This window comes from Podarcis cretensis, assembly GCF_951804945.1.
Source record: "Podarcis cretensis genome assembly, chromosome: 13".
Classification (NCBI taxonomy): Eukaryota; Metazoa; Chordata; class Lepidosauria; order Squamata; family Lacertidae; genus Podarcis; species Podarcis cretensis.
Window position 1 is genome coordinate 37,517,363 of NC_137182.1, and position 106,549 is coordinate 37,623,911.

The 106,549-nt window shown below is 46.3% G+C and overlaps 4 protein-coding genes across 22 annotated transcripts; 2 read left to right on the forward strand and 2 right to left on the reverse strand.

Moving 5' to 3' along the window:
• Positions 1 to 2,135: 2,135 nt before the first annotated feature.
• On the forward strand, positions 2,136 to 53,084 carry BRSK1 (BR serine/threonine kinase 1). 10 transcript variants are annotated; one of them, XM_079950377.1, is made up of 20 exons: positions 2,136 to 2,255; positions 5,696 to 6,207; positions 20,618 to 20,712; positions 23,938 to 24,023; positions 28,711 to 28,851; positions 29,682 to 29,798; positions 32,274 to 32,307; positions 34,455 to 34,523; positions 35,201 to 35,347; positions 36,691 to 36,722; positions 37,477 to 37,641; positions 38,542 to 38,639; positions 39,540 to 39,690; positions 40,522 to 40,582; positions 42,994 to 43,417; positions 44,866 to 44,914; positions 46,003 to 46,126; positions 47,129 to 47,309; positions 49,116 to 49,205; positions 50,198 to 53,084. In XM_079950377.1, the coding sequence occupies exons 2-20, from the start codon at positions 6,090 to 6,092 to the stop codon at positions 50,380 to 50,382; spliced, it is 2,367 nt and encodes a 788-aa protein (XP_079806503.1). In that variant the 5' UTR covers positions 2,136 to 2,255; positions 5,696 to 6,089; the 3' UTR covers positions 50,383 to 53,084. The 10 variants fall into 10 exon arrangements, with proteins under 10 accessions (XP_079806503.1, XP_079806501.1, XP_079806504.1 ...); XM_079950375.1 differs by lacking the exon at positions 2,136 to 2,255 and having other exon boundaries at positions 5,657 to 6,207; XM_079950378.1 differs by lacking the exon at positions 2,136 to 2,255 and having other exon boundaries at positions 5,661 to 6,207; positions 43,210 to 43,417.
• A 1,738-nt stretch (positions 53,085 to 54,822) lies between these two features.
• On the reverse strand, positions 54,823 to 72,853 carry TMEM150B (transmembrane protein 150B). Of its 4 annotated transcripts, none has more exons than XM_079950422.1 (8): positions 71,488 to 72,853; positions 64,156 to 64,279; positions 62,173 to 62,250; positions 59,958 to 60,017; positions 59,231 to 59,298; positions 57,719 to 57,846; positions 57,203 to 57,380; positions 54,823 to 56,089 (listed from the first exon to the last, which is right to left on the reverse strand). In XM_079950422.1, the coding sequence occupies exons 2-8, from the start codon at positions 64,269 to 64,271 to the stop codon at positions 55,890 to 55,892; spliced, it is 828 nt and encodes a 275-aa protein (XP_079806548.1). In that variant the 5' UTR covers positions 64,272 to 64,279; positions 71,488 to 72,853; the 3' UTR covers positions 54,823 to 55,889. The 4 variants fall into 4 exon arrangements, with proteins under 4 accessions (XP_079806548.1, XP_079806550.1, XP_079806549.1 ...); XM_079950424.1 differs by having other exon boundaries at positions 71,857 to 71,871; XM_079950423.1 differs by lacking the exon at positions 71,488 to 72,853 and adding an exon at positions 64,959 to 65,239.
• Positions 72,854 to 74,559: 1,706 nt separating this feature from the next.
• KMT5C (lysine methyltransferase 5C) lies at positions 74,560 to 94,929 on the forward strand. 6 transcript variants are annotated; one of them, XM_079950400.1, is made up of 10 exons: positions 75,175 to 75,573; positions 80,173 to 80,430; positions 81,884 to 82,030; positions 82,189 to 82,354; positions 82,914 to 83,023; positions 83,952 to 84,115; positions 86,220 to 86,239; positions 86,884 to 87,020; positions 87,554 to 87,738; positions 89,317 to 94,929. In XM_079950400.1, exons 3-10 carry the CDS (start codon positions 81,921 to 81,923, stop codon positions 90,156 to 90,158), a joined length of 1,734 nt encoding a protein of 577 aa, XP_079806526.1. In that variant the 5' UTR covers positions 75,175 to 75,573; positions 80,173 to 80,430; positions 81,884 to 81,920; the 3' UTR covers positions 90,159 to 94,929. The 6 variants fall into 6 exon arrangements, with proteins under 6 accessions (XP_079806529.1, XP_079806530.1, XP_079806526.1 ...); XM_079950401.1 differs by having other exon boundaries at positions 80,325 to 80,430; XM_079950403.1 differs by lacking the exons at positions 75,175 to 75,573; positions 80,173 to 80,430 and adding an exon at positions 74,560 to 74,948.
• Positions 94,930 to 96,102: 1,173 nt separating this feature from the next.
• On the reverse strand, positions 96,103 to 106,335 carry LOC307201323 (T-cell-interacting, activating receptor on myeloid cells protein 1-like). 2 transcript variants are annotated; one of them, XM_079950408.1, is made up of 8 exons: positions 105,992 to 106,333; positions 105,829 to 105,864; positions 103,921 to 104,211; positions 102,599 to 102,904; positions 101,296 to 101,586; positions 100,077 to 100,190; positions 98,906 to 98,943; positions 96,103 to 96,784 (listed from the first exon to the last, which is right to left on the reverse strand). In XM_079950408.1, exons 1-8 carry the CDS (start codon positions 106,152 to 106,154, stop codon positions 96,626 to 96,628), a joined length of 1,398 nt encoding a protein of 465 aa, XP_079806534.1. In that variant the 5' UTR covers positions 106,155 to 106,333; the 3' UTR covers positions 96,103 to 96,625. The 2 variants fall into 2 exon arrangements, with proteins under 2 accessions (XP_079806534.1, XP_079806535.1); XM_079950409.1 differs by lacking the exon at positions 102,599 to 102,904 and having other exon boundaries at positions 105,992 to 106,335.
• Between the last annotated feature and the right edge of the window lie 214 nt (positions 106,336 to 106,549).

Sequence of the window (106,549 nt, forward strand, 5' to 3'; positions counted from 1 at the left end):
TCCAGCTTGCCAAAAATTTTCGACCCAGCCAGGGTGGCAAGGACATGGCTGACCACTGGCACTGGGTATGCATGGGCCGTGAGGGCCTTGTTTATAGTACATTTGTAGTCTGCGCAGATGCGGACTGAACCATTAGGCTTGACAGGTGTGACGATTGGGGTTTCCCAGGGGGCATTAGGCACCGGTTCCAGCACTCCTTGCTCCATGAGCCGGTCCAATTCCTCATCTATACGGGGTTTCAGGGCGAACGGGACCCGGCGGGCCTTGAGCCTGACCGGTCGTACTGCGGGGTCAAGCTGTAGAGCAATGGGGGGGCCCGTATACTGTCCCAATTTCCCATCGAAAACCCCCGGAAATTCCTTGCATATGGCGTCCACGTCCACTTGTAAGCTAGTGTGGTTCACCCCGGTGACAGCTAGCCCCAGTGGTCCAAACCATGACAATCCCAGTAGGCTAATGTAGGGGCCCTTGACCACAAGTAAGTCCAGTTGCCGCGTCCGCCCTCGGTATTGCACCCTGAAGGTCCCCACCCCCATTGTGGGGACCTTACGTTTCTGGAAGTCCCGGAGGGTGAATGGGGCCGGCCTGAGTTTGGGACCCCCAGTAGGACACAGTTTCCTTAAGGTCCTTGCCGAGATTATGGATAGAGTTGAACCCGTGTCAAGCTCCATGCGGCATGGGGCCCCCTCTATCTGTACCTCTACATAAATTTTTTCTACGTTGGGGTGGGGCAACTGGTATACCTGGAAGTCCGTGAGCTCCGTCGAGTTGCCTTGGTGCGTTGGGCCCCGGGACCTGGGGTTCTTGGATTGGTCATCTGATGCCTGGTGTCGGGTGGGCCGAGCCCGACACACCCGGGCGATGTGTCCCACTTTTCTGCACTGCCTGCACTCTGCGTTGCGGAAACGGCAGGTCCTCCTCTCGTGACTTTCTCCACAGCTTGCGCAGTTCCCTCCTTCTCGTCGAGGCAGCTGTGGTATGTGGGCTGCTTGAGTGCGCTGCTGTACTCGGTGCACCTCCTCCCTGTCAGATCCTGAGTCGTCGGTGAGGTCTTCGTGGTGGACCCTCGGTTGGGATGGCTGGCTCGGCCGTGCCTCTTGCGTCGACCTCTCGGCAGCTTCCGTTGCCAGGGCCTCCTCCAGAGCGACCTGGAACGTTAGGTTCTTCTTAGCGTAGAGGCGTCGTTGCAGCTTCTCATCCCTCAGGCCACCGACGAGGCGGTCACGAAGCATGTTCTCCAGCTCTGAGAAGTTGCAGAACCGGGCGGCTTGGCGGAGAGAGGTCACAAACCCAGTTATGGTTTCCCCAGGGGCTTGCCGCTTTGCATAGAAGGCATTTCGACGAGCTACCACTGAGGGCTGTGGCGAAAAGTGCCCCTTCAGCTGTTCCATTATTGTTTTGTATGGAACAGTAGCAACGTCTTCAGGCGCAAGGAGAGCCCGGGCGATTTCAAATGTCTCCTCTCCGCAAACGCTGAAGAATATTGCCCTCTTCTTGGCGTCTTCTTCATCGGTGACCCCTTTGGCTTCTAGGAGGAAGGTGAAACGGGAGGCGTACGCTTCCCAGTCTCCGGATGCTGGGTTGAACGGCGAGAAGCTGCTGTCGGTTGCCATTCTGAGTTCCTTGTGTCCCGGAGCTGAAGCCTGGATACACGGTGCGAGGCAGCGGTGCGGCAGGTGGCGGTGCTGCGGTGCTGTGTGTGGCAGTCAGCTCAGCGGGATCCCACCTTCGTCGCCAGTGAAATATACTCAGAGTCGCAAAGTGATTTCATGCTCTTTATTCAGCTCATAGTGGTGAGGAGGAATGAATAAAAGTCCCCTCAAGGTATCTGCTTTATATACATTATTTACACAATGGGCTGCACATGATTGGCTAATTCCGGAATTCTACTGTAAGCCAATCAGGTTGTGGATTCACTTCTATCTGGAGCATGATTGGGTAGTTCCTGCCAACCAATCATACTGCTGCATTGTTCTAGGACCAATCAGACTGCTGCATTCTGAATCCTATTGTTCTAGGACCAATCAGGCTGCTGCCTTTTGGATCCTATTGTTCTAGGGCCAATCAGACTGCTGCAGTTTGGATCCTATTCAACCCAGTACATAACATAAAGTAATTCTAAATCATCAGTTCTCCAAAGGTAGACCCTGATGAAGCCAAAATGGCAGCATCCCCACACACAAGAAGAAGGGACCAGCAGGTCTGGGGAAACCCCAAGGTCTGCAGAAGTCCAAAATGGATCAGTGACCTGATTTGTAAGTGTCCTGTGTTCCTACATTCACCCCTCCCTGTGTCTGCTTGTAATTAAACACACACAGGTATGGTTTATCAGGATTCCTTGAGGGTCACTTCCAGTCTGACCCTTGACCGAATGCATATCCTTGCCCTGTATATCCTCACCTCCTCCTCTGCTGTGCCAAACTATTGATTGTAAGCTCCTCAAGGCAGAGACCTGTGACCCAGAGCCAGCGGAATAAATGTTGCTTCTTGGTGGGGGGGGGGCGGCAGCAATTACTTCTGTGCTGCCCCATCCTCTGCAAGTCAAGAGATGCATCTTATCTGAGGCTGGCCAAGTTAATTTTGATCCCACCCAAGTGACTATACAATAAATTTAATGACTAACTATTTGCAGCCTTTTTGCAACATCTAAAATTAGCTGCTGGAGGAAGGTAACCTCAGTCTCCCTAGTAGGGACAGCCACCCACCTATTGTCTTGTTTCTTGAACTCTGATAATGCCTTTTGCGTGATTGGACACAGAGAAAGAGAGGATTGTGTGTAGAAACTAGCTTACTGCACAAAGGAAAAATTCACACCCATTGCCCTGCCAGCTTTTGCCCCTGGCCCCACCCACCACTGCCATGTGGCCCCTGGAAAGTTTCCAAGAAGGGAATGTGGCCCTCAGACTGCAAAAGGCTCCCCACCCTTGCTGCAAAGGGCCATGCATATTAATGATGCCCTATAAACAAGCAAACAGTGTGATGCTATGCGCTGTTCACTCCGAAGTAAGCTTTTCAGTGGAGAAGCTTACGTATCTTTGCAGAAGCTTAGGAAAAGCTTGGCTTATCGCCCAACATCCAAAAAACCAAAGTGCTGCACCAACAAGTACAAAATAACCCCTCTTCAGCGCTACAAATCCAACTCTTTGGTGTAACATTGGAAAATGTCAATCACTTCTCCTACCTGGGCAGTTATCTTTCCACAAGGGCCAACATTGATGCCAAAATCCAGCATCGCCTGAGCTCTGCGAGTGCGGCTTTCTCCCAATTGAAGTGCAGAGTGTTTGAGGATCGGGACGTTAGCAGGGAAACCAAAATGCTTGTTTACAAAGCTATTGTACTACCAACCTTACTGTATGCTTGTGAAACATGGACCACTTATGAGATTCCATCAATGGTGTCTTGGAAAAAATTTACACATCACTTGAAAAGACAGGCAAACTAACACCAGTGTACTGGAAGAAGCAAAGATCACCAGTGTTGAAGCAATGATTCTTCAACATTAACTTTGTTGGACTGATCATGTTGTGTGGATGCCTGATTATCATCTTCCAAAGCAACTACTGTATTCCAAACTTAAAAATGGAAAGTATAATGCTGGTGGTCAACAAAAGATGTTTAAAGACTGTCTCAAGGCAAATTTTAAAAAATGTAGTACAAACACCAGCAGTTGGGAAACACTTTCCTGTGAGCACTCCAATTGGAGAACAGCCTTTACCCAAAGGTGTTGTGGGCTTTGAAGACACTCAAACTCAGGACGCAAGGGAGAAACATGCTAAGAGGAAGGCATGCTTGGCAAATCCACACCGTGATCAACTCCCTCCTGGGAACCAATGTCCCCACTGTGGAAGGACGTGTGGATACAGAAAATTGGCCTCCACTGTCACTTACGGACTCATTGTTAAAACCATGTTTATGGAAGACAATCTTACTCGGCTACAATTGATTGCCAAACAAGAATAAACAAGCAAACGGTGTGATGCTGTGCACTGTTCACTCCGAAGTAAGCTTTTCAGTGGAGCTTACTCTCGTGTAATGATGTGTAGGATTACAGCCTTATTCTGCTCTTTGAAGACTTTACTGAATCTACTCTATGCATCCCTGTATCAAGCATTTCTTCCATAGGAGAGCAAGAAGAGATCCTTTGATATGTGTAAAGATCTGTAGATGGAGGTGCTAATCCAGCCAGTCATTAGAAAGAGGGACAAAACAAGACACCTGAAACTTCACTTAAAACCCATTACAGTACAGGCAAATTTATATCAACACAGTAGTTCTGCTCAGATCAGGGTTTATTTTATTTTAAACTTTTATTTATTAAATTTATATGCCACCTTTTTTCTCTAAAGAACTTGAGGTGGCCTACATGATTCTCCTCTCCCCATTTTATCCTCACAGCAACCCTGTGAGGTAGGATAGGCTGAGACACAGTGACTGGGACTCAATAGCTGAATGGGTCTCAAACCCTTGTTTTCCAGGTCCTAGTCCAACGCCCCAATCATCACACCACATTAGCTCACTGATGGCAAAGTTTAGAGTGAGGCAGTCACTGCTTCAGATTCCATGGGGGGGGGGGTGTCTTCTTTTAGAGACCATTTAAGCCACCTATGGCTACATAGCTGCCATGCATTTAAAGCATATGATTTCCCCTAAAGGATCCTCGGAATTGTCACGGACCTACAATTCCCAGCACCCTTAGCAAACTACAGTTCCCAGTATTCTTTGTGGGGATCCAAGTGCCTTCAGTGTATGCTGTGCACGCAACCTGTGTCTTTGCCATGAAAGGGAGGAAAGTTCCACCTCCTTTCTCGAGATCTTTTCCATCTCTGGAACAATGAGCCCTCCCGTTAGGTGTTTTGCTACAGTACTGTTTGTTTGTTTGTTTGTTTGTTTGTTTGTGCTCCATCATATTAAAGCTGCTGGACTCTCTAGACACAAACCTGGAGACATTACCAACAAGCAAGTTTCAGCAGAGGCCTACCACCTGAGATTGCATGGCCTGTTCGCACAGGTATAGACAGATGCCCATCCAAAGAAATGGGGCTACAAAGCACAATTATTATTCTTTTGGTAAAACTAAGGTTCTGTGTCCTGCATGCTTAGAACTACACTGCCCTCTCCCAAGAGCAGAGTTACAGGTATGCATTTTCAGGCTGTCAGAGCTCATACTCATTGTTTGGAGGCGGTTGGAAGAGAAAGGAGGGAAATCTATCTCCCTCTCTCCTATGTGGCCACACCTGATCCCTTTTTAATACAGTGCAAGCCTCTTTGCTCATGCACACACACACACACACACACACACACACACATGCATGCATTTACACACCTTCCTCCCAAAATCACATAATCTCTCAATCGCATACATCTCTCTCCTGCAAAACCGCAGTTGCATCCTCTTCCCGCACACACACCGTGTAAAAACCTTGCACAGATAATATATCCCCACCACAGCCACACACCATCAGCAAATGAAAAACTACCTCCTCTAAACCTCGCAGACAAATGACACAATTTCCCTCTTGCCACAGAGGTCCTATCCCCGGTTAACCCCTCCCACCCAGCTGCTGCACCCCTCCCCGCTGACCCCTTCTCCCCCCACCGCACCCCGCCCCCAAATCCCCACCCCTTTCTCCTGCCTGGGGAGGAGGCGCTGCCTTTGTTCCGCCAAGGGTTAACCCGGATTGTGTCTGTCACCCAGTTGCCCGGATGCTGATGTAAGGGGAGAGCTCGAGAGATCCCTTCAGATTGCAGTGAGAGGAGGTGAAGGACCAGAGCAGAAGAGGCTCTCCACCAGCATCTTTCATCCACGGCAACAGCAGCACCAACAGCAGCATCCTTGGCTGGACCAGCTGGATGATGCTGGTACCCGGACTGTAGCATCCTTCATCCTTTTCTCGCCTCCCTTTCCCTCCCTGATGCCGAGAGCATCCCCCTCCCCCTAAATCCTTCAGGATGCCGGCCCCGGTATTGTCCCTATAGGGGGATATCAGGGGGGCCTTGCCTTGCTGTGCCTCTCCCCTCCCCTCCCCTCCCCACCCCACCCCAAATCCCCCGTCTCTTATTGTTGCTCAGAAGGGTGACAGACAAAAGCCATGTCCGGTGGCAAAGAGGCTGGTGGGGTCCACCCCTACCAGCCACAACAGAGCCAGCAGCATGCTCAGTATGTGGGGCCCTACCGGCTGGAGAAGACACTGGGGAAAGGGCAGACTGGTGAGTACTTGGCACCCTGCTGCTCCTGAAGGTGGGGTGGGGTAGGAGGGGCAACCCCAATGCCATAGAAATGGGTGCAATGGGAGAGCCCAGAGCTTCGTGTGTGGACCAGAAGTGTTTGTCCCATTGCAGAATGAGGGTGGGGAAAGAGATCCGAAAAAGGGAGGGCAGATGCATTTCCTGTTGGGGAAAATAAATTGGCCGCAGTGGTGGTGGTGGTTGGCAAAAGCTGAATTCTTTCCTGTCCTGGAGTTTATTTGAGGAGAGCAAATGGGGAGTCTTGTTTGGGGCCAATGGCATCTAGGTTTAGTAGGTTGTCAGGAGAAGGGGGCAACACTTTGGGTGTTGGGGCACCTCTCTCTCTCTCTTACACACTGTTTTATTTGGGAGTGGAGTGTAAATGTTGGAGACTACCAGAAGGGAAAAGGTGTCTTTTAAGAGTTCAAAGGAGTGCATTAATGTTTACCCTGCTGGACTTTATTTGGGGTCCCTGTGCATAGCAGGGAAATAGTTTGCTTTACAGAGGTAGTAGATAGAAGAAGGGGGAAAAAGGAAGCGAAAATTTAAAAAAACAACAACAAATAGGGGCAGGTTTTGAAAGGGGTTGTGACCATCCCTGTACTTAGCAGCAAGTGCTGTTTGGGGATAGTTGGGTTCTTAGGATCACAGTGCTTTTGTGGTAGTTGATAGGTAGGTGTGTTTGTGTGTTTTAACACACATTAAATGCCCAGATGGAGCTTGGAAAGGGGAACGCAGTGAGGGCAGCGGTGGATCGACCATATTTTCTGGATGGGTTAGTTTCCGTACCTCTGCCCAGGTGCCTGTGCCCTGGTGGTTGGGGCCTGAAGCAGTTCTGTTTGGGATGAAGCAGTAGCTTAAAAATAATAATGCTGCAATGGCCAAGGTTGGTTGGGGAGGGAGGAAAGCAAGAAGAACCAACTGCTCCAGATTTATTCCATACAGATTACCTACCTCCAACTCCCCCCCTCCAAAAAAACCCCTGTCTGGTCGGTGGAGAGACGGGACATACACCCATCTCTGCCTCCCCCCCTCCATCTCTATTTTGCCAAGGCTCTGTATTTATGAAGGGGCAATCTATAGGAGAGGCCTATAGATTTCTCTCCCCCCCCCCCCCATACACCAATCTTCTCCTGCTGCAGCACTCTGGATGAATGGAAGAGTGGTGGTTGTTTTTTTTTTTACTCTCTGCAGGGATGCCGATTCGATTGTGCGGTTTAGATTATGGGGCTTGGTTATGACAGAGATGGCTTGAATAAATGCCTAAAGGCTGGGTAATATGAAAAACCGTCTCCTTCGGCTTCCTTCTCCTCTTTTTCGGTAGCAGTCGGTTGTTGGATGGAAGGCTGAGGATGGGAAGCGGGGAGTGCAGGGTGGTGGGGGGGGGCAGGAGAGAACCATCCATCTCTCTGCAATGATGCAGGAAAACCCAAACCACAAGGCCTCTCTCTTCTCTCCTCTCTCTCTCTCTCAATTTGTGTGTGTCTGTGTGTAGAATGAGTATTGTGGCTTGGAAAGGGGGAAGATTACTGCAGTGGCAGGAAAAGACACGGTGACAGGGGGGAGAAGGAGCCGGGCTATGCTTGTGTGTGTGTGTGTGTGCGTGCATGTTTGGGAGGTGGGGTTTTTTTGGGGGGGGGGGCGGTTGTTTTAAGGAATCATAACAATAATAAATATCTGGAGCAGGTGGGTGAAAGAGACAGAAGAGGCAGCAGGGGATAAGGGAGGGCGGGATTTTGCTGAATAATCATTTCTGCACCGTGGCGGCAGGCAGTTCACGCAAAGACATTTCAGGAATCGCAGACTGAATGGGTAGGTGGATGGAGTCTTGCTGGGGGTGGATGGGATGAGGCCTGGCTGCATCCCATACCCCAGAAGAAGGGGAAACCAGGAGCAATAGGACAAATGGACGCCTCCTACGGCGGGCGAGAGTTTTCTTGCTCTTCTAATTTTGCTTGCCGCCGTATTTCTAGCAATCTCGTTTCCTCCTTCTCTGAAGGAGTGTTATTATGGTTATGTGAATCCTCAGTTGGCAGGAAACAGCGGAAGTCCAGGCACCAGCAGTGACATGCCCAAGGTCATCTAAGGGATGTTGGTGGCAGAGATAGAAATCAAAAACTGGGCATATCCCTGTTCCTCCTTGGCTATCCTGTTCAGTTTTGGTTTCCCAGACCTGAAGATGCTGAGTAGCGAAATGATAATAACCATGGCCAACTTAACAGTGTTCTCCCACAGGACAGGTCACGCAAGAATTTGGCACTAGCAGTAATCAGAGACCTTAAATTCTGCAACTGGAATAATTAGAGTAGGCTTGTCGCCCCGCACCTCAGTCCATAGTCTCAACAATCTGAGATGCCAGTGGGTTGGATCCAGGTTGTTAAACTTTAGTCTCATTGACTAAATGAACGGGACTTAAGTTAGCCAAGATTAACTTGTCCTATTGATTTCAGTGGGGCTGAAGCTGCCTAGATCCATTGCCCTGGAGTGCCTTGGGCAAGTGTGTCAATCTTGGCTGATTTACTGTTTTTAAGGAGTAGAACTGAGCATTGAAAAATATATAAAAACATATACATATCAACAGACATGGGGGGAGGGAAACCTCATCACTTTATTCACTCTTTTGCTCTCCTTAGGCTTCCCACCTTTTAAAAGGCTGTGGGACTCACCTCCCATGTATGATCTCTGGTCTAGGTATACTTACAGTACCATAGAAGAGGTTAAGGATGCCCTTTATATATCTTTTCATTCGCAGAATTGGAGTTTGTAGATACAAAACCAAACCCAAAGAGAGATGTAAACTCGTGTGGAATATCTGTAATTTAGGATCGAAACATGGGGAATCCCCACCCCAAGCTCTGATTCAATTTAACAGGGTCACCGGAGGTCAGATAAAATTGCCGGATCCAGCCTATGGATTCCCAGTTGACCAGTCTACTGTTCTGTCCTAAACCATGACGCTCTGTGCCAGATTTGCAAATGCTCTCGCCATCGTTGCTAAGCTCACAAAACGTTGTACTAACCCATATGATCAAACTCTCTCTATTTACTAGAGACAACGCATATTTTCTGGTATAAGCCCTTAGTCAATTCCTTGCTTTTTTGGAGGCAGTGTGTTAAAATTTTGTTAGTGTGTGTGTTGCTTGAGTTAATTGTTCATTTTTCAGATTTGAGCTGCTGAGTTGGATCTAGAAGTTAACGGTGAATGGGTGGATTTCTTCCTTATGGTGGAAGACAAGGCTATCAGTGGTCACCAGCGATGATGGCTACACTTTGTCCCCATGGTTTGGAGGCAGTAAGGCTTTTGGGTACCAGTTGCTGGAAAACACAGGAGGGAAGAGGCGTCTTTGTGCTCAGGTCCCGCTTTCCCACTGTGGCATCTGGTTGGCCACTGTGAGAACAGGATGCTGGACTTGACGGGCCATTGGCCTGATCCAGCAGCCTCTTCTTGTGTTCTTAGGATGGATGCATCTTGTCTATAGTGCACAGGTGTGTGTATATGCACGCACACGAACACGGTGGCACTACCCAGTGACATTTCACTGCCTCCGAAGTATGTTTGGAACTGTTATGACATATTGCAGGCGATCGTGTTTGTCAAATATACTTCCAGCCAAAAGAACAACACCTTTTTTGGCTTTTAAATAAGGGCCTACCCCGAAATACACAGACACAGCATGTAGCAGGGTGAGTGGAGCCTTCAGCAATGTGTCATAGCATGCATGTGTTGGGGCGGCCAGAACAGAATTAGCTTTGAAGTGTCCCTGTTTTCATCTGGGAAATGTTGGTGGGTATGCTAAAAGTCCCTTCCTCCCAGATAAAGAACAAACGGGGGCAGCAGGGGGGGGGGAGCAGGCCATCCTCCCAAAGAGAGAAGACCTCCAACCAAAGAAAAACTCCGTCCTACCACCCAGCAATTTTCAAAATAAAAATTGTGAGGGTCAGTGGGTGCCGAGAGGAGTTGTCTATGGGCGCTATGGTGCCCACGGGCACCACATTGGGGACCTTGGTTGTATCATGTGAACATGGCAGTTGTTTCCCCCTCCTGCTCCTATTTACATCCTTAGATATTTGGAAACGGTCTGCATATCCACACCTGTTCCTGCCCAGTTTGCTTTTTCTCTGTCTGTCCAACTTGTGATCCAGTAAAATAAACATAGCCCCCCATTTGGGGGAAGCGAGGTGGGACTTGATCCATCTTCTGGCTTTTCTGATGGGCTGCAAAGCAAGGTATGGCCAGGGTGTGTATGGGGGAGAATCAGAGAATGTAGGGACAGGTTAGCTTGCGGCATATATTCCTATACACAAGGGGCTGTCCTTATTGTTGCGTATCCCCGCCCCCCAGTAAATTAATGTCCACATTTTTCCCTTTTTGTGAGTGCCTTTTTCAAATTTTGCTAGCATATTTCAGGAATTGTCACGATTGAGTCCCTAGACATGAAATCTCTGGAGTGGGTGATTCTAGTGTGCATGCATAAAAATGCAGGCACATGCACACTAAAGGCTCCCGCAGAGAGCACACCTAATGCCATTTCTCACACTGCAGTTCTAAGGTATTTCAAAGTATTGATTGCATAGTGAAGTAGGTTTTTTTCCCTAGTGTGTCAAGTTTAAACCAAAAGGACCGCCATCCTCCTTGTCTTTGAAATCGGTGAGGGACGGGCTATTGCAGAATAAATAGGTACATCATACCACTGGCGATGAAAAGAGCTCAGCACTATGTAATAGTGGACTGACTGGGGCTTCCAAAGTGAGCTTTGGTAGGATCATAGAGCCAGGAGGTATCCCAAAGGCCATCTAGTCCAAACCTTAACATGTAAGAAACCTGCTGCTTCGGCATCTGTGTAAGGTGACAACCCCGTCTCTGCCTAAAAACCATTCTAAGAAAGGTACCGTATTTTTTGCTCTATAAGACTCACTTTTTCCCTCCTAAAAAGTAAGGGGAAATGTGTGTGCGTCTTATGGAGCGAATGCAGGCTGCGCAACTATCCCAGGAGCCAGAACAGCAAGAGGGATCGCTGCTTTCGTTGCGCAGCGATCCCTCTTGCTGTTCTGGCTTCTGGGATTCATAATATTTTTTTCTTGTTTTCCTCCTCCAAAAACTAGGTGCGTCTTATGGTCTGGTGCGTCTTATAGAGCGAAAAATACGGTATCTACTGTCCAACAGTTAACAGCATTAATGTGCATACTTTCGTCTTCAGTGTATAGATTAAACCTCCGCTCCTTGTAATTTGAATCTGGGTCCTGCCCTGTGTTCTATTGCCAGTTTTTTAAATTATTACATTCATATTCTGCCTTTTTTTCCAAGGTGGCTCTTCCACCCCTTTTTATTTTCACAACAACCCTGTGAGGTAGGTTAGGCTGAGAGGGAGTAGCTGATCCGAGGTCACCCAGTTAGTTTCATGGCTGAGTGGGGATTTGAACCCTGGTCCCCCTGGCCTTAGTTCGACACTCTAACCACTACACCACACTGGCTCTGTGTGCTAATCCTTCACATCTTTGAAGATGGCTGTCCTACCTGCTCTGTGTTGTCCCTTCTCCAGGCTAAACAGACCCGGCTACATTCACTGTTCCTTATAGGACTTGATCTCCAGGCCTCGGTCTGGACACACTCCAATTTGTTCATATCTTCCTTAGACTGTGGTGCCCAGAAATGTACACCACGCAGTGGTGAGGTCTGACCAAATTGTGGGGTGCCCGTGTGTCCTGCGTTACAGAAGGCCATCCTTTGTTTGAAGAACTGTCAGAGGACAGGCCTCTATTTGAAGGCCTGACTGGTCCAAGGCTGGTTTAAAGAGAAAGAACCATCAGAAGGGAGAGCAGGGCAGGCCACCACGTTTCTCCAGCAACTGTTGCTACCTGTTCAGCCGACTAGACAGGCACACAGTATTGCAGGAATCCTGGAAACTGTAGTTTCCCCCCTTCCAGAACTGCAGTTCCCAGCACCCTACAATTCCCGGGATTCTTTGGAGGAAGTTACGTATGGTGTGCATGTAACCCACAACTCTTCACAGAGACAAGTAGGTTTTTCTCTCTTCCCGCTGCTCAGTCTCTTCCATCCCTGCCCATTTTTTAATGTTATGTTATTGAGGTATTGTTTTTCTGTTTAAGTTATAGTTATCATTTCTACATTTGCATCTTTGATATGCAAATTGGTGTCCTCTTGTGACCTATTTTTCCCGGAGGATGCTTTTCCTTTCCTTTTTAAAAAACCCATTTTTTTTTTTGCATTTTGCATTTTACATATACAAATGAAATAAAAACATAAACATATAATCCCCTTTGACTCCCCCCCCCCCACGCGCCATTGCGGATCATAATATAACAAGCTTTTCCACTTTTTTTTTTTTTTGCAATGCTTAAATGCCAACCTTACCACACCAACTGAAAACAGGAGCGTTGCAAGGATGCCCTTGTTTTTGTCTCTCAGAATTTTATTTATTTATTATGTACTTATTGCATTTAAACCACACCTTTCTTCTCCAAAGAGCTCAAGATGGCATGTATGGTTCTCCCTCTCCTGATCCCCACAACAACCCTGTGAGGTAGGATAGGCTGGGAGGCAGCGACCGGTCCAAATTCACCCAGTGAAGGATTTGAACCCTGGTCTCCCAATTCCTAGTCAAACGCTCTGACCACTGTGCTGTGAAACCCTGGATGCCTGACCCCAATGGGATATTCCAAGCTCCCTCCCTGAATTTTAATGTTTCTTTTCTTTTTTTAAGTTAGACGTTTTACTTACGAAGGTGTAAGGAAAAGCAGGCAGGCAGAATTCTACCCAGTTCTACCCAGAAAGAAGTAAACTTGCTCCTGCCTTCCAGTGTCAGGGCCAAAGAGCACAAAGGCAAGCAGGGTAAAAAGGACAAGCCCATGGCACTTGTTGTTTTTTAATTAAATGTAAATAATGTTCAATATAATGAAATAACTTCGAGCATATCAGACCACCCATATCTGTACTCTGGATGATTTGCAAGGATTCTTTTGGCTTCTGGCTATGGGGTTTTTTTGGGGGGTGGGGGGTGGGGAGCAGACATCAAGGTCCTAGAAGGCCACCATCAGTGGCTGGTGGGCTGCATTTTGCTTGGTGGGCTGCAAATTACGCAGCCCTGCTCTAGGCTAAAGACAATCTCTTCCTTCAGCCTTCTTGCATGTGATTTGTCTGGTCTGCTTATTTTGACAGCCGCACCACACCACTATGACACCAGATCTAGTGACATAGATAGTGCGTGTCTTTTTAATTTTTTTTATTTTCTGACAGGCTGAAAAGATGTATTTGGGTGTGAGAGGGTTTAACTTTCTCTTTTCCCATGACTCAGTTTGTATTCTCACAATGTGAAGCTGAGTTTCAAGGTCAGAGAGAGAGAGAGAGAGAGAGAGAGCGCACCTTTTGGAAGTTTGTATTTTAAACACACAGACCCTGCCATTGTTGTGAGGCTTCCATAGCTTATTTACCAAAAATAGTGTGTATTTTCTGACATTTGCTCCTGGTAAACCACTGTCCCTATTTTGCCTTTGAAAGGGGGTACAGTGGTGATGATGATGGTTTATTTTAGGATGCCTTTGCTTTCTTTCAACCTTGTTAGTAAGTGGGACTTAAAAAACAGGAAGCAGTTATGTCCCTTTTGCTAATACACTCAAAGAACCAATGGATGGCAAGCTGTTGTAGAGTCAATGAGTGGTGTTCAGCTCAGGTTGCCAACTTTTCCAGCTGGCTCTGCAGCTGTGGGTTTGGCAGGGTATTGTATTTATTATATTTTCATCCCACCCTACTTTAAAAGATCTCAGGGTAGTCTACAGAGTTCCACCTCACTCACACACCTATCTTATCCCCACAACCGCCCTGCGAGAGACCCAGGATCACCCAGGGAATTTCATCATGGCTGAACATGGAACATGGGATTTCTGAGTTCTAAATCCAGCACACTATCCATTGCACCACACGGGCTCTCACGCTGCCACATGCTGTTGCTTTAAGTGGCATAGGTAAAGGTAAAGGGACCCCTGACCATTAGGTCCAGTCGTGGCCGACTCTGGGGTTGCTGCGCTCATCTCGCTTTATTGGCTGAGGGAGCCGGTGTACAGCTTCCAGGTCATGTGGCCAGCATGACTAAGCCGCTTCTGGCAAACCAGAGCAGCGCACGGAAACGCCGTTTACCTTCCCGCTGGAGCGGTACCTATTTATCTACTTCTACTTTGACGTGCTTTCGAACTGCTAGGTTGGCAGGAGCAGGGACCGAGCAACGGGAGCTCAGCCCGTCGTAGGGATTCGAACCGCAGAGCTTCTGATCGGCAAGTCCTAGGCTTTGTGGTTTAACCCACAGTGCCATCCATGTCCCTTTTAAGTGGCATAATCCACAGCAATTAACTTCTGTGATGGCTCCTCAGGCAGTAGAGCATGAGACTCTGAATCTTGGGGTTGTGGGATTGAGCCCCACGTTGGGCAAAAAGATTCCTGCATTGCAGGGAGATGGCCCTCGTGGTCCCTTCCAACTCTATGATTCTACCTCTGCAGGGCCAGCCCCGCCCATGAAGCCAACTGAAGCAGAGGAACCCTACAGGGCATCCTCCTTGGGGGTGCCCTGCCTGCCACCAGTTGTGCAGTGCCGGCTTCTGGCAAGATCTTCTGGCCGGAAGCTGCCACAGACATGCAACCCTGGTGGTGGTGGTGGTGGTGGTGGTGATGATGATGATGATGATGATGATGATAATAATAATAATTTATTACTTATACCCCGCCCATCTGGCCGGGCCTCCCCAGCCACTCTGGGCAACTTCCAAAAGAATATTAAAAACACAATAAAACATGAAACATTAACAACTTCCCTAAACAGGGCTGCCTTCAGATGTCTTCTAAAAGTCAGATAGTTGTTTATTTCCTTGACATCTGGGGGGGGGGGCGTTCCACCGGATGGGCGCCACTACCGAGAAGGCCCTCTGCCTGGTTCCCTGTAACCTCATGTCTCGCAGGGAGGGAACCGCTAGAAGGCCCTCGGAGCTGGACCTCAGTGTCTGGGCTGAATGGTGGAGGCGCTCCTTCAGGTATACTGGGCCGAGGCCGTTTAGGGCTTTAAAGGTCAGCACCAACACTTTGAGGTAGTTGAGGCTATGGTGGCCTGCCAAATGGAGGCTATTATTTGTATAACATTTTTGCTGGTCAGGCCTGAAGAGGGCACTGAAGCCTAAACCACACATTCCTGGGCTGCTTATTATGCTGTTCTGCTCTCTGGCCCCTGAGGTACCTGATCTGTATATTCCCTGATATGCACACACACTGCCCCATGGCAGGGCGGCACCTAGGGAAAGCCCTTATGGCAGAGGAGGGAAACCTCTCCTAGCCCAAGGGCTGCATTCTGTTCAGGGCCGTCATGAGAGAGCTGAGGGCCAGTGGTGGGCAGGGCCAAAGGCAAAAGTGGGTGGAGCAATCGATGCTCACACACACGGACACACCTGACCCCATCACCTCCATCCAGGAAAGCAAGAGGCAGTTGTCAGAGTCCACAGACGCATTCCAGCCAGGCAAAAACACTGAAGGAGGAGGCAAAGTAGAATTTGGGGCGTGTGACCTGGGCAGGCCTGTAGAGCTGCATTTGGCACCTGGGCCTGAGGGTCCTCAGTCTTGCCATAGGGGCCCGCAATCCCTGGATTCTAGAGGTGTTAACATAGGAGCATATACCAAGTCTACACTGACTGGCAGCACCTCTCGAAGGTTTCAGGCAGGGGACATTCACAGCCCTAGCTGGAGATGCCAGGGATTCTACACATTATGCATGTGAAGTCGATTCTCTGCCGCTGAGCTTAGCCTGCTACATATATTCAGTATTCATAGAGGATTCTGCCCAGGCCTCTGAACCTCTTGATACCAGAGAGCAAATGTATGGCCTCAAGTTTTGGCACAAATAAAGAAAGAACTCAACGTGATGCGGTATGGGCCTAACAACGGGTACCATTGGCTCCCAGAGCCCAGTTAGATTTGCTGGGCAATCGTGTATGTCAACTGCATTTTGAATTGTTCACATACAGTGGTACCTCGGGTTACATACGCTTCAGGTTACATATGCTTCAGGTTACAGACTCCGCTAACCCAGAAATAGTGCTTCAGGTTAAGAACTTTGCTTCAGGATAAGAACAGAAATTGGGCTCTGGCGGCGCGGCGGCGCGGCGGCAGCAGGAGGCCCCATTAGCTAAAGTGGTGCTTCAGGTTAAGAACAGTTTCAGGTTAAGTACGGACCTCCAGAACGAATTAAGTACTTAACCCGAGGTACCACTGTATAAGGTGGGAGTGAGATCTATGTTTTATGCCATAAAGGAGCATCTGAGGGAGCAGAGAAACCCGTTTCCTCTCCAGCCTTCCCTCACTTGCTTGGCTCACTTCTGGTACTGGGGCTGGCGGGGGGGACGGGGACAACTGCTGTTCAGGGAACAGCTGAAACTCGGTGTTAGACCATCCACTTTGTGTGCAGAAGGGCCCCAAAATATTTAGGAATATGGAATTCATGCCAGCAGCATCCCCAGGAATCGCTAGGAATGTCCCCTGCTTCAAACTCTGTAGAGCCTTTGCTAGTGAACATAGACAATGCTGAGCTACAGGAGGTGGACCAGGCGTCCGACTCGAATCCTTTCACTCAGCCTGATGTGTTTGCAGGGAGATCAGACGTTGCTGACAATCTGATGGGCATTTTTATTTGTTTGCGGAGTGGTTAGATGACGCCCCACGCTTTCCAGTCACTCTCCTTATGGCAGAAAGTCTGGTCCTTTTGTGGGGAAGTGGGTTAGTTGGCACAAGCCCTCCCAGTCAACTCTTAATTGTGCAGCCTGAATTGGCTGGTAGGTAATTGAATTCCACCCAGGAAGAGCGACAGTCTAGAAGTGCCCTTGGTATAAGGCAGCTTTCTATGTCCTTATGCTTAAAAGCAGCAGAGTGTGTCAAGGTAAGGCAGGGAAGCATGATGGAATTTTTGCTCCCTTCTTTCTTTCTGTGTCAGGCATGCAGCCTCCCTCCCTCCTCAATCCCTGCTTGCTTTATGAAGAGGGCAAGCATGTATTTCACACGTGTGCTTTGGCCCCAAGATGTAAGACCCTGGGCTGAGAGGAGTAGGGAATGGAGAAAGAGTCTTGCCTAACAATGTTTTGTGCACACTCCTGTATATTCTGCATGCAGTCCACTCCCAGTGCTGGTTTGCAAAGTGGTGTGCACACAGTGTTAGCCACAATGCAAATCTATCCAGCCATTTCTTCTGAAATATTGTATTTGATGCATCCTCCCCCAAAACCAGCTTCAATCCAAACTGAGCTGCATTTCAAGCAGGTAATGTGCACACAGCCTGTGTTTCTATCCAGCCCTATTTGCTAGGTGGGAGAGGGGGGTATATAAGTGGCCTTCTGGGGCAGGGGCCATTTGAAACTCACCACCAGTCCTTGGCTGGCAGCTAAAATTTTGCTTTCTCCAGAATTACCCATGTGATCATTGGCTTTTTCTCAGGGATCTGCTGATCCCAGGTGAGGTGTCCAAAAAGTCCCTACAAGGCCCGTTATTGACGGAACTTGTTGCTGATGCCAGGCTCAAGCTAAACTGGAGGTACTCCTTGAGCAAGGGACAAGGGTCGTCCAGGATAAATCCCCCCTCCTCAAATTCACCATAGTCTTTCTCCTGTGGGACAGGGCAGTGTGGGCAAAAGTGGAGCAGGATGATGGCAACATTTTTAAATGGAATCCCCTGTAACGATCACTTGCTTATCTCATATATGCCATCCATTTTCTCAAAAGGGACTTCTTTGACACTTGACTTTGAAAAGGGATTTGTCTTGTTCAGAAGGGGAACAAACCGTCCTAACCCAACCTTTTTCAGCTGTGCTGACTGGGGTTGATGGCGGTCGTAGGATGCCTCCAGACTGTCAATATTTTGCAGAAGGGATTCAAGCGCCCGCCAGGAAATTGTTGGCTTTGCATAATTAAAGTGGATTAAAGCACTCTGTTGCCCTAGCACAAGTCCACTTTAAAAAAGTAGCCAACTTTTTGCAGTTAGGAACGGGGAAATGTTGAATGAAGAAACGACTAACGGGAAGACATATAAACTCCACACAAGCAAATCAGGACGAATGCTCATTGTTGTATAACAATGTCCCCAGTAGATTGGGACAAATGCTTAGTAAAGACTGGATTATAATCTACGGTAATCTCCACATAAACTCTGTGCAAGCAAATCAGGGTGAATGCTCAATAAATACATCATCTGGAAGAATACATAGTCCCAAACATCTGAGGGGAGTCAGGTTGGAAAAAGTTGTACTAACCTTATGGGTTAGGCCAAATTATTGTGAGCTAATAATTTTGATGAGCTAATTTGGAAGGCTGGTATAGAGTATCCTTTGTTAGGGCACAGTGGTGGGCTAGATCAGAGCCTGTTATCCAACAGCTTGTGGACTGATTCCAGTCTGTGAAATAATTTTTTAGCAGTTTTAGTAATCTCACTACATTCAATGCCCCTTTCAGACATAAGGTGTATTTTGGAGGCACTGATCTGGGATAATTTTGGGGCAGCTGTTTCTAATTCATAGGATTTATTTGAGAACTCTTTAGAAGTCCTTACAGTGATTCATCCTTTGCAAGGGCAGGAAATAGGCAGGGAATCTGAATTAATTGGGGATCCATTCATTACGTCTGGGAACCTGAGAAATAGTGACGGTATTCAGTCTCTCTTTTGTGTGGTGAAAGGTACTGTTCTACAGTTGCCATCATGTATAGGGCGCACTGCCAGGCATATTTAATTAAAAATGAGAAAAACAAAAATATCCCCAACTCCTGCAAAGTAAGTATTTAGTAGCATAGTCCAGAGTTTATGCTGTCCGTTGAATGTTGAGCTGAAATATAACTGTTGAGTAACAGATGTAACTTTTGCTCTGGAAAAATAATAAAATATTATTATACTGTACAAAATAGAGAGAGAGAGAGATGATGCAAATGCTACCAGTTCTTTTTAACTGGTGATACCAGGAATCGAACCTGGGATGTCCTGTACATGAAGTGTGGCTCTGCCACTGAGCTATGGCCCCTTTCTCCATGACCCAGGTGGCTTCATTACCTGCCCTCCCCATCCTTAGAATGTACTCACAGTCGGAGTGCCTGATGGGCAGAGAAAGGTCCAGCTCTGTTTCCTGCAAGGGCAAACTGACTCTGTATGAGCTTCTGCTAAAACCTACTGCTCCTTGAGAAAGCGGGGAGTACAGAAAGCAGCATGCTGAACATGGTCCCTTCCATGTGAATCGGGAGCACAATGTCTTCCAAAGCATTCCTGAAACACATTGGCACCAGAATTTAAGCATTTCCTTGCAAATCAGCAACAGATATTGTGACACACTCCCTGCCATCAGGGGAAGCACTGATTTCCTTTGGATAAGATCGCAGAAGATTTTGGCTGTAATCCTACATGGCATTTGCCTGGAAGTAAGTGTGGGTGGTGCTGTGGTGTAAACCACTGAGCCTTGGGCTTGCTGATCGCAAGGTCGGTGGTTTGAATCCCTGCGACGGGGTGAGCTCCCGTTGCTCGGTCCCAGCTCCTGCCCACCTAGCAGTTCGAAAGTATGCCAAAAAGCACAAGTAGATAAATAGGTACCGCTCCGGCAGGAAGGTAAATGGCGTTTCCGTGTGCTGCTCTGGTTTTGTCAGAAGTGGCTTAGTCATGCTGGCCACATGACCTGGAAAAACTGTCTGCGGACAAATGTCAGCTCCCTCAACCTGTAAAGCAAGATGAGCGCCGCAACCCCAGAGTCGTTCGCAGCTGGACTTAACTGTCGGGGTCCTTTACCTTTACCTTTTAAGTTGAACACAGTGAGACTTACTTTCAGGCAGACAGACCTAGGATTGTGGCATAAAGGTCTCTTTCTAATATTTACATTGTTTGCAAATGTGCTGGGAGATCAGAGGTGTAAACAAAGCTCACTGCGTTCAGTAAGTCTGCACAGAAAGTGTGCCTTAGGTCCCTCTGTTACGTCCGTATGTGCAAGCCTCTAGTCATGGCATTAATCACTCCAAAGTACTAAAAAAAAAAGTTAAAGGACCACCCCGTTGCAGCCCTTAAGCTGCCTACGGTGTATGATCAAAATAACCTGATACAAGAGGTGGTGAATATGTGACCCTCCAGATGTTGCTGAACTACAACTCCCATCAGCCTCAGCAAACATGGCCAGTGGGCAGGGATGATGGAAACTGTAGTCCAGCAACACCTTGAGGGCTACAGGTTCCCCCCTGCTCTGTACAGAGGAAGTACATTTTGCACCTTTTAAAGGGGATACATTTGGTGGGAAGGAAATTTGACTTACATCATCATTAATCTGCTCGCATTGTTATGATATACTGCATTGTGACAGATCTTCTCTGGCGCTTCTTTTCGTTTCCATAGGTCTGGTGAAGCTAGGCGTACACTGCATCACAGGGCAGAAAGTGGCAATTAAGATTGTGAACCGGGAAAAGCTTTCGGAGTCAGTACTGATGAAGGTGAGCATGTGGGTTTGTTTGTTGGGAATGGTGTAAGGGCAGCGAAAAATGAAAATGGAAGCAGGTGGAGATGAATGTGCAAGCCAGATATAGATATATATCTATATAAAGTACCTGCTGAGTCTCAGTCTCTGGCCCTCCACTTCATCTTTACAGAAATTTCAACCCAGGTTGCCTTGCCAGATGTGGTCAGACACATTCACAGCCTACACAGCATGGTTTGGAATGAATTTACTAGCAGGTGGCGCTGTGGGTTAAACCACAGAGCCTAGGACTTGCCGACTTGTCGGCGGAGCTCCTGTTGCTCGGTCCCTGCTCCTGCCAACCTAGCAGTTTGAAAGCACGTCAAAGTGCAAGTAGATAAATAGGTACCGCTCTGGCGGGAAGGTAAACGGCATTTCCATGCGCTGCTCTGGTCCGCCAGAAGCGGCTTAGTCATGCTGGCCACATGACCCGGAAGCTGTACGCCGGCTCCCTCGGCCAATAAAGCCAGATGAGCGCTGCAACCCCAGAGTCAGCCATGACTGGACCTAATGGTCAGGGGTCCCTTAACCTTTTACCTCACTGCAGAGAGAAGTGCAAAACACTATCAGACTCTCGCCAAATGCAGACATTGGTGAGTTAGAAAGCAGGAAGAAGATGCAGAAACTAGTAAAAAAATGCTAGGCTTGTTTGTTGTTTGTTTGATTTGGATGTCATAAGAGCGGTACCTCCTCTTGAAGGATTGACCCTCTAAATTCCTTGGCTGAAAACGAGAGCTGAGAAAGCGCAGAAAATAAAGCAAGATTAAAAATGGGCGAGCTCACGCGGTTCCCGTATTCCAGACTTATTTTGCCAGGTGTCACGTGATACAGAAGGCCTGCCTTGTTTCTGGAACAGCATCCATTGCAAGGTTTAGCATGAGCTGATGGCATCACCAGCCTTCATCAGTATACTAGGCCTCAGTCCAGGACTTTGACTTAGTCCACATGGCAGCAGTTTAATCACATGGTGCGGATCAGCTTAGTTGGAGCATTTCCCCCTTGCGCTGGTGTGATTTCTCCCCCCCTTTCCTGAAGTTTGTGCTGACATGGAGAAAATCCCTGAATGATGAGCTGCTCCACATGCCATGTGATAGTAGCTATGTTATGGAGCAGTTTTGAGCAGTTTTTCTGTGGAGGCTGTAACATGTAAAGAACACACACAGAAACCCCTGTCCATTTGTCAGACCGTGGGAGAAAAGGAGCTTGAAGCTTTGAAACGAACAGTGAAGATGTTTCTCAGTACGCCCTCACTTGCCACTCGCCAAGGCCAGAACGAAACGTTCAGCAGCTGACACAGTCCCATGTCCCCTTCTGATATACCAGGTGGGGTGGGGAGGGGAGGCTTTGCACACCCGGAGGCATACGCAAGATTGGAAGCGCCGTGTCTGGCAACATCCGGTGGTGCCCCAGCAGAGGCAGGCTGGCAAGCTGGAGACAGACAGGCTAGGAGCCGAAATCTGGAGATAAAAATGGGGGACCAGGTGGCCTCCCTCTGCAAGACATTGCCAGGCTGAAAGAAATCAGCAGGTCTGCAAGCCTTTGGGCTGCTTCCGTTGACCTATTTATGGAGCATTTGCCTTGATTTGCTTGCACGAAGTTTATGTGGAGTTTAGATTATAATCTGGCATTTATTCTGATTTGGTTGTGGAGAGGTTACATGACAATGAGCATTCATTCTGACTTGCTTGTGGGGCGTTTATAAAGGTAAAGGTAAAGGTACCCCTGCCCGTACGGGCCAGTCTTGACAGACTCTGGGGTTGTGCGCCCATCTCACTTAAGAGGCCAGGGGCCAGCGCTGTCCGGAGACACTTCCGGGTCACGTGGCCAGCGTGACATCGCTGCTCTGGCCAGAGCCAGAGCCAGAGCCAGAGCCGCACACGGAAACGCCGTTTACCTTCCCGCTGGTAAGCGGTCCCTATTTATCTACTTGCACCCGGAGGTGCTTTCGAACTGCTAGGTTGGCAGGCGCTGGGACCGAGCAGCGGGAGCGCACCCCGCCGCAGGGATTCGAACCGCCGACCTTTCGATCGGCAAGCCCTAGGCGCTGAGGCTTTAACCCACAGCGCCACCTGCGTCCCTCCGTGGGGCGTTTATACTTCCCATGAATCATTTGTTCATTCTACACTTATAACCACCTTTCTGCATCATTTCGCTAACTGCAAAGAGGCTGATTATTTTTTAAGTGGATTTGTTGCACTAGGGTGACAGAGCTCTTTGATTGCACAAACCTCAATTTCCCAATTTAGGTTTGGGGTCACGAAGAGTCGGACACCAACTAAACAACTAAACAACAACAAATTTCCCAAAATGTTTGACTCCCTCCTGCAAATACATATACGCACCTTAAATATCCCTCAATAGCATCAGGTTGGCCCAGCAGCAGCATCTGACTTCCTAGGCTTGAAGGATCATGGGCTGTCATGTCAAACTCCTGGCTGGAGGGACCTGTACTTACTTATTGATTCAATTTAATATACTGCCCTTTATCAAAAGGTCTTGGGGTGGTGTTCTCTTAGACTAGCAGCCTTGGTGGCCGTGTGAGCCACTGCCTGGTTTAAAGTACTCCTGGGTCAATATTTGTAGTGCTGAACATCAAAAGTTGTATAATCCATGCCATAAATTTAAGGCACATTGCTTCCCCTCCAAAAGAAATACTGGGAACTGTAGTTTACCCTTCACAGAGTTACAACCCCCAGCACCCCTACGGTTGCTATATTTCAAAAAGTAAAAACCAGACAAACCCCAAAGTTGTGGAGCTTCCCCCCCATGCCTAAAAAACACAATTTTTCGATTGACTTGCCTAAGATCCAGGACAAATCTCCGCCTTCTGGAAATTCCCCCTCGACGTTAATTCTGCCTATGTGCTTTAAATGTGCATATGATGTGGATATAACCCACAGTTTCTATCAGAGCTTTAGACACAGCCAACCTGGCTTGTCTTTCTACTTTCTACTGAGTCACATCCACCACTGTCCGTTTTTTATTTTGTTTGATTGAGACCTCCTCCAGCTGGCTGGAAACCCACTCCAGGCATCTTGCACAAATAATACCTCATAAATTATTTCAAACTCTCTTCTTTCACGGAGAACCCAGGAGGAAGCTCCTCTTTTGTAGATCCTAGGACATGGGCAGTGCTCAAAAGAGTTTGTTCTTTACCCTCTGTATATAACCACACATGCATTCTCTCCCTCTTCCCTTCTAGGTGGAGCGGGAAATTGCCATTCTGAAGCTGATTGAACACCCCCATGTGCTCAAACTCCATGATGTCTACGAGAACAAAAAATATTTGTAGGTATTTATTTGCAGATGGCCTCCCTCTCCCCCCCAGCCCCCCCCCCCCATGTTCACATGTCCCCATCAGAGTGGAGCAGAGCTTCCTATGAGCAAATCACTTCATAGCTTGAATGGGGGGTGGGGGTGGGGTAGTATACTTTGTTTGTTGATATATCTGCTGAGGATCCTCTTTCCAGGACAAATTCTGGGGATCCCTTCCAGTCAGGGTTGTAGCCACAGGGGATTCTGGTCCACCTCAGGGATATTCTAAACTTCTTCCCTGAACATTCTGCTTCCTTAAAAGCAAAACAAAACATGCTAAAGCTGCAATCCTAAACACAGCTAATCTGGGAGTAAGCTTGGTTGATTTAGATGGCCCTTACTCCCAGGTAAGTGGGGTAGTGGTGGTGGTTGTTGCTGCTGCTGTTATTATCATTATTTTCCCCAGTGCTTTTTTTCGGGGGGGTGTGTGTGCAGGGGGATGCATACCCCTAAACCATGGGTGGGCAAACTAAGGCCTGGGGGCCGGATCCGGCCCAATTGCCTTCTAAATCCGGCCTGCAGACGGTCCAGGAATCAGTGTATTTTTACATGAGTAGAATGTGTCCTTTTATTTAAAATGCACCTCTGGGTTATTTGTGGGGCATAAGAATTCGTTCATTTTTTTTTTTTTTTTCAAAATAGAGTCCGGCCCCCCACAAGGTCTGAGGGACAGTGGAAAAAGTTTGCTGACCCCTGCCCTAAACATTTTATGAATCTAAGTTTGGCCTCATTTAGGGGAAGTATTTCAATATGAGTAGGAAAATGAGAGTACCCCTAAGAAAAAAAGCACTGGTTTCCTCCCCAAATAATCCTGGGAACTGTAGTTTACCCCCTCACAGAACTACAATTCCCAGCACCCTCATCAAACTATGGTTCCCAGGAATCTTTGGGAGAAGTCACATGTTTTAAATGTGCGGTGTGTTTGCATGCTTTGCCTCCTTCCCTTTTACCTGTGGAGAGATGAAACAAAACAAACAGTTACGACCTTCCACGACTCCCTCTTAATAAAAAAAGCAGCCACAAGAGGTCCTGAGCGGGATCGGGGCATTGGTGCAGGGAAGGGAACTTAATTCTTTGACCTTGCGCTGCTTCCTTGCCAAAAATCCCCTTCATAATAGCATCTTCAGGGACAAATAGCAGCTTTTTTTCGTTGTTGTTAAGAAAGGGGGCTGCTGGGCCTTAATCACTTCTTAAAAGGAGCGTGCTTAATATAATAATGCGAAGTCTGACCCTGAGAAGTAATTTTAAACGTGGTTAGGCGGCTGGCGTCTATGTTTCTGGCTGTTCTGCAATGATTTCCCCTCCCTTGCTGCAACTGCGCTTCTGGCTTTGGGCCTACTTTGGTGTGCTCGCCAGGCCACACATATGGCTTCTGGAAGCCAGGATGCCAACATGTGATAAATAATAGCTGGGGCCTGTGAGCTTGTGGAGCCGGTTCATGCTTCTGTCATGCTCAGAGCTGGTCTCCTCCTTTCTCTGCGCTCAATCCCAAAGCACCGCCAGTCCTCTCCCCCCTTCACACCTCCACAAAACCCACTGCTCCCTTTTGCACAGACGCATTGCTGGCAGCTAGGTGCTTCTTTTTCTCCATTCGGATTTGAAGCTGGTTCAGGGGGGTGGGGGAGGAAAGCCACATCGAAACGGTATCGTTTGCTAAGAAACGACAAGGCAGGTGCTGGTTAGGCGTGGGTTTGTGTTTCATGTTGTGTGTACACACGGCGGGAGCCACAGGCTGAGCAAACCAACTATTTTTGTGTGTGTTTAGTGCGACAGAAATATTAGCTGCCGAAACATTTATTCGCGGAGATCAGGTGAGAGTAGACGCCTGGTTTCTGCGTGTCAAGTCTGCTGTTAAAGGCAGAGGGACGGGATCCGTAAAATAACACGTTTTTTAAAAAAAGAAAAGTGTTTGGCGATCCCATCTGCTTCTGAAATTCTTGGCACCGTGGGGTGGTTTCCTAGGTAGGAGATAGCTGTGTTGCTGCATGCATGTGAAGATCGCCAGAGCGGCAGAGCCTCTGTGAACATGTGTGTGTGTGGTGTGTGTGTGTGTGGTGTGTGCGAGAGGGCCGTCCAGAATACCAGGCGGTGCCAGACAACTGGCAATCCCCACACATAAGCTCTCTTTGTCATCCTCCTCCCGCTGACACAATGGGAGGAGGTGTTTGTGGGAGTGAGAGAGAGAAAGAGGTTGGAGGAAGAGGCTGCTGCCTTGAGGAAATAATTTTGCATTGTAAAACCGTCTGAAATGAAATTCAAAATGTTTCCTCCGGGCAGCTTCTTCCTCCAACCCCTTTGTGTCTTACCTATAGGTAGGGTATTTTCCGTTAGGGAAAATAGACTTCAGTGCCTGGGGCCTACGAAACTCCCAAGGGCCTATGGAAAAGTTTGAGGCCTACATAAAATCCAATTAAAGCAGGTTGTTTGGTTTAGCGGTTTATGAAATCATTCCTCGACATACAGGTATAATATGTCTTAAGTAAATGTAAATTAAACATTAACTTTGAGGCTGCTTTCACTGGCAAAATCACAGGTGACTTTCATTTTTTAATTTTTATTTTTTTGCAAAAGCTCATTCTCAGTGGAGAGTAGTGCAAGCAAAGAGAGCCTTGGAGTATTCTCTTGCTTATAGAGATTATGGGACCTATATAACGTAAATATCTATCACTTGGTCTGTGTTGGTGGGCTACAATTATGAGAGTGCTTGGGGCCTGCAACTACTTTAATCTGCGCCTGAATAAGAGGTCTCCTTTATTGGCAAAAACTATTTTGTGTGTGTGAAATGGGGAAAGAGTAAAGAAACTTCCAAACTCTCCCAAGATAGATTTTTGGTTGTTGTCTTTTTAAATCACTTCTGTCCAGTGTACCCTTAGGCTCCCCCATTACAACCTTTGAGAATTAGGTCGACGTGGACTTGAAATGTACTGTAATTTAATTGGTAGGGAGACAGGAGGTAAATAATAAATCTATGGCCTTTAAAATTGTGGGGGGTATTTTTTTGTTATTAATTTTTGTGTTTTTATATTGTAAACTGCCTTGTGATCCTCAGGTGAATGGTGTTATAGAAATATTAATAACAATAGCAATATTAGTGGTGGTGGTGCAGGGCAATCTTGAATGCATCTGCTCAGGACTGAGTTCCAACATAATGCTAAACCGTGGTTTGTTTTAATCATGTTCAACAAACTGTAAGTTGCCTCACAGACGGCCAAACAAACCATAGCTTGTTTCTCCAGAGCTTGGTTTGTTTTCCAGCTGCTTCTTGCCAAGCAATTCCTTTGGAGCTTGGTGTGGGTCTGGGACAGGATGGCCAAACAAAGTACAATTTAGAAGGCTGGACATAACAGCAAACCATAGTTTTAAAAAGACACGATTCCAAAAGTCCACCATAAACTATGGTTTCATGTGGTTAGTCTGTTGGGCCAGGTTGACATATTCAGAGAAACCTTAGTTAGGCTAAACAATCCACGGTTTGGCCTACTGTGCAAACCAGGTCATTGAACTGATGGGATTTTATTGCTGAATAATTATGCCTAGGAGTGCCATATGATGTAAAATTGGGAGTGAGAACCATTGAACACCGCGGGGACTTACTTCCAAGCAGAAATGCATAGGTTCATGCTGTTGCAAACTGCTGTAATGTCCTGAGAGCCAAAGACCACTTTAGACATGGCGTGGAAAGCACTTATAATAATAATAACAATAATAACAGTTTACTATTTATACCCTGCTCATCTGGCTGCTCCCAACAGAATATTAAAAACACAATAAAACATCAAACATTAAAAGCTTCCCTAAACAGTCTGCCTGCAGATGTCTTCTAAAAATCAGATAGTTGTTTATTTCCTTGACATCTGATGGGAAAGCCCTCTGCCTGGTTCCCTGTAACTTCACTTCTCACAGTGAGGGAACCGCCAGAAGGCCCTCGAAGCTGGACCTCATTGTCCGGGCTGAACGACACTTATATGTTTAGTATATGGCATGCTTAATGTAATGTTAACAGTCCTGTGTGAGATTGCACACATGTGTATTTAGCTGCATGTGGTGTTGTACACAGTATGCCGGCTGGGAAGCTGGGGCTGGGTACACTTTCCTTAGTGCAGATGCAACTAAGCAAAGTGTGAAGCCGCTCTTACCACCCATGACTTGTACATTGCCCAGTTTTTATTTCATAGAAGTGCTTTCCATGAGGCAATTTTGTCATGTTTGCAACAGCTGTGGCTTCTCTCTTTTGGGTTCTACAGCTACAACAGCTGGTGTCTGCACAGTGTTTTGGGATTGCATAACAGCCGGTAATTCATCTTACCCAAAAGTGACTTGAAGAGACATTGAACTGCTCACCCTTGTTCTTTCTATAGCAGGGATGGGCAACCTATCGCCATCTTGATGTTGGCACTCCAACTCCCATCAGCCGCAGCCGGCGTTGCCAAAGGTCTGGGGTGATGTGAGTTGTAGTCCAACAACATCTGGAAGGCACCAGGTTTCCCATCCACCTTCTGTGGCAAAGCATTTAGCTTCCTTTTCTCCCAGCCTGCTTTGCAGTTGCTCCAGCTTAGAAGGAATTCGGTGAGGTTGTTCTCCACAGGGGGCCCGATGGATTCTCATGACCTCTTTCCCGATTTTCCCTGCTTCTCGGTCCCTCTGCCTCCTTCCGCGTCAGATACCTTGTCTTGGAACATGTCTCAGGAGGGGAACTCTTCGACTACTTGGTGAAGAAGGGACGCCTCACACCCAAGGAAGCCAGGAAGTTTTTCCGACAAATTGTCTCAGCTTTGGATTTCTGCCATAGCTATTCTATATGGTGAGTATCTTCCCTCGTCTCCTCGTCTGCTCATTGCCTGTTGCTGTTATCACATATTGCTAAGTAGCTCTTTTTTCCCAGCAGGAAAGGGGGGAAATGATTTTTCTTATGGTTTATTTTTCTTCTGCTGCCATAGCATTTTGTTCCCTTGGTATTGTGTAAGTATTGATTGTGTTGTATTCTGTCTATGAACCTTTATTTCAAGTCCTCATTTTGTAAGCCACTTTGAGCTATCAAAATAATAGCTTACCTGTCTATTTATTTAATCATCATCATAACCATCATGCTGTCCCATCCCTGAGTCGCTGAGACTGTGTTTGGATCTTCCACTGCCTTATGGACCACTGAAATGTGCTCTGTGGCTGTACAACCAGAGTGAGGAACCTCTTTCAGTCCAAGGACCACATTGCCTTGTGGGAGCCCTTTGCCGGTTGTGGGTGTGGCCAAAGGCAAAAGTGGGTGGAGCATTGGCTGTGACTCCAGTCTTAGCCTTTATCCAGTAGGTTATGTCCCAGCTGTTCAAAAGCCAGAGGTTTTTCTCTCTGCCTACACTCCTCTCTCCATCTTTCCTCCAAGGCAAACAAGAGGCATTAGCAAAGCTCAAGGAGCTTGTGAGAAAGGCATGAAGCAGAGGCCAGTGATGGGTATAGCCTGGAAAGGGAGGTGGGGTTTTGAGAGAGTCCTAGGGGTCAGATAGTGAGGCCTGAAGGGCCTTAGGTTTCTCTTCCCTTCTGCACAGTCCAACTTGACTGCAAGGGATGTTTCGCGTGCATGTGCCTTTTGGGTCTCCCGCTGACCAGTCTCCTTTCATTTTGTTTGGACCTCCCCAGCCACCGAGACTTGAAGCCGGAGAACTTGTTGCTGGATGAGAAGAACAATATCCGGATTGCAGATTTCGGCATGGCCTCCCTGCAGGTCGGAGATAGCCTGCTGGAAACAAGTTGTGGGTGAGCCAACCTCTAACGTGTGGAGGGCTGATTGGAGTGTTGCACACAACACCACAAAAGAGAGGAGGATGAGGATGAGAAGTCAGGCATCAGTTGATCCTTGTTTGGCAGGAACACCAAAAGCACCGCTGGTGTTTCCTGCAGGGAGTACCATAAAACATGAAGTGGGAAGGAAGCGCATGTCTGCAAACCCAGAGAAGCCGGCGCATGTCTTTTTAAGAAATGTGCTTCCTTTTCACACATGATGGGGTTCACTGGAGTGTCCAGAAATCAGAAATATCTGCTGTATAGTATGTGAATCACTCCTGCGTTTGCAGCAGAGGGGGGGATTTTGGGGGGGATTTGCCAGCCCTATAATAGAGTGGCACAAGGGTCTCATCCAAGGAATGACATGATCTATGTCACCTTGGCTGTGTTGCCATAGGTCGACCCTCCCACCTATCCCTATGCTGTTCTCTTACACCCTTCCCAGGGAACGGAGGTACAGTAATTCACCGCTTTCTCTGGCCCACACCACCACGGCTCTCCCTTGCTCCACCCCCTGCTCTGGGATTCCCAAACCCGATTGGTAGCCCTACCAGTCACTCTCCCATTAAGGCTGTCAATCTGGAAAAAAAAGAAAAAAATATGCTAGCAAAAAGAAGACAGATGTGGGCTCTGGTTTTTCACACTGCAGCTTCTCAAGTTCAGCACTGCCCAAACTGAACGTGACGTCACTCACACATTTAGTAATTTTGTGAATTGTTTTTTTTAAAAAAGGAAATAGCAGCTACTGTGTGCTTGCCTTCCCACCCCTGATCCAGGTCGGGACTGTGCTGTCAGGGGAGCAGGGCTTTAACTCTGTGCCCTGACCCTGTTCCAGTTCTGATCAGCCCTCGCACCTCTCTGGCTTCTATTTGGTGAAAATGGCAACATCTCTTTTGGGACAAATAGCAGCTGTGGGAAAGCCTGATCCAAATGGGGATTGTGGTTAAGGCCCTGCTGTCTTCATGTCACGGTCTAAATCTGAATTTACTTCCCCCAGCTGAAATATTCTTTGTTTTGTTGTTTTTAAAAATCACGTAACTACTGATAGCATGAATAATACCACGACTGGTTTTTTGGCCCGAAAGTGAACTTCGCTTGCCAGCTCTTTAGCCTCAAAGCTGGGACATATTTCGTTCTGGGAGGAAGTGAAGGACATGCTTTGAGATTGCCTAATTGCAGCCACATGACTGTACGTCCTTTATAAAATTTGTGGTTGTTTTTTATAATCTGTATTTTATTTGAATATTATTATTTTTTTGAAAAAAGTTGCTTTTTCCTTTTTTGTAAGCTGCTGTAAATGCCAGTGTGATGTATAGGCAGTGTAACCCCCCTCCCCCAAAAAACCACCCCCTCACATTTAAAATAGATAAATAATGAACACCCAAAGCACTTCCACCATCACAGCATCAACACCATACATTCAAAGCACTTTTAGCACACATTTAAAGCACACCTATGGCTACATACCTGCCATAATTTTAAAATACATGACCTCCTCCAGAGAATCCTGGGAACTGTTCCTTACCCTTCACAGAGCAACAATTCCTAGCACCCTTAACAAACCACAGCTCCCAGGATTCTTTGGGGGCGAGCCGTGTGCTTTAAATGCAATTTAAGTGTATGGTGTCGATGTGATGACACTCCCCAGGAAAAAATGGAGGGCAGTGCCAAGGAAGGCCGAAGAGTTGTTCCATGTGCTTCATGTGTGCTAGTTCACGTGCTTTAAATGTGTACTAGGGGGATGCAGGTGGCACTGTGCTCTAAACCACTGAGCCTCTTGGGCTTGCCGATCAGAAGGTCGGCGGTTCGAATCCCCGCGATGGGATGAGCTCCCATTGCTCTGTCTCAGCTTCTGCTAACCTAGCAGTTCAAAAGCACATCAAAGTGCAAGTAGATAAATAGGTAAACGGCATTTCTGTGCACTCTGGTTTCTGTCACTGTGCCCTGTTGCGCCAGAAGCGGTTTAGTCATGCTGGCCACATGACCCAGAAAGTTGTCTGTGGACAAACACCGGCTCCCTTGGCCTGAAAGCAAGATGAGCTTCGCAACCCCACAGTCGCCTTTGACTGGACTTAACCGTCTAAGGGTCCTTTACCTTTACCTTACCAAATGTGTGCTAAATGCGCTTTAAATGTATGTGCAGGCTCCTTCCCTGCCTCAGTCTCTCTTCCTGCCTCCTCATGGCCAGCCTCCTGGACCTGGCAGCTGAAACCACCCAGCACTTGTGGGACAAGAATGAACAGGGGGAACATTCCCCTCCACAAATACATCTTAGGTTTTGGGGGCGGTGTGCTTGTGGGTGGGTGGGTGGGTGGGAAGAAGTCCCGCAGGCTCCTCTTCACATGCCTGTTTGAACCCAAGGCCCTGGGGGGGTCTGCTTTCTTCTGCATTTCACTCTTCCTCTGTCTCTCTGTCTTTCTCTTTTCTGCCCCCAATGCTGGGCTGCAGTTCTCCTCACTATGCATGTCCTGAGGTGATCAAGGTAAGGACTCAGGCCTAGTGCCCACACCCCTCCCCTGCCTTGATGGCATCTCCTTCCCTTCCCTCTTGCCCAGGGATCAAACCAGGGGTCCGTCAAGCCTGGCACCAGGCTTCACTTGGGTTGGGGTAACGGCTTCCCAGTCGTATGTCATCATCTTCTACCCATTTGCCATGGAATAAGCCCCATGGATCTGGGTGGGGCTGATTTCTGAGTAGGCATGTATAGGATTGAACAGTTGGTTGCTTAATTTGTTAAAACAAGAAAGTGGGGAGCAGTTTTGGTTGACTTAAAAGGAGACTCTGTTGAATCAGTCAACGGATTTCAGAAGTGGGTCGAATTCAAACCAAACTAGTTGCGCTTACATCCCATTTAAATAAATGTGAAAAGGTATTGGTGATTGACTTAACACCCATTGATTCCAGTGGGACTTATGGGCAACTAACTCACAGTACAATCCTATGTTTGTCAACTCAGACGTTAAGTCCCATCAAGTTGAATGGGAGTTCTTCACAGGTTATAGCAGGGACAGGGGTCAAATGTGGCCCTCCAGGCCTCTCTGCCTGGCCCTCAGGGCTCTCCCCAGGCCACAGTCCATCCAGAGCCACAGCCTTCACCAGACATGATCCACACCCTCCTCAAGTGTTTTTGCCTGGCTGGAATTTGTCCTTGGGCTCTGGTCATGCTTCCTGTTTGTTTGGATGGAGGGTAGGGAGGTGGGTGTGGAAAATAGCCTTCTGCAGAAAGGCAAATTTCACATGTCTCGGTCTGCCCACTTTTGCCTCTGGCCCTGCTCAGCCCTGGCATGTGGCCCCCAGAAGGTCGCCAAGAAGGAAAGGCGATCCTCGGGTTGAAAAAAAGGTATATAGGATTGTAGCATTTGCGTTGACCTAGTTCAATTTTTCTTCCTATAAGGACGTAACAAACTGCAGATAGCAAGCAGCATTTTAAAAGAGACACCCCTTCCTATGTGTGAAAGGTCATGTATCCAGGATGGTGCCTGGTGCGATTCAGGCTTGTGTAACAGAGTAAAGTATGCCATTTTGTAGAACGATTCCCCCCACTTATATTCACATTTGTGTAGATTTAAGTGAGTAATTAATTAATTAATCAACTTCAACTCATATGATAAATTTACCTTTCCTTTTTTAACTTGGCGACTGCTCTAATTATATGTGGGCTTGAACAGGGGGAGGTGTTATTGGAGGTGACTGGTAGTTGCTTGTCTCTCATCCCTCACACCCTTTATGCTGGGAAGGGGAACCTGCGACCTGCCTCCAGGCACGGTTGGACTCCAACTCCCATCAGCCCCGTCCAGCTGACCAGGGCTGATGGGAGTTGTAGTCCCATGATAGAGGTCCATAGGTTCCCCATCTCTGCTTTAGTAAGGCCTTGCTCTGTACAATATGGTAGCTTCTTCTGAAAAACTTCAACACTCTTAAAGCACCATAAGCCCCATTCCAGAGCTGCTAGATCTGAAATTTAAATTCAGTGACCTGGAGGATATCTACTGAATTCCTTCCCCCAGAAATAAGATGTTTTTGATGCTGGGAAGAAGCACCACCCACTTGTGAACAGGGGCAGAGTCGCCCTCCTGGTGCAGCTCACCTGGACAAGGCTGGGTCAGGGCAGCTGCAAGGTCAGGGCTGCAGAGAGACACTGGTGGGAGTGCCCGATTGGCTGTGTCGGCGTGTCATTCACACAGCCCAGCTGTGCCACCAGCTCATGCCAGCCCTGTCTGCATAAGCTGCAGCAAAGCCAGTGATGAGAGGGTGGCTCTGCTCCACTGCAGCAGCCACTACTGCTTGTGGAGGGTATTGGGGAAGGGGAACATCAACCAATCCTGGAAGATGGGGAAATTTTTATCCCTTCTTGATGGCCATAGACTGGAGCCAGGAGACAATAGAGCTTGCTGAGTAATGGACTAAGCGAGGGCAGGAGGAGTTGGGGCAGGTGGCGAGAGACAAGGTTCTCTCATCCTTGTAGAGATATATCCCCTTCCCGCCTGTTCTTAACACTTGGGCGAGCCTTCCACTCTCCACTCTGATTTCTTTATTGTCTGTCATTCATTCCCAGCCAAGCTTTCCCTGTCCTGCCCCTGCCCTCCCAAGTTGCCAACCCACCAAATCTCTCTGCTCTTCACTCATTAGGGGGAGAAGTACGATGGACGTCGCGCTGACATGTGGAGTTGCGGAGTCATCCTCTTTGCCCTGCTGGTGGTAAGGCTGCTCCCCAGTAAATTGCCAGGCTCTTCAACACCACCTGCCCGCCCCCCACCATGTTGTCCTCCCTGTGGCAAAGGTGTTCCAAGGTTGCTCAGAGCAACCTATGTCCAATGCTGGTCCTACTCAGAGCAGACCTGTTGAAATTAATGGACATGATGGACTGAAGTTCACTGATGTGAATACATCCAGGTATTGTTGGACTTCTTCTCCCATCAGCCCCAGCTGGCACGACCGATGGTCAGAGATGATGGGAGTTGTAGTCCAACAACATCCGGAAAGCCACAGGTCTCCCATCTGAGTTGCATGTGCTTTATTTATTTACAAACACATTTCTGTGCTGCCACATCACAAAGTATTGGGGTGGAGCACAACACTGAAACATAAAACAACAATTGAAAACAATACAGATAACCATTAACTATTCCAAAAAATAAAAATGAAATAGTTACAAAGGCCTGTCAGTGTAAAAAGATCAAGATCTACAAGTCAAAAGTGAGGGTGCCTGAAGAACCTCTCCTGGAAGGGACAGGTGGCACTAAGTGTCCAACATCTAGAACTTGAATTTAAACGCAAAAAACCCCCAAAACCCATTCTGCATTTGAAATCTCAATGCTGAAAAAACTGTGTGAGCTTTCATTTTGGGGTCGGTTCTCTCGCCCTTTGTCCTGCAGGGAGCGCTACCCTTTGATGACGACAACCTACGCCAGCTGCTTGAGAAGGTGAAGCGGGGGATCTTCCATATGCCCCATTTCATCCCGCCCGACTGCCAGAACCTCCTGCGGGGCATGATTGAGGTGGAGCCTGAGAAAAGACTCAGTGTGAGTAATCCCAGTGGTGCAAACACTGTTAAAGTAGGGTATGGGGAAGACATTCGATTCATTTTTCCTTTAAAGGCGAATTCACCTGATTTGCATTTTCCAAAACTATGTATGAACCAAGAGACAACCATCTTTTTGAAATTTGCAATTCTCTGAATTTTACAGTGCACTCCTGCAGCTGAGTAATGTATTCGGAAAATTCATCTACTAATGTAAGATGTGTATAAACATTTACAAATATATTTAAAATTTACAGAATTGTACTTGAAAAAATATTTACCCCAAAAAAATTTTTAAGGCACGCTTTTCATGTATTCTTGTACACATTACTTCAGTTTTTCCAAACAAATTACACAGAATCACACATTTGTGCAAACAAATTACACAGAAAACAATGGAGACAAAACAAGAAGTAGACATATAGAGGTATAACTATCCGTGTGTGTGTGTGTGTGTGTGTGTGTGTGTGTGTGACATACAAATTGCATTATATTAGGGAAAATGTAAGTACTAGAGAAAATATGCTTTGCAAAAATGTAGATATTAGGATAAATTATTATTATTAATCAAAATTGTATACCCACTTCGTCCGAAGATCATAGGCTGGTTCACAACACGAGAAAACAAAATACATAATAAAAATAAGAACTGGGAACTAATTGGCAGCCAGTGCCATTGGGCTAGGATTGGTGTTATATGCTTAAACTATATTGCCACGGTGAGCAACCTGGTGGCCAAATTCTGCACCAGCTGAAGTTTCCAAGCCCTACAGATAACGCCCTGCAGTAATCTAACCTGGATGTTACCAGAGCATAGATGATAGAAGTTAGGTTATCCCTGTCCAGATAGGGACACAGCTGGGCCACCAGCTGAAGCTGATGGAAGGTGCTACTGAGGCCACCTGAGTCTTGAGCAACAGCAAGGGATCCAGGAGTACCCCCAGGCTGCATTCCTGCTCCTTCAGAGGGAGTGTGACTCCAAGAGCAGGCAACCTCCCATCCAACCATTAAAATGCTGATGAGTTTTCATGAGGGTTTTTAAATTGCCCCCTCCCTGCAAAGTGATGCAGAAATGTGGGGAGCTGAACTTAAGACTGGACAAATCAGAAACTAAAACTGCTAGATTTGCCCATCCTTAGTTGGAAAAGAAGCAATAACATAGTTTTGGGTGGGGAGCTCTTCAGATCCGACATCCACTTTCCTGGGACTAAGCCTCGCCAACCTCAGTGAGGCTTTCTTTTGAGTAGACTTGTAGAGGATTGCATTTACTGTATAGATGATTTAGGGAGAAAAGGTTTCTAATGTTGTTGTTCCCCCCCCCCCCCCTTCATGCGGCGACTTTAGCTGGAACAGATCCAGAAGCACCCATGGTTCTTGTGAGTACCTCCAGATCCTTCTCTTTCATTCCCACCAAGTCCCAATATTTTCTGGCTTCACTGGGTGGAGATATGTGTGTGTGAGGTGGGGGGGCACATGGAGAAACTAAACCTAGGAGGTGGGCAGAGTATAAATAGTTTCTCAGTCAAATACATCCCTGGGTTTCCAAACTTGGGTCTGCAGCTGTTTTCAGACTACAACTCCCACCATCCCTAGCTAGACAGGGATAATGGGGATTTTAGTCCAGAAACAGCTGGAGACCCAAGTTTGGGGAACCATGCCCTAGATCCATCTCATTGATCTCTGAGCTTCCAGCTTAAATGTGTCCAAACATAGCTTTGTATCCATGAGCGCCAGAAAAGCGAAATTCATATTCACGATAGTGGGTTTGTTTTGTTTATTTTTGGCTATAAGCTGTTACAACAATACTAAAATGCTGGTGCAAAATAGAATCCTGAAACAGTATTTCCATGGGCACGTAATATATAGATTCTTTTCTGGACCCTAGATCATGACAAAAGCCATGCTTTGTTATACATACAGTATGAATTGTTATACATACAATTAATTGTAAAAAAATTGCATGGGGGGAAGAAAAGCAACAACCCTAATCCCAACCTCAAAACTTGACATACACACTCCGCTGTGAAAATATAAAGCCGGGCTGGCTAGCATTTGCCAACCTGAGGTTGATAGTGGCTTTTGGCCAAACCTTACTTTCCTCTTACGTGGTCTGTGCTTCTTTTCTCCCAGGGGAGGTAAGAATGAACCAGAGCCAGAGCAGCCGATTCCTAGGAAGGTGGCCATCCGACGGATTCAGTCAGTCAGCGAGCTGGATCCTGACGTGCTGGAGAGCATGCACTCCCTTGGCTGTTTCCGCGACAAGAATAAGTTGAAGCAGGAGCTGCAGACCGAGGGGTGAGAGATTGGGGCACGTGGCTGGAATGGGGAAGGAGAGCCTGTCTAACGTTTTGCACATTGCACTGTGGGGATGCACTGAAGTAGTGGAGGAATGCTCTGGGGGAGGTTTTATATTTTTTAAATTTCCTCCCTCCTTTCTGAACCCAAGGTGAGATACGTGTGTTTCCCAGGGCGTCAGCCATCCAGGCACTGATCAAAAGCCAGACCTGCTTTGCCTCAGCAAGATGGTGGTCTCATGTGCTTCAGAGCTTATGCCTGGTGTGTAAAATGGTTTGTAGGCAGCTTAGGTTCCCTGCTAGGAATTGGGAGCTATAGGAGGAAGGGGGCTTCCAGACAGCTGCTGTTTGGGGGTGAGATTCCATCATTTGCAGGCAAATTCAGGTTTGCATAATTATAGTTGATTGGGATGTTCTGAGCAACAAATCCATTTCCCACAGAGACTGGACTTTCTGCAAGAAGGAAAGTGACAGGAAAAGGCATTAGACAATGTGGAGTAACACTTGCTTTTCTAATGCATAGTTTACTGGTGCTGTAGAACTTTTTTTATCTAACATGCTGAATGAATAGGTTTTCTGGAAATTCCTGAAGCTAGGGTTGTTCTCACAGAGAAGTCTCAGCACTCCTGCAAAACTACAGTTCCCATAGTTCCTTGAGAGAAGTTGCAACAGCTTTTGCACACTGGCTCAAACTGCCCATAGGTTTGTGGCATGGGTGTGTTCTACGAGAGGTGAAGGAGGGCTGAGGTTTAGTTCTTGGCAAAAGCATTGATGAAAAACAGAAGAATCAGGAAGCAGCAGGGAGGGTGGGTGTTAAGCATAAATATCTGGGTTTGTAGGGAGGAAGCTGCTGGCTGCATCCTGACCCTGTTCCCTCAATTTCTCCCCCTCTCCACTTCAGGGAGAACCAGGAGAAAATGATCTACTATTTGCTCCTTGACCGCAAAGAGAGATATCCCAGCTGCGAGGATGAGGATCTGCCTCCGCGCAATGATGTTGGTGAGATGTCAGGGAGCCCGTTCCCGACACACGTCAGGGTGTGGGAGTGGGAGGCTTGTTCCCAGGAATCCCAGGGAGATGCCAACGGACACAGTGCTGCCGAAGGATCCAAAAGACATTTTTGGAATACCCTGGAGCCCCCTTCTTAACAATGGCCCTTGAGAAAATGCTGCTGGGTTGATAGGCAACCTTCCAAGGACTCCCTCCCTCTTTCCATGTCTCATCTGGGGATTTTGCCTGTGTTGGGGAACCTGGAAAGATCTGAAAGGCAATGAACAGGTGTTGTCACCTGTGCAACTGGGTGTGAGGAACCTTTGGCCTTCCAGCTTTGGTGCTGACCTACAACTCCCACCTCCCTACCCATTGGCCCTGCTTGCTCAGGCTGATGGGAGCTGTAGTCCAGCAACATCTGGTTGTCCAAAGGTTCCCGACACCTGCTCTAAACTACTCTAGGGTACAGTCCTTGAAGACATTCTCCTACAAGTATCCCACTGTTGCCACCACATCTAAGCGAGAGCTGGATTTTTGTGCATCCCGTCACTGAATGCACTGCAGACTTCTGTTGGTGCCCTGAGAACTGCATTTCTCATCACCATTACCCCCTCGCCCAATACATTGCTGTGCCTGGCCCAGTGGAAGCAGTGTGTGTGTGTGTGTGTGTGTGTGTGTGTGTGTGTGTGTTTGAGAAAGCAGAGGCTGGATGGCCACCTGCCATGGGTGCTTTAGTTGAGATTCCTGCGTTGCAAGTGGTTGGACTGGATGACCCTCGGGGTCCCTTCCACTTCCACAGTTGTATGATTCTAACGGAGAGGGAGAGAGAGGTGGCATCAGCGTATTTGGAAATGTGGCTCTCTCAGTACTGAAGTACTGCCTCCCGCCCCCCCCCCCCATTTATTCTAGACCCTCCTCGGAAGCGAGTCGACTCGCCCATGCTGAACCGACACGGGAAGCGCCGACCTGAGCGGAAGTCCATGGAAGTTCTGAGCGTCACCGATGGCGGTTCTCCCGTTCCGGCCCGAAGGGCCATAGAGATGGCACAACATAGCCAGCGGTGAGTAGGTGTTTAGCAGCGACGCTTCTGCAGCCTGGCATTAAGAGGCGCCATTGCATTTTTTGTGTGCGCTTCCTCTGCTCCAGGAACTGGGAAGTGCAAATATTTTAACCTTTGGTTGCCATCCAGTGGCTGCACAAGGAATTCAATGTACAGTGGTGCCCCGCAAGACGAATGCCTCGCAAGACGAAAAACTCGCTAGACGAAAGAGTTTTCCGTCTTTTGAGGTGCTTCGCAAGATGAATTTCCCTATGGGCTTGCTTCGCAAGACGAAACGTCTTGCGAGTTCTTGCGAGTTTCCCCCCCTTTTTTCCCCTTTTTCTAAGCCGCTAAGCCACTAATAGCCGCTAATAGCGCTAATCCGCTAAGCCGCTAATAGCCGTGCTTTGCAAGACGAAAAAACCACAAGACGAAGAGACTCGCGGAACGGATTAATTTCGTCTTGCGAGGCACCACTGTATGTTTACTGGACTAACAAAACTTTGCTGTCTCTTGCTGGTAGTTGCATGTAGAGCAGTTATTTAGCCGCCTCTGGCTCTTTGTGTTAACATTTCATTTTTAATACTTAGTTTCTGCCAAGGAGGCAAACACAGAGTTTGTTTAACACTTTCATGTCCCGTTCTTGAGTTGTTAGAATTGCCCTTGTGCATTGTTGATCTTTGCTGCCCCTGCGGGTTGTGTTGAAAACTGCACAGAACTGCAGTGCATTGCTCCCCTTACTGCTGTTTCTGCAAAAACATTTTTGTGTATCTCCTGCTTTTTCCCTGTGTGTCTCATCTGACCCCCCAAGATGGTACTAACCCTCAATATGGTTTTCTCCCCAACTAACAGGTCTCGATCTGTAAGTGGTGCCTCCACTGGCTTATCCTCCAGTCCCCTCAGTAGCCCCAGGGTGAGTACCTGAGATATTGGAGAAATTACAGAGTTGGGGAAGGGAAAGGGGCAGAAGATTGGGTGGTGGGCAAAGGTGTTGTGGGGCATAGGGAAGGGGGGGGGAGTGGGTTTTGGAGGGACTGGGATTTGGAAACAGATCTGCAGATCCAGCAGCCTCATTCACATCTCATCTTGCACTCAGTTTAAGTTGGTGAGGGGAGGGAAGAGGTGCTCAGTCAATCGCTGGTTCTCCTCACAGTGGGGCTTGCATACACGGCAGGCAGAAAATTAGCCAAGTGCATATCACTCCCCCATGCACCCCTCTCCCCCCTTATTGCATCCCCATGCCAGGAGAAAGCTGGACCTGTTGAACTGCCACCTGGTACCTAGCTTTCAAACATGCCTGGCCTCTGTCAGTGAAATATAGTAGTGACCTTAAAGAGAAAAGGAGAGAAGACATGTGTAGACTTTGATGAGGGATGTCAGAGAGAGAGAGGGGCTGTGTACACGCCACACATTTAATGCACACCCACACACCCTTGCAGAATCTTGGAAACTGCAGTCCATTAAGGGTGCTGGGAATCGTAGCTCTGCGAGGAGTAAGTTACAGTTCCCAGGATTTTTTTGGGGGGGAAGCTATGTGCTTTAAATGTATGGTGTATATGCAGGTAGGGTTCGATGAAAGGGACAGGGCTCAAGGTTCTGTGGGAACAAGAGTTTGAGGTGGGGTGCCTTGAAAATGTGGGCAGGTCCACAGCTAGATCTGGAAAGTTGGAGGCAAGGGGAGAAACCAGTTTGAAGTGATCAAAGGGAAGGCAAAGGGCCAAACTAGGCATGGCATTAAGCACATGATCTGCCCATGTGTGTGCTTGGTTTCTCAATAGCAGCTGGTGGGGGAGGGGGGGAATCAAGATTGGGATCATGGTATGGGAAAGAAGGGATTTAACTCTTTGCTCCACCCACAGCCCTGATCTAAATCTCCCCGCTCCCCTGCATGCAGCTATTTTTTGCCTTTGCTGCTAATTGCAGTTTTTCTCCTGGGGTAACAAACAGCAGCCCCAGAAGAGCAGGGCAGGGAGCTCTGGATTAGAAAGATGGTGGGGACACGGGGTCAAATTCCCTCCTTGTCCCAGATCACAGTGCTGATCCAGACCTCAGAACTCCATCCCTCACCTGTGCACTCTGTGCCTGAAACTTAGTAAACGAAGGCATACGTAAGAGGTTCTGCTGTGTGTGCTTCATGCCATGGTTGGTTTGGCTAAAAGTAGCAACAAGCTGTAGGCTAGGTAGCATTGGCAGTGCAGCATGTTGGCTGTTGTGGAAGTAGGCAAAGCCCTTTATTGTTTGGAGGCAGGTTCTTTGTTGCTACTAGCTGCACAGAAGGCAGAAATCGAGCTGGTGCAGCTTTGATCAGCACGACACCTCCATGCCAGCGAAGACCTCAGCCCTTGAACTGCAGCCTGCCACAAAGTTAGTAAAGGTGCACAGAAGCAAATGGGGGAAGAATCCCTTAGAAGAGGAAGCTTATCTTTGCAGTAGGCTGGCTGTTGAGGGTTTGACTGCCTCTAGGGTGAAGGGGAGGTTCCCTGTGAGAAAGGGGCAGGGCAGCCTTCCCCTGGTGCCTTCCAGCTGATGCAGACATTCCCTTGATCTCTTGGGCCTCCTGTTTCAACTGCCGGGCTGTTTTAAAGGGATTCCTCTGTTAAAACAATCATGCACATTTATATTTTAATATTTTAATGGGATTGTTCTATGCTGTATTTTACTTGTGTGTTTTAAAAATTATGCTGCATTCTAACCATTGTGCAAATGGGGTTATATATGTTTTGTAAGCTGCTTAGGAGCCGCCTGGATCTTAAGCAGCATGTAAATAAATGAAGATGAAGGTTGATGATGATGCAGGCCAGCTCTGGCTCTCTCATCAGTCCCAGCCAGCTTGGCCAGTGGTCAGGGATGATGGAAGCTGGAGTTCAACAACACCTGGAGGGCACCAGGTTGTGGAAGGCCACTTTCGGGCTTGGAGCAGCTGCTCTGTAGGAAAGGGTGGCTGTTTGCGGGAGGAGGAAGCAGAGGGCTGGTCTCCCCGGGAGGCAGACAGGCAGAGGAGGACATAATATCAAAAAAAGCGATGGAGGGGAGGTGGAGTAGTGGATGTCAGGTTTGCTGCAGCGCAGGCTGGCTGGAGGGAGACACATAGTCTTTGGGCACCACAGAGATCTCCCCAAGAATGCAGAGTAGGCTTGCCGTGGAGCAGGCAGATCCTTACGAAAGCAGGCCATTTGTCACGCCACCGAGTTCTGTCTGGGCCACAGAGCGAGACTCTCTTTGGGAGCAGGCTTGTGGGGCTGTCACCTGCCATTACTCACCCCCCATCTCACGGCTCTCCCCTCCTCACCTTTCTTCCTCCCCCCCACTTCTCCCCACACCCAGAGCCCCATCTTCAGCTTCTCCCTCCCATCGCCTCCCCCGGCCCCTGCGAAGACTCAGACGCTTCCGGCCAAGGGCAGCCCGGCAGGGGAGCGGGCCCTGCAGAGCCGGCGCTCCGCCCCTTTCCCCTTGCCCCCCAACTCTCCGCCCCCTCACCCGCCCTCCTCTCCCCGCTGCTTTTTCCCTTCTACTAAACCCCCACCCAAATCTGTGCTGCAGGTCACCCCCCACCCCTCCCCTCGGGGAAGCCCCCTCCCCACTCCGCTCGGCACCCCTGTGCACACGCCCAAAGAGAGCCCCAGCGGCACCCCCGGAGGGACGCCGCCCAGCAGCCCGGGCGTGGCGGGCGTGGCCTGGAAGACCCGCCTGAACTCCATCAAGAACAGCTTCCTGGGCTCCCCGCGCTTTCACCGTCGGAAACTACAAGGTGAGTGGGCAGTTCCGCCCCCTGCTGGGGAGGGTGTGTGAACAGGTGCATGCGGGTGTAGCGGTTGTGTTGCCAAAGACAAATCAAGGTATAAAAGCAGGGTTGAAAGAGGGATTGTGAGTGACCCATCCTTAACGCATGGCAACTTTGCCCCCTGTAAGGAGGTGTGTAAGGAGGTAAGTGAGCATCTAAAGCACTTTCCTGCGCATGTGCAAGAGCAGTTAATTCTGGCAGGCAGAGGAGCATTCAGAGGGTACAGCTGCATCAGGACTGATGTGTGCCTATGACTGGGGACGATCGAGAATGAAAGAGAAAGAGCTCAGAGAGCAATCAAAAGGGCACGCACGTATGAATGAAACGGGGGTTAGCATAATGCCATTGCGCAACAAATTGTTTACATGAAGCTGAACCTCTGTGGTCCAGCAAACCAGATCTTTATCTCTCCACCCGGTGGGCCAACTTTGACAGGTGGGCAGGACCACAGATGTTATAACGAAGTCAGGGATCTATGATTCCAGGGAAGCTAGCTTGCGCAGCAGAACCAGGCAGGATGAAGTCCCCAACCATCAGCTGATGTCATCCGCCTCTTGGGATGATGTCATCTGATTGATAGGTGGATGCAGTTTTTTTGGGGAAACAGCCTCTTGGGCTAAATTGGAACCCATGGCAGGCCAAGGTTTGCCTGTGGGGTCGAGATTTTCCATCCATGGTATAAATTATACAGTGGTGCCCCGCAAGACGAATGCCTCGCAAGACGGAAAACTCGCTAGACGAAAGAGTTTTCCGTTTTGGAGGCGCTTTGCAAAACGAATTTCCTATGGGCTTGCTTCGCAAGACGAAAATGTCTTGCGAGTTCCTGCGGGTTTTTTTTCCTTCCCCCCCCCCTTTTCTAAGCCGCTTATCCGCTTATCTGCTAAGCCGATAAGCCGCTAAAAGCCACTAAACCGCTAACAGCGCTAATCCGCTAAGCCGTCAATTGGCTTGCTTCGCAAGACGAAAAAACCGCTAGACGAAGAGACTCGCGGAACGGATTGTTTTCATCTTGCGAGGCACCACTGTATGTCAGACATATGTAAGAGAGGGATGGAAACATGCAAATAGGAACCTGGGAAGCTGCCTTATACTGACTCCGAACACTTGATTCCCCCTAGCTTTACTGCCTACACTGACTGGCAGTATCTCTCCAGGATTTCGGGCAGGGAGACTCTCCCGGCCCTCCCTGGAGATTCCAGGGATTGAACCCAGGACCTCCTGCATGCAAAGCAGATGCTCTACCACTGAGCTATGGCTCTTGCCCAAGCAAGACTGTGTGGAATCCTAGCCATCCCTGCTTTTGCCCTCAACCTCTAGCAGCAAGTGCAGCTTTGCTTTGAAGCACTGGAGTGGGTGGGAAAGAGGTCACGCACACTCCTGTTTTACATTTCATGTTTCTCCTCCTCGCCCTGCAGTTCCTACACCAGAAGAAATGTCCAGTCTTACTCCAGAATCATCCCCTGAGTGAGTATCAGAAGGCAGTGGCAATAAGGAAGGAGACGAAAATTCATTTCATTTCCCTTCCCTCCTTGTTCTTTAACTTCATTCCTTACTGGATGCAGGGTTGTATTTAGGAGTTGGCAAGACTAGCCAAGGGCCCAGATCCAGGGTGTGTGTGCAGAAATGGTGCTTCTGTACTCTGGCTTAGAGTGGCTGGGAACGTGTATGCTCCCTGGGCAACTCCTCCACTGCTCTGGGCAGCCAGGCAAGGCATGCAGGTTCCACTGGCAAAGGGACAGAGGAATTGATACATCTCCTTCCCAAGAGCACAAGGGAGCTTCTGACTGGATGGCAATTCGATTCCACAGTAAATGTGTGGTTGTTGGCATGGGGAGATCCAAATCTCCCCACCCTCCACCTGCACCAAGTGGACTCATCGGAGTCAGACACAGGTCAGCACGGAGAATGCAGGACAGTGAAGTTAACTCTTTATTCAAGGAAACTGCATAGAACACAGCAACACTTCCCAGTAAGTCTTGTCCCTTTGGAGCAGTTGCCAGGACTGAAGGTCCCTGCCTTCCACCCTTTCTAAGGTTCCTCCTCTCCCGGATGTTTCCCAAGCGGTTTCAAACTGCGTCTGTACATATCTGGCCTCTGTTCTGCTCTCCTCATTATTCTGCATGTTTCTGCAGCAGGAGAGGGAGACTCCCTGGATTCTTCATCAGCCTCTTGCCCCCTCCCCTCCTCTGCTTCAGCCTCAGAGTCTGAACTGCTCTCTGTCACAGGCTCTTCCTGCTCACTAAACCCTGCTGCCCCATCAGCATCCGGCACCTACTCCCAGTCCTGTTCCTCTGGCCTCTCCTCAGTGCCCCACCACCAATCCCTGTGCTCTGAGCTTTCCTCTTCCGGAGTTTCCCTTGGGGTTCCCCAGCTGGTGCCTCCCATCTCTCCTATTCGTCCAGCCAGTCCCTGACATGTGCTTCTGTGGTTGTGCAGTTGCCACAGGCTCAGGCTTCAGTGGCAACAAGTGGTCACCTCTCCCACCTCTCCTTCTTTGCCGTGCTTATTTGCAGGCTGTCACAGCCTTCCTGTACTGCTTTTGCCCCTTTCAGACTAGCCAAGAAATCCTGGTTTGGGAATTTTATCAACCTAGACAAAGAGGAACAAATTTTCGTGGTCATCAAAGACAAACCCCTGAGCTCCATCAAGGCTGATATCGTACACGCCTTCCTCTCGGTGAGTCCTGAAGGCCCAGGAGGGGAAGAATGTGTGTGTTTGGGGAGACTGAAGAATAGGATATGGAGGCAAGTAAGACAGGCCTAAAAAGGGACACGGGTGGCGCTGTGGGTTAAACCACAGAGCCTAGGACTTGCCGATGAGAAGGTCAGAGGTTCGAATCCCCGCGACGGGGTGAGCTCCCGTTGCTCGGTCCCTGCTCCTGCCAACCTAGCAGTTCGAAAGCACGCCAGTGCAAGTAGATAAATAGGTACCGCTCTGGCGGGAAGGTAAACGGTGTTTCTGTGTGCTGCTCTGGTTCGCCAGAAGCGGCTAAGTCATGCTGGCCACATGACCTGGAAGCTGTATGCCAGCTCCCTCGGCCAATAAAGCAAGATGAGCGCCGCAACCCCAGAGTCGGTCACGACTGGACCTAATGGTCAGGGGTCCCTTTACCTTTACCTTTAAGACAGGCCTACTGGGTGCTGACAACCGCAGTGGAATTAGCAGGACCCTGGGAAGGGATGAGTTCCATCCGTGGTTTGTGGATAAAGATGGGGGAGAAATTAGAGATTCCATTCGCCTTTAAAGGCAGACTTACAAAATCCACACCTTCCAAATCGATACGTGAACGAAATCATGGTCAACTTTCAAAATTCACACTTCTCCAAATTTTGAAATGCCATTCTCCAACCATTTAAGGTGTACAAAAATGCATATATGTTAGGGTACAGTATTAAGGCGGAAATGCAGACATTATTGAAAAGAACGGGGGGGAAATAGGGGAAGTTGCTCTGCAGAACTGTGCATGTTAGGCTAAAATTTGAAAGGAGCAGGTGTATATTAAAAGGAATTCGGACTAAAATGCAGGTGAATTTTTGTAAGGACTTTAAAAAAAATAAAATCACAAGCCGATGTGGAAATGTGAAGGCTAGAAAAATGAGAAATTGATAGAAATGGATGGACCGTTTTGCCCAATGCTGCCTGTAGGCTGACATCTCCTGCGTTCCATCACATTCACAGATCCCCAGCCTGAGTCACAGCGTTGTATCCCAAACAAGCTTCCGGGCCGAATATAAGTCGTCGGGTGGCCCCTCTGTCTTCCAGAAACCCGTCAAGTTCCAAGTCGACATTAGCTACTCCGAGGGTGGGGAGGCGCACAAGGACAGCGGGATCTACTCGGTCACCTTCACCCTCATCTCAGGTGAGTGCCCTAGGATCCTCCTTTGAGTGGCCTTGGGGATTTGTTGTGTTTACTGGACACCTTTAATGAGAGAAAAATCACTATTGGCATTTATTAAGGATTGAAAACTTCTTACTGGCTTTTTGTGTGAAAGAGAAAATGAACTTGTAATATCTGGATATGAAGATAGGGAAAAAATTGGTTTATAGAAAATAGAGTAGTTGGATATTTTTGAGTGAATGCTATATTTAACTGCAGGATAGAGAACCAGAAGTATTTTTTTTTATCTTTCTTCATTTTTTCTCTCTCTTCTCTCTCCTCTCTGTCTCTCTTCTCTATCACTTTCTTTTCCTTTTCCTTCTTGTTTTTGCTTCCGTTCCTTTTTTAGATTAGATTTCAAAAGCATTTCTTATATTCTGGTGTATTATAAAAAGATACTTTGTATTGGGTATGAGCTTCTGTATATCTCTGGACAAGTATTAATAAAAATAGATATTTGTGGGGCAGCGGAGAGTTGATTGGATGCCTCCTCTGTCCCTCTCTGATACAAAAACCTAATCACCTTTCAGTCTCTTGGAGACGTGTACACTTTTTCTATTTACTTGGGAGTAATTTAAATAGTGGCTACTAGATTCATTGAAAGAAAAATGATGTTTCCAGCTGTTTTAGTAGAAGAGATAGGCCATACCCCTCACAGGCTTACATTTCCTGGGATTCCCTGGGACCCCCAGGAAAGGACTGTTTTAAGAAAAGCAGCTTCCATCCATTATCATTGCAAACGCATGGCTGGAAATGTATGAGCAAAGTCTCCTGAATGGCTATTATTTTGGGCCCTGTAACTTGCCTTTCCAAATGATATCTCCCTTCTTTGAGACTGCCAACTCTGCCTTCAAGATTCAGCGAAAGCTGATTCCTAGTTGCTTATTTGCAGTTCCTGGGTCTTGACAAGAGGAGCAACACATGGTGCTGCTGAATTCTAGGGATGTCCCACAGAGCTAGTGGGGTTTTGTTTTGTTTTTAATGTTTGGTAGTGGGTTATGAACAATGCAAGGGAGATTCTCACATGGGGCATGTGTATCTTACTATTTTACACCAGCTTTCACCAGTTTTGTGGTTTCTCCCAAAGAGTCCTGCAGAATTCATAGTTTCACGAGAGGGCAAAGGGCCCTGTATAGAGATCACTAGCACCTTGCATGAAACAGCTGCCTTTTAAACCAGCTAGAATCTGTAATGTAGATATGCCCACAGTGGGAAAGGGGATCCCAGTTCCCTTGGAGGGAAGATCAAAGTTCATTTACAGGAACTTCAAACACCAGCCTCTCCAGAGGCAACATAGCACCTATCCCAGAGTCTAAAAAGGCACCAGCGTCTGACTTGGGAATCCAAATCCATTCATTTCACAGTTGTTACTGGCATATTGCAGTGCTGAAGCGAGTAGACTATGAGTGTGTGTGTGTGTGTGTGTGTTTAATTTATTTATAGATAGGGGTGTGTGATTGTGTGAGAGAGAATGGTTTTTAAAACAGCAGATAGCACTTCAGACAAGTTTGTTCTGGATCCTAGAAATAAGCAGTTTGTTCTAAAACCATATATTGAGTACAGTGTCTAACAAAACAGAGATGTTAAAGCCTTAATATATTTAATATCAATACAGTCTTAAACCCACCCATACGGAGTTCAGCTTGGTTTTAGGATCTGCACTGCTTAGGAGTGCATCTTCCCACCATGCAGCCCTAGCAGTGTCCTGCTCCTGGAATCTTGTCTTTTGGAGGATCTCCAGGAGCCCCTGTTCCTTCCTGACCCTGAATGCCTATGTCTCATTCTTAGGTCCTAGCCGCCGGTTTAAGCGAGTTGTGGAAACAATCCAGGCGCAACTGCTCAGCACACACGACCAGCCTTCTGTGCAAGCCCTCGCTGGTAGGTGTTTGAAGGGGTTTGCTCGACCTTAGATGGATGCAGTCTAGCAATGAGCAGTGTGCTAGCCACTGCTCTTGCCCATGCTGGTTTTTGTCAAGAGGCATTTTCTGTTACCTGTGCAAATATTCCCTGTCCTGCTGGTGGAGCTGCTGCATGGCATCTCATCTTGTCCTCTTATCTCTAGACCCTTTGCTGCAGCACATTAACAAGGCTACTTCTTTGGAATGGGGTATCTTGAAATTTAGGGCCCCTGGTTGCATCTGCAAAACTTTTGGTGCGGTCACACTGCTTCATTGCCAGTCAGTAACTTCCTGCTGGAAGTGCCTGGCATGCACTGGTCCATGGGGTCACGAAGAGTCGGACACGACTAAACGACTAAACAACAACAACTTCCTGCTGGAAGCCCATAACGCTTTATACCACAAACGTTCTGGTTTATTTTTGTGCCCCTCCAGACAGCAGTGACATGGTAGCATTAGGGAAGGGCCATAGCTCAGCCCTAGAGCATCTGCCTTGCATGCATGAAGTCCCAAGTTCAATTTCCAGGTAGAGAATCCTGCCTGAAACCTTGGAGATCTGAGCAGTGGTGTGACTTGATTTAAAGCTGCTTCCTATATTCTTAAGAAGGCATAGGTAAACTCGGCCCTCCAGATGTTTTTGGAACTACAACTCCCATCATTCCTAGCTAACAGGACCAGCGGTCAGGGATGATGGGAGTTGTAGTCTCAAAACATCTGGAGGGCCGAATTTGCCTATGCCTGTTCTTAAGCTTTGTAGAACAAACTAAAGCAGATGAAACCCACCTCTAATGCACTATTATTATGTGAAGAACCTGTTGCAGAACACACCCATATTTAAGCACCATAGTTACTAAGGGACAGGAAGCAGGAGAAAAGGTTCTGTTGGATCTTGGTTGTTCAGAGCAGTTCCAAAGGGTATGTGTGTGTGACTGCTTGTGAAATTCCCCTGATTTTGCTTCTCTCCGCTTCCAGATGAGAAGAACGGGCAGCAGTCCCGCTTGCCAGGCACTCCAACCCGCAGCTGCCAACCATCTCGGCGCTCCGAATCCGACGTCTCGTCCGAACACCATCGACGCGGCTCCAAGGACAAGAAGCTCGTCTCGTCCAACGGGACTCAAGTCCAACAACCACCACCCCCGTCTCCACAGCAGCCGTGACGTCTGGGGCAGGGGGGCAGTCTGAGGGCGGCTAGGGGGAAGAGCAGCCGAAGGAAGCCCACTCCGCGCCCCTGGAAATAGCTGGCAGCCGCTCCAGATGGACAGGAGGAGCCAACGAACCTGGACGGATGGGTAAAAGGCCCTGCACCAGAGACGCAGGCAGGGGCGGGGCAGGGCAGGGCGGGGTGGGGGTTTGGTCCAAGTTTTAACAACTCCGTCTCACCCCACCCCCTGGGGCGGAAAGTCGCCATCTTGGGAGCGGCCCATACTGTGAACTTGTAAATAGTTAACAACAACAACAACAACAGAAAACAAATCTACAAAAGAACCGAAGGGAAAGAAAAGAACAAATTATGGAGACAAAAAGAAAGGATGGTGGACTGGAAAAAAAAGAAAGAAAACAAACAGAGGGGGGAAGGAAGAGGAGGAGCAAACCGGGCAGGAGCCGGTGGGGTTTGGGGTGGGGGTTTAATCCTATCCTTTTGGTTGGGGGTGGGAGTGGGAGGGAAAGTGGGTGTCTTTATTTACTTGAGCCCTTTTCACAGACTCCCTCCTGATTTCTGTTTTGGTTCTTTCCACAAGACATTCTCTTTCTCCTGCTTTTCCTTCTGTGGCCTCAGAAATAGTACACCCCCCCTCCCCCTGTATTCACAGGTTCATGGCGACAGTGACTAAAATCAGGAGACAGAACTAGTAGCAGAATTTGGGTTGTTGGTTTGTTTGTTTTTTAACAATCAAGCGGAATATACATTTTATGAAATGGATAAATAAAATTGGTTGTCGCAGGAGAGAAAGTAAAAAAACGTTTCCCTTCTGTTCCAACTTCTCTTTTAGTTTTCCTGCTCTGAGAAACTTAATTAGGCTAAAGAAAGGAAAGCATTATCGCCAGATGGCGTAAAGCTTAAATATTCATTGGAACAATGTTCAAAAACCAAAGTTTGAAAAATGCCCCCCCCCCCCCGCCCAGATCTGAATTTCCGAATATATGTGATTTTTTGGGGTGGATGTGTCTGGCTGTAACTATTAAAGCAGTTTTCTGAGAACTTTGCAAATTTACACAAAGGAGCAATTTGAAAAATATATTTAAAGCCAAAAATAACTTTGAAAGCTCTGGCAATGTCAGCGATCCATTTTAAACAAATTGCTACTTTTTTTTTAAAAAAAGGGTGTTTGCTCACCCACCAGGAATAGTGAACAACATTCCCAAATTACCATTCTTCCGTGTTTTTAAAATATAGCCAGTGCTTTCTTTCTAGAAAAATAGGTGCCAGTACTCAGCATGAGTTGTTATAGTAAGTGCCACACTTTTTAACAATAACAAAAAGAGGCACTGGTACTGCATACCCTCGTGTACCCCCTGAAGAAGTCAAAGCACGGCTTACGGCACAATGTGACCGCTTGCATTTTCCATTCCCATCCCTAACTTTTTATTCCGACTAGGTGACAAAAGTATCAGACTTATGCAACCACTCATTACAGTCACTGCTGGAAGGAACTTCATGATTCCTTCATAGACAGCGCAGTATGAGAGCAGGATTCAGCAAGAGCTGCAGAGGAGAGAATGGGATAGGCAGCTGCACTGACTTTGTTAGCTTAAAAAACAAACACTACCAGAAAGCCTTCAGTTTCCAACGTTAGAAATATCATGGCTCAAAATAGAAAAAGGTGTTTAGAACAAACCAGGATGAGATTTGAATAGATGTCTCTCACTCCTTTCAAATACATGTTCTTATTTTATGCAGGAAATTTTATCAAAGCCATTTGGGCTACTCCTGTGTTTCTAAAAAGAAAAAAGGGGGGGCACAGATGAGTAAAGAATACCCTCTACTATCTCTTCCTGCTTCGCTTATCACCCTACATTAGGCCCCCCTTTCCAGTATTTTCAAAAGCTCATCTATTGGTCTGCAAAATTTCCAAGGATATAATTGAGGCCTAGCTTCTGTCTCGTGTAATTTTAGCAACCCTGCCAGAACTCCGGGTGGGTACATGACTCCCCTCCCGTGTCCCCGCTCTCCCCGCTCCATTTTCCCTAAAGCTGGGCACCCATATGCACAAGGCACTCTGAGGAGGGGGACAGACGGAGGGGGGAGGCTTTCAGAACATGCTGCGGTCTTGACAGAAGGCAGAGGGACCCCAGAGTCACCAGGCTGAGGACCTTAATGGAGGCATACGGGCGTCAACTGGAGGCACAAATCATGAGGCAGGATTCCTTTCTGGACCATGAGTGGCATTCGCAAGAGTATGGAGGGTGGGAGCTGCAAAATTGGGAGCCAATGGGCATCCATCAATATGGGGAAGGGAGTCCAGGTTGGGTGACAGTGCAATAGGGTGGTGATGGTGGATTTTGAAAAAAGCAGTCCTGCTCCTACCATTCCTCCTCCACCCCCCCCCCCATCCTGCTCTGGGCGGCTCTCTCCTCTCAGCTGGGGGGGGGGGATGTGGGTGATGGCGCATGCGGGCGTGCAAATGGGCAGGAGACAACTATGTAACCTCCCCCCGCCACCCTCCTCCCTGTGTCTGCCCATCCTCCCTCCTTTTGTGAACCCAACCTTATCTCTCGCGCACACACAACGACCCCACAGCCCATCTTCTCCCCACCCTTCTCTCTGGCTGTTCAACACCCCACCCCCACCCAAGCCTTTCATCTCCGGGGGTCTAATTATTGCTCAGAAAAAAAAAATACAAACAGTCACTCAAATGTTTCCCTTGCTGCTGAGACTTGCCACGTGTTATTTCTGCCCAAGCTTCCGGGGGGATTGCGGCCCTTTTGGCTTCCAACTGGAAGGTGATGAGGTGGGGTTGTGAGAGGGAAGAGAGGGTTTTTTAGGGGTGATGGCTCTGGTTAGGTCAAGGGTGCATCTTCATAGGGCTTTCACATGTGCAGTGATACTGGATGGTACAAGGGTAAGGTGGCCTTTGCACACACACATATCCCCCAAAAGGGAGGTTAAGAGTTGACGAAACACCAAACATTTACATCACATGGCTTCCCTTCGAAGAATCCTGGGGGCTATAGTTTGCCCCCCTCAGCTGCTCTTCCCAGCACCTATAACTACAGTTCCCAGGATTCTTTGGGGGAAGTCATGTGCTTTAAACGAATGATGCGTAAACAGCCGAAGCCATCCCTGGGGCCATCAACAGGTGGGGACCTATTCAAATCAGATGAGTTTCCACATTGGCTGTTTACGCATTGGCATGGAGATGCTGGTTGTGTAAACAGAGACTGTGGCTCCTGGAAATGATGCCTGCAGTGTGTTTTGTGAGTGGGCTCAGGACTCTGTGGGTATGCGAGTCTGGGATGAGAGCTCTGCATAAATGAGAGCATGCCGGTTGTGAGAATAAATGCGGACAGAAGTGTGGCTGGTGGGGAACACGAGGATAGGCGCTGTCCATATGGCAGAGAAGGGATGCTTAGTGCACAGTATGCCAAAAAGTGGCTAGATGGTGGTCAGTGTGTATGAACCTGTGTGCAAGCAGGGGTGGGAGAGAGAGGGGAGCGCCTGATTCATGTGTTACTGCAAAGTGGCAGGGGGTGCCTCCATTTGGCTCTGTCTGGTAACATGCAAGTAAAGAAGCCCCCTGGCTATGCAAAGGTTCTCAGGGAAGGGCAATACTAGCACAGGAAGCAACACGGAAAGAAAACATCAGAAAGAGTTCCCAGAGCAAACGGGCTTTGTGTATCCCATGTGTCGGTATAGCAGGGGTGGGATTGTTGAATGACTTCTCTCTGTCCATTGGGCCATGCTGACTGAAGCCAATAGGAGGGGCCAGCAGATTGGGTGCTGCCCGTGCAGGTGGACCATGGTTTGTGAGAGAAAATGGAAATGTAGGGGCACGTGTATATGAGAAAATGGCAATTTTGCACTTTTCAAACTCCCCTTGGATTTTGAGCTGCTGCCCAATGAAACAAGTCTTCTCTTCCATTGTGGCACATCTTGAGTTCAAGAATCTGCTTTGTGTCTTTAGATCAAATCTAGAAATCCTACCCTTTCAGCCCAAGTCTCATAAGCCTTCTGAGGAATCTTCTCAGAGAACTTGCCAGTGGTCTTCAGCTCATTTAAACACCACATGTAAATTGACTGGAATTGTATCAAGCCTGCCACGCCAGCTCTGATTTAGGGCAACGAAATAAGCGCTTCCACGGCTAGCTACCCAGTACTTTCACTTTATTAATTGTCCTTTCTTAGGAAAGGAAAGGAATTAGACTGGAGGTTCAGTTCGTAGCTATAAAGTAGGAATAACATTTACTTTAACCTCAAGGCAGGGGTCTTGGGCACTCCCATACCAGAATAAAGTCTAGCAAGGGATAAAGATGAATAGGTTTTTTTGCTTTTGTTTAAAAAGAGTTTCTCACATTAGGTTAGAAGGACCTACTTTTCCAGTCGTGGAAGAACGGATTGAGCAATGCCCCATTGGGAACATAAAAAAGGAAGGCAAGACTTCAGTATTCATCTGTATAATAGGATAATACAACACCTTTCCTAACAGGAGAGCAAAGATGCCTACTTTTCCATCAAAGGAAGGACACACATAGTTGTTGATACTGCCAGAGCATGATGAACTTGGATCCATGCACATGGGTGACTGGAGAGGTGTGTGAGAGCTTTAAGGAGCTGGACCTAGTCTTTCTGGCACAGTATCTTATCCACCCACCCAACAGCTTCAGAAACGAACAGTTCATCTGTGTGTGTGTGTAGAGGCTGTGGTTGAAAGACACAACCGCCGTGTCGGGATACTGTTTAAACTGGTGTAAAAATATGTGCCTAAGCAACTCACACAGTTTGACCAGACCATTGGCTGTGGCAGCAAGATTCATTGCACCAAAGCAGGCTGTGGAGGAGGTAGTTGGGGGTTTTTTGGTCTCGCTGTCTTCCCCTCCCATATATTACTGTGGAGGGAACCATGGGAGAGAACAGCTCCTCACAGCTCCTCATCTGTGCTGCAAAGAGTTACTAGGCCCATCCACGCGACAGAGAAAGCAAGGCCTGGGCACATCAGCCAATGGCGGGTGCTGATGTGTGCGTCACACAAAGATGGGCCTAGGACCCTTCTAGATCACTATGGTTTTCATATACAGCGGGGTGGAGATGGGTAAGATGAAGAACTGGCAGTGGCGGGGATTTTGCAGCCACCAGTGGGAGGATGCTAACAGAAAATAAAACAAGACACTTTTAAAATGCTGGTTTGCAGAGATGGTTGGTGGGTCCTTTTGTGATGGGAGGTGAAGAGTTGCCCCTACTCAGCAGTGGCTAAATGTTATGAAGAGCACCGAGGAGGAGATTTGTCTGAGATGAGTGACAAGTCAGGGAGACTCTCCAAAATGGCCAAAAAACCCCGACTGTAGGCCGTCCCACAAGGGAGTCCCACACCCCAGCAGAAAAGCTGGGAACTGCTTCACTCGCCATCAGAGGACATGGCGGGGCACGATCCGGTCCACTGGAAAAGGATTCCAACTGTGTGGAAAGTTTTCAAGAGACCCCTTCTTCCCCCCATGTCCATAGGAGGTATCAGAGAGGGAGAGTCTGCGTTGACGTCTGTATGTCTTGAGCTGCTTGGTCTGCCCGCTGGTGATAGACGTGAACTGAGCAGGTCCCCATGTGCCAGAAATCCACTGCAAAGAGCCCAAAGAGAAGGAAGAGGACCATGGCCAGGGCCCATTCGCAGTAGGCCGACTCAGAATGCAGCTTCAGGAAAAAGAGCACAATCGCTGGGATTAAAGGAGTCAAGGAGAAAGGAGCCAGAGCTGGTGCATCTGTTATTCCCAAAAGAGATAAAGGTTGCACACACACCATGCATTTAAAGCACGTAGCTTCCTCCACAGAATCCTGGGAGCAGTAGTTTACCCTTCACAGAGCCACAATTCCCAAAACCCTTGAACTACAGTTCCCAGGTCTATTATTATTATTATTATTATTAGGTAGAATGTGCTTTAAATGTACGGTGTATATGCAGCCTTAGGCAAGACTGAGGAGAGGCCAGACCTAGTTCCACTTTGTTTTGGATGTGGGGCATTGCAAGATGCATTTGGTAGGCCGCAGCCTCCTTAACGGCCACTGTTACCAGCTTGACAGGGAAAACGGGCAAGTAAGCAGTGACAACAGCAGGAGATGTTGCTGCTTCTCCTTTGCCCGCCCCCCTTGGGCCAGTGGGTGGGTGAGCAAACAAACAGGCAACAACAGAGATAGCAAACTGCTGCCAGTGATGTCTGCTCCGTCCCCTCATGCCAGGCTAAGGGCATTTGCCTTATCATGCCAACGCCTGGCACCGGCCTCAGAAAAGTCCCAGGTTCTGGGCTGCCTGGGCTCCTAATGAATACTAAGAATATTTTTTAAAGAAACTTTTTGGGACGACTTGAAGCCAGTCCCTAAGGATGCAAGTGAATGTGTTTCCAGTTCTGTATAGAACATCAAAGAAAATCCATTTGAGGCCAAACAACAACTTGGTGCAACAGATGTGAAACTGTGCCCTTCAACCTCCCAAACACACTACCTATCAACTAACCCCAAGCTGCTTCATGTTGATAATAATGCAGATAATACCTGTCTCTTCCCTTAGAACACAGGAAGTTGCCTTATTCTGAGTCAGACCAATGGTCCATCCAGGTCAGTATTGTCTACGCAGTCTGGCAGCAGCTCTCCAGGATTTTAGGCAGGGAATATCTCCCAGCCCTACCTGGAGATTCTGAGAGACTTGAACCTGGGACCTTCTGCAGGCAAAGCAGATTCTCTGCCGCTGATCTATGGATCCTTATAAAAGCCCTCCACGTACTCCGCAATTTCCCCTCCTGCATCTTTAAAGACAAGGCTCTAGTTCAGGATACTGGCAATGAGAAAGGCAGAACCACAGAAGCTGAGGGAGAATCTGAGGGGCCCGATCCACCATCCTCCGTGCCTGGGCTTCACTCGGTTAGTCAGGAATGTTTGGACCCAGAAATAAAGGATGCCCACCACAAAAGCCATGAAGGCCCCAACTAAATGGGTTTCTATCTGGTTTTTTTCCTGTAGGGGAAAGAGAACAGAGTAAATCAGCAGAGCCAATCCCACCCCACCAAGGCCATTTCATGTTCTAGTTCATCAAAATCCTTTTCAATGAAATTCACAAGCCCCAATTTTAAGACAAACCACGTCCCCATCGCCTTTTTAAAATGTGTAGAGATGTGCGGGAAACACCCTAGACCCCCCCAAATACCCCACAATCTTCTGCATCCCTGGCATAGGTGAGATGGGTGGGCCTCTTCTGACTACCCCTGTCACTTGAGGACCATCCCTACTGAGACCTCCTCCTCTTCATTTTAGGTAAGGCTTGTCAATACCCCTCCCCATCTGCAGCTTCTTACCTGGAAATTGCCCACAATAGACGACCCGAGGGCACAGAGTAGGCCGAAAATGAGCCCAACTAGATTTAAACGGGAATGACAGCCATAATCCCGCACCTGTTGGTATTTCAGAAAGCAGATCACCGTGCCTGGAAGAGATGTCAGTTATTGAGGCTGATAAGATCCATCCTTTCATTTGCTGTCCCAGAGCTACCACATGGTCCATACATGTCACTGAGAGGCAGACTCTAAAGTAGAAGACAGCCTTTCCCTCCATAAATTTGCCTAATATTCTTTTAAAGCCATTCAAACTGGTGTCCTATCATTACATACTGCGGTAGCAAATTTCATATTTCAACTATGTGCTGGGAGAGAAGTTACCTTATTTTCTTTCATCTGCCCTGAATCCTCAAAAACCCTTTGGGGTCTTGTATTATGAGAGAGGGAAGAAAGCCTCTCTCAATCCGCTTTTTCCAATGTTAATAATTCAGTACACCTGTATCATATTCCCCACGCTTGCCTTTCTTCTAGACTAAAAAGTCTCAACCTTTCCTCATGATTCAGTTGCTCCAATCCCACCGTTATTTCGATCGTAGAAGAGGAGTTTGGATTTGATATCCCGCTTTATCACTACCCGAAGGAGTCTCAAAGCGGCTAACATTCTCCTTTCCCTTCCTCCCCCACAACAAACACTCTGTGAGGTGAGTGGGGCTGAGAGACTGCAGAGAAGTGTGACTGGCCCAAGGTCACCCAGCAGCTGCATGTGGAGGAGCGGGGAATCGAACCCGGTTCCCCGGATTACGAGACTACCGCTCTTAACCACTACACCACACCTGGCTCCTATGCCAGGACTACAATATCCTGTTTAAGGTGCATCTTCTGAAGTGTCGTTGCAGCACAGATTTGTTTACAGGGCTTACAGGCCTGGTAGTTTTCTTTTCAACTCCTTCCCCAATGAATCCCTAACATGGCATTGGTTCCCCTCCACACATGCACCTGCTGCACCGACACCATCCTAACTGGGCATCCTCCACAGGCAGAAATATGGACAGTTATTGACCAGAGCTAAGAATTAAAATGGGAGAGGAATGAACCTCAGGCTCAGGGGACAAATGTGACCCTCCTCATCTCTTTATCTGGCTCTCAAGAGTCTCCTCAGGCCACACATCTTTCCAGCCCCTCACAGGTTTGGCTTTGCATCTTCCTTGAGTGTTTTTGCTAGAGGCATCCTTGTACTCGGACGATGCCTCTTGGATGGAGAATAGAGAGGCGTGTGTGTATGAATCTCTGTAGAAACCAGCCTACTGTACCAAAGGTAAAATTTACATTAGTTGCTCCACCCACTTTTGCCCATGGCCCCACCCTCCACTGGCAAGTGGCCCCTGGAAGGTTGCCCAGAAAGGCATGTGGCCCTTTGACCAGGAAAATGTTCCCTGCCCCTGAACTAAAAGGTTAGGGCTGTCCCTGATTAAATATGGAGCATTGGAGGCACATGGTGGCAAAAGGAAAGAGACCAAGAGAGACAGGGCTTACCTAGAAAAGCTCCTAGATTAAGAACTTGACCAAAGACACAGCTCTGGGGTGGGGAGGAGCCACATGTGCTGGAGGAAGACAAGGGGGGGAGGAGAATTCATACAGATTGCATCTGAGTTTAGAAGCTGGCCCTTTAGACTCCCCCCGGCCCATCAATAGAAGCAATTCAATACACAGAAACAGCCCTAGTTCATTGGTCCTCCTCAGCTAGTGTGGTGGAACCTACTCCTGGATTGCAGCCTCATCCAAGGTGGGTCACAGCGCAGCTGCACTGCTACCATCCATATACAGGATAGAGTATAAAATAAAAGAGAGAAATTGGTCTCCAAATGTGTGTTTGGGGTAAAGGGGAGTCCTGGGGCTGAAAATGATGCACACCGATTGCTGGGTAGTCTAGTTAGGCCTGGATGGGGCAATATTCCATCCTCCTCTAGGCTGGTCCAGGCCCTCCTGCCTCCTGAAGTGAAGGACACAGTGACACATCCTCCCCATCACACACCCCCAAGCCATTTTGGATGGGTCCGATGGAAGTCGTAGACCGGAAGATCTGGAGAACTTCAGGTTGGCTATGGCCCGCCTGTTCCACAAGGTTTGAGGCTGTCACTCAAAAGGGTTCTCTTCAATACAGAGAATAACTTGACTTCCTGAAAAGAAGAAAGCTAGAGAAGGGTGGTTTTTTTTGGGGGGGGGGGTGGAAGACTTTCTCAGAAACCCAGTCAAGCCATACCTGATATATGGAAAAGCTTCTGTGATGTTTACAGATCCATTTGCAACAGCCATGGCATACCTGAAAGGGGGGGAGGGGAGAATCTCATTAATTGGCTGGAGTTGCCAGACTAACACTTGTTTTTCAAATTCTTCCCAATAAGTTTAAAGTATGCTCTGTCACACACTTAGTCCCTGTTTTTTTATTTTTGAATAATATTATATCACTACACTTTGTAGCCAAGACTGTTCTTCATCAAACAAACTTGCCTGTCAAGAAAAAAAGAAGAAAAGTGTGGGGGGGGGGGGGGGTAGCAGGGAAATGACATATGAAGGAGAAAAGGGGCAGCAAAACAACAACAAATCTCTAAAGTACTGTACAGTGAATAGATTAAAAGGGAAAATATAAACATGTACATTGTCATTCCAAACATGTAAATACAAAGCCCACCTCTCAATAAATTTCCTTCCTTTATTATTATGTATTGCATTTCTCTACTATAACTGATTGGCTAGGAAAACCTGGCAAACTATCTCAATGAAAAAACTTACTTGCTCACTCTACACACACACACACACACACACACACACACACACACACACACGGTGCCTCCAGATTGTCTGCTTTACAGTGGAATTTCATCCAAAGTGGCAAATTCCAGTTGTGCAATTATAGTTGCACAACAAACCTGCTCCACTACCCCCCTCCCCGAAATGGGCCTTATTGCAATAAGGAAAGTGGGTGAGGGCACTTCCTTTGACACAACATCATCTAACCTCCAAATGAGTGCTTGTTAAATAGCCAACATCCTCTCATCTCCCTGCAAACAAATCAGAGCGAACACCCAATTCATCTGAAAGTGCCCCAGAGTTCATGGGGCAGTTTCCTTGCAAAGAGAGAATCCTGGAGGCTTGTGGGTGGTTGCTGTTTTAATGTGCAAAACAGAGGGAGAGAGACAGCTACAGAGCTAGCCTCCACCTGGGAGGAGAGGGAAGCAGTAGACCTGGCAGTGCCTTGTTAGAAATTAAAGGCTGCCCACTGTAACTACACCTCTGCACATTTTGTCCTGTGGCACAAAGCGTATGTGCTGCCAAATCAATGGCTACTAGCCATGGCAACTCTGCTCTGTCTCCGTGGCCAGAGGCAGTAATGTTTCTGAATACCAGTTGCTGGAAACCACAGAAAGAGAGAGGGCTCTTGTGCTCAGCTCCTGCTAGATGCCCTGCTTCCCATGGGCATCTGCTTGGCCCCTGGGAAAACAGGATGTTGGACTAAATGGACAACACCTGCACACCAGATGAAATTGAGCCAGCTAGCCTAGTTGGCAAGCATTTGTTACGATTACAGGACTTTAAAAACAGCAGCACCACAGAGGTCCAGATCCTTTGCATATGGTGACCAAGCTGGCTCACGAAAGGTTAGCGAGCTAGGTGTGTGTGTCACTGTATGGTTGCCAGCTTGCAAAAGAAGAGGAAAGAGAAAGCGCGTCCCTTTAAAATAGGTATTTGGCGTGCAGATCTCAGCAAACGAAGCGCCTTTGCAGTGAGCTGCAATCAGCTGCCAATTGCTGCAGATCAAAATGCTGTTAAAGGGGTCAGTTCCACGTTGGCACCCTGCTCTGTTTGAACAAAGTCCCCTTTTCCACTAGGAATTTGACCTGCAGGCAGCGAAAAACTTTGCTGGGTTGTAATTATCTCGTATTGCAAAAAAGAACGCAAGAAAACTGTCTTGCGTCAGGCCCAACTATTTATCTGTCATCCGTATTAGATACTATGACTGACGGCAAATCTCCAGGATCTCAAAGAGCAGCCGTTTCTATCACCTGTGACCTGATCCTTTCACCTGGACCCGCCAGCAACCCAGCAACGGAACACTGAAGCTTAGCTCAGGGACAAAGCTTCTGCCTCGTATGCAGAAGTTCCCAGGTTCAATCCCCGGTGTCTCCAGGTAGGGCTGGGAGAGATCCTCCATCGGAGACATTTAAGAAGCACTGCTAGTCACTGCAGACAATCCTGCACTGGATGGACTCAGTATAAGGCAGCTTCTTAAGTTCAGACGTTCTACCATTGAGCCACGCTCTTCTTATACCAGTTTGGAGTTGACATTATCCCATTTCCCAAAATGCAGCTCTAGCACTGCTGGGCTTAAAGCAAGCACACAAATACACACACACACACACACACACCCGCACCCCACCTGAGAGTCAACCCACTCCGCTTTGCTTATTGTTACTCACACAACCCAGAAGCCGACAATACCTCCTACAGCTAGGAGAACAGGAAGGAGAGCCCAGAGCCACATGGTGGCGGAAGACCTAAAGGCAAAAAATATAAGGAAACCATCAAGAACAGCCTGAGATTCTTGGGTTCTTTGGGAACAAGGTGGGATAAAGCTGAAAGAAGCCTGGGGACGAGACCAGATCTCTGGGCTCTAGGGACCCATTGTGATTTGGTGGTCTTGAAAGAGCAGCAAGGCCGAATCCTAAAATTTTGGGGGTTTGGGAAGTAGGTTAGGTCACAGCAAGCCAGGATTCCTGGGTTCTCTGGCTAAGCCCTTGATAACTGGAAACCTCTGCTACATCCAAGGGGCCTTATTGCTCTTCACTGCCTTGCTCTGCGCTGCAGGAATTAAAACAAACAACAACACTAGAAATACTTCTGCTAATGGTAGACTAATAAACTCCCCCGCCACGCCCCTCACTCAGCCACCACCCAGCAGGGCTGAGCTCCTGCCAGTAATCAAAGCAAAAGATTTTAAAGCAAAAGTCCATGGGAAGGTGGGAAAATGCCCTGAAATCTGAGCAACACCCTAGCTACATCATCACTCGGAGACTGGCACAGACCTGGCTGCAAATTATACTGCGTAGGAGCAACCAGTGGCTTCCTTGTAGGGAGTTTGAGAATCAAGGTTTTTGGTTTCTGTTTCCCTTCTGAGTCTTCAGGAATATCGCGGGATTCCTTACCCAGAAATTATCTGCTAGCTGCGTCCTTTTCTCTCCGCTCAGGAGCACGTCTTTCTCCCTAGCAGGTAGCAAGGTTAGTGTGCCAGTGCTCCTTCCAATAAACCTGTCCCAACTCCATCTCTGGGACGGGGCAAAGGGCACTGTGAGGGCGCTATCTGCCTGTGACTTTTGTCCCAAGGCGTGCCATTCTGCTGCCACACAGATGGCGCTTGGAGAAAGAGGGACCACTCTGCGGCGTGACGCAGTTTATCAGTGCAACGTGTGTTTATCTTACGGAGAACCACAGTTACTGGATTCCTTACAAGGGATCGCTCCAGACTGGCATTTTTCGGTGTGGATCTCTTCGGCAGCATGCCAGTGACACAATAATAGTGCATCAATGGTGGAATTATACTGGACTGTCCACACACACCACTCCACTGTATCAGTTGTGATGCTCCATCAATGTCACCACATTTATTGCCACCTGCAGAGGCGCTCTTGCACCATAGTGCTACAAAAGTGAGAGAACGAGAACTGCAGAACATTTGCATTGGTCTTGAAAGGCTGCAGGGTTTCAACAGGAAGTTATGGGATGCGGGCTGCTAGGAAGTGAAGCAGTACGCCCTCCCTGAAACTTCTGTGAATGCAAGTAGTATTGAAAGCAGTAACCGCCATACTGTACACAAATTACCATGGATGCACAATAAAAAATGGTAGTCAGGCAGGGAGAGGAAGGGAAAGGAAATCTGCGAGTACAATGCTACCTTGGGTTCAGAACTTAATTTGTTCCGGAGGTCCGTTCTTAACCTCAAACTGTTCTTAACCTGAGGTACCACTTCAGCTAATGGGGCCTCCCGCTGCCGCCGCACAATTTCTGTTCTCATCCTGAAGCAAAGTTCTTAACTCGAGGTACTATTTCTGGGTTAGCGGAGTCTGTAACCTGAAGCATCTGTAACCTGAAGCGTATGTTACCTGAGGTACCACTGTATAGGATTAGAGGAGTGAATTTGTGGGAACCAGGAGGGAAGACTGCTGGGTTATTATGGCAAGGTTACCAGGAGCCGGAATAGGTCAGCATATCCAGAGGAACATTCTGGAAGTGGTGTCTTGAAATAAGAGAAGAGAGGAGCATCACGTTCTGTACCTCTGGCAGTAAAAAGTTTTGGGATGTACCTATTGCTGCAGCAGCATAAGTTCTGCTGCCACCAACGCAGCTGTGTCTAATATTAGTCTGCCGGCTGCAAGGTAAGTTCACCTGTTGCCGATGTAGCTTACCTGAGGTCTGAGAAGTTCTTTGGCAAGTTTCTAGGGACCTTGACCTGGCGAAACTGGAAGAGGGCTCGTGGAAGTCCTTGGCAGGCTGTCCAGCGCACGCAGGTATCACAAGGCATTTTATGACCTGAGGATGAAAAGAAAAAGTTGCCGGTTGCCCTATTTTATAACCTGTGAAGTGAACCTCTGTTTAGCCTGAGAACAGCAGGCTACGGTGATTTGTGTGACACCATGGGGAGGTTCCCCTACATGCAAAAATGGTGGAATCTGCTATTGTAAGATGTAGGGGTGGCTGCTGACCCGGACAGCGTTAAAGGGAGATTGGAATTGTAGAGTTGGAAGGGACCCCGAGGGTCATCTAGTCCAACCCTCTGCAACGCAAGAATCTCATCTCAAGCATCCATGACAGGTAGCTCTTTCTGCCTAGGTGCAGAACCTCCCCATTGAAATTCATTTTGCTAGTTTGGATCCCAGTTCTCCAATCTGTTAAGATCATCTTGAATACAGATTCTGTCTTCTGTGGCATTAGCTACCCATCCCAGTTTGGTGCCATCTGCAAAGGGCTCATCCATACAGTGGTACCTTGGGTTAAGAACTTAATTCGTTCTGAAGGTCCGTTCTTAACCTGAAACTGTTCTTAACCTGAGGTACCACTTTAGCTAATGGGGCCTCCTGCTGCCACTGCATGGCCGTCGCGCGATTTCTGTTCTCATCCTGAAACAAAGTTCTTAACCCGAGGTACTATTTCTGGGTTAGCGGAGTCTGTAACCTGAAGCATCTGTAACTCGAGGTACCACTGTACTTACATTTGTTTTGCACTTTCTAGGGACAAGTCTGCACTTTCCAGATCCGTGTCCTGGTTTGTTGTTGTTGTTGTTGTCCTGGCACTTTAACCCAGAAATATCCACGTTTTACTGCTGAATGGCAGTCCGCAGAAAACCCATATGGCTAGATGTGATTCCTCCAGCACTGGGATTCATGTGTGGGAGAGTTGCTCATGTCCCGCCCACATGACTCTCATAGGCATCTGATTGGCCACCATGGAAACAGGGTGCTCGGCTTGGGCCACATTCACACCACACATTTAAAGCACCACTTTAAATAGTCATGGCTTCCTCCCCCAAAGCATCCTGGGAAGTATAGTTTGTTAAGGGTGCTGCTGAGAGTTGTTCCCCATTCAGAGCTACCATTCCCAGAACCCCCTGTAAATTGACTGATTAAATTGACTGTTAATCCACTCTGAGAATGGAGAGACGACTAGCAGAGCCGGAACATGAACGGTTACACAAAGGTAAGAGTTTCCTCCATTTCTCTGCTCACTTTTGCCTGTCCTTCTGGGAAGGGTGTTTACAAGACTGGGGCCTGAAAAAAGGTACTCCTGGAGTTGTGGAAATACTAAAAACTCAATGATGGCAGACAAAGCAAAGAAGGAAAGGATTGCAGTTTTCTCCCCACAGCCCCCAACTGAAAGCTTGAATGTTTAGCTCAAGACAGTAATAGTTGTATAGATTGATTCCTCTGAAAGAAAGATAATAGTTGGAGAGGCCTAACAGAGACACACAGCAGGGGAGGCTGCCTTTGCAGGGATCGATGCAGAGATGGAAGATGCGCCGAATGATTCTGTACGTGGGCATTTTTTGCTTTGTTGTCGGAGAAGGTGGGTAGATGAGTCACTGAGCAAATTGACAAAATTGCAAACGTAGTTTCTGTTAACAGAGGCTGAGAGCGACAGAGACAAGAAGCTAAAGGCAACAGAGGAACCTGGATAACTCCCCACCCCGGCCTTGCTATGTTTGTTTACTTATGGATGTTTCACCAATTGTAGCACAAAAGAACAATCTGTGAAATGGGTAGAGTTTGCAGCGGAATCAATCAAAACAGGGAAGCAAATGGGTTTTTTCTAAGTTGTATTGGGAGTTAGGAGGTGTCTTTTGTCAGTTCTTCCCCACTGATGCTACATTATTCAGGATTAGACTCATTTCTCCTTAATTAAGAGCACCGTAAAAATGGCCGTTTCTATACTTTATCCTAATCTTTGGCAACTTGGTGTCCTCTAGATTAAATGTGTTCGTGTGTATCCTGCCTTTTCCCCTGACAGGGACTCAAGCTGGCTTACAGATAAAATTTAGTGTCAAGAGGTTTAACAGGAGAAAAAGATATATAGCAGACATTGGTGAAAGTTGTGTTTAAGCAGGAGCACGCCACTTTTTATTTTTTCAAGAAGTACACTTTTAAGGTTTTTTTTTTTGGGGGGGGGGGGATCACTTTAAAATCCAGGAGGAAATTCTTGCTACTAGCTTAAAATCTAAAAAGGAGAGTTGAGCAGACAGAGCAGCCTTCCTGTTAGAAAAGGCGTTAATATTTGTAAAGGTGCAGCTCATTCTTTCACCACTCGATGGAAGCACTTACCTCCCAATACTTTTGATCACAAAGGCTTGGTTCAGAGAGCACCGATTTAATAAAGAAATAAGGCTTGCAAAAGGGCATCTATGCCAGAACGATCTGACAGTTGCAATATCTACACAATTCTGGTTCCAGTTGGAGGAGGCGATATGTTCCTCTCCAAATAGCTGTGTAAGGCAGAGTCAGGCAGGGGATCCGTTGAGATTATTTGCAGTAGATCATCCTGCCTTCTGGTTCCCAGTTGTCTTGACAATGGCAACAGCTAAAATGCCGCCACCCCCCCCCCCCCCAAAAAAAAAGGTTGCTTAAAAAACATTGAGGGAATGAGATGTTTTGAATTCCATCAGTCCCTGCCAGCTATGGTCAGTGATCAGGAACTTGTCAAACTTCTTCACACAGTGCTGGGCGGGTGGGAATCCATTTTTTTTTTTTTTGTTTTTGCTTAGTGTGAATGCTTGAAGGGCACATCTGTGATGCACACTAACCTCATTGAGCTCAGTCCCAACCAACACCCCATTTCACCTGCAGCCGCAGAAGAGAAGCACTTCACACAGTGCATAATTAAACTATGGAACTCACTGCCACAGGAGGCAGCGATAACTACTAACTTGGATAGCTTTAAGAGAGGATTGGACAAAATCATGGAGGAGAGGGCTATCAAAGGCTACTGTGAGGACAGGATATGGACCACCCGCCTGTTCCCAAAGGCCTTTCTTATGCTCTTATGTCATCCAAGGACTACTGAGTGCACCAGAATGGGAAAAGGCTGGCTTAAAAGAGTTTTGTGCTACGTTTTGCTGTCCTTGCTGCTTGAGCGAGAGCAGGGCAAAAGCAAGAGCCACTTGCCTTGTGTTCTAATATCAACATGTCGCCCTGCAATATTTAAGGTACACCAAATGGACATTCAAAGAACGTGACCTCCCCCCCCCCCCCAAGAATTATGGTTCATTAAGGGTACAGTGGTACCTCTGTTTAAGAACTTAATTCGTTCTGGAGGTCCATTCTTAACCTGAAACTGTTCTTAACCTGAGACACCACTTTAGCTAGTGGGTCCTCCCGCTGCCGCCGAGTGATTTCTGTTCTCATCCTGAAGCAAAGTTCTTAACCCGAGATACTATTTCTGGGTTAGCAGAGTCTGTAACCTGAAGCGTCTGTAACCCAGGTACCACTGTAAATAAATAACGGTCAGTGGCACGAAGTCTCTTGTAACCTAATCTACGATTACATCATGGATATGCAATGTGTCCCTTTTTTTTTAACTGGGAATTTTTGGCCTGCGAGGAGGAAACTACAATTCCCAGCTTTCTTTGGGGAGATTTTATGTGCATAGAATGCACTTTAAATGTGTGATGTGGATCCACTGGGGCCATTGAGCAGTATAACCTTTCTGGTTGCTTCTGGCCGGGGTGGGCCTGGGGGCAAGCCGTTTGCTGAATCCTCACTTCAGGAATTTGGAGCCAATAGGTCAGCACGTACTGCTGAGACACTGCCCAGGTCTAAGACTGCCTGCAGCCAACTGGTTTTATGACCCATTTTATGACCCACGGGCAGGACTTATTTTAAGACTCAGTGAAGCCTAGGGGATAAATAGTCAGCTGAGGACCCCCTTTCATTTGAGAGTGTTGTTTTTCTCAAGGTACGGGCCCCTCCATGTGTGAGGCCTGGGGCATTTGCCCCCATTCAACACACCAGAAGTCCAAATCACTTGTTGTTGTTTAGTCGTTTAGTCGTGTCCGACTCTTCGTGACCCCATGGACCAGAGCACGCCAGGCACTCCTGTCTTCCACTGCCTCCCGCAGTTTGGTCAAACTCATGCTGGTAGCTTTGACAACACTATCCAACCATCTCGTCCTCTGTCATCCCCTTCTCCTTGTGCCCTCAATCTTTCCCAACATTAGGGTCTTTTCCAGGGAGTCTTCTCTTCTCATGAGGTGGCCAAAGTATTGGAGCCTCAGCTTCACGATCTGTCCTTCCAGTGAGTACTCAGGGCTGATTTCCTTAAGAATGGATACTTTTGATCTTCTTGCAGTCCATGGGTCTCTCAAGAGTCTCCTCCAGCACCATAATTCCAAAGCATCAATTCTTCGGCAATCAGCCTTCCTTACGGTCCAACTCTCACTTCCATACATCACTACTGGGAAAACCATAGCTTTTACTATACGGACCTATAAATCACTAGAATGGTGCTTTTTATGGCCCAGGAAGCAAATGGCTGTATAATCTGAACTTCTGATGTAGCCAGGGGTCTGCAACTTTATTTATGTTAAAGCAACAACAACCTTTTGGCGTCTTAAAAGACCCACACTTTCTATTTTTTTAGGAATGGAGGAAGCTGCCTTATATTGAGTCCATCTAGGTCAGGATTTTCTACTGACCGGAGATATTTCCAGGCCTCCTTGGAGAACCAAATATTGAAAACTGGGACCTTTTGCATGCAAAAGCAAATACTAGGCTATGGCTGTCCATCTGATGATGTAGACTGCCATCGAAGAAAGCTGATGCCATAATGAATTTGTTGCTTTGTGCCTGAAGTCTTTGTTGCTTTTGCTGTAAGAGACTAACACAGCTAGCCTTCTGGAAATTGTATTTACATTAAAGTTACCAGACGTCCCCATTTCCCCATACAAAATCAATTGAAGTTGAAAAGTGACCCGGATTCATTGAAAAAAATCTGGTAACCTTGATTTACATCACCTTTTAATTCTTCCCCGAACACTGCTCTGTAAAATCCTCTGAATAAAGCTACCTAGCTTTATAACATCTAATGTTCTGTAAGGAGAGGACTGGTGCTCTGTTGATACCTTGAATGCGAGCAAACTTTTCAGAGACATCTCCCCCTCCACCAATCCTCCACGCATTTTTCGTCACCTGTAGGGTTGCCTACAAACCGGACAAAAAGTGTGGTTTGCTGCCATGGCGTTAAGATAAATATTAATGCCTGCACTGGGTAAGGTTTGGAAAATCCTGGTGCAGTTGAAGGCATGGTCGCCAATACAAGGAGGAAACAACTGATTTAAAAGATCTGAATTACTTCACTTTTAGACTGATTTTACTTTAGTTTTGAGAAGGCTTCCCCATCAAGAACTCTTGTGGTGAAGTCCCATACTTAGGGATCAGGCACCACTACATTCTGTGGGATAAAAGCACATATGGGTGCATCAAGGCCCAGCTCCGTTGCCGCGCATAAAGGCAGAAGGCTTTGGCAGGGGCACATCATGGCCATTTTAATTGAAAGAATGTACAGTGGTATCTCGGGTTACAGACGCTTCAGGTTACAGACTCTGCTAACCCAGAAATATTACCTTGGGTTAAGAACTTTGCTTCAGGATGAGAACAGAAATCGTGCTCCGGCGGTACGGCGACAGCGGGAGGCCCCATTAGCTAAAGTGGTGCTTCAGGTTAAGAACAGTTTCAGGTTAAGAATTGACCTCCAGAACGAATTAAGTACGTAACCAGAGGTATCACTGTAATTACCCTCCTGTGGCCCTGGGGAAAGAGGTGGGGAGGCTCTGTCTCTGGCAGTGGCTGGTTCAGGTTTTTGTGGCCAAGGCAAGCTCCCCGCAAATGAGTCCCCTTTCCAGAAATGTTCCATCTTTGGAGGGGGGGGGGCTTTTATAATCTTTACTATAAGGGGCTAGACTGTGGGTTTGCCCGCCCACCACCTCTCACTTCATCGTTGTAGTTCATTGGCTCACTGTCAAAAGAGCTCTCTCTTCACCTCTGATTTCCAGTAGATGGGGCCAGTCAGGGACAAAAATTCTCACAGAGATGCATGCAGAATACTTTGCAGTTGTGTGTGCATCATAACTGGCTGAAAACACAGCTGGGTTGCTCTTTTTCCTTGGTTCAGATCAAAGCTGGGGTGAGAATTCAAATTCATAGTGCAGTTGTAATCCTGAAAAGGTGTGTGCGCATAGATAAAGGTGGGTGGAGAGATCTATGTATTATGATTTTTTTAAAAAGATCAATACATATCACTTCAATCAAGTTTTTTTCTGGGTCCCTGAAAGAAGAACTTTCACATTACTGGCTTAAAACACAGCTAGGTCATTCTTCTCCTCAGTTTGGATTGAAGCTGGTTGGAGTGCAGAGTAAGCGGGTGTCTACGCGGGTGTGATTAGTTTTCAGCTGCAGTAAGGCTGGATCAGGTCCATGGCTCATCTGGTCCAGCATTCTGTTCTCACAGTGGCCAGCCAGCTGCCTGTGGGAATCCTGAAAGCGTTCTCTCGTCCTATCGTTTCCAGAAACTGGTGTTCAGAAACAAGATTGTCTCCAACCATGAAAGTAAAACATGGGATTAAGGGGAGCCATTGATTTTAATCAAAACTCTTGTTGTTCCTTCTCTCTCTCATACGCACAGCATTCTCCCTCTAGTTAGAAGAGGAGGGGTGGGTTGCCTTCCCCAAACTTTGATGGCTTTTTCATTCCAAACATTCCAGACCCTCTGTTTATAGGGAAACCATATTCTGTCAAAGAGCTCCTCTAAGGCCGTCTTGGGACATGATGAACCATTTAACATTCTATTCTCAAATCCCGGACTATATTCTGACATCACTTGAAGGCAAAACTACAGTGACAAACACAGTAACAGGTCGCACTGAGAACCTGCCCTGCTTTGAAGTCTCTTGATGCTCTGCGGAGTGAATTTTGTTTGGCTTTTAGCAACTTACTTTATTGGGAAATGTACAGGATATTAAGAGAAATCCAGGTTTGAACTTAGCCCCAGTTTTGGAGGAAGAAGCTAAATGTGTCAGAGAGAAAAGACCATCTGCAAACAGCAGGGTTTCGATTGCTATTCCAAGAACATTTAACAGACAAAGGGGAAAGAAGCTTCTGGTATGTTGTTAGCGAAATGGTTCATTAGGTGGGGCTGTGAGAGAGAGGGAAGAATGATAACTAGATTTCTAGGGTGGCAATATTATATTCACTTACCTTTGAGTAAGCCCCACAGATTTCAACAGGACTTCCTTCTGAGTTGTCATTTATTTGTTTCGTTAAAAGCATTTCTGAACCGCCAAACCTTCATCCAGTTTTCTGGGGTAAGACACTTATCCCAAGTGCATTTTTCATTGTACAGATTACACATGAGTAAACCTACAGGGTAGCCCTTCTAGAACATGGTTACAAATTGTCACCTCCATAGCACCCCCAAACTTTAGTCAGTTACCATTTCTTGTTTCCTTATGGAAACAAGTGTAAAATGGCCCAGAAATGCATTGTATTTTGCCATTGCATTACCCCGGCCAGAGTCAGTGGAGGCTTGTCCATTTGGGCAATTGCCCTTGGCCAGCGCCTACTCACCTGTGTTCTTACTTCCATCCAGCCCAGGGAGTGGTACTGCCTTCAAGGTTCCTTCTCCTCCTTCCTAGAATTCAGCAGGAAGGAGGTTTGGAGGCAAAACTATAATGACTTGGGTCTTTCTGCTATTGGCTCTGGCTCCACCTGCTGTTGACCTCTCCACCTTCTGACCTACCAGTCTCAGCGGTCTCCAGCCACCACTGATTGGTGGACTTCAAACAGTCTTGGCTCCCCCCCCCCCATAATCCTGGGAACTGTAGTTTGTTCAGGGTACTAAAATGGCCAGGAACCCCCTATTTCTTTCAAAGAACTATAGTTCCCAGAGGACTTTAACCTTCTTCCTAGGGAATTCTGGGAACTGTAGCTTTGTGATGGGATGCATGGAGTTCTTTGTCACCAGGTGAGTGGTTAAATACAAGTTGCCAGGTAGCAGCAGCTTTGTACATAGAGCCGGAAAAGCTACAAAGGGAACTGTGTTGGGCTGCCCTCTTACATATTGCCCAAAGGCGAGTCATCTAACAATTGGGGGGGGGGGTTAATTTGTATATTTAGATCATGGGTAGGCAAACTAAGGCCCATGGGCCAGATCCGGCCCAATCACCTTCTAAATCTGACCCGCGGACGGTCCGGGAATCAGCATGCTTTTACATGAGTAGGATGTGTCCTTTTATTTAAAATGCATCTCTGGGTTATTTGTGGGGCATAGGAATTCATTCATCCCCCCCATATAGTCCAGCCCCCCACAAGGCCTGAGGGACAGTGGACCGGTCCCCTGCTGAAAAAGTTTGCTGATCCAATTTAGATGCAGATTTAGAAGAGAGAACTACAATTGAAACAGAGGTATGTCACACCATAGTTGAGAAGACTGGTCCAAGTGATCTGTGCTCCTGCTTAGTCTGCTCTCAGGATGGTCTCCCTGCTTGTGCCTCTTTACATTTAAATCAGACTTGGACTGGACCAGCCTATGAATAAAGGTCTGTCCTATGGAGAATAGGGGACATGACCACCCTACAGTCTGCTGCCTGAATTTAGGCCATGGAGAATGCTCTGCGCTCCCCCTCACCACCCCTTTTTTGGCACTTGTTCCATCTTTGTCCCACAGTCTTATTTAAAGGCCTTATTTAAAGATTGTTAGAGTGAAATGCCGGAAGGTGTGCAGCACTGTGCAGAAGTGAGTTATACCTAGATGTGTGTGTGTGATACATCCATTTCGGCAGGAAGAAAGTCACTCCAGGACTGGTAATACACAGTACAGTGGTACCTCAGGTTAAGAACTTAATTCATTCTGGAGGTCCATTCTTAACCTGAAGCACCACTTTAGCTAATGGGGCCTCCCACTGCTGCCGCATTGCTGCCACGCAATTTCTGTTCTCATCCTGAAGCAAGGTCCTTAACCCAAGGTACTGTTTCTGGATTAGTGGAGTCTGTAACCTGAAGCATCTGTAACCGGAGGTACAACTGTAGTAGCAACTGATGCCGCAGTGCAACACTGTGTCTGTGTATTGCATTTGGCTGTTTATTGTTTATTGTAGGTCTGAGAAATCTGGTTTGCATACAAGGAAGTTTTAGCATTTAACATTTTAGCTGCCTTGCCTCGATGTGCTACCACACACACCAAGCACCCCTCTTAAGGTGCCAAACCTGACATTACCTGTCCTGCCAGAGATACCAGGAAGGTGTTACCTGAAACACAATACTCCAGACACCAAACCCATCTCCAATGTGGAATGCAACCCTGCCTGAACAAATAAATGTGTCAAGGGATGTCTTTCTGACAAAAGGATATGTAGATATTATCATTGACTTGTGTGAAGGTGAATACTTGAACCATGCTTGATTGACAGGGGCATGTCAGAAATCTCAGATGCCTAACACCACCCCCTTTCTATGGCATGTTGGTGATGTTCTGATGACTCTGTTAAATATTTTATGGGAAACTTTAGAAAACTTTAAAGCTTCATGGACCCTCTTGTTCTTGTTCTTCTCTCTGCATGCTTTAAGGGTGTGAACCTTTGTTGGGACAAATAAAGATCAGGCCTCCTGGCTGCTGTTTGATTCACAATTCAAAGTGCTGGTGTTGACCTTTAAAGCCCTAAACGGCCTCGGCCCAGTATACCTGAAGGAGCGTCTCCACCCCCATCGTTCTGCCCGGATGCTGAGATCCAGCGCCGAGGGCCTTCTGGCGGTTCCCTCATTGCGAGAAGCAAAGCTACAGGGAACCAGGCAGAGGGCCTTCTCGGTAGTGGCGCCTGCCCTGTGGAATGCCCTCCCATCAGATGTCAAAGCGATAAATAACTATCTGACATTCAGAAGACATCTTAAGGCAGCCCTGTTCAGGGAAGTTTTTAATCTGTGATATTTTAGTGTATTTTTCGTTTTTATGGAAGCCGCCCAGAGTGGCTGGGGAAACCCAGCCAGATGGGCGGGGTACAAATAATAATAAATAATAATAATAATAATAATAATAATAATAATAATAATAATTATTATTATTATTATTATTCTAAATATGCTTGGCTGTGTCTGTACTGCTTGAACCTGACCGATTCAGGAATCCACAGGAGGAAGTTGGGAAAACGCTTTAACTATAGTGCACCCCAAGAATGTGACTTCAGTGTGCAAAAATTCTGGGCTTCTCCATTAATTTCTATGGGCAGCTAGCCTCAGGGCAACCGGAAGCTCTTCTGTACACCTCTCTTCCGTGGGTAGGCGGAACTTTACGGACCAGATCGTGTTGGGAGGAAGTTGTCTGAGTGACAGCAAAGAGGACCACTAATATTTGCTACTCGACAGGGAAAACGGCAAATAGATCAGGCAGACCAATAGAAAGCGCTAGCATTTTGGCGGAAAATTTCAAATGTCAGGATACTTAATAAGAGACGGTAGAGGGAACATGAGTCCGTAGTGCCCCCGCTCCCCAGCAGCTATTAAAACGGAATTAAACAGCGACTGGCACCGTTGCCCCTGGTGTGACGAAGATCCAATAGAAACTGAGGAAGCGGAGAATTGCGGCGAAGAGCAGTGAATGGCCCAATGGATGCCGGAAATGTGCGTCAAGCATTAATAAGCGTCTTATTTGGCCAATGACAAGCGAGGTGAGGTGGGGCTTCTTGGTGTGGGCGGCAATAGTTATTTGACTATCCAGTTATCCAATGGGAAAGGTATGATGTTTCTGGAATTCCAGCGGCCATTGAGTTGGGCAGCGGTTCTTCCAAAAGGGCGCGACTGAAGGAGGAACTTACGAAAATTTGACAGACACCAAATTCTCCCAATAGGGGGCTGGGGAACCGGGCCGCGTCCTCATTCGACTCTGTAAGGCGGGACCAACATTAAACAGATACCAGCTTCGCCCAATCGGCTGAGGGGCGAACCCCCTCCCGTGAAAGGCGGGAGTCTTCCCGGCCTAGTCGATCCAATAGGAGCCCGGGAGGGATTTTGAGAGGCACTTCCCTCCGAGCCAATCAAGCCCTCAGCATGCGGGTGGGAAAGCGGGGCAGGCAAGGCTTCGCTCGAGGGGCACAATGGACGCACAACGGGAGGGAGGCGGGAGCTGCCTTTGATTGACGGCCCCAGCCGCCCAACGGCGCGTCGCGGGAACTGGGCCGGGGAGTGACAGGCTTTCAAAGGGGCAAATGGCGCGGGGAAAGGGGAGGGCGCGCGGCGTGATGCGGTCGCAGCAGCGATAGCCGCCGAGAGTGAGAAACAGGAGCGCGCGAGCAGGTAGGTGAGCGGAAGAAAGAATGAAATGGATCAGAGCGGCTGGGGGGGGGGGGGAGAAAGGAATGTCCGTTGGGGGGAGGCCTGTCGCTTGGAAGGGGAGGGATGCGCGCGCGTCCGGGGGGGGGGCGGTTCTGTGAGGTGAGAGGAGGGAAAAGAGTCTCCCCAGCCCTATTCCCTCCCAATATGTGGGGTGGGGGGGGGGTCCTTCTGCGTGGGGATGAGGTGGTTGTGAGGAGAGGGGAGGCTGAGGTAAAAGCGAGGGCTTTTCCCTCGCAGTCAGGGCGGGCATTCGCCTCGCCTCGCCTTCTCTCACCTCACTTTTTAATCCTAAATCTTAACTGCCCACCCAAACAAAGACTCGCACGAAAAGGACTCGCCCCAACGCTTGCCTTGTCCCAAGTTCCAGTCTTCCTTTAAAAAAAGTCTTTTCCCTGAAAGAGACGAAAATGCCCCCTCCCCCCCCCCACGTGCCCTCTCCTCTTTCATCTTAAAATGCCACACACACACCGTCAGGAAAAACTAAGAATACCGAAACACTGGAGAGCATCCTCGGCTCCCTATTTCCTTTTTCTTTCTTTAGTCTCCCTGAAACCCTGAGAAGAAACCCCTCTTTCCCAGATTTCCCTGCCTTTCGCCCTGTATTGTGACACCTTTTCTCTCCCCATTTCCAGCCCTAATTACTTTCCTGCCTTTTCACACATATCTAGGACACTCACCTCCTTTTTTCCTCTCCTGCCAACTACAATCTGAAAGGAGGACTAGAAATATAAACAACTGCTGTATTACAGAGCTTTCCACACTTCTCTTTAAAAAAAAAAAATATTTATTCAAGTTTCCAATTTAATACAAACATAAAAACCACAAAAAACAAATAATACACAGAAAACAAAGTACCAAAAATACACAATTCAAAACAAAACAAATATAATTCCCATCACTTATTTCCATTACCTTATATCTCGGACCTCCTCTCACTTCCCCCTTTTGTATTCCAGTTCAGATCTTATTTCAGCAAATCCTTATTGTAACTTAATATAAATTATTTTAGCTTATTACTCAACCTTTACCTTACAGCTGGTAACCATTTAATTTCAGTCCAACATCATTCTAGCATTCATTAATTTTGCAGTATTTCTGTAAATAGTCTTTAAATTTCCTTCTCATGTTGGTGACACACATTTTAGACATGCATCATTTTGTGACACAGCAATTCACTTTTACTAGCAAACCGGAGGTTAAACTAACCCCTTTCCAGCCCTGGGAGGAGCATGGGGAGCGTTCGCACAACACACCTACACACTACAGCTGACACACTTAAAGTGTCATAACACACAGTTTGGGAAGCTCTGCTGTATTAGTTAGACCAGGGGTAGGCAACCTAAGACCCATGGGCCACAAGCGGCCCACAGGGGTCATTTCACCGGCCCACGAACCGAGCCATCTGCTTGGTGGGTCCCTGCATGCTGCGCTAAACCAGCACGGCGTGGGGACTCGCTTCTGCGGTGCTGGAAATTGCGTCTGTGCACGCCAAAAATTGCGCTTGTGCAGAAGTAGACATCGGAAATCATGTCTGCGCAGACGCTGGATATCGCTGCTGCGCGCACTCACATGTGCGTGTGATCCGGCCCACGGAGGGATCTCCATTGAAGTGAACCAGCCCAGGTGAGGTAAACCTTGCCGACCCCTGAGTTAGATAAATTGTCTGGCCTAGTTCAAGGCAGTTACCTGGCCTCAACCCATCAGGCTTTGGAGCCAGAACACATGATGCTAGCACTGACTGAGCACGTGCCCATGTAAGTGGTCTGCACAAGGTGCTTCTTTCTGTGTGTAAAGTTACCATGTGTGGCAGCCTATTGGCTTTTTGAGTTGTCATGCCCACAGTGACTGACCTGAGCCAGTGAAGTACTGTTGTGCTAACTCTACAGGTGAATGGGCCTATCGGTGTGGTAAATATGCTTATGCGGTTAGCCACATGAGGGGACACTTAGGTTACTAATTGGCAGGGTGGATAAAAAAATCAATGATTTAATTTTTTTTATCGGCTTTTTAAAAATTTAAATTGGATTTTTAAAATAAAATGCTCTAAAGATAGTTTTCTATTTAAGTTACCTTATAGTCCAAAGGCCATTCATCAGGAAATAATAATTTGTTTTAAGTTTTTCATGTGTGCTAAAACTCAGTCTAAGGTTGTTGTTGTTTTTTTAAAAAATGCTTAACCACATCAGTTAACAAACATGGATACATATGCTATAATGTTATAGTTTTGGTTAAATAAATTGTGGGTGACCTGATGGGATACCTGCCAAAGTCTTCAAAATGGGTAGAATTGAACTTGCACAACAACTTCACAAGCTCATCAAAAAAATCTGGGAGAGAGAAGAGATCCCAGCAGAATTTAGGGATGCCAGAATCATCAATCTCTTTAAAAAAGGTGACAGAACTGATTGCGGAAACTACTGAGGCACCTCTCTATTAGCTGCAGCCGGAAAAATTCTTCCAAGGATCTTTGCAAACCATCTCTTAACAATATCCAAGGTGACCCTTCCTGAGTCCCAAAATGGTTTTCGGCCTTCTATGGGGACAATGGACATGATTTTAACCGCTCGACAGCTTCAAGAAAAATGCAGAGAGCAAAACCAAGCCCTGTATATGGTGTTTACTGACCTGACTAAAGGCTTTTGACACTAAATCGTAATGCCCTGTGGACTGTCCTTCTGAAAATTGGCTGCCCAGATAAATTTGTGAACATCATTCAGCTCTTCCATGATAATATGACAGCAACAAGCACAGATAACATGGCTCTCAAAGTGAACCATTTACAGTGGGATCAGGTGTTAAACAGGGTTGTGTTATCGCCCCAACTCTGTTCATTATTTTCATTGCCATGATCTTACACTTAGTCGAAGGGAAACTCCCCACCGGAGTAGAAATCATATATCAAACAGATGGAAAGCTCTTTAATCTGAGCAGGCTGAAAGCAAAGAGTAAGGTTACTGTAACTTCCGTCATAGAGCTTTAGTATGCTGATGACAATGTAGTGTGTGCATGCTCAGAGGATGACCTCTAAACCATCCTAAATATCTTCGCAGAAGCTTATGAAAAGCTTGGCCTATCGCTCAACATCCAAAAAACCAAAGTGCTGCACCAACAAGTACAAAATAACCCCTCTGCAGTGCCACAAATCCAACTCAATGGTGTAACATTGGAAAATGTCAATCACTTCTCCTACCTAGGCAGTTATCTTTCCACAAGGGCTGACATTGATGCCGAAATCCAGCATCACCTGAGCTCTGCGAGTGCGGCTTTCTCTCAATTGAAGTGCAGAGTGTTTGAGGACCAGGACATTCGCAGGGAAACCAAAATGCTTGTTTACAAAGCTATTGTACTACCAACCTTACTGTATGCTTGTGAAACATGGACCACTTATAAATGCCATCTCCAACTCCTTGAAAGATTCCATCAGTGGTGTCTCCGAAAAATTTTACACATCACTTGCGAAGACAGGCGAACTAACACCAGTTACTGGAAGAAGCAAAGATCACCAGTGTTGAAGCAGTGATTCTTCAACATCAACTTCGTTGGACTGATCATGTTGTGTGGATGCCTGATTATCATCTTCCAAAGCAACTACTGTATTCCAAACTTAAAAATGGAAAGCATAATGCTGGTGGTCAACAAACATGTTTAAAGACTCTCAAGGCAAATTTTAAAAAATGTAGTACAAACACCAACAATTGGGAAACACTTTCCTGCGAGCACTCCAATTGGAGAACAGCCTTTACCTAAAGTGTCATGGGCTTTGAAGACACTCAAACTCAGGATGCAAGGGAGAAACGTGCTAAGAGGAAGGCACGCTTGGCAAATCCACACCATGATCAACTTCTGCCCGGAAACCAATGTCCCCACTGTGGAAGGACGTGTGGATCCAGAATTGGCCTCCACAGTCACTTACGGACTCATTGTTAAAACCATGTTTATGGAAGACAATCTTACTCGGCTACAAGTGATCGCCACAGAAGAAGATGATTGGTGGATGAAGCTTGGATACCTCAGAAACCCTCTGTTAGTTGCTTGCTTGGCACTTTGAGAGCAATCCTTCACCGCTGTTATGAGCTAGATTCCATGGTTGATGGAGCTCCAAGCCTGCTTTCCAGATAGTCGTCTCTTGCTTTGGATACCTTTCTGAAGCACTGGGAGTCAGTACAATACCTGAGTCAAGAATGAAGTGTCTCTTACATTGTAGAAATTTTAATGTCCTATGGAATGTGTTCCTAGAATGTATCAATCTTTGTGTACTTACTTAAATGTGTGTGAATAAATCTGGTAGTCCAAGTTTTCTTTTTTTAGAGATCAGTGATGAGGGGCTGAAAAATTTCCAGTGTTTTGTTGTTGTTATTATTGTTATTGCAGAAAAATTCCCATTAGTATACATTAGTAACAATGAATGGATGTCAGTTGCAAATACCATACAATTAAAGACCAATTTTAAAGTTTTTAGTTTGTTTATTAAATGCAAAGAAACATTCTGAATTAGATCATTCTTGAAGGCATCAGGAAATTCTCTGATGCAAATTAACCTAACTCATTTTCTCTCTCCAGAAAATCTACAAATGGGACTTGGTAGCTATTCTACTGTAGCTCTGGCCGACCTTTGCTCAGCATTGACCTGCCTGGGAGTTGCTTCTTCAAAGGCAGAGAGTTGTATCCCTGAACAAAGCAATGAAGTGATTATAGTCTATTTCTAAATGTAGGTCATGACTGCTGTCTGGAACGACATGTAGTGGGCAGTCAATGAGATGACCTCAGGTTCTTTTCTGAGCTGTATTCTGGAGATCCTCATGTACAACCAGGAAGCTAGTGAGTGATTTAAACTCACATGTTATTTTTGCTTGAAAAATTTCTTATACATAAAAAAGTTAAGTGTCCCACAAAGGCATCAATGCATGTTCCCTTGGTGGAAAAATCCTAAATGGAAAAGTAGCATTTTATATTGGCACATAACAACATGTTCTGTGCAGCATTGTTGGCTGAAAAAAGTTGACATCGGTTCCTAGCTAGCAGTCATTGTTCAAACACTTCTCTTTTGGTCTCTTGTTCTTTGGGAACAAGTGTTCCTTTATCAGTGTCCCTGGCCCTCTGGAGAGAATGATACCCAACAGCTTGCATCCCTTTCTGTAAGTAATCCAATGTGCTCTGGTTTCAAGAAAGCAAGAAACAGCTGTACTCTGTCACAGCTTCCTAATTTCTCTGTGCCCAAGCACAAATGAGGGGAATTCTTTCCCTTCTTTAAGCCCTCTGCATGTACCAGAGGATTTGGGGTAGGAAAGAGGCAGGCTAGTAAACCAAGCTAATATCTGTAGGCCCCTGGTGAAAATGCCTCTTTCCAGGGAGATCCGTTGGATATTCCCTCTGGTGAGGTTGGATTGATGTTGGCTAAATACATGTAGTGACCCTTGCTATGAGGAGCGTATTCCCACAGAAAGTTCCGGACAACTGATGTTCTAGAGTTGACCATTTTGTGTATCTTGAGAGTATGTGAGGTTTAGTGATTTCAGGTTTGGGGGGGGGGCGATAGTTTTTATTGTAGTATGGTTTTGTCGGCTTTTTTAATTGGAAAAAGTTAAGTATTCAGTGTTTACAAGAGGGGCTGTGTAGAAATATAACTTTTGGAAAGTAAAAATATTTGAGTAGGAGGTTTTAAAGCTGATTTTTGGGGTGAGGAGGTAACAGAGATATGAGGTTGGATTGAATAGATTGGAGACAGAATTCCTGGCATGGTGGATTTAATCAAGTCTCTTATATGAGTTCCCATTTAAATAGGGTGGCTTTAATAAGTGTCACATGCAGACTTTTCTGTAAAAAAATACTATGATTGCAGTAAGACCAGTCCATTAAAAACATGTTTTCGTTAATCACTTTGTTGAATAAAGATTAGCCCAACGCAATCTAATTTTGTGGTTTATTACAAATGTAAATAAAGTCTTGCTGAGCTTGTAGTTCAGTTATAATGATTACAGTTTACAGTACATAGCAAAAAAAGTGGTTACTGAGAATGTTATATTAATGTCATGAGCATATTGGAAAAAGAATAATGTGCATTTAAATAAACCTGTGGGCAGATCTGCATGCACATGCATAGGGAAACCAAAGATTTCAGAGAATGCAGATGCGGTTTAGGGTTGAAACATGTTTCTACATAATTCATTACCTTCTTTAATCTGAATTTTGGTAACTAGGAGTGGGGATTACGCACTGACTTCAACTTTCCTGCGTGTGTGCACATCTTTGACTCTGTCCCCCTCTCTTGCAGGTAGCACGGCTGAGTACAGCATGGTTCTGGAAGGAAGATGGGTTCTACTCGTGTGACTGCCAAGGAGCTATGTGAAATTGATGATCTAGCTACAACACTAATTCTCGACTCCTACCTCGGCTTTAAGACCCATAAGATGAACGTAAGGTGAGGGTCTAAGGTCTCAAAGACTCAAGAAGATTCCACTTGCAACACAGGGCAAAATAGAAATTGAGGGGGAGTGGTGAGGCTTGGGATTGAGGGGGATAAGGAAAGCAGTGTGTTTCAAAGCAAACCCAACTCTTCTCTATTTCTCATCCCTTCAGCCCACTCCCAGCCATCAGAAGAAAGCACCATTTGCGGGAAGCAGTAGAAGCTTTCCGGAAGCGCAAGGACCTAGACATGGCATATCAGGCCTTGATGCAAGGTGGATGGGCCTGCCAGTACTTTGCGAAGCGGAGCCGTCAGCAGGAGGCTGCCTTCAAGACTCATGTACAACTCTTTTACCTCTTTGCTATTTTGGGAGAGGGAGGGTGAGAAAGATGTCAAAATCTGAAAGTGAGCATGGGAGGGATTGTTTTTGCTTCAGATATGTGAAAGAGCCCTTGGGTCGTATTTCACATGAACCTTTACACCAGCAGGGATATGGAGTACAGACAGAGGTCATTAATTAGCAATGCTAATCCTCAAAATAGTTCTTCATGACACATACCTGCTGACACTGCTAGGTCAATTAGTCCAGACATTCCACAAGTGATAACATTGAAATTCTTGATGTATCCCTCCAGCAGTTTTATGTTGCAGTTTCCCTTTTAAATGTGGATTTAAAAAAAATAATATGAGTGGCAGTTTTTGCTGTCTGTTCTTCTCTGAAGCACTCTCTCTAATGCCCCACTCCCCATCAGATCCTTTTTTTGCTCCAGCTGATGGGTAGGGAGACTATGATAGCTCCTTGGTTCTTAGGAGAAGCATAGGCTAGACTTCTGATGAGGGGGTAAGCAGGAAGCCAGAATTACTAACTAGGAGCCAATTGTTTATCTCTTTTCTACAGATATTTCGTTACCTTCGCATCTTCCTTCCTGAGAGTGGTTTTGCCATCAAGCGCTGTACCCGGTATTCCCTGGAAATAAATGGTGCCCGTGTGGTCGCTACAAAATCATGGTAAGGTGGTGGTGGTTTGACACCCCTTCCATGTAACACCCTTCCACTTGCTAGTATTATGTAACCTTATATGGCTTACAGTAATGATGAAAACATTGAAATACAATTTATAAATTATAAAAACAAGAACAAACAATGCAACAGAAAATAAAAATCATCTCAAACCTTCAAGCAATATCAATAGTATTTTAACGCAATTCTAAAAGTTTAAATTAAAACATTTTTTTTAGGTCCTGGGAAAATAAAAAGCTTTCCAGCTGGTACCAAAAAATCACCAGGAAGATCTTTTTGGCTAGCAGTTGCCCCAGCTGACAAAGTGTCAAAGTGACTTAAGCAGATGTGCAGCGCAAGGAGCCCAGGGGCACCCCACTCCATCCAATGAAATCCTAAACTCTTAGTAACCTAAATAGAACAACAACAACAAAACTGCAGGTAGAATGCAAGCAGGGGTGTAGAAACTTTCCAGTGTTTTGCACTGTTTGTAACATGTATCCCTCTTGGATAGAAGTTGTTGGTGTGCTGGAGGCTCATTGAGCTGTTGATTCTCTGGGAGCAAGTTCTCAAAAAGGCCCTACAGTGGTACCTCGGGTTACATACGCTTCAGGTTACATACGCTTCAGGTTACAGACTCCGCTAACCCAGAAACAGTAGCTCGGGTTAAGAACTTTGCTTCAGGTTGAGAACAGTGGGAGGCCCCATTAGCTAAAGTGGTGCTTCAGGTTAAGAAGAGTTCAGGTTAAGAACGGACCTCCGGAACGAATTAAGTATGTAACCAGAGGTACCACTGTATTCCCAATCTATAATACAGGGAGGGAAATAATATTCAGTAAAGTGAACTTAAATTTGCCCACCATCCTCACCTACTGTACACTTATGGGGAGCATGACAGCTGATCTGTGATGCTTGTGTCTTTCTCCCTGCCTATAAGGAAAAAGAATGACAAACTGGAGCTCCTGGAGGGTTATATTACAGAGCTAACAGAGCCAGACGAGAGTCTCCTGCGGACTGGTGAAAATGACTTCAGCATCATGTATTCCACACGCAAACAGTGTGCCCAGCTATGGCTGGGGCCTGCAGCCTTCATTAATCATGGTATGTGGAAATGTGCAGCTGGTCCTGGCTCTGCCTCTGAATTGTTGTTCCATAGATCTTCTCATAACTTCTGCACCTCCCAGAGTTCTAGTGCCCTACAGCCCTTTGACTCCATCTCTGCATTAGGTTTTTCTATTAATTTTACTGTTCATGTGGGCATACAATGTAGACTATGAATTACCATAATCTATCTGATGTGGGTGGGGGAATGAGGAACCAGGACCCCTGCTGTATTAGCAGTTCCCTACTTGGGGAACTTTTGCACACTTCCAGTGCTTACTTACATTTTGTTTAGGCGACATGGCTGCTTTTCTGCTACTCTAATTGTAATACCAAGGTCTCCATGAGTGTTATTGAAAGCAATAAATAAATGTGCAAAGGTCCAAGTAGCTTCTACAGAAGAAATCCAGACATGGCGTAGTGTCATCCATTTAGATCCATCATAGTTGCTTTCCTGTGTGCATGAAACATACCATAACTGCTGGATGTGATTTATGTGCAGGTATAGCAGGTCCCAGATAAACACCAGAAAGTGCCTTTCAGTATGGAATGAAATTGCAACAAATTGTTTTTTTTAAATACTTTTACTGAAGAAAACAATTAAACCAATGTATGTCCATAGTGTATCTCATTATAATGCAAATTAAAATATTGAATTCAAAGGTGTCCATTTAACTGCCTAAATCAGAAAGAACAGATAATTCAATTCCTTCAGTTGAGTTTATCAAACTTCCATGTGTTTGTCTTGGAAGACAACACTTTTTGTTTCATAATTGTTTTTTAATTTTTCAATAAAGTTTGTAAAAGCAAACAAAAAAACCAATAACTTCAATCTTAGCAGTTTGTGGGACCCATCAGAAACCAATCCATAATAGAGAGGATCAAATAAAGTTTCCAGTACTCATTCCGAGCTGCTTGTAAAAGGTTCCTTTTTCTTTTTCTAAATCTGGTGCATAATTTGATTTTTAGTATACACTTCCTAAGGATTCTGTCTATTTTGGTGAGTACAGGAAGAATGTGGGGTGTAGGAACAGGTTTGCTTAAGATGTTATATGTATTTTTAATTAGCTTTCCAGCTGGTAGGATTTTTGTTGGAATTAATTGAAAAGTGAAGGAATTGGTCATTCCAGTGAACTCTAGGGTGCAATCAATTGGTACATTCCATAGGAAACTGACTTACAGCAGTCAGACTGTTTGATCATTGGTCCCAGCATTGTCTACTCTGACAACAGCTCTCCAGAGTTCTTCCCACCATCTACTACCTGGTCCTTCCAGCTGCAGGTATCAGGGACTGAACCTGGAACTTTCACTGAGCTATGTTGGGTCCCTTCATTAAAAGGCCAGTAAGAATTAGTTTTTTAGATTGCTTATTTTAGCACCCCATTTATGTGACCTTGAATGGAAACTTCTTTCCCCTCCCCAAGAGTTATTAATGGCTGAAAAGCCTATCCTTTTCTGGACTTCAGGTAACTAAGATCATGTGATCACTGAAACGGGATTTAGCTCACTGCAGAAGGCAAGATAAATCCTACGCAGTGTACTTGAAAGTCTCCTCCCTCTCTGAAGCACACTGTTTTGTTCAGCTCCGCATTCCCCAGAGGCTTTGGGATTTCAGCAGGAGCAACAAGCTAGTCTTCACAACCTTAGAAGGCTAGAAAGCTTAGAAACTTGCCTTCAGAAAAAAGTGAGAGCGCTTATTGGGGTACTGTGTTTAGACCCCACACCTGCCAGGGCATGATTTGAGGGCACACAATGCAGTCACCCTCCTGAAGCGAAGCAGCTTTCAGTGTGACTGGTACATAGATTGGTGTCTGGCTGGGAACTTAATGAATGCTGCCGTGTTATTCCTTGACGGAAGGCTGGAAGGTGGTTAGGTTATTAGTGAAATGATAATTTACCCCAACTTGTAATTGCTTTGAGAGAAAGCAGGATGCATTGTTGAAAAGCAACAGCATACTTTTTCTCTTCTAGCCTGTTGCTGAGATGTAAATAGTGTCTGAACAAGTGGACTATCTTTATAACTTGTCTCTGCTTTTTTTTGAAAATCTCTCTCCACTACTTCCTATCCCCCATATAATTTGCCCCTCACTGTGGAACCTCTCAGACTGCAGGCCCAATTGTAAGGTAAGTCATTTTGGCTTATTGCTAGTAGAGGTGGCACTCCTTGTTTAAGATGCTGAGGCGTTGCATTTGGGACAAGCCACACAAACTCATTCCTAGAACTTATTTATTATTGTGGTGTGTGCTTTGGGTGTAGGATATGTTGGAAGAGGTTGAAAAAGGAAGCAAGTAATACCTTGTAAATATTTGGGAGAGGAAGGAAGCTGTATGACTTTAAAAAGTTCCCCCTGCTGAGTCCTGGCAGTTTCTCTCCTACTGGTTCTCTCACCCAGTTTCTCTTCTACTGCTTCTCAGCATGCTGAGTTTCAGCCATTGTTTCACCATCATAAAGGCTTGAAGCATGACCCTCATTCCCCATAGTTCAGGTCTAGAAAAAAATAAATTTCTTTGCCTCTTTTCATACTAGCGTGCTGTTTCTGAGAAGTGCCTAGAAGCCCAGTGTCAGGAATTTCTGTGTCTGCAAATAGAGTCTTGTGAAAATAAGAGTTGGGTCACTTGGGATTTCTGAGAGGGAGGGAAGAGGAGGAGTCTGCTGGTTGTCTCCCTCCACACCCCCCAGAGAGCATCCTGAACCTCTACATTTCTGGTTTTTTCCCCTGTTTCCTGCTGTTCCTTCCCCTTGTACATTGTTTGTCTCTGTACTGCAGTTTGTCCCAATGGATGGGAACACTGCCTGCGTCAAGGTGCTGCGGGACATTGAGCCAGATGATGAGATCACATGCTTCTATGGCGACGGCTTCTTTGGAGAGGACAATGAGTTGTGCGAATGCTACACTTGTGAAAGGTGAAGGCTGTGGGCAGTGAAGTCTTAAGGAATCTCAGCTGGGGAATGGGTGGTATTTCTAGTGGTTTGATAATATTACTGTGCCTGTGAGTTGCAGACTGTCCAACTGCTCAGGTACAGAGAAGCTCCATCCTCAAGGGATAGGAGCGCTCCTGGGGTTGGTTGCTAGGTAGCACAGTTTGGATGGCAGCTATTTCCTCCTGGGCCGTCACATAACCTTTTAAAGAGCAACAGCAGCACCTAAGGATTGGGGGAGGATATTATACATACTCTTCCACAGGAGATCAGTGCATGATCTCATTTGTCACCTGTCCCTTTTTCTTTCCTCCTTCCATAAAAGCCTATAATGGTTGCTATGTCTTGATTTTCTCTTATTGTTGGTTTTCTTGTAAAACCAGGCTTCAAGGGTGTGTGTATGTGTGTGTACATTTATACACATACATACAAGCCAGAGTGAACTGCTTAGTAAATGCAAAGCTCCATTCTTGTGCAGTTACACACCTCACCCAATTATCAACTGTTTCCTCTTTCAGGAAGGGGGAAGGAGCCTACCGCCTCCTGAATCAAACACCTCCACAATCTACCTCAATCAATGATAACTATCTGCTCAGAGAGACAGATGGCCGTCTACAGCGGTGGAAACGTCCGTCATACAAGCTGGCCCGACTCAGTGTGAAAGTGGGATGCAAGGCCCGGCGCAGGAAAGCAAAAATACATGGTGAGATGTATAAGGGTTGACTTGCTGAAACAAGATTTTGTGGGTTGCAGTTCTGTAAGGTAACATGTGGCTTGAGCATCTGCTCAATGTAGCCTTGCAAAAGAGATGAGCCTGCTAGTTTGCACCCATTCTCCCTCCCACGCCTCATCAAATTCAGCACAAGAAAAATTACTCTAGTGCTATTACAGTGATCTGTGTGGTGAGGAAAAAGAGTAGCACTTTCCCCTGAGTTGAAGTGGTGTTAATAAATCTTCTTTGGTAGACACATGTTTCACATCCACACATTCTGTGAGTCTCATGAATTAGGGCCTTTAGACAGTGGCAGTAATGCATCTTAGTAGATTTACCCAGCAACTAAACATTCACACAAGTTTTTCAAATGGGGTGTTTATTGTATACACACACGCACACAGAGGGAGAATCAAAATATACAGTTGCAACACTTCAATGGGGAACAGCTAATGATGTGTATATTTTGGCAGTGGGGAGTAGCTCAGCAACAGTATACACATTTTTTTTTTGGTTTGGGAGAATTAGCTAAGTATTCATGACTAACACACACACATGACATACATACAAGAAGGAGCAAGGATACAGGGTGTAAGAGGAGGAGTGAGAAACTGGAGGGGTAGGTCTAAGGCAGTGTGGAGTTCTGAAAGAAAGGTGTGCTCAGCAATGTTTGGAAGAGGTGCACTAGCCTGCTCTTTCTCTCTGGGCCCACTTGTCAGAGCAGGCCTCAGTAATGCATAGGCAGGGAGAACCAGGAGGTGGCTTCTAAAACAGTCACACACACACAGCATTGAAGATAGGAAGAGGGAGCAAATGTGGAGGCTACATTTTGTAGAGGAAAGATCTCCAGATTATAGTATATGTAGCAAGAAATAAATTTCCCAGCCTTGGTAGACAATCCTGAAGAAGTGGAACTGGGGCATATAGCTCCTGGATTAGGTAGGAAATAAAGGGACAAACAGACAAGCCAGAACCCTGAAAAGGGACTTCTGAGCAGCTGGCACCAGAATCTCTACTTCAGCAAGCAGGGATCCAGAGAAGCAGGAACCAGGAGAGACTTGAAAAAGCATTGAGCAGCTGCACCAAATAGGGAACCTGGGAGGCAGCAAAGGAAAAGCATGGGGAGATAACAGTCAGACCCTGGGTTCTGTGCAGGCAGCAAGAGTGATTTCAGCAAGTCAAGGTGACCGTGTAGTACCAGAAGTATCTGTGAAGCCTAGAGTTTGTATACCCTCAAAAACGAGAGTTCCAAAGCAACTGCAATTCATGGATTTTGTTTTGCGGAGACAAGTGACACTCACTCTTCAGCTAGTTTTAATTAATGATCACATTTTCAGAGGGGGCCCCTATTGTAATGATAGCTGATGGTATTGTATTGCCCAAACCCATGTACTGTGCATATGACTTGCAGCATCACCTCTACTGAGGTGTCCAATTTAACTCTTAAAGGTACTTTTCTCTTCAGGCAAAGGGTCCAGTGGCACCACTGCTTAAATAGGTTACAGCTTGGGATGGATGGTGTGGTGGGGAGCATTGCTCTTAGGGCTGACCTCCCTTCTCTTCCTCCAGCTGCTCTCCGCAGATCCGCCTTTCGTTGGTACCTGAGGATACTAAAGCCTTTATGTATCCCCCTGCACAACTGCTTGGGCTGCACAGCACATAGCTGCAAGCTCAGTAAGCAGCCACTGGTGCATCTGCAACGCTGCCCTCCTTCCATGTTCCCTGCATCACATCTCCGCCGCTCTTCACGCAGGAAGAGCAGCCACTTTGAGACCCAGCAAAGCTTCTTCTTCACAAGGACGTACAATAGACCTGAGAGCCCGAGCTGGGCAGACCAGAGCGACTTGGTGATGAATCTTGGCAAGAGAGTTCCCCTGCACTGGGAAGGCTTGCGCAGAGAAGCGGTGCGTGGGATTGGTGAGAGAGAGCCACATAGCAGCAACGGGGAGCTTAGCCAGGGGGCTGAGGAGCACCACACAGGAGATGTGAAGAACCCCGCTGAGATCATGGGGTCTCATGGATCAGGATCTGGGGAACTGTACTCAGGGGACCAAGAGATCCTTGGCTCTACCGGCTCTTCCTCCTCCGGCCAGGTCTTATGCAGAACAAGGAGCATGACCCGACGCCAAACTTGGGATTTGCCCAAACCCCAAGTCTCACTATCAGCAGTAGACCCCAAACTTTCCCAATATGCTCATGTCCGCTTGGAGAGCCCCCTCTTTAGAGGCAGGCAGTGCTGGCAGCAGCCCCCTCCAGACAAGGGGAAGGAGGAGTCGACAGAGGAGCATCCTCCTCCAAAGCAAATTGTTTCCTTTCCCCCTTTTGTGCCACCCAAGCGGTTTCGACTGGTCGTGAGCCACGGCTCCATCAACCTTGAAGTGGCCTCCAGCTCCTGTGAGGAGTTATCTTGATCTGGATGGTCTCCAGGTCCTGCAAAGGCTCCCTCAGCTGCTTGCGGAAGCCTGATCCTTGATAAGCCAGTGCAAAACCCACCAACCAGAATTTGCCTGAAAGCATCTGTTGACTTTTTCATCTTTGTCCCAATCACCTTGTATGGGGGTGAGAAACCATCACTTTTGTTCTGTTGTGATGCTCACAAAGGGCTCAAGGATATATCTGTGCTAACAACACCATCCTGTGTTCCATTTCCTCTCGTTCTAAAGCAGATTTACTTTCCGTTTTTCCTCCTTCCAGGGTGCTCCCTCCATCACACTTGTACTCTCACTTTCCTTTTTAGAAGCACCCTCCACAACCAGGCCAAACCTTGATCCATTACCCCTGAAACTTAAGCCATATAGCAGGCTGCATGGATGTCTGGGATTGACTCTCCCTGTCATCTTACCGTGGAACTCCGCTTGCTTTCTCCCAGGCTCCTTTCACCTTTTGACTCCAGGTATCCCAATGCTCTAGTTTGTAGCAGTTCAACCATGGAACTACATGGTGCTTTTGCTGTTTGTTGCCCCTAAGGAGGTTGTGAGGCTGGTGAGAGTGAAATGACTGGCGGGTAAAGGAAGCCTACGTCTAATCAGGGAAGCCTCTTTAATTCTTTGTAAGAAAACCAGCAACCAGAAGTGCACATGCGCACCCATGCCTATTCAGCCCATTTAGCTTGATGACTGCTGTTTGCTTAAACAAGTTTATCTAGGGAATTACTCTTTCTTCTCTCCTCCTTCTCACTTTCTACCCCCTCCCCCAAACTGCTTTTTAGGTGCCTACTGTTACAAGACATCCAATTTTCTAGTTTTTAAAGCTACTTTTGTATTAGTCAGGTCTGTCTTGTCTCTTCTCCCTGCTGGGGCTTTTCAATGAATGTGTACTGGGGCTTTTTACACTGTTACTGACCTTTAAGGTATTCATGTTTTTATACTTAGATATGGCTGAGGTTAAATGGGTTTTTTAGAATACCAGTGAGTTTTATAATTTTATGCAAATATTTCACACTGTAGTCAAGTGGTAGAGAATGAAATAATTGAACTTTCCTAGCTCTGATCAGAGGATTCCTTGGCTCAGGAGCATTGTGATAAAGGACCTTCCTTCTGTGAGGTGCTGGCTTGGGCTGGATAAATTGTTCTTACTCATCTAGTAGTGGTTGGGTTCAGTTCAAATGTCATTGCAGTACAGTAAATAGATCGTCTGTATTTTTGACCTGTGGTCCTGTCTGGCAGTTCTTGGGATTTCCAGCCTCTTTCTGAGCTACATTCAGCGGGGTACTTAGAAATCTAGTTGAAGATTAGCTGAAGATGAGAAGCCAACAGGTGGGCTGTATTGCAGCTAGTCTTTTTTGGAGAATTCTTGCTTCATTTTGCAGCCATTTTCATAGCAAGATTTGTGGTGTTGACTTTGGAAAATCCATAGCCAGGAATCAGCAGGACCTGCTTTAACTTTCTCTTTTCTCCCTTCTTTGTCAGTTTTGTTTCCAACTTGGTGCATTTCAGTCTTAATGCCTTTTCCATATAGCTCTGAAAGAGATAGGTGTGCATCTGTGAGTCACTGCTGTTTAAGGCTGCAATTCTATGCACACTTGGGAGTAAGTCCTTTTAATTTGGTGAGAGTTCCTTCTAACTGTGGATAGGATCTGTCTTCTGGATGAGTTTTTGAGCTCTGAAACAGAGAAATCTGTTTTTAGAGCTGCTTCTAGAGTTTTGCTTGGTATCCGTGTTGGATATATATTATAATCCAGACCTTCTGTTTTTAATTGTTCTGCCAAGTACCAGTACTGATTTTTTTTTTAAAGTGATATTTAGGCATTTGTAGGTGAGAGTTTCAAAAGCACAACTGCAGCTAGAAGGAGCTGTAGCTGCTCATTCTGTCACAATAAGGAAATTGTATTTATAGTGCAGGGATAATATTTTGAACTTGGTTGTGTGAGTGTGAGGACTTAGCTGTGGAGAAGGGTATTTTCCTTCACAACGAAAAGGCTGAAAATCCACAGACCTTCAGTCATGAGCATTTTCATTAATGGATCTGAGAGGGAGTCCATTATCTGTGTTGTGGAGAATGTTGGTAGATACTTGCAACTGCATATTCATGTGAAGGCATGATAATTTTGTTAAATAAACAAAAACATAAGAGAAACTTGCACAACTAGGTAATATAAACAACACTCTCTTTCATATACCCTCTTTATGCTGGTAATTTGAGCTGTTTCCACCATCATTCATATTAATCTGCAAAGTTGCCTTTGTGCACATTCTCTATTCCACTCAACTTGAACTTCACATATGTATATACAAAGTATAGCTGAAAAGTGTTGGTCTGTCAAAGCACACTGATAGTGTGTTGCTCATTAAAACAGTTGATATACAACTGAAATTGCACATCTTTCCCTGCTCTCTCCAGTTCACTTTATGTATGTTAATACATATTTCAGACATTTCCCCCCATAACTTCTCTAGTTGTTTAATACCAGTTTTGTTTGTTGTGGACAAACAATCCCAGTAACTACCTGCCTTCTCAGTAGTCACGCCCACCCTGTGGAACGCCCTCCTGTTAAATGTCAAGGAAATAACTATCTGACTTTTAGGAGACATCTGAAGGCACCTCAGTCAGATGGGCAGCTAATAAATTATTATCATCATCCTTATCCTTATCCTTAATTGTTTAGGTACAGTGACTTGTGGTGCAAGTTATGTGGTTTATGGTGCTCATTTTGTGCTGATATGTGATTCTGTGTCAATAGTCTTGACCCAAATTTTCACGTTACTATGAGATAGTAATCTTCATGTTTGGAGAAAGAGTATGCTTCATCAGAACAAACTACCAAACATTTACAGTAATAATATTGAGGAATATTATGAGGTGTGCATTTTCACTTGTATATCACTGTTTGTGCTAAAAGGTGATCTTTTTTCCTGCCCCCTGCAGCTGATTTTGGCCCTTGCTGCTGGGAGCGCCCATGCTTCCTTCCCTGTCTGCTACTCTTGTCAGTTTGTGTTGTTCCATGTTTGTTAATAGTAGAGGATTAGTGCACAGCCTTTAGGTAGTACTGCTGGGGTGGGGTGGGGTGAGGTGGGGTGGGGAAAGAGAACCGAAGGGGGTGAGATGATCAAGGGCTTTGTGTTAGGGAAAGGTTTGGGGTGGGAAGGGTGGATGTTGCTAGCCAGGACACTGAATGCTCCTGTTGAAGGACAGGCTGGGGCTCAGTTTTCACCTGTTGGTGCCTCGTGTTTACCCATCTTTTAAGGTGGATTTACTCTTTAAGCTACCTCGCTTTGAGAGGGGGAGCATCAAGTCATCCCTTTAGGCTCCGTCTCTGATCTTCTTTGCTTTCATTCCTGTGTCTGTTGAGTCTTTTCTCCATGGCTTTCACATGGGTGGAGGGTTGCTTGCCTTTAAACCTCAGAGTGGTGAACCCAGTTTTCTTTGACTCTTGCATCCCATCTTAAACAGCTTCTCATTCCCATAAAAAACTTTGTCATAGCCAGCCCTTGTCATTCTGCCTCTGCATACTTCGCTCTCCACACACACCCTGACACACCCTTGTATGTTAGCATTGCTTCTTCCATCCTCTGTAAGGTTTATAACGCATGCTTTTGGCCTGGAGCCAATCTGTCGTCTTTTCAAAAGAAGACCCCACCTCCCCTAAAATTGTGCTCAGGGAGGTGTCAAGGCACCTTGACCCTTGCCAGGGATGGAGGATGAATAAACTGTGTGAACTGCCCTGAAATCTTTTGATGAAGGGCAGTATATAAATTTAATAAATAAACAAGCTAGGCACTGGGAAAGGTCTCTGGATGGCCGGGTTCCTCAGGGAGTAGTGGGGTGGAGGGTTTAGAATATCACCATCTGCTCCAATATTTGCAGTTTTGAACTGCAGTGTGTCATTTATAGAACTTAACTCTTGTGGCAAGTTAGCTGCTAACTCCAGCTCAAAATCTCATTTACAAGGGAATGGATTGCTCATGCCATAGTATACAGCAACTAAAGTGAAGCATATGTCGCTGCTCTACCTGCCTCCTAATTTCCCCAATGCTTTTTAGGGCTTTTCCAGCACTTGTTCGTTTACTTTAGGATTAGAGTTTTTTATAATGAACTTGGGCAAGTCTGGATTTTTTTTAATTTTCACAGGAAAGAAGATGCTGGAGTGTATTCAACAGGGCTATATGTACTTTGCAATAAAACAAATATCTAGGCCAACATAAACCAAACTCTGAACTTGTATAAATTGTGAAGATCCCGTTTTCCTACTGTTACTTTGTTTCTGTTTTGTTGGTCTGGACTGTGTACGGTCACTGGAAATTTTGAATAGGCTCCCTCCCACACACTCCACCTTTTTGGCTTTTGATACTTCACATACTTTCAAACCTGTCATCACAGCCTTAAGGGCTAGAAACTTCCACGGAAGAGTTCAGCTTGGCTTGCACCCTGTCTCAGATTTGGCATGTGCAGGATGATGTTGGAACATGTAGAGTCCTGGCTTAGGAACTGGGAGTGGGTGGGGGAGGAAGGGGGCCTTTTTAATAGTGCTATATTGGAGAGGGTGGTTGGAGGGTGCTCTTGACTCCAGGAGTGGGAAGCTTGAGGCCTCAGGGTAGTTCCTATCCCCGTGATCAGGCCGGTATCCTGTAGGGGCGTGAAGGCAGAAACTTGTGGTTTTGTATTTTTCATGGTGTGTGTATGTGTGTATTAGGGGAGCGTAATACTTTTAAAAATACTTGATTGGAATAAAGTCTTTTAAAGCTATTCCTCGCTGTCTTGGTGATGTGGCACTTAGTGCATGAGCAGGTCTATTGCAAGATGAGATTGTAGTTGCATTTGCTGTTAACAGTTGTTTGCAGAGTATTGGATCATTTCAAAAGGCATGGTTCATTTGTCTTAAGCCTGGCATTCTCCAAGGGTAAAAATAAATAAATGCTTTTCTAAAAAATGGACTGGTTGATCAATGGAAGATCAATAAATGCTTTTAAAAAAACAGGGAAATGGACCCAGTAAACTAAGTTTGAATGGCAAGAACTAGCAGGCTTGGCGTATTACTTCCCTACTTCCAGAAAACCCTGTAACTCTTAATCACCTTTCAGTTTGCGGGCAACGGTACGCTGGTTACAAGCCCCAACAACACCAGACTTCTGCATTCGAATGAAAGAGGGGGAAAAGATAAAAATGGAAATGAGAAAAGCATCTTAAAATAAATTGGCAATCATCGCACCACTTGCATTATTACTCCGTAAGATTCTAAGAAGCTTGGACTCTAAAAGCTTGGACTTTTCCCTAGTTTATAGATAAATGGTTGTTCTATGTGCAGCCAAGGAAGTATCTTCACCTGCCTAGCTCAGCTGTGAGCAACAGTTTCTTTTGGCAACTAAGGCTGTTATATGAAGCAGTCCTTGATGACTTCTTAGCCCCAGGACATAGGAACTGTCATTTCAAGTTAGGAATAGCAGAGTGGAGAGAGGTAGTTGTCTGCAGCATCTAAACTGTCCCCTCCATTTGGCTATTTACCGCCAACTCTCCTGATTCAAGGAGGAGAGGGAGGGGAAAACAATGTGTTCAGAAGGCTTGATTCAATTCTAACACTTGCAAATCCAGAGATTATAAGCTGTCTGGCACTCACAAACTCATAACAATGCAAATATTTCTGATGCCTTTTCAGCTTTCAGGTTTTAAATAAAATGCACACCTGTAATACAAACAGCCCTGTTATCCCAGAGTAGTCCAGTAGAGGGTGCCGTTGGACCATTCGAAAAACTGTTTAGCTTTTCTTTGTTTCATGTACAAAAGTACATCTGTTGCCAGAGAAGAGGTCTTCTGATTTTTTTTGTTAACGACTGAAATTTGTAACCACACAATATGTGATTAGGAAAATGACAAGGCAGGCATTTTATATTGGATGCTACCTAAACTACAACAAAAACACACTAAATTAAGCACTTTTTTATTTGTATAAGAAAGAAATAGTCCATACTTATGAGACACAATAACTACCATGTATCTTGTGGCTCTGATTCAGTCTGGATAAGCGGAATTCCATTTTTGTGTGTTAATTTGGCTATGAAAAAGGTGGGTGTTTACTTTAAATTGAATTTGGGGAACTGGAATGGAATCCAGCTGCTGTAGGCTCTTTCTCTCAGCCCAACATCCATATGTGGATCTTTCTCTGCTTTTAAATAACATATACATACGTAATACAGTCGACTCTCAACTAACACATGGGTTACATTCCAGGGATAGAGCATAAAGTCAAAATTGCAGAGTCAAAAAACATTCTCTGACCACTGTAACAGATGTCACAGCTTTTGACCACTGGCTAGCTCCCCATGACACCTGACATCCACATTTGTGATTGTGTGGATAAAATAAGCAGCGCTTGTACACATGAAGCAGCCTTAACATGTTTGACCCCAGAACTCGGGGCATATGCAGCATCTCTGTGAAGTCTTGCCTACCGACCCTCCCTGACTTTGTCATGGGCCAGTGTTGCATAGACACAAGGTTGGGGGACACTGGCAGGAGGAGCTGCTCGCTTGGTCCTTAGTGAGTTGTGGTTCAGTACAGCATAGGAGACTTCACCAGGGTCTGCTTCTCGGTAAGGTTCTGGGGCCTACAGGGTGGGTCAAAAAAAGAGAAGAGATTAAGCTAGCAATCCAGGGGTAGATGATCTGTGCCCCTCCACATCATGCTGGACTACAACTTCCATCATCCTGACTATTGTCCATGGTGCTTAGGGCTGTCAGAGGTTGGAGTCAGGCAGCATCAAAAAAGGGACCCATTGCATATCCGTGATGTAATCGTAGATTAGGTTACAAGAGACTTCGTGCCACTGACCATTATTTATTTACTAGGAAAAAGTGCCTGGCATTGCCAGGGAATTCTTAGAAACAAACCAAAGATTTTTAAATTGACAATATAATTTGTTAGTTTTAAGGCTGTGTAGAGGCCCCAACCTGATGCAGGAAACATGTGATCCGGATCTAGCCCTGAATCAATATGTTGGGGGGGGGGGGGCGAATGTTTAGGTTTTTTAAGAAGGGGGATGTGGAAATGAAACACTGCATGTCTTTTCTCCTTCCTCCCACCCACACTGGAACAAGAGGGTTCAGTCCTGCTGGGTGCCTGGTATCTCAGTGTTGATGAAATCTAATTTCTCCGGCTGAGGAACTGTCATGCCCAGTTTGGCAGTGATACCTCAAGGGGTGTCTGAATGCATAGAGCACAGGCAGACAAACTACTTTCCAAAATGCATAGTAGATTGAGCACAGCCACAAAGGCAGCTTTGAAATTTAATATTAGAAATCAGGCTGAGTGAGACACGAGTCCAGCCTTCTACCATAGCTGTCAAGTGTCCCTTATTTGAAGGGACAGTCCCTTATTCCAGCGCCATGTCCCGCTGCTGTCCCTTATTGATGGATGTCCCTTAAATGATGTCCCTTAAATTTCAAAGGAAGCAGCTCCTCTCCCTCCCTCCCTCCCTCCCTGCCGGCCAGGGAGGAGGGAGGCTCCAACTATGTTGGTCACCCAATAAGAAGTCAGAACGACTGGGGGGTGGAGCTTGCATGCCTTGTGTGTGGCTAGTTAATGCAAGCTGGGGGGGGGTTGAATGCTGGACGCCATTTTGTTGCACGTGCTGCTGCAAACTTTGCAGTGCAAAGCCAGGCCGGGGAGCCATCTTAAGTTGAGGCTGCATAGGCCTTGTGGTGCATGTGATTCAGATTCTATTCAGTTGAACCTCTGGTTACAAAGTTGGTTGGACAGTGTTCTTGAAGCTACCAGCATGAGTTTGACCAGACTGCAGGAGGACGAGTGCCTGGAACAGGTGAGGCTGCAGGTCCCTTATTTTGGCTGCTGGTCCCTTATTTTCAAGGCTGCTGGTCCCTTATTTTCAAATCTGTAAGCTGACAGCTATGCCTTCTACAGCCCGTCCTTCAAATGTTTTGAACCACAACTCCCATCAACCAGATATTGGCTATGTTGACTGGGGTCTGTGGGAGTTGTAGTTCAAAATACAGTGGTGCCCCGCAAGACGAACGCCTCGCAAGATGGAAAACCCGCTAGATGAAAGGGTTTTCTGTTTTGGAGGCGCTTCGCAAAACAAATTTCCCTATGGGCTTGCTTCGCAAGACGAAAATGTCTTGCGAGTTCCTGCGGGGTTTTTTCCCTTTCCCCCCCTTTTCCTAAGCCCTAAGCCGCTTATCAGCTGATCCGCTGATAAGCCGCTTATCAGCTGATCCGCTAAAAGCCGCTAAACCGCTAATAGCGCTAATCCGCTAAGCTGTCAATGGGCTTGCTTCGCAAGACGAAAAAACTGCTATACGAAGAGCCTCACGGAACGGATTAATTTCGTCCTGCGAGGCACCACTGTAACTGGAAGGCTAGAGGCTGCAGAAGGTGTTTCCCATGTCTATTTCATGAGTTGGCGCTGAATAATTAAGAATGTGACAGCTCTGCTGAATCAGACCAAAAGCCCATCTAGTCTAGCATCCTGCTTCCCCCAGTTGCTTCCCCCAGTTGCCCATCAAATGAGCACAATAGCCCTTTCCCACATAGGATACTGATGTTTTTACTGTAGCCTGGCATTGCTTGGCCATGAAACATGGGCTATTAAAATATTTCTAAATACTGCATATAAAAAATGGAGACATATGCTTTTCTAATAATAGAGTTGGGATTTAACAGGAAGTTCACAATCATGATAAAGGTGTTTGTTCATAGGAATTTTTCTTACCGTGTTCATTCTTTGAGGCATTTCATTGGCAGTGGAACCTGTAGATCAGATAGATAATTATGAAATTATCTGCCTTGTTGATTTCAAATTAGAACCAGCAATATTGATCATCCCCCGCCTTGTCCCCCAAAATGTTAATCTTCTTCTTAGTGGAGGGAGCTTCTTGGGCCATAAATATTCTCCAAGATTACCAGTGAGGAATGCTAGAAATTTTATGAAATGGAAGGTAATTCCCCCCCCCTCCCCCCACGGAAAAATAAAAATTCCACAGCTATATTTCCCTGCATTCATTTCTAGAAATGAATTTGTTTCATTAAAAAATTAACAAAAACTAAAAATAAATAAATAAAAGCCAAGTCATATAATGCATGGGTACAATATAAATATATTTGGGCAACAGGAATGGATTCAATGCCAGTCAAATTTAAAGTCAAAGTTTGCAATTAAACTTTCTTCAGGTGACTATACCCAGGAAGCATGTATCATTAAGCATTCTGATCTATCATGCTGAAATCTGACTTGAATCTCAATAATGTAAGGGAAGTGTATGCTACTGAGTTATATAGACTTGAAAAAAACTACTGATGTGCCAGTAAAATAACTTTGAGTAGGGAAGGACTGTTGCTTAGTAGAGAAACGCAGTTACATATTACAGCTTAGCCTCCACACATTCACACTTTCTGTCTTTCAGCCTTCCGGGCACTAGGGGGCAGTGGCCTCCTGCCTCCTTTCATTTAGATTAGTGAGAAGGATGTCACAGAATGGCATGTTGGCTAACAGCTGCTTTCACCATGAGTTGAAAGTGCACAATTTGGCAAGAGAGGGCAAGTTTTACATTTATGCGGAAGCATGCATAGGATTAGTCTTTGCAACAGTTTGGTTTCATTTCAAATTGAATTGAATTAGAATTGACTATTCTAGTAATGACCGAATGGTTACTTAGTTTTGTTTCAGTTTAAACGTGCGCAGGATTGCACTTTGCACTCTAAGGCAAGTGCTGTAAAAGCTCTAGAATTAAAATTCTACATTTAAACTTTATTTGCAAGTGTAACGACACCCCCACCCCACCCCGCCTTAAAGAAGACTCTTCTTTTATATGGGGCCAAAAACACACAACACTGATGTGCAACTCAAGGTAGCAAAAATTTCCTGCATTCAGAGTTCCACTCACCTTTTCTTCTTTTCCTGTACAGTACAAAGATAAGCAGGAGGAGGAGGAGGAGAAGAAGAAGAAGGCCTGCTGCAATGCTGGCCCATATTATTGTCTTGGATTTCTCAGGCATATCTGCAAAATAATTCATGTCTTGAGTGCCAGCACTGCGGATGTTTTAACTTAGCACCTGCAGGCCGTGTCAGAAGCTGAAACAAACCTGCTGTCATAGAATCAAAGAACTGCAGAGTTGGAATGGGCCCTGTGGGACATCTAGTCCAACCCATGCAGGGGCCACCAACCTTTTTGTGCAGATGCACAAATCAGAGAAACTGAAACGGGCAGCTCACAACCAAGCACACACTGCAACCTATTCTACTGGACGCAGCTTTTGGAAGCCTAATTTCAATGGAGGGTGGGAAGGGATACTGCAGGCACCGTGTTGCTGACCCCTCATCTACAGATGAAACTCGGAAAATTAGAATATCGTGGAAAAGTTCGTTTATTTCAGTAATTCAACTTAAAAGGTGAAACTAATATATGAGATAGACTCATGACATGCAAAGCGAGATATGTCAAGCCTTTATTTGTTATAATTGTGATGATCATGGCGTATAGCTGATGAAGACCCCAAATTAACAATCTCAGAAAATTAGAATATTAAATGAAATCAGCAAAATAAGGATTGCAAATAGAGAAATATTGGACCTCTGAGAAGTAGAAGCATGCATATGTACTCAGTACTTGGTTTGGGCCCCTTTTGCATCAGGCAAGTTTGCTGGCCAATCAAGCACAGTAATTTTCTGAGATTCTTAATATTATTATTATATTATTGATATTCTAATTTTCCGAGTTTCATTTGATTCCAGCTCCCATCATCCATGGCCATGCCAGTCACCAGTACTGAGCCAAAAGGACCAGTAATCTGACAATAAACTTTGTTTGGCTATCTCTTTCCAGCTTCTCAGGCAGAGCAAGGCCCTGAGAGTCTTTCTCCCGGTCACGCTGGGACACTGTGCAACTAACATGGGATGCAAGTGATAATAATGCCCTTTCAAATGCAATCCTGTTTCATTTCTGATCCTGCTTTTAGAGAAGTCGTGCAGACAGAGACTAAGAAGCTGGTTCCCCTCCTCCCTGCAGTGTGAGTCTCAGGCCCCTTGAAGCTCCTGCCTCCTCCACATCAGGGAGCGAGACTTGGATGGCAGGGGAAAAACAAGTACCAAGCCAATCTTCTCACCTCTTACAACCAGCTCCATGGCATTACTTGCCTCTGACCAGGCAAAGGGATTTTCCCGGCGGTGATATTGGCAGGTGTAGTTTCCTTCATCTTCCAACCCCACGTTGAAGAAAGGGAACTCGGCTCTGTTTCTCTCTGACTCCGTCACCTGCGATGTTATCAGTTCCCCGGATTTGTAGAGGGAGAAGTTCAGACCCTCTTTTGGCCCCTGGCACTCGATGGTGATATTCTGTCCTGGGGAAATACGTTCGTCGGGTAGCACTTTGATGGAGGGTTTGGACAGGCTGGGATCTGGGTGCAAATAAAACACTGTGAGAATGGTATGGAGGGAAGTGGCTTAATATTCTTCCCCTGCACTCTGCTGCTTTTGATCAGATCAGCAGAAATATCTGCAAACTAGAACTATGTCCTTTTAAAATGTAGCTGTTTTGGGGGGTGGGTGGGGGTTATTTGGGTTACTGTCTTTATTTTGATTTTATATATGGTGATCTTTTTCTGTGAACCGCCCTGAGTCCTCTGGGTATAGGGCAGTACAGTATATAAATTCAGTAAATGAACAAACAAACAAAACAAACTGACTTTTAACACATAATTAAAAAATGCTTAGAATGGTTCTTTGCTTATGAAAAAAAGGTTGTACGTAGGGACTGCTACTGTTTTGTCTTTAGTTAAAAATGTCTAGAGCAGTTGTAGAGAATTATTGCTCCTCCAGATGTTACGGACCTACATGCCATTGGCTACACTTGCTAGGACCCAGTAACGTCTGGAAGGACAAAGGTTCCTTCCTAGTCTGCATCTATATATCTATCTCTATCTATCTATCTATCTATCTATCTATATCTATCTCTATCATCTATCTATCTATCATCTATCTATATCTATCATCTATCTATCTATCTATCATCTATCTATCTATCTATATCTATCTATCTATCTATCTATTTATCTATCTATCTATATCTATCTATCCAAAGTAATAATCATAAATAAATAAGAATAAAAATGTGCACCCCACCACCAAGACCATTCCATTGTAAGTATCCAACCTCCCAAAATTTCAACACCTCTTGCGATGGTTTGACCCCTTTCTGTTTTAACACGACAACTTCTACAAACACCTTCCTGCAGCTTTCTTCAGAAGTTTCCAAGAGCCATGCACACCACATGCCCTCCTTCAATCCCAGCCAATTTGGAATATTTTATTCTATGCAAATTCTCCACTGGATGTACAGATGCTGAAAATGCAGAACACTCCCATTTCAGACCCTTTTGTTACAATAGGAGGATGTATTTTGAACCTTACTTATTCTGTTGATGCGTCGGCTGTCACTGAAATCTGAGCACAGTTCAACGAAGGCTGTTATGGAGCAATATCTACATTGGTAGAGACCCCCTTGGAATTCTTGGACACTGTCAAAGCCAAACACAGCCTCCTTTGTTGCTGTTTTCACTGTCAGTTTTATCTGCTGCCTGTCCGCACCCACTTGTATATACAAAGAGAACAAGAATAGTAAGTAGTCTTCTGCCTTGCAGCTGATTTTGACATTCCCCCTTTCGGCAAGCATTTCAGCTGAATTCACTGCGATGGAAGGCTTGGGATACAGCTTTCCTGCACATGGAAGAGAACAAGTGTGAGATTTCAAAGATGCAGTTCAGCCTTCTCAAATCAGTCCCAGGCAACAGTCTGTCATATGGGAGAGGTTTGCATGTTCTGGGAGAATGCAAAATCCCGAGGATGTTAAATCCCGAGGGTAAATGTTCATAAGATCTTGATGCTTCTAAGCTTTTTGTTTACAACTTCAGTTTAGAGATGGGTGACCTGGCACCTTCCACACACCTACAACACCCATCATTGGCCAGGTTAGGTGGGAGACGGGTTCCTGAAAGGAGTTACTGTTTGCTGCAGTTCAGTGTGGCAGATCCAGGGAATTTTATAAGCTGAGTTACTGTACATTTCTGTTGCCTATCTCAATGAACGCTGTAGAAAGAATTAAGAACCAAGTATTTGGGATCATTGGTCTTATCTGCATCTACACTGAGTATCATGTGTATCTAACTGTGTGATTGCAATTTTTATTTAAGACTCACAGTGCTTTTTCCTGGAGTTACTTAAGGACACGCAGTATTGGCACCTTTTTGCCCCCTCAATGAAAAGCACTGGTTAAGAGATTTTGTTGAATTTATGGCATTTCTGTCGAATTCATGGCATTTCTGTCGAATTCATGGCATTTCTGCAATATTTAGTACTAGTGGAGAACTCTTGATAACAACAACAACAAAATATTTTTTTTATCCCATCCATCTGGCTAGGTTTCCACTCTGGGCAGCTCCCAACAGAATATTAAAGACACATTAAAACATCAAACATTAAAAACTTCCCTAAACAGGGCTGCCTTCAGCTATCTTCTAAAAGTCAGATAGCTGTTTAAGTCAGATAGTTCTCTCTTTCCAGCTGCTTCTGCTGTTCTTAAAGTCATGATCTGGAAAAGGCTGCTAGGGCTGGAGGGAGGGACAAGGCAGGTGGGAAAAGCCATTGCCCGATGGCCAGCATAATGTCTCTCTCTCCCCCCTCCCCTTACATGTCAGTAGTGAAAATAGCATAAAAAGGCTAAGCCAGGCTCTCACCTTTTATGAAGACTTGGACAGGATCACTACGATCTGAGCACCGTCGATCATAACTTAAGCAATAGCTACACGTATAGGTTCCGCCATCTGAAGCTCTTGCATAGGCAGTCTGAAATACAGCTGCACCCCACTCCTTGTTCCAATTGACTGGACCAGTCCTTCGTGAATCTTTGTGAAGATAGTAGAATGCATCTTGATGGTAATTACTTGAACACCGTAAGATGATATTTCCCCCCAGGCTGACCACATTTGTGGGAGCCACTGAGATGGAAGGTTTAGTGTAAAGTTGTCCTGGACCGAAAGAGGAGAACAAAGGTGAGATTTGGAAGATGGATCACCAAAGAGGAAGACAAAAGAAGGCCCTGACTTTACCACATGCTAATTTGTATGTAAAGATCCACATTTATAAATAATTACTAATTTTTAAATGAAAATGCAGATTAGGGAGATGGAGCATCTACAAAAGTCTCACCAAAGAGGAGGATTAAAAGAAGGCCCTGACTTTACCACATTTGAGAACCAAGGTATGACAGTAATTACTAATTTTTAAATGAAAATGCATTATTTCCACCCTAGTGGGGAAGACTGTGGTCAGGTGAGCTGTGTGTCTGCTCATTCCACAGGAGAACAAAGGTGAGATTTGGAAGATGGATCACCAAAGAGGAAGACTAAAGAAGGCCCTGACTTTACCACATGCTAATTTATATGGGAAAATCCACATAAATACAGTTGTACTTTGCTTCTCGAATGCCTTATGACTCAAATGTTTTGGCTCCCGAATGCCACAAACCCGGAAGTGAGTACTGTATTCTGGTTTGCGAACGTTTTTTGGAAGCCGAATGTCCAGAGCAGATTCCGACTGAGTGCAGGAAGCTCTTGCAGCCAATCAGAAGCCACGCCTCTGTTTTTGAACGTTTTCGGAAGTTGAACGGACTTCTGGAACAGATTCCATTTGAGAACTAAGGTAGGACAGTAATTACTCTTTTTTAAATGAAAATGCATTATTTCCACCCTAGTGGGGAAGACTGTGGTCAGGTGAGCTGTGTGTCTGCTCATTCCACTGTTCAGCTGCTCACGGTGGGTGGGCAACTTCAAGACCCCCTCCTGCTTTCCTTTCTTATGGTTTTCAAAACTTAACTTGGATAGCTTTTCGAAGAGAGGACTGTCCTCTGTAATGTTACACTGGGGGAATTGCATTTTGTGTGTAGATTGTCTACAGGCAAAGGAATAGGGATGGGGTTCATACCATGGATAACATGGATTGATATAAAATATAGATTATGAAATAATATGCAGTTGTAAATGTTGAGAATAGGATCCATGGAGGGGGTGGGGAGAAGTCTCGAGATTCAGAGTAGCCAAAGGTAATCTATTCCGGAAGATCGTTCAACTTCTGAAATGTTTGACAATCGATACGCAATTGCCAGTTGGCAAAATCCATTGAAAAAATGGGAGAAACACGCCTCGGAAGCTGTTCGACTTCTGAGGTGTGTTTGAAAACGGAACCATTCACTTCCAGGTTGTCGTTTGAAAGCCGAAACATTCAATTTCCGAAGTGTTCAACAACCGAGGTTCCACTGTACAGTTTATCAATATGCATTTGGATTGTTACAGTTTTTTTTTTTTGTATATTTAAAAAAATATTTTTTTTAAAAAAAGTACCTAATTGAAAAATCAATAGATATACATTTTGACCAAAAAAGAGAGAGAAAGAAATAGGTATGGGCTGTTCCTGTACCTTTAATATTTGTATAGATCAGAGAACATTTGGTAGGCCTCTATGGTTAACATGCAGATGTTAGGAAATCGGATTTGGTTGTGGGGGAAATCATTGCAGTTTGCTCCCATTCTGCCCCCATCCATCTCCCCCTGGCCCCATGTTCATATTTATCACCCGAAGAGACTCACCCCCAGAGATCTGCCACTGTCCAGCCAGCAGGAATCCTGGAAAGGAGATGATTGCATTAGCGCAATGTAGCTGAGTAGCAGGAACCACAACTGGGTCTCTGGTCCTTCCACCCGGCCGTTGCACAACCCCCAGTCCCTTCACTCTTTGATCTGAGATACCAACCGATAAAGAGGATGTTGAAAGAGAGCCTCATGATGAAGGAGCGCCCAGCCCTGTAGTCCAGTGTCCTGTGTCCCCCAAGATGTGTGCTGTCCCCGGAATGAAGATCTTGGAGGGAGGCTGCAACATGGCTCTGCAACACTGTTCTTCCCTTTGATGTACACATACTCTGTGATGCACAGTTGAGCAGCGCTGGAAGTGCCTCGCAAGCCACTTCCCTTTTTTTCTACCACACTGCAGTCATATTCTGTAAAATCAGCTTGGAGGAGATCATGTGCTTTCATATATACTTGCAATATTGGAAGGGACCACTCGGGTCATCTAGTCCAACCCCTTGCAATGAAGGAGTTTGTTTGGGGGTTTTTTTTGCCCAAGTTGGGGCTCGAATCCACAACCCTGAGAATAAGAGTCTTGTGCTCTACCAACTGAGCTATCCCAGATGCTACTAGCCCAGAGACAGAAAGAAGAGAAATGGCAAACTAAGCTGTTAGCCTAGGCTGAAATGGCAAAACTGACCAGAAAACTCAGAGACCAAGAAGACAAGAAATTCAAGAAAGAATG

Excerpts from the sequence above, each read along its gene's own strand:
- TMEM150B (XM_079950422.1), bottom strand. The coding sequence starts at position 64,271 with ATGCCTTGTGATACCTGCGTGCGCTGGACAGCCTGCCAAGGACTTCCA. Across the intron at positions 59,299-59,957 it reads GAAGCTTTTCCATATATCAG|CACATGTGGCTCCTCCCCAC; the intron begins GTATGGCTTGAC and ends GTCTTCCTCCAG. Across the intron at positions 57,847-59,230 it reads TAATCTAGGAGCTTTTCTAG|GCACGGTGATCTGCTTTCTG; the intron begins GTAAGCCCTGTC and ends CATCTCTTCCAG.
- LOC307201323 (XM_079950408.1), bottom strand. The coding sequence starts at position 106,154 with ATGTGTACATCAAAGGGAAGAACAGTGTTGCAGAGCCATGTTGCAGCC. Across the intron at positions 102,905-103,920 it reads TGTCCAAGTCTTCATAAAAG|GAAAGCTGTATCCCAAGCCT; the intron begins GTGAGAGCCTGG and ends TTCCATGTGCAG. Across the intron at positions 101,587-102,598 it reads CCGACGCATCAACAGAATAA|ATCCCAGCCTGTCCAAACCC; the intron begins GTAAGGTTCAAA and ends ATTTGCACCCAG.
- KMT5C (XM_079950403.1), top strand. The coding sequence starts at position 81,921 with ATGGGTTCTACTCGTGTGACTGCCAAGGAGCTATGTGAAATTGATGAT. Across the intron at positions 82,031-82,188 it reads ACCCATAAGATGAACGTAAG|CCCACTCCCAGCCATCAGAA; the intron begins GTGAGGGTCTAA and ends TCATCCCTTCAG. Across the intron at positions 82,355-82,913 it reads AGGCTGCCTTCAAGACTCAT|ATATTTCGTTACCTTCGCAT; the intron begins GTACAACTCTTT and ends TCTTTTCTACAG.
- BRSK1 (XM_079950377.1), top strand. The coding sequence starts at position 6,090 with ATGTCCGGTGGCAAAGAGGCTGGTGGGGTCCACCCCTACCAGCCACAA. Across the intron at positions 36,723-37,476 it reads CAGAAGCACCCATGGTTCTT|GGGAGGTAAGAATGAACCAG; the intron begins GTGAGTACCTCC and ends CTTTTCTCCCAG. Across the intron at positions 47,310-49,115 it reads CACCTTCACCCTCATCTCAG|GTCCTAGCCGCCGGTTTAAG; the intron begins GTGAGTGCCCTA and ends TCTCATTCTTAG.